The sequence below is a fragment of the Phyllobates terribilis genome, unplaced genomic scaffold (assembly GCF_046119375.1).
Source record: "Phyllobates terribilis strain yellow unplaced genomic scaffold, ASM4611937v1 Scaffold_21__1_contigs__length_20361869, whole genome shotgun sequence".
Taxonomy (NCBI): domain Eukaryota; kingdom Metazoa; phylum Chordata; class Amphibia; order Anura; family Dendrobatidae; genus Phyllobates; species Phyllobates terribilis.
In genome coordinates, this window is record NW_027362781.1 from 354,496 (window position 1) to 498,674 (window position 144,179).

A 144,179-nucleotide genomic window follows, 5' to 3' on the forward strand; every position below is an offset into this window, starting at 1 on the left:
CTGGCCTGACCACCCTGAGCCACGGAACCGGGTAGCCACTACTACCCCCATCGTTCCCCTGTTGCCCGGATCCGAGTGCCCCACGGCCCAGGGGGCGAGTCACTCTCCCTTAGGAGCAATCTCGCCCTGCCCTCTGTACTGGAGTAGTGTAGTGTTGGATGCAGGTGTTAGGGTCCCGAACTGTACTCCTTCCTTACCTGAGAGTGAGACACCACACCTCTGGGTGAGATGCAGCACCTCTGTGGCGACCAAACCCTCAGGGGCGCCACATGTGCAAAGCAATCATCAAAGGAAAAAGGTGGCTACTTTGAAGAAACTAGAATATAAGATATTTTCTGTTGTTTCACACTTTTTTGTTAAGTATATAATTCCACTTGTGTTAATTCATAGTTTTGATGCCTTCAGTGTGAATGTACAATTTTCATAGTCAAGAAAATACAGAAAAATATTTTAATGAGAAGGTGTGTCCACACTTTTGGTCTGTACTGTATGTAAAATACAGCAAAAACCCTTTACCAGGTCCACTGCCCTGGCAATAAGCTGTGTAAGAAACTTTGTAATGTATTTGAGAGAAAAGTGCTTCTTTCTCCACTTATGAGCCACTTCATCTCCTCCCCCTTCCTCCTAAAGTTATCATACTGTTAAAGGCATTATCCAGGACTATATTATTTTTTTTTACAGCAAGCAGGCAGGTAGTTACTAAGGGGTCACAGACCAATTCTGCGGCAGCTGATTCTCTTCCGCTCTGCTCTGTTGACTACTGACACTGTGCTGACAGCCGGCTCCTCACTGCCTAACTGCGGGAATCCAGCTGTCAATCAGCATGACGTCAACAGTCAACATAGCAGCCCGGAAAAAGAGGTGCTGTGTTGACCTGGAGCAGCTGAATCGCCGACAGGAGCGGTGAGTGACTGCTTTGAGCCGGCGCCGGATACAACAAGCAGATAGTTAGCAACTACCTGCTGATAGCAACAAAATAATTTAGTCCTGGATAAACCCTTTAAATCTGTCTCAGTGAAAACAAGACAGACTGATAGCTCACTGAGGGATCTGATTACAGCTGTCTTTTAAAGTCTATGGAAAGGGAAGATCTGAGAAAGAACTAGAGACACGCATAGACCCGTGCTGCTGCTTGCTTTCTAGGAAGTGTATAACTAAACTTAGGTAAAGGCCTGTCAGCCATCACTAAGTGTACATCATGGGGTGGCGAGGGTCTCATGAAGACAACCCCCAACCATGTGGCTTTTCTGGCATATAGATGTTATAGGCGACAGGAAGCACCCTGTATGTGCCGAAGTGAAGAGCCAATCCGTAAGAAGGACTCTGCGCTGGTGACTTGTGTGATGTTCACCTGATTGTCCTCTGCTGCCCAGGAAATATCTGACTGTCTGTAGCTTCCTCTGCTCTTCTCCCACACTCCACAACCATTCTGATACAGTGTCATCCTATGGAATTCACCCTAGTGTGTGTATGAGACAGGGAAATTGGATTGTGAGCCTCATTCAGACAGGGACTAATGAGTGATGGCATATGCATTCAGACTGTCCAGCATATTAGAGCCACTTCCTTCAGTGTTTGAGACTGAGTACACGGCAATATCTCCATAGTCACCACTCTATTCAACCTCCTCACCATGGAAGGAGAAGGGGTCACTGGACCCCTGTTCTGAAGATCAGTAGGTCCCCAATAATCAGACATTCTTAAAGTTAATTTCCAGCTTTCTATTTTTCATATATTTCACCCTTGTTAGTTATAAGTAAAGTGTGCGCATTAATTTACCTACCGGTTGTCATCTTCTACCGTTTCCAGCACCGCTCAGATACTCTCCTGTCTCATGTGAACGGAGATATCACTAGCCGGATCACCACAGCGTTTCTTTGTCTCTCACTTTCTCAATATAAGTTTGAGGTTCGGCGTGAAGCTCTCATAGACTTACATTAAGAAAGGAACTAAAGGTCTGCGGTGTGAGCCAGTAAGGGAGAACTGTAGTCACATGATACAGGGGAGAACTGGATCAGCGCTGGAAACGGCAGAAGACAGCAATCAATAAGTATTTAAGATGCACATTACTGATAACTAAAAAAAGGGTGAAATAATAAAAAAAAAACAACTACAATTTCTGGAGTGGGAATTCTTGTACAGTGGTGGCCAAAAGTATTGGCACCAGTGCAATTCTGTCAGATAATACTCAGTTTCTTCCTGAAATGATTGCAATCACAAATTCTTTGGTATTATTATCTTCATTTAATTTGCTTGCAAGGAAAAAACACAAAAGAGAATGAAGCAAAAATGAAATCATTGATCATTTCACACAAAACTCCAAAAATGGGCCAGACAAAAGTATTGGCACCCTCAGCCTAATACTTGGTTGCACAACCTTTAGCCAAAATAACTGCCGCTTCCGGTAACCATCAATGAGTTTCTTACAATGCTCTGCTGGAATTGTAGACCATTCTTCTTTGGCAAACTGCTCCAGGTCCCTGATATTTGAAGGGTGCCTTCTCCAAACTGCCATTTTGAGATCTCTAGACAGGTGTTCTATGGGATTCAGGTCTGGACTCATTGCTGGCCACCTTAGAAGTCTCCAATGCTTTCCCTCAAACCATTTTATAGTGCTTTTGGAAGTGTGTTTTGGGTCATTGTCCTGCTGGAAGACCCATGACCTCCGAGGGAGACCCAGCTTTCTCACACTGGGCCCTACATTATGCTGCAAAATTTGTTGGTAGTCTTCAGACTTAATAATGCCATGCAGACGGTCAAGCAGTCCAGTGCCAGAGGCAGCAAAGCAACCCAAAACATCAGGGAACCTCCGCCATGTTTGACTGTAGGGAACGTGTTCTTTTCTTTGAATGTCTCTTTTTTTTCCCTGTACACTCTATGTTGATGCTTTTTCCCAAAAACCTCTAATTTTGTCTCATCTGACCAGAAAACATTCTTCCAAAACGTTTTAGGCTTTCTCAGGTAAGTTTTGGCAAACTCCAGCCTGGCTTTTTATGTCTCGGGTTAAGAAGTGGGGTCTTCCTGAGTACAGTCCGTTTTCATTCAGACGCCGACGGATAGTACGGGTTGACACTGTTGTACCCTCAGACTGCAGGGCAGCTTGAACTTGTTTGGATGTTAGTCGAGGTTCTTTATCCACCATCCGCACAATCTTGCGTTGAAATCTCTCGTCAATCTTTCTATTCCGTCCACACCTAGGGAGGTTAGCCACAGTGCCATGGGCTTTAAACTTCTTGATGACACTGCGCACGGAAGACACAGGAACATTCAGGTCTTTGGAGATGGACTTGTAGCCTTGAGATTGCTCATGCTTCCTCACAATTTGGTTTCTCAAGTCCTCAGACAGTTCTTTGGTCTTCTTTCTTTTCTCCATGCTCTATGTGGTACACACAAGGACACAGGACAGAGGTTGAGTCAACTTTAATCCATGTTAACTGGCTGCAAGTGTGATTTAGTTATTGCCAACACCTGTTAGGTGCCACAGGTAAGTTACAGGTGCTGTTAATTACACGAATTAGAGAAGCATCACATGATTTTTCAAACAGTGCCAATACTTTTGTCCACCCCCTTTTTTAGATTTGGTGTGGAATTATATCCAATTTGGTTTTAGGACAATTCTTTTTGTGTTTTTTCATTGAAGACAAATTAAATGAAGAGAATAATACCAAAGAATTTGTGATTGCAATCATTTTCAGGAAGAAACTGAGTATTATCTGACAGAATTGCAGGGGTGCCAATACTTTTGGCCACCACTGTATAGGCGTGAAATTTCCTTTTATAGGACAATCCCTGCACTGATAATTGTCAGCCGCCATGGTTGTATTTCTGATCTTAGTGACTACTGATGATCTCAATATTGTTTGTTTTTGCCCTTTAAAAAGAAAAATTCTATTCTCTTTTTCCCAGCTAGTGCCAGTATGGGAACGGTTTACCCGCAGACGGAGTTTTGTACGTGCTATTGCAAGTCGTCTTCCTCATGTGCTATTTGAAGGAATTGATATGCAGCTATAGTAATGAATGCTTTATCTTTTAATGCCAACATCTAGAAAATTATGGGGGCAATTCATCGTTCCTTCAATGCCGTTTCTCTGGTGCCAAAAATTAAAAATAAATTTGAAGCAGGGTGTATTTGTGCAAAAAATGTGGTGACATCTTGCCCGCTCTGGCACTTTGTTAAATAGTGGGGCATGGATAACTTACTGTAATGTACCCCAGATACGTAATGTCACTATATAAGCTGAATTAATTGCAATAGCTAGCAGAATAGGGACCCCCTTTGTGTCTGAGCAAAAGAACCACGTTACCCGAGCTGGCACATGCATTACACGGGGAAGGGGGTTTAAATGGCCATAGTATAATGCTACACTTACCCATTGGTGGCTACATGCAGCTTCGCATAGTGAAGAAATGTTTCAACAACCAACATAAAAATGTGGCCCTATGTTTTAGCGTCACATCCATGATGGCACAGCAGGTAGGTCCTGGCCAGTGTGGTATTGTTATGTCACATGAAGGTTTGCATGCAGGTACCAGCTTTCAAGAGCTGGGACTGCAGACAGATTTTACAATGCAATGCACGGAAAAATGTAAAGTATTAAAGTTTTTTTTACTTTTTTTTTTTAATATTTAATTTGTGTTTTAATAGTATAAAATAACTAAAATAAAGTTCTGATATTCCCAACCATTAAGTAGTAGGGATAGAGTTGCTGATATTTGCCAAAAAAAACTAATGTAGTGTTAACTGGCATTATGACTGCAGTAAATATGGGGGATCTGCTCCATGTGTCTGACACCCCCCCCTTCCTTCTGAGTGTTTGCAAAAGGATAAAGGAGGATGAAGTTTAGGATCACAGTCCAGAGTCCTTTAGTTTTTGACCACAATGTTATATCACAGATGATACGATTAGATACATGGCTCTGCAGACTGCATCTCACAAGATAGGATTAGATACATGAACTTTATCACACATAACATTAGGTATATGCAGGGCCGGCTCCAGGTTTTTCTGGGCCCCGGGCGAAAGAGTCTCAGTGGGCCCTTTTAACACATACACGATTCATGATGCAGAGATATGGGGGAGAAATATATATATAGTACACAGGGCCCAGCCTGCCACCTCATCCTTCACATATGCAGACATGCGCACACACACGGTACGCAGACATATGCGCGCACACACACGGTACGCAGACATATGCACGCACACACAGTACGCAGACATATGCACGCACACACACGGTACGCAGACATATGCACGCACACACGGTATGCAGACATATGCACGCACACACGGTACACAGACCTATGCACGCACACACGGTACGCAGACATATGCACGCACACACACGGTACGCAGACATATGCACGCACACACGGTATGCAGACATATGCACGCACACACGGTACACAGACCTATGCACGCACACACGGTACGCAGACATATGCACGCACACACGGTACGGAGACATATGCACGCACACACGTACGCAGACATGCACGCACACACGGTACGCAGACATATGCACGCACACACGGTACGCAGACATATGCACGCACACACAGTACGGAGACATATGCACGCACACACGGTACGCAGACATATGCACGCACACACGGTATGGAGACATATGCACGCACACACACGGTACGCAGACATATGCGCGCACACACACGGTACGCAGACATATGCACACACACACACGGTACGCAGACATATGCACGCACACACAGTACGCAGACATATGCACGCACACACACGGTACGCAGACATATGCACGCACACACAGTACGCAGACATATGCACGCACACACACGGTACGCAGACATATGCACGCACACACACGGTACACAGACATATGCACGCACACACACGGTACACAGACATATGCACGCACACACGGTACGCAGACATATGCACGCACACACGGTACAGAGACATATGCACGCAGACACGGTATGGAGACATATGCACGCACACACGGTACGCAGACATATGCACGCACACACGGTACGCAGACACACGCACGCACACACGGTACACAGATATGTACACATACAGACATACACACATTTTTACACAAATTCTTAAAAACATATATAAAACAGACAAATATATATACACCGTTATACACACTGACATTCACATACATGCACTCACACAGACCCATTACAAATATTTTTAATATGGGGATTGGGGAAGCTTCACTCACCTGTCCCCGGTCCAGTGTCCTGTCCAGCAGATCCTCAGGTATGGGGCAGTGCAGGGCCCCCGGCGTGTCACAGACATCATGGCCCTGGACAATCAGAGGGGCCCACTTGCGGTCGGGTCCGGGCCGCTGCCCCCCATCTGTGCAGGACCTCCGACGGTGCTTGATTGCCGGCACTCCCCCAGACATGGCCGCGCGCTGTGCGGCAGTGTCTGCTAATAATGACAGGAACTACACACAAGCACAATTGAAGGTGCAGTGCCGTCGACCCTTCCGTGTCATTACTAGCATACACAGCCGCACACCACGCGGCCATGTCTGGGACTGGGGGAGTGCCGGCAATCAAGCAGCGCCTGCGTCACTGAACAGGTGCCGAGGAAGCGGCCAGGGCCCTGGCAGTGAGTGGGCGGTGGGCCCCGACAGTGAGTGGGCGGTGGGCCCTTCTGATTTTCCAGGGCCCCGGCACTTGCCCGGGTACGCCGGGTGCTGACGCCGGCCCTGGGTACATGCCTTTGTGGAATGTATGACATGATATGATTACGTACACAGCCCAGCAGACTGTACTACACATGATAGGATTAGGTACACAACTCAGTGGACAATTACTGTGGTCAGTGTAGATGACCACCAGGTGCAGAGCCCCCTCAAGCAAATAGCGCCACTCCTCCAGCGCTAATTTGATGGCCAGCAGTTCTCGATCTCCTATGGAGTAGTTGCGTTCGGACGAGGAGAAGAGCTTGGAGAAGAAGCCGCAGGTCACCATTCGCCCGGACGAGGATTTCTGGGTGAGCACTGCTTCGGCCCCGGAGGAGGAGGCATCAATCTCCAGGAAGAACTGCTTGTTGCAATCCAGACGGTATAGCACAGGAGCGGAGGAGAAAGCTTGTTTAAGGGAGACGAAGGTCTTCTCCTCCTCGGAAGTCCATTTCCTGGGATTTGCTCCTTTACGAGTGCGCGCAGAGATGCGAGCAGTCCGGGAGGAGAAATGAGGAATGAAGAGGTGGTAATAGTTTGCGAAACCCAGGAACCGTTGAATCGCCTTCAACCCCTCCGGTCGGGGCCACTTTAAGACGGCAGACACTGTCTCTGGATCCATCCGCAGTCCGGTCTCGGAGATGATATAACCCAGAAACGGCAGGAAGGTCTGCTCAAAGAGGCATTTCTTGTATTTAGCATACAGGCGATTCTTCCGGAGCCTCAGCAGAACCTGACGAACATCCCTCCGGTGTGAGGGCAGATCCGTGGAGAACACCAAGATATCGTCCAGGTACACCACCACGCAGGAATACAGGAGATCTCGGAAGATGTCGTTAACTATAGAGATGAGCGTTGTTCTACTCGAACTGTTCGCCAATCTCAAATTCGAGCTGTTTTGGGCGGTGTTCGAGCCGTTCGGCGAACACGAACAATTTGAGAAAAATTCGGCTGTTCGAGGTTATGTTTGATAACTGTTCGTGCACCAAAATCATAACTGGATTTTTTCTCAGTAATAATGAAAATTAATGTTAATACGCAGTTTGAGTGTACAGCGGGGTGGGGGGAGGGGCAGGGGATGGATCTCTGCAGGAACAATGAAGATCTCCATTTTTTTTCTCTTTCCCGCATTTGCAGTGGGGAGGTGCAATCTTTCAGCCTATCAGCAGCGCACACACTGAGCGAAGTGCTTTTTTTCACACAAGCAAGGGCATGTGTCATTGGCAGTGTATGTCACATGTCCTTGCCCTATAAGACCAAGCCATTTTCCCCGTCGCCACCATTTTCTCACTGCTGCAGGTGCGTGTTAGACGGCACCGCTGTTGCTGTGTGCGCTATACCTTGTTAATTTCAAGCCAATTTTCGCACAAATCTACAGATAGCTTGGGAGTAGGGAATAGTTGTGATTGCAGTCCTTTTAAGGACTAGGTTACAGCATTTCCTACGACTTTTATCAGGGAGGTCTGTGCTCTTAAATAGATAGATTGTGGGAGTAAAGACTAATTGTAATTGGAGTCCTTTTCAGGACTAAGTTACATCAGTTCCTATCAGTTTTTGCCAGGCAGGTCTGTGCCAGTGCTGTGCAAGTTTTTTTCACAGCATTTGGCTGAATCTAGCAAAGCTAATCCTTTTTGGCCTATTGCAGAGTGTGTTAGTCAGTGGAGTAGCCTATCTGTGTTGCAAGATATACCACCTGTGTATAGAATACCAATTTTTTTACTGCACCTAGTGAAGTAAAATCTTTTGAGCATAGCATCATTCTATTAGTCCATCTATACTGACCTCCATCAGGTTGCAAATTGAATATAATTTTTTTCTGCATCTAGCTCTGAAAAAATATTGGGCTTCTAGCTGTGTGTGGGACTTGTTCTATTAATCCATCTATACAGACCTCCATCAGGTTGCAAACTGAATATATTTTTTTCTGCATCTACCTCTGAAAAAATATTTGGGCTTCTAGCTGTGTGTGGGACTTGTTCTATTAGTCCATCTATACTGACCTCCATCAGGTTGCAAATTGAATATAATTTTTTTCTGCATCTAGCTCTGAAAAAATATTGGGCTTCTAGCTGTGTGTGGGACTTGTTCTATTAATCCATCTATACAGACCTCCATCAGGTTGCAAACTGAATATATTTTTTTCTGCATTTACCTCTGAAAAAATATCGGGCTTCTAGCTGTGTGTGGGACTTGTTGTATTAGTCCATCTATACTGACCTCCATCAGGTTGCAAACTGAATATATTTTTTTCTGCATCTACCTCTGAAAAAATATTGGGCTTCTAGCTGTGTGTGGGACTTGTTGTATTAGTCCATCTATACTGACCTCCATCAGGTTGCAAACTGAATATATTTTTTTCTGCATCTACCTCTGAAAAAATATTGGGCTTCTAGCTGTGTGTGGGACTTGTTGTATTAGTCCATCTATACTGACCTCCATCAGGTTGCAAACTGAATATATTTTTTTCTGCATCTACCTCTGAAAAAATATTGGGCTTCTAGCTGTGTGTGGGACTTGTTGTATTAGTCCATCTATACTGACCTCCATCAGATTGCAAACTGAATATATTTTTTTCTGCATCTACCTCTGAAAAAATATTGGGCTTCTAGCTGTGTGTGGGACTTGTTGTATTAGTCCATCTATACTGACCTCCATCAGGTTGCAAACTGAATATATTTTTTTCTGCATCTACCTCTGAAAAAATATTGGGCTTCTAGCTGTGTGTGGGACTTGTTGTATTAGTCCATCTATACTGACCTCCATCAGGTTGCAAACTGAATATATTTTTTTCTGCATCTACCTCTGAAAAAATATTGGGCTTCTAGCTGTGTGTGGGTCTTGTTCTATTAATCCATCTATACAGACCTCCATCAGGTTGCAAACTGAATATAATTTTTTTCTGCATCTAGCTCTGAAAAAATATTTGGCCTTCTAGCAGTGTGTGGGACTTGTTCTATTAGACCACCTATACTGACCTCCATCAGGTTGCAAATTTAAAATAATTTTTTGTATGCATCAAGCTCTGAAAAAATATTTGGCCTTCTAGCAGTGTGTGGGACTTTCTCTATTAGTCCATCTATACTGACCTCCATCAGGTTGCAAATTAAAAATAATTTTTATCTGCATCTACCTCTGAAAAAATATTTGGGCTTCTAGCTGTGTGTGGGACTTGTTCTATTAATCCATCTATACAGACCTCCATCAGGTTGCAAACTGAATATAATTTTTTTCTGCATCTAGCTCTGAAAAAATATTTGGCCTTCTAGCAGTGTGTGGGACTTGTTCTATTATTCCACCTATACTGACCTCCATCAGGTTGCAAATTCAAAATAATTTTTTGTATGCATCTTGCTCTGAAAAAATATTTGGCCTTCTAGCAGTGTGTGGGACTTTCTCTATTAGTCCATCTATACTGACCTCCATCAGGTTGCAAATTAAAAATAATTTTTATCTGCATCTACCTCTGAAAAAATATTTGGACTTCTAGCTGTGTGTGGGACTTGTTCTATTAATCCATCTATACAGACCTCCATCAGGTTGCAAACTGAATATATTTTTTTCTGCATCTACCTCTGAAAAAATATGTGGCCTTCTAGCAGTGTGTGGGACTTTCTCTGTTAGTCCATCTATACTGACCTCCATCAGGTTGCAAACTGAATATAATTTTTTTCTGCATCTAGCTCTGAAAAAATATTTGGCCTTCTAGCAGTGTGTCGGACTTTCTCTATTAGTCCATCTATACTGACCTCCATCAGGTTGCAAATTAAAAATAATTTTTATCTGCATCTACAGTACCTCTGAAAAAATATTTGGGCTTCTAGCTGTGTGTGGGACTTGTTCTATTAGTCCATCTATACTGACCTCCATCAGGTTGCAAATTGAATATAATTTTTTTCTGCATCTAGCTCTGAAAAAATATTTGGGCTTCTAGCTGTGTGTGGGACTTGTTCTACTAGTCCATCTATACTGACCTCCATCAGGTTGCAAATTGAATATAATTTTTTTCTGCATCTAACCCAGCCAATAGTTTTGGCCTAATACCACAGTTTGGCCACTCAGCTCTGCTCGGTTCCCATCCATTGTTTTTTTGTGCAAACAACTCCAGAGTTGTGAATTAGTTAACCACCAAAATGAGTGGAAAAAGGCCTGCTGCTGGTGGAAAGGGGAATAGGCGTGTTGGGAAGGGGAAAAAAGGTTGTGTCCGTGGGGTAGGTGTTAAAGCAACAGTAACATCTGCAGAAGAAAGACCATCTTCCAGCCAAACTAAAATGTCTACTTCTTTTAGCGGACAATGTGATAAGATCCCTTTCTTACGGCCACGCCAATCGCTACAAATTCCAGATGAGGCACAAAAACAGCAGGTGCTTCAACGGATATCAAGTGCTCCTTTAAGTGGGCTCTCCTCCACATCAACTTCAACATCACAAATACTCCAGTCCTCAAAGGTGTCACCCCAATCGCACTTGCTTCCTCACAGCTCCCAAATCTCCAGCTGCCCGTCTGAGTATGAGGTAGAACAGATGGTTGAGTCTGCAGAGCTGTTTACTCATACTATAGCCTGGGAATCAGAGGTCGACTCCAGCGCTTCTGTGAATCCAGACGAGGAAATGATCTGCACTGATGCCCAGAATCTTTATGAGTCGGATCCAGGACCAGACGCAGAAGGTTCTGACCATAATGTAGACCCTCATTCCCAAACTGTAACTCCTGTTGGTGGAGACAATGAGGAAGACGATGATAAGACTCAAATACCTGATTGGAGCGACAACTTTAGTTTTTTGTCAGGGCAGGAACAGGTTGGCTCTGAGGACGACGGGTGTGATAACGCACAGGGTGATGATGATGAGGTTGGAGATCCCACTTACTGTCAACCCACAGTCAGCCAAGAGATGAGGTCAGCAGAGGAGGTGGAGGAAGATGCTAGTGACGACGAGGTCAGGTTGCGCCTTCCTGGACAGAGACGTAGTACTGGAAGCACGTCAACAACTGCATCCTCAAACACAACTCTGCCTCTCACCACAAGTCGTGGTGGCTCTTCAGGTCGCATGGGTGCTAAGCCTTGCATAGCCTGGGCATTTTTTCAGATCGATAAAGATGACCCAACTTGTGTTATCTGTAACATTTGTCAGCAAAAGCTAAGTAGAGGCCAAAAAATACATAGTTTGAGTACTTCATGCATGAACCGGCACATGGACATGAAGCATAAGTTGCAGGGGGAAGCTCAGTGTGCTACAATGCGGCCTAGCCGGCCGGGCCAACCACCGTCTGCCATATCTTGTGCATCCGCGGCCTCTTCATCCTCTGTGACTGGGGGGACAGCAGTCACACCTGTTTTGGGGCGCAGACCTGCCACCTCTTTACCCGCAACAGCCAGCGTGATTGGCAGGTCATCATTTTCTTTGGAGGTGGTAACACCAGCTGGTGTTGAGCGCTGTCCGACATCGATAGCACCACCTTTGGATCAAGGCAACCTAACATGTCCGCCTGCATCTTCCTCACAGACCGGCAGTTTGCCGGGGAGACCCTTATCAACCTCGTCTAAGCACAATAGCCAGCCCTCGGTCCCTCAGATGTGGACAAGTAAAAGACCATTTCCTCCTAGCCATGAGAAAGCTAAGAGGTTGAATTTCACCATCTGCAAGCTCTTGGCTACAGAAATGCTGCCTTTCCGCCTGGTGGACACAGAGGATTTTCGAGACCTTATGTCCGTCGCAGTGCCCCAGTACCAGATGCCCAGTCGGCACTACTTCTCAAAGAAAGGTGTGCCTGCGCTCCACCAGCATGTCGCACACAACATCACCGCTTCTTTGAGAAACTCTGTGTGTGACAGGGTGCATTTCACCACAGACACTTGGACGAGTAGGCATGGACAGGGGCGTTACATGTCGCTGACTGGGCACTGGGTAACTATGGTGACAGCAGGACAAGGGGCTGCTGTCCAAGTCTTGCCGTCCCCACGAGTTGTGCGTCAATCCTCTTTATCTCAAAGTTCCTCCACTGCTTCTGCCTCCTCAACCTCCTCTCGGTCTTCCACCTGCACCCAAAGCCTGTCTGGTCATGCCACAAGCTTTCTAACTGCGCAGAAGGGATCCTGCACACCTCCTTACTATGCTGGCAGTAGGGCTCAACGTCATCAGGCGGTTTTTACATTGAAATGTCTGGGAAATGTGAGTCACACAGCTGAGGAGTTGTGGTCAGCTCTGGAGAACCAATTTCATGAATGGTTGTCTCCACTGGACCTGAAACCAGGGAAGGCCGTGTGCGACAATGCTGCAAACCTGGGTGCGGCCCTTCGCCGGGGCAATGTCACACACGTGCCTTGTATGGCTCACGTGTTGAACCTGGTTGTCCAGCAATTTTTAGCCCACTATCCCAGACTAGATGGCCTTCTGCAGAGGGCACGGTCGCTGTGTGCTCACTTCCGCCGTTCGCATCCCGCAGCTCAGCGACTTACATCTCTACAGAAGTCGTTGGGCCTGCCACTTCACCGGCTAAAATGCGATGTGCCTACCCGATGGAATTCAACTCTGCACATGTTGCAGCGACTGTGGCAGCACCGACAAGCCCTGGTGCAATACGTTCTGACGTATAGCCTGGGCCAACGAGATTCAGAGGTGGGGCAAATCACGCTGGAGGAGTGGTCTCAGATCAGGGACCTATGCACCCTTCTGCACAGTTTTGAAATGGCGACGAAGATGTTTAGTGCTGACGATGCCATTATCAGCATGACTATTCCGGTGATTTACATGCTGGAGCACATGTTAAACAGAATTCGGAGTCAGGTGGTGGCACAAGAGGAGGTGGAGGAAGTAGAAGAGGAGGAGTTGTATGCGGAAGGGCTAACATCTGCAAGGTCCAGACGGTCGGCAGCACCAAGGCGGCAGGCATGTGAGGGTGGGGGAGATGGTTTTACCAGGGCGCATGGTAGCAGCCAAACTAGTGAGGAAGGTGCAGGAGCCCAGGAAGAAGTGGAGGACGAACTGATGGAAGACTCATCAGATGAGGGAGACCTTGATCACATTTCTGTTGTGCGAGGTTGGGGGGAGAGGACAGAGGAAGGAAGCATGATTGTTACCTTGCCACCAACACAACAGGGACTTGGTGCTCCTGGATGCGCAACACACATGAGTGCCTTCTTGCTGCACTACCTGCAACATGACCCTCGAATTGTGAGAATTAGAAATAATCCTGACTAATGGGTTGCCACACTGTTAGATCCCCGGTACAAAAGTAAATTTGCAGAAATTATTCCTGCCATAGAAAGGGATGCACGCATGCAGGAGTATCAGCAGAGACTGTTGCAGAATCTTACATGTGCTTTTCCACAAAATACCAGTGGTGCACGTAGTGAATCTCACAGTTCCAACTTGCCAACCGTGGGACCGTCAAGTGTTCAGCACTCAAACCGTAACAGAACCACAGTATCTGCTGGTAACATCAATTTTGCGGAATCATTTCACCACTTTTTTAGCCCATCCTTTGCAAGGCCACAGGAGACAAGAAGTCTGACACATAGTCAACGCCTAGAGACGATGGTACAGGAGTATCTCCAAGTAAACATTGAAGCCACGACTGTGTCACTGGACCCTTGCTCTTTTTGGGCTTCCAATCTGGATAAATGGCCGGAGCTAGCCACTTACGCCTTGGAGATCTTGTCATGCCCCGCAGCCAGCGTTCTGTCTGAACGTGTGTTCAGCGCTGCTGGTGGTCTGCTGACAGATAAGCGCACGCGGCTCTCCACTGATAATGTAGACAGACTCACGTTCATAAAGATGAACAAATCATGGATCCGAAATGACTTTTCTACCCCTGTGTCATCCTGGGGAGAGTAAAAGCTTGATGATTGGTTAAAATCACCCTACCAACCGTTTTAAGCTTTCAAATTACTAATCATGTTTATCTGTATCTTGACTGGAAAATAATTTGGGCTTTGTAGCAGTGTGCAGCATTGATCCTATTAGGCCATCTATACTAAAGCTTCACCAGATTTAAAATTAAAAATAATTTTTAGCTGCATCTAGCCCGGAAAATAATTTTGGGGCTCCAAGATGCGCAAGACACATAAGTGCCTTCTTGCTGCACTACCTGCAGCATGACCCTCATATTGTCAGAATTCGAAGTAATCATGACTACTGGGTTTCCACACTCTTAGATCCCCCAAACTTTTCGATCAACCTTTTCATTTTAATAAAGACCAAAAAAATGGTCATTTTTGAAATTATAAGCATTAGCAGGTTGTTAGAAACTGAAATCAAACAGTTTTCAACTCAAAACTTTATTCTAGGTGATGTTACATTTTCACATAGGACCTCTTGTTCGAAAGGAGCTTCTGAACTCTCTCGTCCATTGAATTTGTCAGGTTTTGGATGGTTTCTGCTTCAATTGTTTTGCATGAGGACAGAATACCCTCCCAGAGCTGTTGCTTAGATGTGAACTGCCTCCCGCCATCATAGACACTCCTTTTAATGATGCTCCAAAGGTTCTGAATGGGGTAGAGGTCAGGGGAGCATGGGGGTCACACCATAAGTTTGTCCCCTTTTATGCCCATATCAGCCAGAGATGCAGATGTTTTATGTGCAGCATGAGATGGTGCATTATCATGCAGAAAAATGATCTTGCTGTGAAATACACGGTTCTTCTTCTTGAACCATGGCAGGAAGTGCTGTTTGAGAAAATCCACATACATTATGGAGTTCATCTTTAGCGCCTTCAAGGATCCTAAAGGGGCCGACAATCTCTCTCCCCATGATTCCAGCCCAAAACATTACTCCACCTCCTCCTTGTTGGCGCTGTAGCCGTGTTTGCGTGGGGTGTCCATCAACCAGCCATCCTCCACTCCATCCATCTGGACCATCGAGCGCTGCACGGCACTCATCCGTGAACAAAACTGTTTTAAAATCAGTCTTCATGTAATGTTTGGCCCACTGGAGCCGTTTCTGCTTGTGTGAAGTGGATAGAGGAGGTCGACAGGATGGCGTATGCACAGCTGCAAACCTCTGAAGGACCCTGCATCTTGTTGTTCGGGGGACGTTGGAGGCACAAGCAGCTTCAAAAACTTGTCTGCTGCTATGACAAGGCTTTTTTGCCGCTGCTCTTTCAACCTGACGTAATTGCCTGTAGGAAAGAGTCCTCAATTTGCCCTTATCAGCACGCACACGTGTGTACTGTGAATCAGCTACATACTTCTTGATTGCCAAGACACTTCATCCTGATCATCGCACAATGTTGATTGTAGTCATGCCTTGACCTAAACACTCCACAATTTGTTGCTTCTCAGCAGCCGACACATCCTTTTTCTTTCACATTTTGGCAGAAAATGTAGGCTGCTTAATAATGTGAGAGAGCCTTCTTAAGTAGTCTTGCCTTTCATTGGACACACCTGCCAAACTAAATAGCACAGGTGTCTGCAATTGTTTACAGTGATATAAAGAGCCCTGACACACATCACCATCAATGAGCGCCTGCGTCACTGAACAGGTGCCGAGGAAGCGGCCAGGGCCCTGGCAGTGAGTGGGCGGTGGGCCCCGACAGTGAGTGGGCGGTGGGCCCTTCTGATTTTCCAGGGCCCCGGCACTTGCCCGGGTACGCCGGGTGCTGACGCCGGCCCTGGGTACATGCCTTTGTGGAATGTATGACATGATATGATTACGTACACAGCCCAGCAGACTGTACTACACATGATAGGATTAGGTACACAACTCAGTGGACAATTACTGTGGTCAGTGTAGATGACCACCAGGTGCAGAGCCCCCTCAAGCAAATAGCGCCACTCCTCCAGCGCTAATTTGATGGCCAGCAGTTCTCGATCTCCTATGGAGTAGTTGCGTTCGGACGAGGAGAAGAGCTTGGAGAAGAAGCCGCAGGTCACCATTCGCCCGGACGAGGATTTCTGGGTGAGCACTGCTTCGGCCCCGGAGGAGGAGGCATCAATCTCCAGGAAGAACTGCTTGTTGCAATCCAGACGGTATAGCACAGGAGCGGAGGAGAAAGCTTGTTTAAGGGAGACGAAGGTCTTCTCCTCCTCGGAAGTCCATTTCCTGGGATTTGCTCCTTTACGAGTGCGCGCAGAGATGCGAGCAGTCCGGGAGGAGAAATGAGGAATGAAGAGGTGGTAATAGTTTGCGAAACCCAGGAACCGTTGAATCGCCTTCAACCCCTCCGGTCGGGGCCACTTTAAGACGGCAGACACTGTCTCTGGATCCATCCGCAGTCCGGTCTCGGAGATGATATAACCCAGAAACGGCAGGAAGGTCTGCTCAAAGAGGCATTTCTTGTATTTAGCATACAGGCGATTCTTCCGGAGCCTCAGCAGAACCTGACGAACATCCCTCCGGTGTGAGGGCAGATCCGTGGAGAACACCAAGATATCGTCCAGGTACACCACCACGCAGGAATACAGGAGATCTCGGAAGATGTCGTTAACTATAGAGATGAGCGTTGTTCTACTCGAACTGTTCGCCAATCTCAAATTCGAGCTGTTTTGGGCGGTGTTCGAGCCGTTCTGTCAACACGAACAATTTGAGAAAAATTCGGCTGTTCGAGGTTATGTTTGATACATGTTCGTGCACCAAAATCATAACTGGATTTTTTCTCAGTAATAATGAAAATTAATGTTAATACGCAGTTTGAGTGTACAGCGGGGTGGGGGGAGGGGCAGGGGATGGATCTCTGCAGGAACAATGAAGATCTCCATTTTTTTTTCTCTTTCCCGCATTTGCAGTGGGGAGGTGCAATCTGTCAGCCTATCAGCAGCGCACACACGGAGCGAAGTGCTTTTTTTCACACAAGCAAGGGCATGTGTCATTGGCAGTGTATGTCACATGTCCTTGCCCTATAAGACCAAGCCATTTTCCCCGTCGCCACCATTTTCTCACTGCTGCAGCTGCGTGTTAGACGGCACCGCTGTTGCTGTGTGCGCTATACCTTGTTAATTTCAAGCCAATTTTCGCACAAATCTACAGATAGCTTGGGAGTAGGGAATAGTTGTGATTGCAGTCCTTTTAAGGACTAGGTTACAGCATTTCCTACGACTTTTATCAGGGAGGTCTGTGCTCTTAAATAGATAGATTGTGGGAGTAAAGACTAATTGTAATTGGAGTCCTTTTCAGGACTAGGTTACATCAGTTCCTATCAGTTTTTGCCAGGCAGGTCTGTGCCAGTGCTGTGCAAGTTTTTTTCACAGCATTTGGCTGAATCTAGCAAAGCTAATCCTTTTTGGCCTATTGCAGAGTGTGTTAGTCAGTGGAGTAGCCTATCTGTGTTGCAAGATATACCACCTGTGTATAGAATACCAATTTTTTACTGCACCTAGTGAAGTAAAATCTTTTGAGCATAGCATCATTCTATTAGTCCATCTATACTGACCTCCATCAGGTTGCAAATTGAATATAATTTTTTTCTGCATCTAGCTCTGAAAAAATATTGGGCTTCTAGCTGTGTGTGGGACTTGTTCTATTAATCCATCTATACAGACCTCCATCAGGTTGCAAACTGAATATATTTTTTCTGCATCTACCTCTGAAAAAATATTTGGGCTTCTAGCTGTGTGTGGGACTTGTTCTATTAGTCCATCTATACTGACCTCCATCAGGTTGCAAATTGAATATAATTCTTTTCTGCATCTAGCTCTGAAAAAAATATTGGGCTTCTAGCTGTGTGTGGGACTTGTTCTATTAATCCATCTATACAGACCTCCATCAGGTTGCAAACTGAATATATTTTTTTCTGCATTTACCTCTGAAAAAATATTGGGCTTCTAGCTGTGTGTGGGACTTGTTGTATTAGTCCATCTATACTGACCTCCATCAGGTTGCAAACTGAATATATTTTTTTCTGCATCTACCTCTGAAAAAATATTGGGCTTCTAGCTGTGTGTGGGACTTGTTGTATTAGTCCATCTATACTGACCTCCATCAGGTTGCAAACTGAATATATTTTTTTCTGCATCTACCTCTGAAAAAATATTGGGCTTCTAGCTGTGTGTGGGACTTGTTGTATTAGTCCATCTATACTGACCTCCATCAGGTTGCAAACTGAATATATTTTTTTCTGCATCTACCTCTGAAAAAATATTGGGCTTCTAGCTGTGTGTGGGACTTGTTGTATTAGTCCATCTATACTGACCTCCATCAGATTGCAAACTGAATATATTTTTTTCTGCATCTACCTCTGAAAAAATATTGGGCTTCTAGCTGTGTGTGGGACTTGTTGTATTAGTCCATCTATACTGACCTCCATCAGGTTGCAAACTGAATATATTTTTTCTGCATCTACCTCTGAAAAAATATTGGGCTTCTAGCTGTGTGTGGGACTTGTTGTATTAGTCCATCTATACTGACCTCCATCAGGTTGCAAACTGAATATATTTTTTTCTGCATCTACCTCTGAAAAAATATTGGGCTTCTAGCTGTGTGTGGGTCTTGTTCTATTAATCCATCTATACAGACCTCCATCAGGTTGCAAACTGAATATAATTTTTTTCTGCATCTAGCTCTGAAAAAATATTTGGCCTTCTAGCAGTGTGTGGGACTTGTTCTATTAGTCCACCTATACTGACCTCCATCAGGTTGCAAATTTAAAATAATTTTTTATATGCATCTAGCTCTGAAAAAATATTTGGCCTTCTAGCAGTGTGTGGGACTTTCTCTATTAGTCCATCTATACTGACCTCCATCAGGTTGCAAATTAAAAATAATTTTTATCTGCATCTACCTCTGAAAAAATATTTGGGCTTCTAGCTGTGTGTGGGACTTGTTCTATTAATCCATCTATACAGACCTCCATCAGGTTGCAAACTGAATATAATTTTTTTCTGCATCTAGCTCTGAAAAAATATTTGGCCTTCTAGCAGTGTGTGGGACTTGTTCTATTAGTCCACCTATACTGACCTCCATCAGGTTGCAAATTCAAAATAATTTTTTGTATGCATCTTGCTCTGAAAAAATATTTGGCCTTCTAGCAGTGTGTGGGACTTTCTCTATTAGTCCATCTATACTGACCTCCATCAGGTTGCAAATTAAAAATAATTTTTATCTGCATCTACCTCTGAAAAAATATTTGGGCTTCTAGCTGTGTGTGGGACTTGTTCTATTAATCCATCTATACAGACCTCCATCAGGTTGCAAACTGAATATATTTTTTTCTGCATCTACCTCTGAAAAAATATGTGGCCTTCTAGCAGTGTGTGGGACTTTCTCTGTTAGTCCATCTATACTGACCTCCATCAGGTTGCAAACTGAATATAATTTTTTTCTGCATCTAGCTCTGAAAAAATATTTGGCCTTCTAGCAGTGTGTCGGACTTTCTCTATTAGTCCATCTATACTGACCTCCATCAGGTTGCAAATTAAAAATAATTTTTATCTGCATCTACAGTACCTCTGAAAAAATATTTGGGCTTCTAGCTGTGTGTGGGACTTGTTCTATTAGTCCATCTATACTGACCTCCATCAGGTTGCAAATTGAATATAATTTTTTTCTGCATCTAGCTCTGAAAAAATATTTGGGCTTCTAGCTGTGTGTGGGACTTGTTCTACTAGCCCATCTATACTGACCTCCATCAGGTTGCAAATTGAATATAATTTTTTTCTGCATCTAACCCAGCCAATAGTTTTGGCCTAATACCACAGTTTGGCCACTCAGCTCTGCTCGGTTCCCATCCATTGTTTTTTTGTGCAAACAACTCCAGAGTTGTGAATTAGTTAACCACCAAAATGAGTGGAAAAAGGCCTGCTGCTGGTGGAAAGGGGAATAGGCGTGTTGGGAAGGGGAAAAAAGGTTGTGTCCGTGGGGTAGGTGTTAAAGCAACAGTAACATCTGCAGAAGAAAGACCATCTTCCAGCCAAACTAAAATGTCTACTTCTTTTAGCGGACAATGTGATAAGATCCCTTTCTTACGGCCACGCCAATCGCTACAAATTCCAGATGAGGCACAAAAACAGCAGGTGCTTCAACGGATATCAAGTGCTCCTTTAAGTGGGCTCTCCTCCACATCAACTTCAACATCACAAATACTCCAGTCCTCAAAGGTGTCACCCCAATCGCACTTGCTTCCTCACAGCTCCCAAATCTCCAGCTGCCCGTCTGAGTATGAGGTAGAACAGATGGTTGAGTCTGCAGAGCTGTTTACTCATACTATAGCCTGGGAATCAGAGGTCGACTCCAGCGCTTCTGTGAATCCAGACGAGGAAATGATCTGCACTGATGCCCAGAATCTTTATGAGTCGGATCCAGGACCAGACGCAGAAGGTTCTGACCATAATGTAGACCCTCATTCCCAAACTGTAACTCCTGTTGGTGGAGACAATGAGGAAGACGATGATAAGACTCAAATACCTGATTGGAGCGACAACTTTAGTTTTTTGTCAGGGCAGGAACAGGTTGGCTCTGAGGACGACGGGTGTGATAACGCACAGGGTGATGATGATGAGGTTGGAGATCCCACTTACTGTCAACCCACAGTCAGCCAAGAGATGAGGTCAGCAGAGGAGGTGGAGGAAGATGCTAGTGACGATGAGGTCAGGTTGCGCCTTCCTGGACAGAGACGTAGTACTGGAAGCACGTCAACAACTGCATCCTCAAACACAACTCTGCCTCTCACCACAAGTCGTGGTGGCTCTTCAGGTCGCATGGGTGCTAAGCCTTGCATAGCCTGGGCATTTTTTCAGATCGATAAAGAAGACCCAACTCGTGTTATCTGTAACATTTGTCAGCAAAAGCTAAGTAGAGGCCAAAAAATACATAGTTTGAGTACTTCATGCATGAACACATGGACATGAAGCATAAGTTGCAGTGAGAAGCTCAGTGTGCTACAATGCGGCCTAGCCGGCCGGGCCAACCACCGTCTGCCATATCTTGTGCATCCGCGGCCTCTTCATCCTCTGTGACTGGGGGGACAGCAGTCACACCTGTTTTGGGGCGCAGACCTGCCACCTCTTTACCCGCAACAGCCAGCGTGATTGGCAGGTCATCATTTTCTTTGGAGGTGGTAACACCAGCTGGTGTTGAGCGCTGTCCGACATCGATAGCACCTCCTTTGGATCAAGGCAACCTAACATGTCCGCCTGCATCTTCCTCACAGACCGGCAGTTTGCCGGGGACACCCTTATCAACCCCGTCTAAGCACAATAGCCAGCCCTCGGTCCCTCAGATGTGGACAAGTAAAAGACCATTTCCTCCTAGCCATGAGAAAGCTAAGAGGTTGAATTTCACCATCTGCAAGCTCTTGGCTACAGAAATGCTGCCTTTCCGCCTGGTGGACACAGAGGATTTTCGAGACCTTATGTCCGTCGCAGTGCCCCAGTACCAGATGCCCAGTCGGCACTACTTCTCAAAGAAAGATGTGCCTGCGCTCCACCAGCATGTCGCACACAACATCACCGCTTCTTTGAGAAACTCTGTGTGTGACAGGGTGCATTTCACCACAGACACTTGGACGAGTAGGCATGTGTAGCACCCTGAGGATTCGGCTGCTACAGGAGTATTGCACCTCAACCCAGAGGTGTGATATTCCACTCCCGGGTAAGGATGGAGAGTGGAACTGAGCTCAGATAGACTGCATGCACTACATACATCCCATTTCAGAGGAGCAGGCCGACGGTACTCCCACTTAGAAATGTGCAGGTACGACCGAGCCTGTTCCTGGCTGGAGTGGGAGGGGGGTGGAACATCCCATGTAGTGTAGGGGCAGATAGGGGGAGCAGTCTGGGTAGTGTTAGGAGCTCATTGGGTGCTGGTCACCTGAGCTCACACATAGAGGGATATAAAAGGAGGGCACCAACTAAGATCAGGGTCAGTTGCAGAGGAGCCTGTCAGTCAGTGCAGAGAACAAGTCAGCAGGAGAGGAAGAGCAGAAAGCAAGCCTGCAAGGAAGAACTGAGGAGAAAGAGAGGCCCTGAAGAGAGAGAGTGGAGCAGAAGGACCCAGAGGGGGACAAAGAAGGGACCCAAGAACCCAAATAAGAACACCGGGTGAGGAGTCAGCACCAGGGTACCGGAACCCAAGCTGGTGGGGGCAAAAACATCCCTAGCCAGAGACCGGAGGCCGTGGGCAGCATCTGCCACGGCCACCCACTACATCCACCCTGAAGGCATACCACATGGAGGGTCAGGGAACCTAAGGCCAAAGGGTTGCCCAACAGAAGGCCCGAGGGAGCTGGACCTAGGTGGATCACTGGTGGGGACGGCAGAAGAACGGACAGAGGGAGAGCTCAGGGCCACGCTCCGGACTTGTTTGGGGGTTGGCCGGATCCAGGACCTGGTGGACGCAGCACGGCTCGGGTGGTCACTCGGAGCTGGAGTGACCCGTACAACATCTGCAGTAAGTAAATACCCTAAACTGCACAACCCGACTCTGTCATTAATTGCCGTCTGCACCGCACCACCACAACCCCCATCCTCTGCACCTGTCCCCCTGAGGCAATACCCCTCCCGTTGGGGGTTATCCCATCAAGCTGCACAACACCATCAGCCTCAGTGGACCCTGCTGCAGCGGCGGCCACAGTGACCGCAACACAACGGGTGGCGTAGTCGACACAAAAGAACTTTAAATAACATCTGTAGGACTGCCACATAACACTGAGTTTGACACCCTGGGCACGGGCCGGGTCACAGCCACTCGGAGACTACAACCCCCATCTGATCCGGTGCCGGGTATTCCCCTCAAAAGGAATATGTCCCAGGGGGCGCGTCAACTTTGGCGTAGTCGGCAGGATTACGTGCCCGCAACACCCGGGTACTGCGTGCCTGAGGAAAAGAACACCGTTACCTCAAAAAGAAGTCTCCTGCCGGTTCCGGAGGGTCCACGCCATCGGACTCCATCACCAGTCGTTTCCCGCCGGTTGTCCGCCATTTCCAGCTTGTTCCCGCCATCTGCCGAGTTTCCCGCCACTGGGAAGCGATTCCCGCCAATTCCAGCTTTTTCCCGCCTTGGAAGAGCAGCGGACGCCATTATGGGCGTGCTAAAGGAGGGCAGGAGGACACTTCCCATCGTGGGCCGGGACCGAAAATGGCGCCAAAGGTGGAAACCGCCCCCACCAACAGAGACTGTGATGCTAGAGGTGTCTGTCAGCGTGAAAGAACTGCCCCTGGAGCTGACAGTCACCAAGTTGCCCCGGGACCGCCCTCGAAGTAGGAGGAGACCAAACAAAAGAGCAACGATGGGTGTCGCTTGGAGCAGTCTAGAACGAGCGCACCCGGAGACAAGGTGTCTAGAGCGAGAGCACCCAGAGTCGAGGAGAGGAAGAGTTGACCCGGGAATGGAGCGGCAGCAGAGCAGCACCGGCCCGATGGCCAGGAGCCTGCAAAAGGAAGAAGGAGGGCAGAGCAGCACCGGCCCGCAGGCCAGGAGCCTGCCAGGAGAGGAGCAGCGCAGCACCGACCCGATGGTCAGGAGCCTGCTGGAGTCCACCAACCCGCTAGGCTTAGCGGAGGTTCTGGCGCAGCTCCCCCGAGACCGGGAGTGCGCACAAAATGCCCTGGAGGGCCTCGCAAGGAGGATGGCCCGGGTGCAGCGTGAGATCTTGGCGGAGTGGAGCCGGGAAATGGCCCAGAAAACGAAGACCCGTCCGCAGAGCACGCTGCCCTGGAAGAAGAAGCAGACCACCTCCGAGGATGGCGCGGGAGGACCCAAGGCCGGAGACGGCGCAGAGAAGGGAGCCGGACGCAAGGAGGCAGGTAAAGGGGACGCCTATACCCCATACCGGGAAACCGCCAACCTGCCCCAGCTCCCCGTCGCAGAGCCCGAAAGTCCCCCTGCAGTACCCGAAACCGCCAAGACACCGCCACCGACTAGGCCCCGACCGGAAGCCGCCGCCGCGACCCCTGTGACGTCACGCGTCGTGACCCGGAGCGTGACGAAACAGGAAGAGCCTCCGGCCTGGTCGCAAGGCCTAGCGTTCCCGGGCGCCGCATCACCAACAGCGCCATCTACCTCCGCGGAGCCTCCGGCCTGGTCGCAAGGCCAGGTAGCCCAGGGCGCCGCCGTGCTAACGGTGCCCTTCACCTTCCAGGTGCCCCAGGCCTGGCCGCAAGGCCTGGGCAACCCGGGCGCCGCCACCACCGCGCCCGCGCCCGTGAAACCAAGGGTGCCACGTCTGGGAGAGGACCCCTTCAGCCAGCACACATGGCCGGACGGGCGGCCTTTCATCTGGCCCGAAGAGTTTTTGGAGCTGGAGCGACAAAAGAAAATAGGTCCCTTGTGTGAGCCCCTGATCCCGGCTCCAAAGCCCGTGACTCGGGTTTCGCCTCCTCTTGAAGAGGCTCAATTCGCGTGGGACCCCACGGGAGAAGATTTGATGGGGTTCACCGAAAAGAGCCGGGCGGCCGCAGAAGAGCGCAGTGAGATCTGTCGTCAGCAGCTTGCGCAATTCGCCAAGGAGCGGGAGGAGAGGCGGGTCAGAGAGCAATGGGCCCAGACCCGCAGCGCGGAGCAAAAGAGCCGGACCAGGAGGGACCCCCGTGCAGCGGATCGTCCCCGTACCATCGGGACGGTAATAAAGTTCAACGCGCAGCATGGGTGGGGCTTCATAAAGGACCGTAACCACCTCGGTGACGTCTTTGTTACCCGACGGGACGTCGAGTCCCACCTGCCAGAGGGTCACAAAGGCCGTGACCTCTACGTCGGTGACGAGGTCACGTTCACCCGGCACAAGTGTGCCAAGGGACCGTACGCCCTCCACGTACACCGCCTGACGGAGGAGGACTTGCGGTGTAGGGAGGAAGAGCCAGAAGACCCGGACGGGTTCAAGGCTAGAAGGTACTATGACTGAAATAGTACAAAGGACTGTATATAGTTACCCGTCGGGGTACCCAAGTAACCGTGGCTGCTTTAAAGTTTAGTCCCCGTTGGGACCAATGAACAGTTTAACCAGTGTGTCCCCTACCCATACCAGGCTGAGGACTGTGAGCAGCCATCCCTTTCCCTTACCTGGCCGGGGACTGAGAACGGCCAAATTCCCCTGTACATAGTTGCGCTTCCTAAGGCGCCCCCTACTGGTTTTATGAGAAACTGCTTTTCAAAAGACTGTCGCACTTTACCTGGTCACGAGTTGCACGGTGACCAGAGGAGGAAGAAAGAAAGAGACGACGAGAATGTTATATATATATATATTTATATAGTGTTTTATATGGTTATTATGAAAAAAAAAAATGTATGTTTTTGTGGTGTTTTGTGTCTTACAGCCCGAGGACGTGCTGTGATTTACCAGGGGGGAATGTAGCACCCTGAGGATTCGGCTGCTACAGGAGTATTGCACCTCAACCCAGAGGTGTGATATTCCACTCCCGGGTAAGGATGGAGAGTGGAACTGAGCTCAGATAGACTGCATGCACTACATACATCCCATTTCAGAGGAGCAGGCCGACGGTACTCCCACTTAGAAATGTGCAGGTACGACCGAGCCTGTTCCTGGCTGGAGTGGGAGGGGGGTGGAACATCCCATGTAGTGTAGGGGCAGATAGGGGGAGCAGTCTGGGTAGTGTTAGGAGCTCATTGGGTGCTGGTCACCTGAGCTCACACATAGAGGGATATAAAAGGAGGGCACCAACTAAGATCAGGGTCAGTTGCAGAGGAGCCTGTCAGTCAGTGCAGAGAACAAGTCAGCAGGAGAGGAAGAGCAGAAAGCAAGCCTGCAAGGAAGAACTGAGGAGAAAGAGAGGCCCTGAAGAGAGAGAGTGGAGCAGAAGGACCCAGAGGGGGACAAAGAAGGGACCCAAGAACCCAAATAAGAACACCGGGTGAGGAGTCAGCACCAGGGTACCGGAACCCAAGCTGGTGGGGGCAAAAACATCCCTAGCCAGAGACCGGAGGCCGTGGGCAGCATCTGCCACGGCCACCCACTACATCCACCCTGAAGGCATACCACATGGAGGGTCAGGGAACCTAAGGCCAAAGGGTTGCCCAACAGAAGGCCCGAGGGAGCTGGACCTAGGTGGATCACTGGTGGGGACGGCAGAAGAACGGACAGAGGGAGAGCTCAGGGCCACGCTCCGGACTTGTTTGGGGGTTGGCCGGATCCAGGACCTGGTGGACGCAGCACGGCTCGGGTGGTCACTCGGAGCTGGAGTGACCCGTACAACATCTGCAGTAAGTAAATACCCTAAACTGCACAACCCGACTCTGTCATTAATTGCCGTCTGCACCGCACCACCACAACCCCCATCCTCTGCACCTGTCCCCCTGAGGCAATACCCCTCCCGTTGGGGGTTATCCCATCAAGCTGCACAACACCATCAGCCTCAGTGGACCCTGCTGCAGCGGCGGCCACAGTGACCGCAACACAACGGGTGGCGTAGTCGACACAAAAGAACTTTAAATAACATCTGTAGGACTGCCACATAACACTGAGTTTGACACCCTGGGCACGGGCCGGGTCACAGCCACTCGGAGACTACAACCCCCATCTGATCCGGTGCCGGGTATTCCCCTCAAAAGGAATATGTCCCAGGGGGCGCGTCACATGGACAGGGGCGTTACATGTCGCTGACTGGGCACTGGGTAACTATGGTGACAGCAGGACAAGGGGCTGCTGTCCAAGTCTTGCCGTCCCCACGAGTTGTGCGTCAATCCTCTTTATCTCAAAGTTCCTCCACTGCTTCTGCCTCCTCAACCTCCTCTCGGTCTTCCACCTGCACCCAAAGCCTGTCTGGTCATGCCACAAGCTTTCTAACTGCGCAGAAGGGATCCTGCACACCTCCTTACTATGCTGGCAGTAGGGCTCAACGTCATCAGGCGGTTTTTACATTGAAATGTCTGGGAAATGTGAGTCACACAGCTGAGGAGTTGTGGTCAGCTCTGGAGAACCAATTTCATGAATGGTTGTCTCCACTGGACCTGAAACCAGGGAAGGCCGTGTGCGACAATGCTGCAAACCTGGGTGCGGCCCTTCGCCGGGGCAATGTCACACACGTGCCTTGTATGGCTCACGTGTTGAACCTGGTTGTCCAGCAATTTTTAGCCCACTATCCCAGACTAGATGGCCTTCTGCAGAGGGCACGGTCGCTGTGTGCTCACTTCCGCCGTTCGCATCCCGCAGCTCAGCGACTTACATCTCTACAGAAGTCGTTGGGCCTGCCACTTCACCGGCTAAAATGCGATGTGCCTACCCGGTGGAATTCAACTCTGCACATGTTGCAGCGACTGTGGCAGCATCGACAAGCCCTGGTGCAATACGTTCTGACGTATAGCCTGGGCCAACGAGATTCAGAGGTGGGGCAAATCACGCTGGAGGAGTGGTCTCAGATCAGGGACCTATGCACCCTTCTGCACAGTTTTGAAATGGCGACGAAGATGTTTAGTGCTGACGATGCCATTATCAGCATGACTATTCCGGTGATTTACATGCTGGAGCACATGTTAAACAGAATTCGGAGTCAGGTGGTGGCACAAGAGGAGGTGGAGGAAGTAGAGGAGGAGGAGTTGTATGCGGAAGGGCTAACATCTGCAAGGTCCTGACGGTCGGCAGCACCAAGGCGGCAGGCATGTGAGGGTGGGGGAGATGGTTTTACCAGGGCGCATGGTAGCAGCCAAACTAGTGAGGAAGGTGCAGGAGCCCAGGAAGAAGTGGAGGACGAACTGATGGAAGACTCATCAGATGAGGGAGACCTTGATCACATTTCTGTTGTGCGAGGTTGGGGGGAGAGGACAGAGGAAGGAAGCATGATTGTTACCTTGCCACCAACACAACAGGGACTTGGTGCTCCTGGATGCGCAACACACATGAGTGCCTTCTTGCTGCACTACCTGCAACATGACCCTCGAATTGTGAGAATTAGAAATAATCCTGACTACTGGGTTGCCACACTTTTTGATCCCCGGTACAAAAGTAAATTTGCAGAAATTATTCCTGCCATAGAAAGGGATGCACGCATGCAGGAGTATCAGCAGAGACTGTTGCAGAATCTTACATGTGCTTTTCCACAAAATACCAGTGGTGCACGTAGTGAATCTCACAGTTCCAACTTGCCAACCGTGGGACCGTCAAGTGTTCAGCACTCAAACCGTAACAGAACCACAGTATCTGCTGGTAACATCAATTTTGCGGAATCATTTCACCACTTTTTTAGCCCATCCTTTGCAAGGCCACAGGAGACAAGAAGTCTGACACATAGTCAACGCCTAGAGACGATGGTACAGGAGTATCTCCAAGTAAATATTGAAGCCACGACTGTGTCACTGGACCCTTGCTCTTTTTGGGCTTCCAATCTGGATAAATGGCCGGAGCTAGCCACTTACGCCTTGGAGATCTTGTCATGCCCCGCAGCCAGCGTTCTGTCTGAACGTGTGTTCAGCGCTGCTGGTGGTCTGCTGACAGATAAGCGCACGCGGCTCTCCACTGATAATGTAGACAGACTCACGTTCATAAAGATGAACAAATCATGGATCCGAAATGACTTTTCTACCCCTGTGTCATCCTGGGGAGAGTAAAAGCTTGATGATTGGTTAAAATCACCCTACCAACCGTTTTAAGCTTTCAAATTACTAATCATGTTTATCTGTATCTTGACTGGAAAATAATTTGGGCTTTGTAGCAGTGTGCAGCACTGATCCTATTAGGCCATCTATACTAAAGCTTCACCAGATTTAAAATTAAAAATAATTTTTAGCTGCATCTAGCCCGGAAAATAATTTTGGGGCTCCGAGATGCGCAAGACACATAAGTGCCTTCTTGCTGCACTACCTGCAGCATGACCCTCATATTGTCAGAATTCGAAGTAATCATGACTACTGGGTTGCCACACTCTTAGATCCCCCAAACTTTTCGATCAACCTTTTCATTTTAATAAAGACCAAAAAAATGGTCATTTTTGAAATTATAAGCATTAGCAGGTTGTTAGAAACTGAAATCAAACAGTTTTCAACTCAAAACTTTATTCTAGGTGATGTTACATTTTCACATAGGACCTCTTGTTCGAAAGGAGCTTCTGAACTCTCTCGTCCATTGAATTTGTCAGGTTTTGGATGGTTTCTGCTTCAATTGTTTTGCATGAGGACAGAATACCCTCCCAGAGCTGTTGCTTAGATATGAACTGCCTCCCGCCATCATAGACACTCCTTTTAATGATGCTCCAAAGGTTCTGAATGGGGTAGAGGTCAGGGGAGCATGGGGGTCACACCATAAGTTTGTCCCCTTTTATGCCCATATCAGCCAGAGATGCAGATGTTTTATGTGCAGCATGAGATGGTGCATTATCATGCAGAAAAATGATCTTGCTGTGAAATACACGGTTCTTCTTCTTGAACCATGGCAGGAAGTGCTGTTTGAGAAAATCCACATACATTATGGAGTTCATCTTTAGCGCCTTCAAGGATCCTAAAAGGGCCGACAATCTCTCTCCCCATGATTCCAGCCCAAAACATTACTCCACCTCCTCCTTGTTGGCGCTGTAGCCGTGTTTGCGTGGGGTGTCCATCAACCAGCCATCCTCCACTCCATCCATCTGGACCATCGAGCGCTGCACGGCACTCATCCGTGAACAAAACTGTTTTGAAATCAGTCTTCATGTAATGTTTGGCCCACTGGAGCCGTTTCTGCTTGTGTGAAGTGGATAGAGGAGGTCGACAGGATGGCGTATGCACAGCTGCAAACCTCTGAAGGACCCTGCATCTTGTTGTTCGGGGGACGTTGGAGGCATAAGCAGCTTCAAAAACTTGTCTGCTGCTATGACAAGGCTTTTTTGCCGCTGCTCTTTCAACCTGACGTAATTGCCTGTAGGAAAGAGTCCTCAATTTGCCCTTATCAGCACGCACACGTGTGTACTGTGAATCAGCTACATACTTCTTGATTGCCAAGACACTTCATCCTGATCATCGCACAATGTTGATTGTAGTCATGCCTTGACCTAAACACTCCACAATTTGTTGCTTCTCAGCAGCCGACACATCCTTTTTCTTTCCCATTTTGGCAGAAAATGTAGGCTGCTTAATAATGTGAGAGAGCCTTCTTAAGTAGTCTTGCCTTTCATTGGACACACCTGCCAAACTAATTAGCACAGGTGTCTGCAATTGCTTACAGTGATATAAAGAGCCCTGACACACATCACCATCAATGAGTTTAACTGACAAACAAACAAATTCTTCCCTTATCACTCCTAAACACTTTTTGCATAATAATTTGGAACACAGTGTACATGTGCTTTTCCACAAAACACCAGTGGTTCACGTAGTGAATCTTACAGTTCTAACTTGCCAACCGTGGTCTGTATGGAGTTGTTCAATAAAGGGCCCAAAATTAAGATAACATAGATGGGAGAGGTCTCTATGAATAGGAATTCCTAAGTATTTGATACCCTGTGAGGGCCAGGCAAAGGGAAAGTTGGACTGGATGGAATCCTATATGGATTTGGGGAGGGAGACATCGAGGGCCTCAGACTTCGCTGCATTGATTTTAAAATTTTACCATGTAACAAAGTGATCTATTTCAGCCATAACAGCATGGATGGATATATGTGATTGAGTGATATATACTAGGACATCATCTGCAAATAGAGAGCACTTGTACTCGGTGCCTCCCACCTCAATCCACCTAATATTGGGGTTATGGCGAATTGATGAGAGCAGGTGCTCCATCACTAGGATGTATAAGAGAGGGGACAGAGGACATCCCTGCCTTGTCCCATTGGTGATTGTGAAAGGTGATGAAAATGTTCTGACGCACCCCCTGGGCCTTGGGACACCCGGAGCCGGACCCTTTTTGGTGGATGCTGGTGGTTGTAGTCTTCGTGGCGGCGACCCGGTTCCGTGGCTCAGGGTGGTCAAACCAGTGGCGGAACTATTTATGTGGTTTTGATGTTTACATGTCCGACTACGCCACCCGTGGATTGCGGTCAGAGTGAACCGCCGCTACAGGGCAGACCGCTGAGGCTGGTGTTGTGGGTGCAGCAGAGCGTAGCATAACTCCCCACGGGAGGAGTATAGCCTCAGGGCAGTGTATGCGGAGGATGGGGGTGATGGTGCAGGGCAGCAGCAGTAACGACACGGAGTCAGTGATGCAGTTCAGGGCCTTTACTCACAGTTCTTATTATCCAGACCACGTCTGCAGGTAACGGCTGCCCACGTCATACTGTGCTCACCAGGTGAGGGGCTCAGACAACTCCCAGATAACTTTGGAGCACTTCACAGGACCCCCTTTGTGTGTCCTTTGTCTGGCCTTTCTTACCAACACTTCTGTCCGGCTGCCTCGGGCCTCCTCTTGGTAAACTTGGCGCCAGTTTCCCTGACCCTATGTGGTGCCTTCCTAGCGGGTGTAGCGAGGGGCTGCGCCACATAAAATGTCAGAGCCTCCGGTTTCTAGCTGAGGGTCGTTTCCTGCCTCCACTAGTTCGGGGACCGGTCTCCCCCTTTGGCCTGACCCCTCCACGCAGGTGGATTCGGGCATGCGGTGGCGACTCGCCCGTCCGCACCCCTGGGATCCCTTCATTCCTTGTTCCTGGAGCCTTCTCCGCTCCTCTTCCTTCCTTCTCCCTCTTCCAGGCCTGGGCCTCTGTTACTAGGCCCGCCTCCGGAGCAGAGCTCATGCAGAGCCCCTGCTCCCTGCCACTTCTGCTCAGACTTCTCTGCACTGAACTAAGATGGTGCCCACCTTTTATACTCCCTTCTCAATGCACCCAGGAACTGCTTCCTCCCTGCTCCTGCACTACAGGGTTCCCCTTCCTCAGTGTTCCCTCCCCCCACTCCAGCCAGGGACAGGGACTGTCGTGCCCATCTCAGGGGCATATTGGTCGCCCTGCCCCACGGCAATGTGGTGTAATGCATGCAGGTGTCGGGTCCTGATCCACACTCCATCCTTACCTGAGAGTGAGATATCACACCTCTGGGTGAGGTGCAATACGTCTGTAGCAACCGAGCCCTCAGGGTGCTACAGTTCCATTTATCTTCAGCCTAGGTGACGTATTGTGATACAGGGCCATGATTTTGGCTATAAAAGGGTCCCCTAGACCCCTACCCCAAGCTTTTTAAGAGAATCATATATGGCGTGCCAGGAGACTCTATGGAATGCTTTCTCAGCATCCAACGAGAGTATCTAATTACAAATTTTTAACTGCATCTAGCCCAGGAAATACTTTGTGCCTAGTAGCAGTGTCTGCTAGTCAGCGGATTATCCCGGCTATTAAGCAAGCTACACCACCTGTAGTTTGGACACTTAATTTTTTCAAAGGAAATGCTTCGGGACCACGGGATATTCAGTGAAGAGCATCAGGAGGCACCCCAAGGCATAGGGGCTGGGACTGGCAGTAGGATGCCTTGCGGTGGACAGCCGAGCTCGATCCTTATAAAAGCTTTTTAACTGCAGCAGCTTTAGTGGACGCTACTGGAGCTGGAATTACGCGGCTGCTGGCATGAGACTTGCCCTCCAATAGATCCTTGTAAATGGATTTAAAGTGTATTCATTCAAATTAGAGAGACAATTTAAATTAAAAAGCTTAGAGCTGCCTCCACCACAGGGGGGCTCGCTCGACCCACCAGTGGACAGGCACCAGTATTGGGAGAGGGGGGCTGGCCATCAGGGTTCACCGCGGCTCTGGCACAAACCCGGCGACACGGAGGTGGCACGGGCAGGAGCGGACTGGCCGTGTCGGCTTCTCACTTTTTGGATTTTAGAAGGGCATGACATGCCTATATCTGTGTCTCCCCCTCCTTTTACTCCTCCACTTCTTTTATTTTCGCATGACTATATGTACTTGTCACTTTTCCATGTGTTAGTTATGTCTTCTGAGCAGTTTGTTAGCTTTTGGACACCTTTGAAGGTGTTTTCTATGTGTTTCTATGTGTTTTTGTTTGCCTGCCATTGGTTTTAACGGTGTTCGAAGGTGTTCGACGAACAGTTCGGCGAACACACGGGTGTTCGACGAACCGAACCGAACTCGAACACTACGGGGGTGGCTCAACACTAGTTAACTAGCTCCTGGAAGACGGCTGGAGCATTACAGAGACCGAAGGGCATCACACGGTATTCGTAGTGACCGTCCCGGGAGTTGAATGCCGTCTTCCACTCGTCTCCCTGGCGAATCCGGACCAGATCGAGCTTGGTGAAAATCTTTGCGCCTTTTAGGCGATCAGACAGCTCCGAGATGAGAGGCAGGGAGTACTTATTTTGAAGGTAATCTGGTTTAGACCCCTGTAGTCGATACAAGGACGCAGAGAGCCGTCTTTCTTCTCGACAAAGAAGAATCCTGCTCCAGCTGGAGAGGTGGATTTCTGGATAAATCCCCTAGCAAGATTCTCCTCTATGTACTCAGACATAGCACGGGTCTCGGCCAGCGACAAGGGGTAGATTCGCTCGCGGGGAGGTGAAGCACCAGGTACTAGGTCAATGGGGCAATTATACGGTCTATGAGGTGGTAGTGTCTCCGCTTCCTTTTTGTCAAAGACGCCCGCATAGGACCAGTAGGGAGCCGGCAGGCCAGGTAGGTTAGCTGGATTAGACGGGGGTCAAGCAGGATGAACCATGAGTCCTGTCTGGTTCCGGCATTCCTGACCCAAACGGATCACTTCACCAGATCTCCAATTCAGGACGGGCTCATGTCTCTGTAACCAGGGCAGACCAAGCAAGAGGAGATGAGAGAGACCGGACAGCACATGAAAGGAGATCTTCTCCGAGTGCAGCATTCCCACCTGAAGAGTTACAGGCTCAGTGTCAAGCCAGATGGTTTCCAGGATAAGCTTCCCATCCACAGAGGAAACCGCCAAAGGTTCAGCCAGATGTATGGTAGGAATCTGATAATGCTCCACAACGGCCTGTTGAATGAGATTCCCAGCGGCTCTGGAATCCAAATAGACAGTATAGAAGAAGCAGGTCTCACCACTGGTGACAGAAACGGACAGAGTCAAGGACGGAGAGGAAGAACTCTTGCCTAGGACGAGCGGTCCTAGACACTGGAGTTTCCCTGTCTCACCGGGCAGGAACGGATCAGATGCTCTATACTGCCACAGTAGAAGCAACGCCCCTCGGCGCGGCATGTCTCCGGGCGAGACTTGACCATCTTGATTTGGTCACTTTGCATTGGCTCTGGAGAAGACACCCAGGGATGGCTGGTTGAGAGACTGGGTTTTGGGAGGTTGGAGCGAGACGCGGAGGTCTTCTCTCCCAGGTCGTCTCCTTAGCACGCTCCAGAAAACGGATGTCAATCTGGGTAGCTAATGACACCAGGTCGTCCAGGGTGGGAGGTATGTCATGGCCCGCTAGCTCATCCTTGATCCGTCCGGAAAGGCCTTCCCAAAAGGCGGACACCAGTGCCTCATTATTTCAGGCCAGTTCAGATGCGAGGGTGCGGAAACGCACGGCATACCGTCCCACAGAGAGACTCCCTTGACGGAGTCGGAGAAGTGAGGAAGCAGTAAAAGATCTTCGTCCAGGTTCATCGAACACCTTCCGGAAAGCCGCGAGGAAGGCCTGGAGATTGGACACCAGAGGATCCCCTCTCTCCCACAGAGGGTTAAGCCATGCCAACGCTTCTTTGGTGAGGTGAGACATGACGAATGCCACCTTGGCCCGGTCGGACACGAACTGGTGTGCCAGAAGTTCAAAGTGCAGCGTGCATTGATTTATGAAGCCCCTACATAGGACAGGGTCACCATCGAAACATGGAGGCGCAGAAAGCCAGGATCCGAAGCCAGGTGCCATACCGCCACTGGGTTGAGGTGCTGCCGGAGTGGGTGCCCCTCGGTTAGAGACGGACACAGTCGGGGTGGACAGCGTGTCCAGATAGAAAAAAGAGAGGGGTCGCTCACTGGTCTATTCGGGTGCTCTGAAGAAAAGAGTAATCTCAATTGCAAAAAGAACTTTGGCACTCCATACATGAATATATAAGAAATATTGTATCTAGACTAATGTCACTTTGAAAAATGAAGGTTTTTTGCGCATAATTTGGCCAATTTATGTGTGCCCATCAACCACGACAAGGTCACCTTCGTATGATGGGAAACTACGCTACGCTACCACTGGATATGCCACTCTTGGGCTGTAAGCCTGTATGGACAATATGTCTCTGCTTGGGCTTTTAACCTACAATGTATGGGCTGGTAGAGCTAGTTAAAACCACCTGTGACTGAATGGGCACACATAAATACGAAGGTGACCTTGTCGTGGTTGATGGGCACACATAAATTGGCCAAATTATGCGCAAAAAACCTTCATTTTTCAAAGTGACATTAGTCTAGATACAATATTTCTTATATATTCATGTATGGAGTGCCGAAGTTCTTTTTGCAATTGAGATTACTCTTTTCTTCAGAGCACCCGAATAGACCAGTGAGCGACCCCTCTCTTTTTTCTATTAATCATTTTTGGGATCCCGCTCCTGGAGCATTGCAGCAGGTACGTGTTCACACTATTAGAAGTTTGACAGCCTTTTTTCTGACCATGTGTCCCTCCCATTCAGTCACAGGTGGTTTTAACTAGCTCTACCAGCCCATACATTGTAGGTTAAAAGCCCAAGCAGAGACATATTGTCCATACAGGCTTACAGCCCAAGAGTGGCATATCCAGTGGTAGCGTAGCTTCCCATCATACGAAGGTGACCTTGTCGTGGTTGATGGGCACACATAAATTGGCCAAATTATGCGCAAAAAACCTTCATTTTTCAAAGTGACATTAGTCTAGATACAATATTTCTTATATATTCATGTATGGAGTGCCGAAGTTCTTTTTGCAATTGAGATTACTCTTTTCTTCAGAGCACCCGAATAGACCAGTGAGCGACCCCTCTCTTTTTTCTATTAATCATTTTTGGGATCCCGCTCCTGGAGCATTGCAGCAGGTACGTGTTCACACTATTAGAAGTTTGACAGCCTTTTTTCTGACCATGTGTCCCTCCCATTCAGTCACAGGTGGTTTTAACTAGCTCTACCAGCCCATACATTGTAGGTTAAGAGCCCAAGCAGAGACATATTGTCCATACAGGCTTACAGCCCAAGAGTGGCATATCCAGTGGTAGCGTAGCGTAGTTTCCCATCATACGAAGGTGACCTTGTCGTGGTTGATGGGCACACATAAATTGGCCAAATTATGCGCAAAAAACCTTCATGTTTCAAAGTGACATTAGTCTAGATACAATATTTCTTATATATTCATGTATGGAGTGCCGAAGTTCTTTTTGCAATTGAGATTACTCTTTTCTTCAGAGCACCCGAATAGACCAGTGAGCGACCCCTCTCTTTTTTCTATTAATCATTTTTGGGATCCCGCTCCTGGAGCATTGCAGCAGGTACGTGTTCACACTATTAGAAGTTTGACAGCCTTTTTTCTGACCATGTGTCCCTCCCATTCAGTCACAGGTGGTTTTAACTAGCTCTACCAGCCCATACATTGTAGGTTAAAAGCCCAAGCAGAGACATATTGTCCATACAGGCTTACAGCCCAAGAGTGGCATATCCAGTGGTAGCGTAGCGTAGTTTCCCATCATACGAAGGTGACCTTGTCGTGGTTGATGGGCACACATAAATTGGCCAAATTATGCGCAAAAAACCTTCAGTTTTCAAAGTGACATTAGTCTAGATACAATATTTCTTATATATTCATGTATGGAGTGCCGAAGCGACAGCGTGTCCAGGCGGGAGTTGACTGTCCGCAGATAGAACAGGATAGTTTCCTGTTGGGATCTCTGACGAGAGACCTCCAGGTACAGGTCTGGGAGCGAAGGAGCCTGGGGGCCACCGGATTACATGGCCTGTGCAAACTGTTACGGATTCGGGTGGTGGAACCTCTGTGCTTCGATGCAAGGAGGGACCAGAGGGGCGTAACTAAGTGCCTACTCGGACCGACCCAGGTCACACGGAGGCTTAGTTGACTCCGTGAACCAAGGAGGGACCGGGCAGGTGAACCAGGTTCCACTCTGTGACCAACCTTGTGTGAGAGCAGGTGACTCCCATGGGTCAGGTGACAGAAGCTGACAGGTACAGCGGATAAGCACGGCAGGTAGGCCGGTGGGTGATCCGGGTAGACAAGCAGGTGGGTATGGCAAATAGTCAGACAGGTGCTCCGGGTAAGCAAGCAGGCGGACACGGCAGGTAACCTGGCAGGTGCTCCGGGTAGGCAGGCTTGCGGGCACTGGAACCTGAGGGCTGAGGAGAGTGTTGGTGTGTGACTCAGCGTGGTCTCCAATAAGGCCTTACCCTGGGAGATGGGGGACTCGGAGTCGGGTCCTGTGATGTAGAGATGGGGTGCAGCCGTGGCCCGGACCCGACCCGTGCCCAGGGCCGTCACACTAAAACAAAGAGATGGGCTTATCCGGGTTGAGTGGCTGATCTCGACTACGCCACCTGTGGCACCTGGTGAAGGCCACCAGCTCTGCTGCAGTCCGCTGAGGCATGGTGTTATTGCAGCCATGGTTGTTACTACTCCCCACAGGCGGAGCAGGGCCTCAGGGCAGAGGGACAGGACGACAGGGGTAGTAGTCCAGGGGAGTCTAGTGCTGCGTAGTGTGGTGTAGTGCAGAACAAAGAGTCCGGAGGCCATAGGGGTGAACTTCCAAGGCTTTACTCACTAAAGAGATGGCAGTAGGAAGGCGACTCCCAACTCCTTGCGGAGTCCTGCGGTCACAGAGACAAAGAGGGTCCGACAACCTCCGAGTAAGTCCAGTGTCAAATCAGGACCCTGCACCAGAGTGTTCCTAGACTTCAGACCGGGTCCTTTCCTGTCTGTGTGTAGATAGGCCTTGTCTCCCTCTGAACTCCTCTCAGAAAAAGGGTACGGGTGGCAGCGCCATTCCTTCCGTTACCCGGTGGGATCCTCAGGGCCTACCGGGCTTTCCCGACCAGGACGTGGAGTAGCAAGGTGAGGTGTCGGGGACCGGTTCCCCTCTTGCAGCCGGAATCCCACTGAATAGAACAGGTAGGCGAGGACAGGTGGCGTACTCTGCTCCGTCTGCATCCTCCCTGGGATCCATTTGCTGTGGAGCTACACTCTTAAGCTCCGGGCCTTCTTGGTCATGGTCCTTGACCGGGTTGAGACATCCATTATCTGCAACCTGCCCCTCGACCCAAGGCTAAGGTACGAGGGCTGTGTCTCCGTCCTCTGCAGGCTCACACAGGATCCACGCTCAGGGAGGGAGATCACAATACAAAGACCCAGAACCAAAATGGTTTTTTTTTTATTAAATATGAAATTTACAGTGTCACCAAAATGTGAGTCCTCCATCCTCACCCATTAAATGGTTCCCCTATCTCTTGGTTCCCCAGTCTCCCTGTAACCAGGAGGGCAGCACCTGGTGCAATCTAGTCCCCTCTGGTGGGAGAAGTGTGGTGTTGGATGTGAAGGAAGGTTCCTGACCATCGCACTGTTCTTACCTGAGAGGAGAAACATTACACTCCATTAAAGAAATGCAGCATCCTTGTGGTGGTCAAACCCTCAGGGGCGCCACATTGGCACACAAACAACAACCTTGCACAGGCACCTCCATTTTGGAGGAGGTGCTTTAAATAGGGGAAGTCGTCCAGCCATTGGCCGGGGACTCTTTAGGACGGCGCGTGCGCGGCCCCTTAAAAAGGGAAGGAGGGCGCGCGCCCTAAGCACAGTGCCTGGGAAACTGCGCACGGTGCGCACCACAGCAGCAGGGGTGCAGGAAGACACCGGACCGGGACCGCGGCGCTGATGGGAACGAAGTCTCTGCCCAGCAGGAGGCAGAGATGCCGATGCTACACTTTGTCCTACCTGCTCGTATTCAGTCATAGGGGTGTGATTCTCACATTCAGTCATGGGCAGCACCGCATTCAGTCACTGCTGAAGCCACCCATGTATTTGAATATTGCAAGGTTGTGTATAGATCGGAGGTGATTTTTTGTGCTCCTCACTTTAGCCACGCCGCTCTAGACGCTTCACTGCTGAGGAGACTAGATCGGAGTTGCTGGAGTGAGGTCCTCAAAAAATCCCCTCTGATGTAGACAGTTCAGCACTGTCACCACTAGACCGATGTAGACAGTTCAGCACTGACACCACTAGATCGGAGTTGATTCAAGGATCCTTATACTCACTGCTGTCTAGTCGCCTCTACTGGCTTTTTAATGTTTTTCTTATGCTTTTTTATGCATTTGCTCATGTGATGTTTGCTCCATTAAAAACAAATCAAAAATGATTTTTTACACTGTTATATAATTTATGTATTTTTACACTGTTATATATTTTATGGATTTGGGCAAAATTCTTTTTTTTCCTGATTAATGAAACTTATATTTTTATTGTTGCTTTATGTAATATAAAAATTCCCCTTATCGCTGATTGTTCAGTTTTGCCAGAATGTGACTTCTCCCATTTGTCCACAGTCCTGTCCGCAGCACCGACATTGTGAAGAGTGGAGGGAGCTCCACGGGGAGAGGCGTAAAAGAGCGCCCCCGACAGTCACCATAATGTACAACATGGAAGTGACAAATTATTACAGGAATGTCTAAGGTCACTGGAGAACTGTTATAATTTATGCCACTTTTGTGCTGTGCATTCTGATGATTCTGTCGGCTGCTCCGTCGCTGGCTGAGACTTGTGGACATACAGGAAAATTTGAATTCTAACAAAACTGAACAATCAGAGCTGTGTGTAATTTTTTATATTACAGAAAGCGATAATAAAAAAAACTCACTTTATTTAAAAAAAAAAAATTCACAAAGTGGCCGAGCTTTCTCCCTCTCACAAAAAAATCACCTCCAATCTAGACACAACCTTGCCGGGAGCAGTATTCAAATACATGGGCAGCGCCAGCAGTGAGTGAATGAGGTGCTGCCCATGACTGAATAGCAGGATCACACCCCTATGACTGAATACGAGCTGCTAAGACAAAGTGTATATAAAGTTCATCATTATGCTACCATCGATTTTAAAGCAAAAAGCTTGTTAGTGATGCACATTGCATCACTAACAAAGCAATGGGGGCAGTGTACATAGCAACTAGGACGTGACAGGTTCCCTTTAAAATACGACATTTTATTTTGTTTTTAAAAGTAAATTATTATTATGAATTATATAATCATTAATACAAAAATAAAAATTGTGTCACATTCCTTTTAAATAGGACCTTTCACAAATTGAAAACAAACCTGTCCGCAGGATTTTGCTAAGTAAACTTCAGGCAGTGTCATGTTGGGGCTGCTGCACTGATTAAAATGATACCTGAGGTGAAGAAATCCGTCTTGTGGTTCTTGTGTAATCATTGTTTGCAGTTTTGAGTTAATGAGATTCTTGTGCTCTGGGGCGGGACTGTAGGCCGGGTCTTATCCTGATACTCTGGGCCAGATTAGCAAGAACAGATCTGCCCACAGGCCGCCCCAAAGGACAAGTATGTTCTGTATCATAGAGACAGCCAGAAAGAGAGACAGATAGGGGCGGCCTGTAGACAGGGTTTTATCTTGCTGATCTGGCCTAGAGCACCAGGATAAGACCCTGCCTACAGTCCTGCCCCAGAGCACGGGCATATCATTAACTAAAAACTGCAAACACTAATTACACAAGAACCACAAGACGGATTTCTTCACCTCAGGTATCATATTAATTAGTGTAACGGCACCAACATGATAACGCCTGTAGTTTACCGTATATACTCGAGTATAATACGAATTTTTCAGCATTTTCATTCTCTTTAGTAGTGGGCACGGTACTAAAGAGAATGAATATTCACTCTTCTTCTCCACACTGCGAGGCAGTGAGAGGGATCATATGCGAGGGACGATATGTGTCTCCTAGGATGTGCATAGAAGCATTTTGAACCCGCTGGAGTGCATGGCAATCACAGACATAGCTGTGGTTGCAGTGCAGGAAAAAAGTAAAGTTTGAACTTGGTCAAGCTTTTGGCTAAGTTAGATTTAAGAAAACCCAGCATGGGATGGGCTTTTATTCTTGGAGTAGACTACAGGATGACAGTGGGGCGGTCCACTCCCTCCAGCCCGGGTCTTGCATGTGGCTCATGTCCACAGTTCTTATTTAAAAACCTGCAGCAAAGGTTTGGATGTGTCAGTGTTTTGTCTACAAGTTGCAGTGCAGCTGGCTTTGCAATACAGGCCTGTGTGAAGCTGAGCACAGAGCCAAGAGAAGCAAAACTCCTGGCACTCCTCAGCGTGACACGTCGGTGCCATCGCCCACGGTAACGGGTTTGGAGAAAGACTGTGTTACGACCCAGCTGTGATCAGGAGGATACCGTTTACCTTTACTTTGTGAGTTTGTTAAGAATAAAGACATTTAAGTTAAACTTTACTGGGTCAGTGCCTCATTACGGCACAGTGTGAATACCACCGCAGTACAACGCACATAGTCCCGGTGTGGAGAGGAGTGAACATGCCGGCAGCAGCAGCTCACATCAGCGTCTAAGGGCGCATGGCTGTGACACCATGCGCTGCTCAGATGCTGACATGAGCTGCTGCAGAACAGGACGCAGTGCTGGAGTAGAGGTGAGGAAGGAAGGTGAGTATAAGTGTTTATTTTTTTATGTGTACGGTGATGGGGCCATGCATATTAGGATTGGCGGATGAGGAAACCATACATACTAGGATTGGGGGATGAGGGGGCCATGCATGCTAGGATTGGGGGATGAGGGGACCATGCATACTAGGATTGGGGGATGAGGGGGCCATGCACACTAGGATTGGGGGATGAGAGGGCCATGCATACTAGGATTGGGGGGTGAGGAGGCCATACATACCAGGATTGGGGGATGAGGGGGCCATGCATACTAGGATTGGGGAATGAGGGGGCCATGCATACTAGGATTGGGGAATGAGGGGGCCATGCATACTAGGATTGGGGGATGAGGGGGCCATGCATACTAGGACTGGGGTATGAGGGGGCCATACATCCCAAGATTGGGGGATGAGGAGGCCATGCATACCAGGATTGGGGGATGAGGAGGCCATGCATACCAGGATTGGGGGATGAGGAGGCCATGCATACCAGGATTGTGGGATGAGGAGGCCATGCATACCAGGATGGGGGATGAGGAGGCCATGCATACCAGGATTGGGGGATGAAGGGGCCATGCATACCAGGATTGGGGGATGAAAGGGCCATGCATACCAGGATTGGGGGATGAGGAGGCCATGCATACCAGGATTGGGGGATGAGGAGACCATGCATACCAGGATTGGGGGATGAGAAGGCCATGCATATCAGGATTGGGGGTGAGGGGGCCATGCATACCAGGATTGGGGTTGAGGGGGCCATGCATACCAGGACTGGGGATGAGGGGGCCATGCATACCAGGATGGGGAAATTTACCAGTAGCTGCTACATTTCCCACCCAAGGCTTATACTCGAGTCTATGTTTTCCCAGGTTTTTTTTTGTAAAATTAGGTGCCACGGCTTATACTTGGGTCGGCTTATACTCGAGTATATACGGTACTTAGCAAAATTCTGCTGACAGGTTCGCTTTAAGCATGATAAACTCTAGATTCCTGCATGTAATGGCAGAAATTTAGATGAAAAAGTTACATTTTATAATTTTTCTTCTTCCGCGCTCTGTTGTGGAGATATAGGGTGCCACAATTTCTGGTGCCAATTTTCTTCTCATTCAACTTGACGTTTCATTTTGTTCAACTCTGTGGACATGTACTTTCAACCCACTATGATGCTGTTCAATCATAAAAGGAATAAAATATAGCTTTTATTATATATAGTTTAAAAAACACACATATGTACATATCCAGCACAGTAGACATGAAAACACATTGTTAGCAAATGTGTCCACAGTCACAGCACAAATACACAAAAACAGAAATGAATGTACCAGCCTATATTGTCTGCATGGATGGAGTAACAGGTTCAGTACAAATGGAAGCACGATTATACAGAAATAAATGTACACCAAGACCATATATATCAGAAAACATAATCAAATATTATTAATTACAACAATACAAAAAATATATAAAACATGTTAAAAATGGGAAACCACAAGATAAGATCCCTATAAACCATAGAAAACTATGATACCAGCAGGAGATGGATAAGTTAGACATATGTGGAATTGAGCGATAATCTAGATCATTTTCATGGAAAAGGCTGTTGTTTCATACTACTGCTGGGATTGTGGCGCCATCTTGTGGTTTCCCATGTTCAACATGTTTTAATAAGTCAAAATGTTTTTGCATTGTTGTAATGAATACAATTTGATATGTATTTTGATATATAATATATGGCTCTGGTATATATTTATTTCTGTATGATTGAATGAAAACATATTGGTAGGTGAACCAACTGGGACCCTAGTTGTCATGGATGACAGAGTGGGCCAAAAAGAGAAGCTGTCAGCACAAAATTGGAATTTAAAGTAAAGACATACTTTAGATGGTGCTGTAATATTGATTAAATTGATACCTTTGGTGAAGAAAGCCGCTTTGTTGTTCTTCTTTAAATCACCACGTCAGTGTTTTTTTTTTATTACAGCGCTGGAGTGGTGCTTCTAATCTAAGGTCCCTGCCCCCAATCTTTTTGTTACCAGCCGCCGTCTTCACCTTCTATCAGCGCCGCTCCAGTCGTCTTCTGCAGTTTGTGACCTGCCGGATCGCTCCAGTGTTTGCTGGACAATCCGGAGGTCAATTTTCAATGCAAGATCTTATGACTATTACCTTTTGACTTCCGATCAGTCAGAAGTTGCGGTCACAAGGTGGCGCCGCGGGACTAGAGCATCGTCGATGAAAGGTGAGGACGACGGCGGGTAAGTATTATACTAGGGTCAGGGACCTTAGATAAGCACTGCAATAATAAAAACCTGCTGGAGTGGTGCTTTAATCCCCATTTGAAGTTTTCTTCTAATCAGATCTCGTTCACAGGGGCTGGACTGTACACTCTGTCTTCTCCTCCCTGTCTGTGATTCCCGGCCCCTCTGGTCTGTGAATAATAGGACCCTGCTTTTTCAGTGACCTTCCTGCTATTTTCGAAATCTCGCACCATCATTACCATGGGCAGCGAATGCGCAGATTGAGTTTTCAGCTCAATGACATCTTTTAGAGATGACTACATGCGCTGCCCATGGCAATGATAGAGCCATGTTATTGTAGGTCAGCCGGTAACTTAATCTGCGCCTGGGCCTTCCATGGCAAAGACAGTGTGAAATCTCAGCAGAGCAGGAAGGTGACTGAAGAATCACTACTCTGACAACCCCTTCTCCATCACTATGTTTCCCCCAAATATATTAACCCCTTCATGACTGGAGCATTTTCCGTTTTTGCGTTTTCGTTGTTTGCTCCCCTTGTTCCCAGAGCCATAACTTTATTATTTCTCTCTCAATATGGCCGTGTGAGGGCTTATTTTTTGTGGGACAAGTTTTACTTTTGAACGACATCATTGGTTTTATCATATCATGTACTGGAAAACGGGAAAAAAAAATCCAAGTGCTGTGAAATTGCAAAAACAGTGCAATTCCACAGGTTTTTTTTTTTTTTTTTACCACGTTTACTGAATGCTAAAACTGACCTGCCATTATTATTCTCCAGGTCATTACGAGTTCGTAGACACCAAACATGTATAGGTTCTTCTTTATTTAAGTGATGAAAAAAATTTCAAAGTTTGCTAAAAAAAAAAAAAAAAAAAAAAAAGGCACCATTTTCCAAGACCCCTAGTGTCTCCATTTTTTGGGATCTTTGATCGGGTGAGGGCTTATTTTTTGCGCGCCGAGCTGATGCCATTTTGGGGTAGATCCAATGTTTTGATCGCCTGTTATTGCATTTTATTGCAATGTTGCGGCGACCAAAAAAAAACGTAATTCTGGCATTTAGAATTTTTTTCTTGTTACGCCGTTTACCGATCGGATTAATTTTTTTTCATATTGATCGGGAGATTCTGAACGCGGCAATACCAAATATGTGTATGTGTTTTTTTGTTATTTTTTAATTGTTTTATTTTAAATGGGGCGAAAGGGGGATGATTTAAACTTTTTTATATTTTTTTAACATTATTAAAACTTTTTTTTTTTTTACTTTTTGCTTGCTTCAATAGTCTTCATGGGAAACTAGAAACAGCACTTGCCTGATCGGCTCTGCTACATACAGGCAATGAGCAGATCGCCTCTGTGTAGCACAAATGCTCACTTGCTATGGGCTCATAGCAATCTGGCCATGACCATCACTGGGGTCATGCGAACCAATCGGTGATCCATGATCATGTAAAAGACGCGCTTCCGGCGTGGTTAAATGGCGCTGTCAGAGATTGACAGCAGCATTTAGCTAGTTAACAGCCGCGGGTGGATCGCGATTCCACCCGCTGCTGTTGCGGGCACATGTCAGCTGTATGGATGAGGTTGATGATCCGGGGGTTATGACGTGGTGTGTACTATTACGTACCACGTCATAAAGAGGTTAATAACCTCTATACTCACCTCTTGGTGTCGGCATTAGCTCTCCCGGGGCTCCTGTAACATAACTTCATTCCCACAGTCCTGATCGAAATGTCATGCCCACTGAGAAGGTCAGAACTGTGCCAGCGTGGTCACTTGACTGTGCCGACTTCTCCCTAACTGTATGTTTTTCTGGCTTATTCCTCTGTAGGGTATCCAAATTTTGGAGCGTAAGACATATGGCTGGACCCGTAGTGTGGTTCAAATTATTGGAACATTACTGCCATTGGAATCGTGCCCTCGACCTCATTTCCAGGTTGGTGCACTTCTAAGTCATGTGAATCCACAGTGTATTAAAATGAACCGGTTGTGTGAAAAACCGCTATTAACCTGCCGATATGGGTTTAATCTGCAGGGAAATAGCATTCTGACCATGTGTTGCCACTGCACTAGGAGCCTGTCTGCCGGGAGGAAATTAACTTTATCCCCCGGAAGCCTCCCGCTTTCAGTCATAGGGGTGTAAACTGTAACAATGCGTGCCCAGGATGGGTTGCATTTTGAAATATGTAAAGGCGGCCATCTTGGATAACTTTTTTGGAAAATCCTTTTAAATGGAACTTATCTGGCCAAATCACTGACTGTGGCCTCCAATGTGAAATCAAGCAGTGATGTCAACACTTGTGAATTATTAGGTAGCATCATTATTCACAGTAGAGGCTTAAAGCGGATCTATTCCTCCTGCTGCTGAGATCTCACACTTCTCAGTACAAGCTGCAGCTGCAAGTCAGGTTGGGTGGAGATTAAAAACACTACAGCTTCTGAGCTCTCTAACTCTGTAGGTGGACTCATAAAAATGAACATCCTATTATATCAGTATCATACAGCCATTCTGACCTGTTTCGCTAGGTTTAAGCCATCTATCTAACAATGTATATGATTTGAATTGTGGCATCCGTTGACAGATCCACTGTAAAGAGGACACACCACTCTTTTTTTGCATATACCACTCTTGTTCTCAGTATCTGTCATCACGAATGTCCAAGAGGTTCCAGAAATGAATCTAAAGGTTTGCCATCCCTTATGATTTCATGCCTATACTTGTGGCATCACCACTGTTTGTGGAGCCTTAAAGGGAGTCTGTCGGAAGGATCAACCAACCTAAGCCGTCTATGTGGCGTGTAGGTCATAGAAAGTTGAATACAATGATACCTTCATGTCTGCGATCTGATGTCATATTCCAGAGAAATTCACATTTTCTTAATATGTAAATGAGCTGTGGGTCGGACGTGGATCTCCCTGAGAATCTGCCTCCAGAGTTTATTGAGCTTATTTTAAATGAAAGGACACATTACCAGTGTGAGAGATGTAGATCAGGAGAGCAGACTGTCAGTCATTACATGTCTCACACTGGTAACAGAACCTTTCATTCAAATTGAACTCTGGAGTCAGATTCTCCAGGAGATCTATGTTGGGGCCATGATTAAGAGCTCGTGTAGACCGTTGTGCTAACATGTTTTAAATTTTACTTTTTCATGTTTTAATCTACAAATAAATGTGATGTTTTAATGAATTTTGTGGCTGCTGGATTTTCCACTTTTTTTCACAGCTCATTTACATATTAAGAAAAATGTAGATTTCTTTGGAATAAGCCATCAGATCGCAGATATCAAGGTATCAATTTAGTTAGCTTCCTATGACGTACATGCCCATATAGACGGCTTAGGAGGGTTGATCCTACTGACAGATTCCCTTTAAATGGTACAGTGATAAAGTGTAGTTAGATTATATATATATATATATACACAGTGCAGACCAAAAGTTTGGACACACCTTTTCACTTAAAGATTTCTCTGTATTTTCATGACTATGAAAATTGTACATTCACACTGAAGGCATCAAAACTATGAATTAACACATGTGGAATTATATACTTAACAAAAAAGTGTGAAACAACTGAAAATATGTCTTATATTCTAGGTTCTTCAACGTAGCCACCTTTTGCTTTGATGACTGCTTTGCACACTCTTGGCATTCTCTTGTTGAGCTTCAAGAGGTACTCACCGGAAATGGTTTTCACTTCACAGGTGTGCCCTGTCAGGTATAATAAGTGGGATTTCTTGCCTTATAAATGGGGTTGGGACCATCAGTTGTGTTGTGCAGAAGTCTGATGGATACACAGCTGATAGTCCTACTGAATAAACGGTTAGAATTTGTATTATGGCAAGAAAAAAGCAGCTAAGTAAATAAAAACGAGTGGCCATCATTACTTTAAGAAATGAAGGTTAGTCAGTGCGAAAAATTGGGAAAACTTTGAAAGTGTCCCCAAGTGCAGTTGCAAAAACCATCAAGCGCCACAAAGAAACTGGCTCACATGAGGACCGCCCCAGCAAAGGAAGACCAAGAGTCACCTCTGCTTCTGAGGATAAGTTTATCCAAGTCACCAGCCTCAGAAATCGCAGGTTAACAGCAGCTCAGATTAGAGACCAGGTCAATGCCACACAGGGTTCTAGCAGCAGACACATCTCTACAACAACTGTTAAGAGGAGACTTTGTGCAGCCGGACTTCATGGTAAAATAGCTGCTAGGAAACCACTGCTAAGGACAGGCAACAAGCAGAAGAGACTTGTTTGGGCAAAAGAACAAAAAGAATGGACATTAGACTAGTGGAAATCTGTGCTTTGGTCTGATGAGTCCAAATTTGAGATCTTTGGTTCCAACCACCGTGTATTTGTGCGACACAGAAAAGGTGAACGGATGGACTCTACATGCCTGGTTCCCACCATGAAGCATGGAGGAGGAGGTGTGATGGTGCCGGGGTGCTTTGCTGGTGACACTATTGGGGATTTATTCAAAATTGAAGGCATACTGAACCAGCATGGCTACCACAGCATCTTGCAGCGGCATGCTATTCCATCCGATATGCATTTAGTTGGACCATCATTTAGTTTTCAACAGGACAATGACCCCAAACTCACCTCACTGGCCTCCACAGTTACCAGACCTGAACCCAATCGAGATGGTTTGGGGTGAGCTGGACGGCAGAGTGAAGGCAAAAGGGCCAACAAGTGCTAAGCATCTCTGGGAACTCCTTCAAGATTGTTGGAAGACTACCTCTTGAAGTTCATCAAGAGAATGCCAAAAGTGTGTAAAGCAGTCATCAAAGCAAAAGGTGGCTACTTTGAAGAACCGATTATAAGACATATTTTCAGTTGTTTCACACTTTTTTGTTAAGTATATAATTCCACATGTGTTAATTCATAGTTTCGATGCCTTCAGTGTGAATGTACAATGTACAATTTTCATAGTTATGAAAATATAGAAAAATCTTTAAAGGAGAAGGTGTGTCCAAACTTTTGGTCTGTACTGTATATATATAATTTAGAAAAAAAAAATTATATAATATAATGCAGGGTGGGCCATTTAGCCATTTATATGGATACACCTAAATTAAATGTGAATGGTTGGTGATATCAACTTCCTGTTTGTGACACATTAGTATATGGGAGGGGGAAAACTTTTCCAGATTGGTGGTGACCATGGCGGCCATTTCGAAGTCGGCCATTTTGGATCCAACTTTATTTTTTTCAATGGGAAGAGGGTCATGTGACACATCAAACTTATTGATAAGTTCATAAGAAAAACAATGATGTGCTTGGTTTTAACGTAACTTTATTCTTTCATGAGTTTTTTACAAGTTTTTTACAAGTTTATGACCACTTATAAAATGTGTTCAAAGTGCTGCCCATTGTGTTGGATTGTCAATGCAACCCTCTTCTTCCACTCTTGACACATTGATAGCAGCACCGCAGAAGAAATGCTAGCACAGGCTTCCAGTATCCGTTGTTTCAGATGCTGCACATCTCGTATCTTCCCAGCATAGACAGTTGCCTTCAGATGACCCCAAAGATAAAAGTCTAAGGGGGTCAGATCAGGAGACCTTGGTGGCCATTCAACTGGCCCACGATGACCAATCCACTTTCCAGGGAACTGTTCATGTAAAAATGCTCGGACCTGACACCCATAATGTGGTGGTGCACCATCTTGTTGGAAAAACTCAGGGAACTTGCCACCTTCAGTGCATAAAGAGGGCAACACATCATCTTGTAGCAATTTCAAATATCCAGTGGCATTCAGGTTTCCATTGATGAAGAATGGCCCCACTATCTTTGTACCCCATATACAACACCATACCATCAAGATACGAGATGTGCAACATCTGAAACAACGGATACTGGAAGCCCGTGCTAGCATTTCTTCAGCGGTGCTGCTATCAATGTGTCAAGAGTGGAAGAAGAGGGTTGCATTGATAATCCAACACAATGGGCAGCACTTTGAACACATTTCATAAGTGGTCATAAACTTGTAAAAAAATCATGAAATAATAAATAAAACCAAGCACACCATTGTTTTTCTTATGAAATTCTCAATAAGTCTGATGTGTCACATGACCCTCTTCCCATTGAAAAAAATAAAGTTGGATCCAAAATGGCTGATTTCAAAATGGCCACCATGGTCATCACCCATCTGGAAAAGTTTTCCCCCTCTCATATACTAATGTGCCACAAACAGGAAGTTGATATCACCAACCATTCCCATTTAATTTAGGTGTATCCATATAAATGGCCCACCCTGTATGTACACTGCTCAAAAAAATAAAGGGAACACTCAAATAACACATCCTAGATCTGAATGAATGACATATTCTCATTGAAAACTTTGTTCTCTACAAAGCTGAATGTGCTGACAACAAAATCACACAAAAATCATCAATGGAAATCAAATTTATTAACCAATGGAGGCCTGCATTTGGAGTCACCCTCAAAATGAAAGTGGAAAAACACACTACAGGCTGATCCAACTTTGATGTAATGTCATTAAAACAAGTCAAAATGAGGCTCAGTATTGTGTGTGGCCTCCACGTGAGTGTATGACCTCCCTGCAACGCCTGGGCATGCTCTTGATGAGGTTGCGGATGGTCTCCTGTGGGATCTCCTCCCAGACCTGGACTAAAGCATCTGCCAACTCCTGGACAGTCTGTGGTGCAACGTGACGTTGGTGGATGGAGCGAGACATGATGTCCCAGATGTGCTCAATCAGATTCAGGTCTGGGGAACGGGTGGGCCAGTCCATAGCTTCAATGCCTTCATCTTGCTGGAACTGCTGACACACTCCAGCCACATGAGGTCTGGTATTGTCCTGCATTAGGAGGAACCCAGGGCCAACCGCACCAGCATATGGTCTCACAATGAGTCTGAGGATCTCATCTTGGTACCTAATGGCAGTGAAGCTACCTCTGGCGAGCACATGGAGGGCTGTGTGGCCCTCCAAAGAAATGCCACCCCACACCATTACTGACCCACTGCCAAACCGGCCATGCTGAAGGATGTTGCAGGCAGCATATCGCTCTCCATGGAGTCTCCATGTCTGTCACATGTGCTCAGTGTGAACCTGCTTTCATCTGTGAAGAGCACAGGGCGGTAGTGGCGACTTTGCCAATCCTGGTGTTCTGTGGCAAATGCCAAGCGTCCTGCACGGTGTTGGGCTGTGAGCACAACCCCCATCTGTGGACGTTGGGCCCTCATACCACCCTCATGGAGTCGGTTTCTAACTGTTTGTGCAGACACATGCACATTTGTGGCCTTCTGGAGGTCATTTTGCAGGGCTCTGGCAGTGCTCCTCCTGTTCCTCCTTGCACAAAGGCGGAGGTAGCAGTCCTGCTGCTGGGTTGTTGCCCTCCTACGGCCCCCTCCATGTCTCCTAGTGTACTGGTCTGTCTCCTGGTAGCGCCTCCAGCCTCTGGACACTACGCTGACAGACACGGCAAACCTTTTTGCCGCAGCTCGCATTGATGTGCCGTCCTGGATGAGCTGCACTACCTGAGCCACTTCTGTGGGTTGTAGAGTCCATCTCATGCTACCACGAGTGTGAAAGCACAACCAACATTCGAAAGTGACCAAAACATCAGCCATAAAGCATTGGTACTGAGATGTGGTCTGTGGTCCCCACCTGCAGAACCACTCCTTTATTGAGGGTGTCTTGATAATTGCCAATAATTTCCATCTATTGTCTATTCCATTTACACAACAGCATGTGAAATTGATTGTCAATCAGTGTTGCTTCCTAAATGGACAGTTTGATTTCATACAAGTTTGATTTACTTGGAGTTATATTCTGTTGTTTAAGTGTTCCCTTTATTTTTTTGAGCAGTATATTTCATGAAGACACAGGCAGCACTCCACTCTTCAGTGAAAAATGGTGATTTATTGACACATAGTCATTGCAGTGGCAACGTTTCGTTCCTAGTGAGGAACTTTTTGTAGGCACTTTCCATGTCTACAGATCGGTGTGGGTCGGGGCCGGCAAAAATGGAAAGTGCCTACAAAAGTATACATACAAAGAATGAATTCAAAGTTGAGTTACTTTTCAAGAATTAATTTACGGGTTTGTCTCGGAGATAATTCCCGCACAATTCCTATCACTCCCAATGTCCTGCATGCCAAAGGGCAATTGAGCTCCTGACATTTGATCCTGCAGCATGGCTGAGTTACTCACACAACCTGTGTGAATTCCCATGCTGCAAGCAGATCCAGCAATCTGACTGGCTTCAGAGCAATGCTTGCAAGCCCACTAACCTTACCTATGAAACCGGACACCTCTGATAGACTACAGACATACCTTCCAACTTTTGAATAAGAAAGAGGGACACGCCCTATGGTGCACATAGTGTGCCAAGCTAATTTCTGCTTTCCACCAAGCCAGTACCCTAACCTTGCCCAGTTATTTATATGTGCCCACACCAAAATATTGCTCTTAGTAAAGCCCTTAGTGTATCCACACAGCTTGGTAAGACTTTCCTTGCCCCAAAAATGTCCTTCACTCACAGTATGATGCCCCCCAGCTTTTCACACAGTTAGAGGCCCCCATAGTACATTGCCACACATGCAGTCTGATGCTACATCAGCACACACAAATCTGTCAAATCAACACGCAAATACTCAACTCTCCTACAACATCCACACATTTCCTGTGTATTTCTCCTCTTCTCCTACAACAGGCACACATTGCCTGTGTCCTGCTCCTCTTGACCTACAACAGGCACACTTTGCCTGTGTCACGTTCCTCTTGTCCTACAACTTCCACACATTGCCTGTGTCCTGCTCCTCTTGTCCTACAACTTCCATACATTGCCTGTGTCCTGCTCCTCTTCTCCTACAACAGCCACACCTTGTCTGTGTCCTGCTCCTCTTCTCCTACAACAGCCACACATTGACTGTATCCTGCTCCTCTTCTTCTACAATAGCCACACATTGCCTGTGTCCTGCTCCTCTTCCTTTACAACAGCCACACCTTGTCTGTGTCCTGCTCCTCTTCTCCTACAACACTTACACGTTGCCTGTGTTCTGCTCCTCTTCTCCTACAACACTCACACATTGCCTGTGTCCTGCTCTTCTCCTACAACAGCCACACATTGCCTGTGTCCTGCTCATTTTCTTCTACAACAGCCACACATTGCCTGTGTCCTGCTCCTCTTCCTCTACAACACTCACAACTTGTCTGTTTCCTGCTCCTCTTCTCCTACAACAGCCACACATTGCCTGTGTCCTGCTCTTCTTGTCCTACAACAGGCACACATTGCCTGTGTCCTGCTCCTCTTGTCCTAAACAGGCACACATTGCCTGTGTCCTGCTCCTCTTGTCCTACAACATCTACACATTGCCTGTGTCCTGCTCATTTTCTCCTACAACAGCCACACTTTGCATGTGTCCTGCTCCTCTTCTCCTACAACAGCCACACCTTGCCTGTGTCCTGCTCCTCTTCTCCGCTGCCTAGTCACGGGACACGAGAATGTCTTGTGACCAGAAGGTCCAGGCAGGGCTTTCTATGATTACACAAGTGGTCAAAATTGTTGGTACTCCTCGTTTATTGAAAGAAAAACCCACATTGGTCACAGAAATAACTTGAATCTGACAAAAGTAATAATAAATTAAAAATATATGAAAATGAACAAATGAAAGTCAGATCTTCATTTTCAACCCTGCTTCCACATAATTTAGAAAAAAAATTAAACTCATGAAATAGGCCTGAACAGAAATGATGGTACCCCTGAAAATAATGTGACAAAAGGAACATGTTAAATCAAGTTGTGTCCACTAATTAGCATCACGGGTGTTTACAATCTTGTAATCAGTCAGTGGGCCTGTATATAGGGCTACAGATTGTGCTGTTTGGTGACATGGTGTGTACCACACTCAACATGGACCAGAGGAAGAAAAGGAAAGAGTTGTCTCAGGAGATTAGAAAGAAAATTATTGACAAGCATGTTAAAGGTAAAGGTTATAAGACCATCTCCAAGCAACTTGATGTTCCTGTGACTATAGTTGCACATATTATTCAGAAATTTAAGATCCATGGGACTGTAGCCAACCTCCCTGGAAGTGGCCGCAGGAGGAAAATTGATGACAAATCAAAGAGACGGATAATACGAATGGTAACAAAAGAGCCCAGGATAACTTCTAAAGAGATTAAAGGTAAACTTCAAGATCAAGGAACATCAGTGTCAGATCGCACCATCCGTCGTTGTTTGATCCAAAGTGGACTTCATGGGAGACGACCAAGGAGAACACCATTGTTGAAACAAAATCGTTAAAAAGCCAGACTGGAATTTGCCAAACTACATGTTGACAAGCCACAAAGCTTCTGGGAGAATGTCCTATGGACAGATGAGACAAAAATGAAAGTTTTTGGCAAGGCACATCAGCTCTATATTCACAGACAGAAAAATGAAGCATATCAAGAAAAGAACACTGTCCCTACTGTGAAACATGAAGAAGGCTCTGTTTTGTTCTGGGGCTACTTTGCTGCATCTGGCACAGGGTGTCTTGGATCTGTGCAGGGTACAATGAAATCTCAAGACTATCAAGGGACTCTAGAGAGAAATGTGCTGCCCACTGTCAGAAAGCTTGGTCTCAGTCGCAGGTCATGGGTCTTGCAACAGGATAATTACCCAAAACACACAACTAAAAACACCCAAGAATGGCTAAGAGGAAAACATTGGACTATTCTGAAGTGGCCTTCTATGAGCTCTGACCTAAATCCTATTGAGCATCTTTGGAAAGAGCTGAAACATGCCGTCTGGAAAAGGCAACCTTCAAACACGAGACAACTGGAGGAGTTTGCTCATGAGGAGTGGGCCAAAATACCTGTCGAGAGGCGCAGAAGTCTCATTGACAGTTACAGGAATGGTTTGATTGCAGTGATTGCCTCAAAAGGTTGTTCAGCAAAATATTAAGTTAAGAGCACCATCATTTCTGTCCAGGCCTATGTCATGAGTTTAATTTTTTTATTCTGTGGAAGCAGGGTTGAAAAGCAATGACTGACTTTCATTTGTTCATTTTCATAGATTTTTAATTTATTATTACTTTTATCAGATTCAAGTTATTTCTGTGACCATTGTGGGTTTTTCTTTCATTAAACGAGGGGTACCAACAATTTTGACCACGTGTGTCTATAGACTGATGGGTGGAGGAAGGAGCTGATGCTTCCCTGTGCCATTTTTAAAGCCACCTGTATCTGTGACATTAGGACACAAATACAGTTGAAGTCGGGACATATTCCCGACCTCCCAGAATAGCGGGACAGCTCCCTAAATTTGAGACAGTCCCCTGGGTCTGGGAAGGTTGAGGGGTATGTACAGAGGTGGCTGGTACACTAGGCAATGTGCGTAAACTATAGAATTAAAAATCCTTCCATTCTTGAGAGCAGAAAGTTTTTTTAAAAAAAGAAGCAAATTGATTGCAAGGTTGCTTGTTTTTAAAAGCACTTTGCAATTTTATCCATATATCTTTATGAGAAAACCCCCTTTAAAGGTAACCTGATGTTATGCACACGCCCGGGCTAGAGCGGCGTGTGCATGTGATTGGTAGTGATTCCACTGGACCGTGCCGGAGAGTGTATGCCTGGAGGGGCGTAACTAAGTATCTGCCCGATCCGACCAGGGTCGCACGACGGCATACGACGCCAGAGCACCAAGGAGGAACCGAGCAGAGGGACCAGGTGCTACTCCAGGACAGACCCCGGACACGGCTGTTGACCCACACAGGGGAATACAGGAACAGACTGGTAGACTGGCACACAGACTGGGATGCAGGCAGGCGGATATGCAGGCAGGCGGGTATGCAGGCAGGCGGGCAGGCAGGCGGGTAAAGGTAAGCACAGATAGAGTGCAGAAGACTGAGCAGGGAGGACAGGGCTCTGTTCACACAGAACAGACAGGAACTGAGTGTACGGAGGAGACCGACACTGCAGCGGGATACAGGAGCGGGTCTGGGAATACTGCCCCCAGAGAGGCGGGATGAAACAGGCTAGGAGCGTGCTCAGACAGGACAGACAAGATACACAGAAAGGACTCAGTTCAGACACGGGAACTAATACCGTAAAGCAGGAGACATACAGGACTAGTTCAGACACGGGAGCTGACACCGCAAAGCAGGAAACATACAGGACTTAGTTCAGACACGGGAACTAATACCGAAAAGCAGGAGACATACAGGACACAGTTCAGACACGGGAGCTGACACCGCAAGGCAGGAGACATACAGGACTTAGTTCAGACACGGGAACTAATACCGTAAAGCAGGAGACATACAGGACACAGTTCAGACACGGGAGCTGACACCGCAAGGCAAGAGACATACAGGACTTAGTTCAGACACGGGAACTAATACCGTAAAGCAGGAGACATACAGGACACAGTTCAGACACGGGAGCTGACACCGCAAAGCAGGAAACATACAGGACTTAGTTCAGACAGGCCTGGAAATAAGCCTCCAGGAAAGGCGGACAGGGAAACAAAGACGGGACCTGGCACCTTCAGAGTGCAAGCACACACTGAAAGAAACACTTATGCTCAGGCCGGGATAGAAGGGAGCTGCTGAGCTATATACCAAGTGTCAGACAGCAATAGGCTGAGGACGCACAAGGGGCGTGACCCACAGCAGGTACAAAGAGCAGGAAGTGATCGGGCGCCGCCCTTAAGCAGCAGAAACAGACACAGACACAAACAAGACAGCATGGAGGGAAGCCAGAGAGACATTCTGGACAGGAGATCAAGTGCGCGCTCCTGCACAGTGGGAGATGGACCACTATGCAAGGACGCCGCCAGGTATGTTACAGTACCTCCCCCCTTACGCCCCCTCTTCTTCAGGCCTGCCAGAATCTTCCGCAGGGAATTCGAGGACCAATCGTTCACTGGGTTGGAGGGAGACAGAGACTTGAGGGTAATCTCTGCTTCGAGGTACATCTTGTCAAGCTCACAGGAAGAAATAGACGGGTTATCAGGTACATAATGAGGAAAACTCACTGTCTCTTTGTTATCTGGTGGTATCCCGGAGGATTCAGGAAACAACTGGAGGTCCTCCGCCGGGTCAGAAGAGTACTGAGGCTCAGAGAAAACATCTGCTTCAGAGTACACTAGGTCGGACTCACTGGAGGAAGCAGGCGAGGTATCAGGTACAGGAAATAGGAAAGTCTCTGTCCATTCACCACCAGGTGGCACCCCGAAGGGTTCTAAACACAACTGGAGGTCCTCCGCCTGGTCGGAGGGGTGTAGAGACTCGGGAGTAACTTCTGCTTCGGAGAACACTAGGTCGGACTCACTGGAGGAAGCAGGCGAGGTATCAGGTACAGGAAATAGGAAAGTCTCTGTCCATTCACCACCAGGTGGCACCCCGAAGGGTTCTAAACACAACTGGAGGTCCTCCGCCTGGTCGGAGGGGTGTAGAGACTCGGGAGTAACTTCTGCTTCGGAGAACACTAGGTCGGACTCACTGGAGGAAGCAGGCGAGGTATCGGGTACCGAGTATAGGAAAGTCTCTGTCCATTCACCACCAGGTGGCACCCCGAAGGGTTCTGAACACAACTGGAGGTCCTCCGCCTGGTCGGAGGGGTGTAGAGACTCGGGAGTAACCTCTGCTTCAGAGTACACTAGGTTGGACTCACTGGACGAAGCGAGCGAGGTATCAGGTCCAGGATATAGGAAAGTCTCTGTCCATTCACCACCAGGTGGCACCCCGAAGGGTTCAGAACACAACTGGAGGTCCTCCGCCTGGTCGGAGGGGTGTAGAGACTCGGGAGTAACCTCTGCTTCGGAGTACACTAGGTTGGACTCACTGGACGAAGCGAGCGAGGTATCAGGTACAGAGTATAGGAGAGTCTCTGTCCTTTCGTTACCAGGTAGCACCCCGAAGGGTTCAGGAGGTCTCAGGGAGGACAGACCCAGGCGTGACTGCTTGCCTCTAAGTCTAGCACGTCTGGACTGCCTCTTGAGGTTGGGAGAAGTATTCCGGAAAGCGTAGTCACCCTGTAAGGATTCTGGGTGGGCAGTAGTCTCATTGGGCTGGAGAACTATTGCGCTACCCACACACATTACCCATTGGGGCTGCTCCGGGATACTGGGAAGTGAAGCTTCAGCAGGAGCCTCCGGGTTAGGATCATCGAAGACCATTAGAAAGGCCACCAGGAAGGCCATTAGGTCCCGGAGGATCGGATCCTGTGTTTCATATAGGGGGTTGATCCATTCCAAGGCATCACCCGCCAGGTAAGACATCATAAAGGCCACTTTAGCCCAATCGGAAGGAAAATAAAGAGGGTAGGCCTTAAAGTGTAGCATGCATTGCTCCACAAATGCACGACACTGTCTTGGATCCCCATAGTAACGTGGCGGATCCGCAGGAACGAGAGCTGATAGATCCATCTGGACGGTGCGTAATTCGCCTGGAACTCAGCTAAGGGAAAAAAAATTTATTTATTTTAATGCATATATTCGCTGGAAAAACTTCTCAGAGAGCGAAGGCCGTGGGGCTCAACGGGAACCATGGCCTGTGCATGCTGTTATGCACACGCCCGGGCTAGAGCGGCGTGTGCATGTGATTGGTAGTGATTCCACTGGACCGTGCCGGAGAGTGTATGCCTGGAGGGGCGTAACTAAGTATCTGCCCGATCCGACCAGGGTCGCACGACGGCATACGACGCCAGAGCACCAAGGAGGAACCGAGCAGAGGGACCAGGTGCTACTCCAGGACAGACCCCGGACACGGCTGTTGACCCACACAGGGGAATACAGGAACAGACTGGTAGACTGGCACACAGACTGGGATGCAGGCAGGCGGATATGCAGGCAGGCGGGTATGCAGGCAGGCGGGCAGGCAGGCGGGTAAAGGTAAGCACAGATAGAGTGCAGAAGACTGAGCAGGGAGGACAGGGCTCTGTTCACACAGAACAGACAGGAACTGAGTGTACGGAGGAGACCGACACTGCAGCGGGATACAGGAGCGGGTCTGGGAATACTGCCCCCAGAGAGGCGGGATGAAACAGGCTAGGAGCGTGCTCAGACAGGACAGACAAGATACACAGAAAGGACTCAGTTCAGACACGGGAACTAATACCGTAAAGCAGGAGACATACAGGACTAGTTCAGACACGGGAGCTGACACCGCAAAGCAGGAAACATACAGGACTTAGTTCAGACACGGGAACTAATACCGAAAAGCAGGAGACATACAGGACACAGTTCAGACACGGGAGCTGACACCGCAAGGCAGGAGACATACAGGACTTAGTTCAGACACGGGAACTAATACCGTAAAGCAGGAGACATACAGGACACAGTTCAGACACGGGAGCTGACACCGCAAGGCAAGAGACATACAGGACTTAGTTCAGACACGGGAACTAATACCGTAAAGCAGGAGACATACAGGACACAGTTCAGACACGGGAGCTGACACCGCAAAGCAGGAAACATACAGGACTTAGTTCAGACAGGCCTGGAAATAAGCCTCCAGGAAAGGCGGACAGGGAAACAAAGACGGGACCTGGCACCTTCAGAGTGCAAGCACACACTGAAAGAAACACTTATGCTCAGGCCGGGATAGAAGGGAGCTGCTGAGCTATATACCAAGTGTCAGACAGCAATAGGCTGAGGACGCACAAGGGGCGTGACCCACAGCAGGTACAAAGAGCAGGAAGTGATCGGGCGCCGCCCTTAAGCAGCAGAAACAGACACAGACACAAACAAGACAGCATGGAGGGAAGCCAGAGAGACATTCTGGACAGGAGATCAAGTGCGCGCTCCTGCACAGTGGGAGATGGACCACTATGCAAGGACGCCGCCAGGTATGTTACACCTGACAGCTGATCCATTATTACCCCCCCCCATTTTGACTGCAGAATAGAACTGTCATGTGTACTTACAATTGCTCATTTTGCCCCTTTACCTAGCTAATTCTTCTCTTTTCCATTAGGTCTATGACATTGTGATTAAAAACTGACTAGCTAAATCCTTCTCTGCTCTAGTCATGAGTCACTGCAAAAGTCCCTGGCAGGAGGAGGAGAAAGCAGCTGGGTCAGAAGTTGAAGAGGGGGATGACAAATCCAGGAAAAAGAGACTTCCTGTTTCTACATAGAGCCGAGAAAAGAGAAGAATTAGCTGTATAAGGCCAAAATGAGCAATTGTAAGTACACAGTGCTATATAGTATGATGACTGCAATATATTAAGAGGATAAAAACTTTGACGGCAGTGCCTCTTTTAGAACCTTATTATTAGGAGGCTGATAATGTGCTGCTAGTACATTATACGGGTTATTCCTCTTGACACGTTTTTGATATGCAGCACGATGTAGGGGCAAAGACTTATTCTAGCGATGTGTCACTTACTGAGCTGCTTGCTGCAGTTTTCATACAATCACTGTTTTATCTGTTGCTGATCTAACAGTTCTCTGAATGCTGAGCTCTCAATAACCCTGCGCAAACCACTGATTGGCAACTTTCTGCGTGCATAACCAGAAAGCTGTTAATCAGTGGTGGGAGCGAGGTTACATAGAAAAGAAAGACTACATGGCACAGTTAGTCCTAAAGTGATAATATCTTGCTAATAATGCACTAATTTTATTGAAACAACAATAATCAGCCCAGTAAGTGACACATTGCTGTAATCAGGGTCTACGTCCCTACACCATGATGCTCTCAGATTACATAACAAAAACCTGGTGACAGATTTCCTCTATGGGGATTAATACAAAAACATTAATACAAAAACTTTGCTTTTTGACATAATATCCTTTATTTCTCTCTTGCAGAAATTCATAGGACCTGAAGTATTAGAAACTAAAGAGTATGAAGCTGTCAAGAGACCTGACATTGCTTCTTTGGTAGATGCCCCATGTCTGTTAGATGACAATGACCTGATGTACACCAGATTCCGGTAATTATCTGATCTTATTACTTTCAAAATTAATCTGTCATTAGATTTATCCTCTTCAAAGCAACGGAGACCCTGATTCCAGCGTTCTACTGGTTATCTAAACAATGAGCTCAATCACACACACATATATACGTTTATATATATACATACATACATACACATATATGTGTATATATTTATATACACACATATATGTGTATGTGTGTATATATATATGACTCGCCCCCTGGGCCGTGGGGCACGCGGAACCGGGCAGTAGGGAGACGCTGGGAGTAGTAGTGGTGGCCCGGTCCCGCGGCTCAAGGTGGTCAGACCAATGTTAGTCTGCTACGTGCTTTAGATAATGTCTGACTACGCCACCCGTGGATTGCGGTTATTAGGAACCGCCGCTGCAGGGCAGACCGCTGGGGCTGATGATGTATGCAGCTGGGATGATGTGACTCCCCACGGGAAGAGTGAGGCCCCAGGGCAGTGTAGTGGATGGTGGGAGTGATGGTAGTGAGAGTCCCAGTGCTGATAGTGCTGGAGGCGCGAAGGAACACACAGACAACAAGTTACAGTCCAGGGTCTTTACTCGCAGTTCATGTGCTCCGGGTCACTTCGGCACCAGTAGTGACCGCCCGAGCCGTGCTGCGTCCACCAGGTGTGGGGCTCGGTCAACTCCCAGGCAGTTCAGAAGTATGGCTCAGGACCCCCTTTTGTCCTTTCTCTGGCCTGCCTCACCAGTGACCCACTTTTGTCCAGCTGCCGCGGACTTGTGCGGTTAAACGTGGGCCCCGTCCTCCGCTGTCCTATATGGTGCCTTCCTAGCAGGTTTGATGAGGTGTCGCACCAATAAATGATCACGACGACCGGTCTTTGGCTGAGGGTAGTTTCTCCTCCACCAACTTGGGATCCGGTACCCTTAATCTGCCTGACCCTTCACCCTGTATTCTCGTGGGTTCTTAGTGTCCCTTCCACCTTCTTGTTCCTGAGCCCTTCTGTTTCTCTCTCTTCTCCTTCTCTCCTGTTCTGTCTTCTCCTCCTTCCCTTGGCCTCTTCTCCAGGCTCACTTCTCCTTCTCCTCTCAGGCTCCGGCCTCTTCTCTAGGCCTGCCTCTGGAGCAGCACTCAGCCTGAGCTGCTGCTCCCTGTCAGCTCTCCTCACAGACTGCACCCAGATCTAAGATGGTGCCCACCTTTTATACCTCCCTCTAGCCATGAGCCCAGGTGACCAACAACCAATGGGCTCCTTCCTACGCTCAGGAACCAACCCCTATCTGCCCCTACAGCACTGGGTGTTCCACCCCCCTCCCCACTCCAGACAGGGACATAGTCGGTCGTGCCTGCACTTCTGTCTAGTGGGAGCACCGTTGAGCTGTCCCTCGGAAATGGGGTGTGTGTGCTGTATGCAGCTAACTGAGCCCTGGTCCACACTCCATCCTTACCCGGGAGTGGAATATCACACCTCTGGCAGAGGTGCAATACCCCTGTAGCGGCCGAACCCTCGGGGCGCTACATATATATATATGTATATATATATATATATACACACACACACACACATATATATATATATATAGTACAGACCAAAAGTTTGGACACACCTTCTCATTTAAAGATTTTTCTGTATTTTCATGACTATGAAAATTGTACATTCACACCGAAGGCATCAAAACTATGAATTAACACAAGTGGAATTATATACTTAACAAAAAAGTGTGAAACAACTGAAAATATGTCTAATATTCTAGGTTCTTCAAAGTAGCCACCTTTTGCTTTGATGACTGCTTTGCACACTCTTGGCATTCTCTTGATGAGCTTCAAGAGGTAGTCACCGGAAATGGTCTTCCAACAATCTTGAAGGAGTTCCCAGCGATGCTTAGCACTTGTTGGCCCTTTTGCCTTCACTCTGCGGTCCAGCTCACCCCAAACCATCTCGATTGGGTTCAGGTCTGGTGACTATGGAGGCCTGGTCATCTGGCGTAGCACCCAATCACTCTCCTTCTTGGTCAAATAGCCCTTTGTCCTGTTGAAAGAAAAAATGATGGTCCAACTAACCGCAAACCGGATGGAATAGCATGCCGCTGCAAGATGCTGTGGTAGCCATGCTGGTTCAGTATGCCTTCAATTTTGAATAAATCCCCAACAGTGTCACCAGCAAAGCACCCCCACACCATCACACCTCCTCCTCCATGCTTCACGGTGGGAACCAGGCATGTAGAGTCCATCCGTTCACCTTTTCTGCGTCACACAAAAACACAGTGGTTGGAACCAAAGATCTCAAATTTGGACTCATCAGACCAAAGCACAGATTTCCACTGGTCTAATGTCCATTCCTTGTGTTCTTTAGCCCAAACAAGTCTCTTCTGCTTGTTGCCTGTCCTTAGCAGTGGTTTCCTAGCAGCTATTTTACCATAAAGGCCTGCTGCACAAAGTCTCCTCTTAACAGTTGTTGAAGAGATGTGTCTGCTGCTAGAACTCTGTGTGGCATTGACCTGGTCTCTAGTCTGAGCTGCTGTTAAACTGCGATTTCTGAGGCTGGTGACTCGGATAAACTTATCCTCAGAAGCAGAGGTGACTCTTGGTCTTCCTTTCCTGGGGCGGTCTTCATGTGAGCCAGTTTCTTTGTAGCGCTTGGTGGTTTTTGCAACTGCACTTGGGGACACTTTCAACGTTTTCCCAATTTTTCGCACTGACTGACCTTCATTTCTTAAAGTAATGATGGCCACTCGTTTTTCTTTACTTAGCTGCTTTTTTCTTGCCATAATACAAATTCTAACAGTCTATTCAGTAGGACTATCAGCTGTGTATCCACCAGACTTCTGCACAACACAACTGATGGTCCCAACCCCATTTATAAGGCAAGAAATCCCACTTATTAAACCTGACAGGGCACACCTGTGAAGTGAAAACCATTTCTGGTGAGTACCTCTTGAAGCTCATCAAGAGAATGCCAAGAGTGTGCAAAGCTGTCATCAAAGCAAAAGGTGGCTACTTTGAAAAACCTAGAATTTAAGACATATTTTCAGTTGTTTCACACTTTTTTGTTAAGTATATAATTCAACATGTGTTAATTCATAGTTTTGATGCCTTCAGTGAGAATGTACAATTTTCATGGTCATGAAAATACAGAAAAATCTTTAAATGAAAAGGTGTGTCCAAACTTTTGGTCTGTACTGTATATATATATATATATATATATATATATATATATACACACACACACATATGTATGTGTATGTGTCTATATAATATATGTACAGTACAGACCAAAAGTTTGGACACACCTTCTCATTTAAAGATTTTTCTGTATTTTCATGACTATGAAAATTGTACATTCACACTGAAGGCATCAAAACTATGAATTAACACATGTGGAATTATATACTTAAAAAAAAGTGTGAAACAACTGAAAATATGTCTTAAACTCTAGGTTCTTCAAAGTAGCCACCTTTTGCTTTGATGACTGCTTTACACACTCTTGGCATTCTCTTGATGAGCTTCAAGAGGTAGTCACCGGAAATGGTTTTCACTTCACAGGCGTGCCCTGTCAGGTCTATTAAGTGGGATTTCTTGCCTTATAAATGGGGTTGGGACCATCAGTTGTGTTGTGCAGAAATCAGGTAGATACACAGCTGATAGTCCTACTGACTAGACTGTTAGAATTTGTATTATGGCAAGAAAAAAGCAGCTAAGTAAAGAAAAACGAGTGGCCATCATTACTTTAAGAAATGAAGGTCAGTCAGTGTGAAAAATTGGGCAAACTTTGAAAGTGTCCCCAAGTGCAGTTGTAAAAACCATCAAGCGCTACAAAAAAACTGGCTCACATGAGGACCGCCCCAGGAAAGGAAGACCAATAGTCACCTCTGCTTCTGAGGATAAGTTTATCCGAGTTACCAGCCTCAGAAATCGCAGGTTAACAGCAGCTCAGATTAGAGACCAGGTCAATGCCACACAGAGTTCTAGAAGCAGACACATTTCTACAACAACTGTTAAGAGGAGACTTTGTGCAGCAGGCCTTCATGGTAAAATAGCTGCTAGGAAACCACTGCTAAGGACAGGCAACAAGCAGAAGAGACTTGTTTGGGCTAAAGAACACAAGGAATGGACATTAGACGAGTGGAAATCTGTGCTTTGGTCTGATGAGTCGAAATTTGAGATATTTGGTTCCAACCACCGTGTCTTTGTGTGACGCAGAAAAGGTGAACGGATGGACTCTACATGCCTGGTTCCCACCGTGAAGCATGGAGGAGGAGGTGTGATGGTGTGGGGGTGCTTTGCTGCTGACACTGTTGGGGTTTTGTTCAAAATTTAAGGCATACTGAACCAGCATGGCTACCACAGCATCTTGCAGCGGCATGCTATTCCATCCGTTTTGCATTTAGTTGGACCATCATTTATTTTTCAACAGGGCAATGACCCCAAACACACCTCCAGGCTGTGTAAGGGCTATTTGACCAAGAAGGAGAGTGATGGGGTGCTATGCCAGATGACCTGGCCTCCACAGTCACTAGACCTGAACCCAATCGAGATGGTTTGGGGTGAGCTGGACCACAGAGTGAAGGCAAAAGGGCCAACAAGTGTTAAGCATCTCTGGGAACTCCTTCAAGATTGTTGGAAGACCATTTCCGGTGACTACCTCTTGAAGCTCATCAAGAGAATGCCAAGAGTATGCAAAGCAGTCATCAAAGCAAAAGGTGGCTACTTTGAAGAACCTAGAATATAAGACATATTTTCTGTTGTTTCACACTTTTTTGATAAGTATATAATTCTACATGTGTTAATTCATAGTTTTGATGCCTTCAGTGTGTATGTACAATTTTCATAGTCATGAAAATACAGAAAAATCTTTAAATACGAAGGTTGTCCAAACTTTTGGTCTGTACTGTATATATACATATATGTGTGTGTAGACACTGGTTAGGCTGCTACTGTAACGGCTTGAATATATATGACATTGATCAATTATCGTTATGGCCTCTGTTAGGTAATTACATAGATGATGCTCAGTGACGATAGTAAATGGCCCAGTAATACAATATGGGAGAAGAAAGGTGACACTCCCCATAAGGGTCTTGGTATCTTTATTGGCTAAAAAATAGCAGCTGACCTGTTACAGGAGAGCGCGGGTGCACGCTGGTGCCGACCATTTCCTGTTATTGTGCGCTTCATTTGGTGTGACTAATAAGACAAATAAATATACCAAGATACTTCTTACTTCTGGTGAGCTCTGATTGTCTTCTCCCATATTGTATGAGCTCAGTCTAACCCAACCTGCACCCAGAGCTGTGGAGTCCATTTTCGTGGAGTCGGAATCTGTATAAAATGTACCGACTGCGACTCCTAACCTAAAATATATAATAAATTGGGTACAGTAGTTCAATGCAGTTTGTGGGGAATATTGTTTCATAAGAATTTGGGAAAGTTATGAAATGTCCTATAAATGTCTGTCCTATTCCTGATCTAAGGGTCTAGACTTTTAGCTGAGATGAATCTGTGCTACAGTAAATTTATCACTTAAACATGAGTCGTGTATGAGGGAGTCGGAGTCATGGAAATTGAGGAGTCGGAATTTTGGCTTACCGACTCCACAGCCCTGCCTGCACCATTGATTTACAGCTTTCTGTCTACACTGTGCATAGACAACGCTGACAGCGGAGAGGGACATGGTTAGCCGGAGCTCATGAATATTAAGGACTGCATAGCAGGAGCTGATCATTGAGAGGACTAGCAGAGCTGAAGAAGATAACACAATTATTTATCAAAACTACAGCAAAGAGCCCAGTAACATCACTGGATTCGGGGTCTCGGCCCTCACATCATGCTGCTCTCAGATGAGGTAGCATAAACCTGGTGACAGATTCCCTTTAGTAACTACTACTTTTTAATGGTTCTTTAGTGACAGTGACCTTTTTCATCAGACACGATCTTCAATCCAACAAGTCCATGGACCCGAATAATTCAGACTCAGGATTTCTGACTATGATGTCGGCCAAGAGAGTGTGTGAAAAGAGTCTCCTTCCTGCAGACGATCATGCCTTTCAGAAAATCGCAGCTTTGGAAGATGAGCTGCTGCAGCTGAGAGCACAGATTGCTGCCATTGTTGCCCTACAACAGTCACAAGCCGCACAGTCTCGTAAGCCATTGTTTTTGTAATCCTTATTAATCACTTAATGGGTTAAACAGGTCAAGCTTTTGCTATGTATTTGGTATGATTTGATCTTGTCTTTTTTTCTCAGATACAGAATCACTGTACTCATTTGGCAGCCCAGGTAATGCCCTCCCACCCCCATCTTCAGCTTCTACACCACTTTCCGCACAGTTCTTACAATGTACAACCCCAGTAGCTCCGCTGCCCCTTCCTCCTCCTCCTCCTCCTCCTCCACCACCCCCAGTCCCATCTACTCAACTAAAATCTGCACTTGATCTTATAAGAGAATGTAAAGGGTTTCACAAATGCAGCCCGACGGAAAGCGAGGCTTCAGAGAAAGGCAGTGTGGATCAGCTCCCCAGTATGATGGATGTGTTAAAAGGCATGAATTCCATCAAGCTTCGGGCGGTCGAAAGGTAAGATCATTTTATAGATTTTCTTTAAATACAGTATATATTTTTTATTACAGACATGCGTGAAATAGAATGAAGGAGAAAACTGTATATAAAAAAAAAATCTGGCTCTGAGCCCGCATCTTTCCCCGCACATGACTGCTGATCTTGATGCGCCCATGGTGTTGGGGGACGATTCGGCGCCCGGGCCTTGCTGTTAGATTTGAGGGATGTCGCGGTGGCCAGTTCCCGAGCCCGTACCCTGGGGTCACTCTTAAAAGCAAAGGAATGGGGGAAAAGGTGTATGGGATAAGGGAAAGTTTGTGACGCCACCCGTTGGGTCTGGTGGGAATCACCAGCGCTGCTACAGTCCTCTGAGGCCAGTGATCAGTCAGCTTAGTTGGGTGCGGCTCCCCACAGGTGGAGTGGGGCCTCAGGGCAGCATAGGAGAAGGGATGCAGGACAGAGGGGACCCAGCCGGGTCAGGAGAAGAATAGGCACACTCACAACAGTTCACTTCAGTACCTTTACTGGTGGTGTTTCAGGCACGATCCAGGGCACTATAGGGTGAAGGGTGCATTTCAGGACTCTCCCCAGTGAGCGAGTGTGGGGCCTCCTGTTTCTTGCCTTTTCCTGATAAGTTTATGACCTGCCTGAAGCTAGGACTAACTTGGTCTCTGTCTCACACCTCCTGACCTGGTGGTAGGGCCTTCTGATAGAGATCACACTCCCTGGTCTCTTGGGCCTCTGTGATTCCTGACCCTGGGATAACGGTCAGCTTCTGGTGTTCCTGGGACATGTAGTTCGCCAGGGGTTCCGGTTGTTTCTGCTGGTTTTAGAGATCCTTGCAGACACGGACCCGGTGTCCGGTAAATGGTTTTGGGGTGAGCTGGCTAAGCTCCTCTGCCCCCTATGTAGCTCGCATACTCCACTTGCCTTCGGCCGCGCTCGGGGCCTTCACTAGGCTTCACACTGGCAGTAGGCCTCGCTACTCTTCACCGCTCTTATGGCGTCGGCACGCCGTAGGCTCACTAACCTGAGCTCACTGAGTCTGTGCTGGACTGACTTTCTCACAGGCTTCACTCTCTGTGGACTCCAGAATTAGACTAACTGCCTAGCTCCACCTTCCCTATTTATATCCCTAAAGGGCTCCCTCTGGTGGTCTGAGGTGGAAGGTGGAGGTGTGTGAATGCTATGAGGGCCTCTTGTGGAGGAATCCGTCCATGCACACCTCTAGGATCTGTGGCACCAATGCACAGCAGGGCGCCACATTCCCCCCTAGCAAAGCTCAGTACTCCCGGACTGAAGTACTTTTTATAACAACAATAACAATAACTCTTCCCTTTATGGGAGGCACTTTGCTTGAACGTTACATATAAAACATTATAAATAATAAATAGGTACGTACAATTCAATAAGCAACCTCAAAATTCAAGTCTCTTCCTGTGAGGTTCCCCGACAGGATGTCCATCTCACAGGGTAGAGTACTTGGTAGCTTGAGGGACCTGTCCAAAGCAAACCCTCCACGTAGGCCCTGGGGTGGCTGCAGGGCATGGCGATCCTGAGTTCGACCTCCGCTTGTGCCACCCAGACAGGTTTTTCTTCTGAGGTCACCTAAAGGGGCACTCCAGGGAGTGCAATTATTTACTGCAACAGTTTTTGGGCTGTACATAGTCCTCAGCCACAAAGTTCTTTATGTACCCTGGCGGGTAGTTAGAGGCAAACAAGAAAAGTGTCCATTTCACTTAGATTGTCCATTAAAAGGCAAAACACAAGTGAATAGATACATATACATGAAAATACACAATATAATACCCCAAGGGCAACTATCTACACTGTCAGTTTTATGATCTGCTACAAGCACTAAGGAAAGACAGGAGATCTGTCCCTACAATAGAACTAAGCTGGATCCCTACGATGTAACGGGGAACCTGATCCTGCGATTAGACCCGCTAAAGTCCTCGGCTAGTCTGAACGAAGTCCTATAGATGTGAGGGAGGGATCCCTATAAGAACTAGGGACTGGGAGAAAGATGGACATCTCCTAGCAGAAATTGTAGCAGAAATAAGACACACAAACAACATAGAACATAGAGGTCCAAAGACCCAGCAAAACCAACTGAGAAAGGCAAAAGAGCACCAAGCTAGTTCAAGAGTAGAAATTACAATGAAGTCCAGCAAGGCTAGGAGGGCGGAGCAGGACTAAATAGGCAAAAAAGGTCATGTGACCAGCAAGATAGAAAAAACCTAACAGGAGAGTTCTAACAGTACCCCCTCTTCTAAGAGGATCCTCCGGATCCCCTAGGCCCAGGCTTATCAGGAAACCTCCTGTGAAACGCTCTGACAAGTCTGGAAGCAGAAACATCATCCGCCCTCACCCATGAGTTATCCTCGGGTCCGAAACCCTTCCAAGCGACGAGATACTGCAAACTCCCCCTATACCGTCTAGAATTTAGGATGCGGGAAATTTCATATTCCCCGTCCTCCACCACCGGAGGAACAGTGGCAGAAGCGTCACCATCCGACACATCAGCTCTTTTCAACAGAGAAACATGAAACACCGGATTAATCTTCCAGGAGGTAGGAACCTCCAACTTAACAGCAGATTGGTTAACTATCTGAAGCACCTTAAAGGGCCCTACAAACTTGGGACCCAAGCCATGTCACCAATAGCAAACGAAACCTCTTGCCGTTTCCTATCAAAGTAACTCTTAGATTTTATGTTAGCCTCCTGAAGATCAGCACGCACATCCGTCCAAACTCTCTCCAAATCACCGGAAAAACTCTCCTCCTCAGGCACAGTCGATACCAATTTGGAGAATGACCCAAAAGACGGATGTCTCTCAGAACAACAAAAAAAAGGCGAACACCCAGCAGAAGAGGATGTATGGTTGTTAAGAGCAAACTCAGCAAGTGGCAAAAACTCAGACCACCCCTCTTGATTCTCTGCCACAAAGCAACGCAAGAACTGCTCAACATCCTGGTTCTTTCTTTCTGTCTGGCCATTAGACTCAGGATGATATCCGGATGAAAACGACAAATGAACTCCCAACCTGTCACAAAAGGCACGCCAAAAACGAGCCACAAACTGAGGTCCCCTATCAGAAACAATGTCAGTAGGAACGCCATGTAGTCTGACAATTTCCTTGTCAAAAGCCTTAGCGAGTGTCTTAGCGCAAGGCAGTTTGATGAAGGGAACCAAGTGACACATCTTGCTAAAATGGTCCACGACCACCCAGATGACCGTGAAACCCTCAGAGGGGGGGAAGGTCAGTAAAAAAGTCCATAGCCAGATGTATCCAAGGTGCACTAGGAACCTCTAGAGAGCAAAGCAACCCCGCAGCAGGAGCATGCGAAGACTTAGATCTAGCACACACAGTACATTGACGCACCCACTTAATGACTTCCTTCTGCCATCCAGGCCACCAAAAACTGCGACCCACAAGTCTGTTGGTCTCAGAAATTCCTGGATGACCTGCCAACCAAGACTCATGACACTCAACAAACAAATCTCTCCTAAAGGTCCTAGGCACAAACAACCTCCCATGGGGAGTGTTAGATGGGGCATTCTCCTGAGCTTTAAGAATCTCATCCTCCAAAATGGAGTCCAAAGCATCAAAAACAACACCTTCTTGTAAAATGCTCTCCTCCTCCTCCTCAGCACCGACCATGGGAGAAAAGCTGCGAGACAACGCATCAGCTTTAACATTCTTGGTACCCGGGATGTAAGTAACGGAAAAATTAAACCGCGAGAAAAAAAGTGCCCACCTAGCCTGACGGGCATTCAAGCGCTTGGCAGCATCAAGATAGATCAGATTTTTATGATCAGTGAAAACCTGAATGGGAAATTCAACACCTTCCAAGAGATGACGCCAGTGTTCAAATGCGAGTTTAATAGCCAGCAATTCCCGATTACCAATATCGTAATTAAGTTCAGTCTCAGAAAATTTTTTTGAAAAAAAGGCACAGGGATGTACTCCATCCTAGTTTTCCTGAGACAACACCGCACCGACCCCCACAGAAGAAGCATCAACCTCAACCAAAAACGGCTTAGTCACATCAGGCTGCATAAGGATGGGAGCAGAGGTGAACCTCTCCTTTAGAAACACAAAAGCTTCAATGGCCTCAGAAGTCCACTGAACTGCATTAGCACCTTTCCTGGTAAGATCGGTCAGTGGTTTGACAATAATAGAATTTTTTTTTATGAATTTTCTGTAATAATTGGCGAAACCCAAAAACCTCTGTATTGATTTCAAACCAATAGGCCTAGGCCATTCCTGCACAGCTTGAACTTTAACCGGATCCATCTCAAAACCTTCACTGGAGATAATGTAACCCTAAAAACTAATTCTCTGTACAGCGAACTCACATTTCTCTAGCTTAGCAAAAAGCGAATTGTCCATTAATAACTGTAAAACCTCACGTACGCTCCGCCAATGAGACTCCAGATCCGGCGAATAAATCAAAATGTCATCCAAATACACAACCACATTTTTGCCGATCAAAGGTCTAAGGATGTCATTAATAAGATTCTGAAAAAATGCTGGAGCATTGGTAAGACCAAAAGGCATAACCAGATTCTCAAAATGACCCACATGAGTGTTAAAAGCAGTCTTCCATTCATCACCCTCCTTCATGCGCAACAAATTGTATGCCCTCCGGAGATCAATTTTAGAGAACCACTTGGCCCCCACTAACTGGTTAAACAAATCATGAATCAATGGCAGTGGGTAAGGAATGCGTATAGTAATTTTATTAATCTCACGAAAGTCCAGACAAGGACGTAAACCGCCGTCCTTTTTTTTAACAAAAAAAATCCAACAGCCACAGGAGACTTGGAAGGCCTAATGTGACCGGCGGCCAAGCTTGTCTGTATGTATTCCTCCAAAGCTTTTCTCTCAGGAATAGTAAGATTAAATAAACGACTTTTAGGAAGAGTCGCTCCAGGGACAAATTCAATGGTACAATCATAGTCTCTATGGGGAGGCAAAATTTGCGATTCTTTCTCAGAAAAAACTTTCCAAAAATCCTGAATAGGTACAGGTAATTCCCCTTTATCCACTGCAGCAATGCACCCGTTACAACACTTGTCATAACACTTAGGGCTCCAAGACTTAATTTCATTGGTAGACCAATCCAGTACAGGATTGTGCAATTTTAACCAGGGTAACCCCAACACTACAGGAGAAGGCAAATTATTTAATACTACCAAATCCAAATTCTCTTGGTGAATACCATTAATAGTGAGGGGAAATTCACAGACCTTGTGAGTAACACTCTTTAAAGGAGAGCCATCGACAGAAACCACGGCAATAGGGGATGACAAAGGTTTGGGTTTTAATTTAAGTTTTTCCAAGAATCCCCCATCAATCACATTCAGAGTACAACCACAATCCACAAATACCCGAAATTCAATTAATTCTTCCTGAGCAGTGGTAGTAGGAGAAAGAAGTACACCCTTAGTATTTAAACAGGCTATACGGGCGTAACTGACCTTTTTTTTTCTTTGTTCACACAAAGCACACAGTTCCTAATGAAATGGTCAGACCCACCTCAATAAAAGCACAAACCTTCAGAAAATCTGCGGTCTTTTTCCTGAGAGCGGAGTGACATCGCCCCAATCTCCATCGGCTCTCCAATGTCAGTACAGACCCTCTCAAGACTCGGAGCTGACATGGCAGAGGTTTTACTCTCATTAACCCTTGCACGCAGTCTCCTGTCCCCCCGTATAGCTAATTGCATTGCCTCCTGCAAGTTTCCAGGTGAAGGATAAGCAATCAGCAGATCCTTAACCCTTTCCCCTAGCCCCGCAAGAAACAAACTTTTCAAAGCTGAATCGTTCCACTCCACCTGTGCAGACCACCGACGGAAGTGAGTACAATAATTTTCCACATTACCTGATCCCTGCCTCAAACGTCTTAATTCAGACTCAGCAGATGAGACACGATCAGGATCATCATAAAACAACCCCAAAGCAGAAAAAAAACTATCCACTGATCTAAAGCACGGATCACTAGGTTGGAGAGAAAAGGCCCATCCCTGAGGTTCCTTGCGCAAAAGTGACATTATGAACCCTATGCGCTGTGATTCATCACCAGAGGATCTGGGTCTTAAACGAAAATACAATAAACAAGCATTTTTAAAGGAAAAAAAATCTTGTTGTTCACCAAAAAATAAATCAGGCAAACGTACCTTTGGCTCTACAAAATGTGCTCCAGAACAGCTACTCACGTGTTGTTGGAGCTTGGCCACCTCCAGAGAGAGTCCTGCAAGCGTTGAGCCAAATCCTGAACCGAGACCATGATGGAAACTGGAGGTCTTTCCTTAGAGAAATTTTTTGGGCTGGACTTACTGTTATGATCTGCTACAAGCACTAAGGAAAGACAGGAGATCTGTCCCTACAATATAACTAAGCTGGATCCCTTCGATGTAACGGGGAACCTGATCCTGCGATCAGACCCGCTAAAGTCCTGGGCTAGTCTGAACGAAGACCTATAGATGTGAGGGCGGGATCCCTATAAGAACTAGGGACTGGGAGAAAGATGGACACCTCCTAGCAGAAATTGTAGCAGAAATAAGACACATAAACAACATAGAACATAGAGGTCCGAAGACCCAGCAAAACTGACTGAGAAAGGCAAAAGAGCACCAAGCTAGTTCAAGAGTAGAAATTACAATGAAGTCCAGCAAGGCTAGGAGGGCGGAGCAGGACTAAATAGGCAAAAAAGGTCATGTGACCAGCAAGATAGAAAAAACCTAACAGGAGAGTTCTAACATTCAGAGTTTCCTTCTTTACTCTCTGTATCTGACAGGGGTCTGACCTCGTGTGCTACGTGTCAACCTACGTGGTACTGGGATGCGTGAGGCACTAGTATTTGCACTACCTCCCATTCTGTCAGCTCTAAGTGTTGGGGAACTGCAGGGTTGCCTTAACCTGTCTACAGGACTGGCAAGTATACCATTGGCTGGGCCTTCTTGCTCTGCTCCAATCGGGGATCCTTCTTCCGGGGATTCTTCTTGAGCAGGCTCTTCTGAAGCACTTACGGGCTCTACTTGCTGTGGAGGGTCTTCTGGCTGTTGAAAGAAGTGGATCACAGGGATTATTACTGCTCCTCCTAGTTGAGGCCAATCTGCCGGTAAATCTCCTGTCAGTATGGAGTACTGCTTCTTTAGGCTCCTCCGGTACGGTGAGAGGCACTTCTTCTTGCGGCTTTAGCAGGTCTGGACACAACTTCAGATGATCTCTAGATACCGTTGCAGTCGTCATTCCTCCGACTCTACTAATTAGGCAGGTCTTCTTGTTATCAAATCTTGAATTTAACACAGTGTAGGGTTCTCTCTCCCACTGGTCATCAAGTTTGTGGTTTCTCCTTTTCCTCTTTAACACCACTTCTCCTGGTGTGAAGGGTTCTGCGGGCGCACTTTTATTGTAGTGGGCTTCCTGCTTGTCTCTTACCCGAGTGAGACTGTCTTCGACACAGGCCTGTACTCTTCTGTACTGCTCCTGTCTGGTCGTGTCCCAGTCATCAGTGGACCTATCTGCTTCCGGTTCTACTACACCAAGCTCCAGGTCCATGGGCAACTTCCCGGGTCTTGCTCGCATGAGATATGCTGGAGTACAATTGGTGGAACTCACAGGTATGTGGTTGTACAGATCTACCAGGTCAGGTAGTAGGTCTGGCCACTGATTTCTCTCCTCTAGTGGTAAGGTCTTCAGCAGGTCAATGACGATGTTATTCATCTTTTCACAGAGACCGTTGGTTTGGGGGTGGTACGGTGTTGTCCTGATCTTTTTACACCCGTACAGATGGCAGAACTCTTTAAACAATTCGGCCTCAAAGGCTGAGCCTTGATCTGTCAGCACCTGCTTCGGGTGTCCGTGGGGCCTGCAGAAGTACGCCTGAAACGTCTTCGCCGTGGTTTCGGCCGTCAGATCCTTGACGGGGGCGACCACCAGGAACCAGGAGTAGTGATCCACCATGGTCAGGGCATAGGAATATCCTGACCTGCTGGGTGACAGCTTGACATGATCCAGGGCTACGATCTCTAAGGGACGAGTCATCTTCATGGGTTGCAGGGGTGCCTTCTGGCTGCTGTAGTCTTTTCTTCTGAGGCTACAGGGTCCACAATTCCGGCACCACCTCTCAATGGAACTGCGCATTCCTACTCAATAAAACCGACACTTCAGAAGGGTTTCTAGCTTCTTCCAGCCAAAGTGCCCCGCCTGATCGTGGTAGGCTTCCAACACCATCTGGATGTCTGTCTTGGGCATCACTATCTGCCATACCATCTCATGGGTTTTGGGGTTGACGTACCTCCGGCACAGCTTCACCCTATAGATGAACAGCCGGCTCTTCTCATTCCACAGCTGCTTGGCTTGGAGAGACGCTTCCTTCTCCAGGGAGGAACCTTCCTTGGTTATCAGTTCTTTGATACGGCTGACAACCGGGTCGCTATCCTGGGTCTCCTTCCAGCTGTGGTGATGCAGGGGGTTTAATGTCTTACCACGTTGCCTCCTGGAAGCTTGTTGCTCGTGGACCACTCCGTTCTGATGAAAGGCAGGTAGTTCAATCTCCTCCAGGTCATCCACTTCTTCTTCAGTATCCGACTGGTGAGGCATCCTGGACAGGGCATCGGCGTTGGCGTTCTTGCAGCCTGCCCGGTACTTAATAGTGAATTGGTAGTTTGACAGCCTAGCCATCCATCGTTGTTCCATGGCTCCTAGCTTGGCTGTTTCTAGATGAGTCAAGGGGTTATTATCAGTGAAGGCAGTGAACTTATTGGAGGCTAGGTAGTGCTTGAACCGCTCGGTGATGGCCCAGACCAGGGCCAGGAATTCCAACTTGAAGCTACTATAGTTCTCTGGGTTCCTCACGGTCGGGCGGAGCTTCCTGCTTGCATAGGCGATCACCTTCTCTCAGCCATTCTGCTTCTCACTCAGTACAGCTCCTAATCCTTCATTGCTGGTATCAGTGTATAGCAGGAATGGTTGGCTTTAGTCAGGGTAAGCTAGGATCTCTTCACCGGTCAGGATCTCCTTCATCACCTCAAAGGATTCAACTTGCTCCTTTCCCCACTGGAACGGGGGGTTTCTGCCTCTCTCGGACTGTCCTACCAGGAGATCTTGCAAAGGTGCCGCTTTCTTGGTATAGTCCTTCACAAACCTCCGGTAATACCCGATTAGTCCCAGGAACTGACGTACCTCCTTGAGGCTCTTCGGCTCCGGCCATTTCTGGATGGCAGTGACCTTCTCCGGGTCTGGTGCTACTCCCTCTGGACTAACGATGTGCCCCAGGTACTGTACCTTCCTCTTGAGCAGGTAGCACTTTGAGGGCTTCAGCTTCATCCCATACCGGGACAGCGACTCAAATACCTCCGCCAGGTGCTTCAAGTGGTCCTCATACGTTTTGGAGTACACTATCACGTCGTCCAGGTATAGTAGTACAGTCTCGAAGTTGCGGTGTCCCAAGCAGCACTCCATCAATCTCTGGAATGTTCCGGGGGCATTGCAGAGTCCAAACGGCATACTATTGAACTTGCAGAGTCCCATCGGGGTTGTGAAGGCCATCTTCTCCTGATCCTCCTCAGCAACAGCTACTTGCCAGTACCCACTAGTGAGGTCAAGGGTGGAGAAGTAATTTGCAGACTTTAAGGCAGCCAGGGATTCCTCTATATGAGGTAAAGGGTATGCATCTTTATGTGTAATGCGATTTACTTGTCTGTAATCTACACACATTCTCATGCTTCCGTCCATTTTCCTGACTAGAACTAGGGGAGCTGCCCAGGGACTACATCTATCCCTTACTACCCCTGCCTTCTTCATGTTGTGCAACATCTCCTTCTGGTAGTGTGCTGGTGGTATAGGCCTGTAACATTCTTTGATGGGTGGATGGTCACCTGTGGGGATATGGTGTTGAACCCCCTTAATCCTCCCAAAGTCAAGTGGGTGCTTACTGAATACCTGCTCGTATTCCTGAACCACCCGGTGTACACCCTGCTTCTGATGGGCAGGAGTGGTGTCTGTCCCAACATGGAGCTGTTGACACCAATCCTCCACCTGGGTTCCAGGGTCATTATCCTCCACTTCGTCTGGTGAGGTTAAGGACTCCGCCGTGTGTAAGGAGTTGTTATTTACTGTGTACAGTTTGGCAACAGTGGCGTAGTGTGGTAATCTAATCTCGTCCTCCCCATAGTTTAGGAGGCATACGGGCACCCTCCCATTGCGTACATTCACTACCCCTCTGGCAGTCAAGAGTGTAGGTCTATGTTCCGAGCTAAGGGGCTCTACTACCGCCTGGTAGCTCCGTACTTTGAGACCTTTTGCTGCTCTACACCAAATCAGCATTTCACTCATCGGGGGGATCACAATGAGTACCGGGTCTGTCACCCGTACGTTACCAATTTCACCGCCTGTTAGCTTTACCTGTTGCTGGTACATAAAGGCTCAGATTTCTTTCTGCAGTGCCCTTCTGTGCCCTGGTCTGGCAGTGTCAGCTATCTGTTGGAGCAAGAACAACACTTCCCCCAAACAGTTACTAACAATATTAGTACCAAGTACCATATACAAGTTTGTATCATCAGGATTAGTCTCTACTACAATTAGTCCCTGGTCCTTCAGTTCCACTCTTCCCACCTTTACTGCCACATCCTTAACCCCGACTAGGTTAAGGGGGAGGCTGTTTGAGGCATAGACGGAAAGATTTGGATCTGGTGGGTGAAGTTCGTCTATAGACCAGAACCTTTTGTAGAGGACATCAGGCGTGATGGTTACCTGAGATCCTGTGTCCAGCAGAGCGGGTGTCGCGATGCCGTCCAGCACGATGGACAGGAAAGGTCTTCCTCCCACGAACCTGTGGTACCAGTTTGATGGGCCTGCGGGGTCTACTCCTGGGTGTCGGAACCTCGGCCCCAGGGTTTTCTCGTTTAAAGGAAAGCTCTGAATGGCGTGACCTGTCTTGTGACAGCGGTGGCAGACAGGGTCCCTCGGCGGGCGGCGTTGGTCGCTGGTCCTCCCAGGGGGTGGCATTGTCCTCCTCATCCTTCTCATCCAGGGGACATCCTCAGGGCTGTCGGCTAGCAGGATCCTTCCTTCTGCCTCGGGCTCCGTCCTCAGCTGCAGGACACTCAGTACAGTGGTCAGGGTTTTGCTCAGCTGGCACACTTCAGAGCGCAGGCTGTCCAGCTCACTAGGGGACGTTGCTGGAACCTTGGCTTCAGCAGCCACCGGGGAAAAGGTGGATGCTGCAGGCACTGGGGTGGCCCCACCCTGGTAACATTGGATAGCAGTTGTTTCCAGGGGCTGCAGTCCTTTTATAGCCATTTCCTTAAGGGTGTCAAAGGTGCCATCTGGATGATCCAGGGACCACCAACGCACAGTCCTGCTCTCCTCTTGGGACCTCAGTCCCAGGATAAACTGTTCCTTCAGCATTTTATTTTCATCATTGAAGCTGGTTGGACTAACCTGTTTCAGAGCCCCTTGTAAATGCCAGGCATAGTCCCGAACACTGTCCTCCGGTTGCTGAGAGCAGTTGTAGAACCTCATCCGGAGGTCTGTCTCAGTACAATTCTCAAAGACAGTCTGTAACTTTTTAGAGATTGCGGACACTGACTCCTGGTCTGCGGCCGACCAGCTTTCTACTTCTCGCTCCGCAGCATCGGTCAATTGTCCCAATACAACATCAGCTCTTTGCTTGCCTGTCATAGAGTACATGTCCAGTATACCGCATATTTTCCTTTTGAATCCAGACAGGGTATCTGGTTTGCCGCTGTACTGGGGGAGCCACTTCGCTCCAGGGATGTACGGTATGACAGGGGTTACAGGCCCTGCTGGTGGAGCGGCTGCTTCGGCCTGCTCGGCGCCGAGCACGGGTTGGACATCAGGGCCAATTAACCGGTACTCCGGCGTTGTGCTGTTCTTCGGACATTCTGGCGCCCCCCTAGCGAACCGTGGCCTACCTTCTTTTCTTTTCTTCCGGTAGGCCGCAGCTCCGCAGGTGATGGTCTTCTTCAGGACCTTGTGTGGCGCCCTGCTATGCATGAGTGCCACAGATCCTAGAAGGGTGCATGAAAGGATTCCTCCACAAGGGGCCCGCACAGCATACACACACCTCCACCTTCCACCTCAGACCACCAGAGGGAGCCCGTCAGGGATATAAATAGGGAAGGTGGAGCTAGGCAGTGCAGTCTGGTCTGGAGTCGAACCTGTGAGAAGCTGAAGTTCAGTGCTGTCTGAGAAGAGTTACCTCAGGGGACAGAGCCAGTTCCAGCTCTTGCAGGTGTTAGCCTGCAGTGCAGCGCAGTCCAGACTCGCCTAGCTCAGGTTAGTGAGCCCAAGGCGTGCCGACGCCATAAGAGCGGTGAAGCGCGGCAAGCTGCCGTTAGTGTGTGTAGCCTAGTGAGGGCCTCGAGCGAGGTCGAAGGCGAGTGGAGAGTGAGTAACATAGAGGGCAGAGGAGCTTAAGCAGCTGACCCCGAAGCATATACCGGACACCGGGTCCGAGCTTACAGGGATCTCTATGACCCAGTAAAGCACAACCGGAATCCCTGGAGAACTACAGGTCCCAGGAACACCAAAGAGCTGATACGTAACAGAGCCAGGAAACGCATAGACCCCGCAAGCTGGGAGCGTGTACTTCAAGAGAAGGCCCTACCACAAAGTCAGCCGGTGCAGGACAGAGACAAAGTTAGGCCTAGCTCCAGGCAGGTCAGAAACTACTACGCAAAGGCAAGAAACAGGAGGCCCTATATCCGCTCTCTTGGGAGGATCCTGAAATGCACCCTTCACCCTACAGTGCTCCGAGACGTGCCTGATTTCCCATCAGTAAAAGGTACTGAAGAGAACTGTATGTTTGCCTGTCTTTCCATAGGCCCGGCTGGGCCTCCCTGTCCTGCATTCCCCCTTCATACGCTGCCCTGAGGCCTAGCTCCACCTGTGGGGAGCTGTTCCATCAAGCTGCCTTATCACCGGCCTCAGTGGGCTGCCGCAGCGCTGGTGCTTCTCACCAGATACCACAGGTGGCGTCACGAACTTTTATATAATTATAAACCCCTTTTAAAAGAGAGGCCCAGGGTACGGCCCCGGGAGCCGACTACCGCGACATCCCCCCATAAACCAGAACAACTAGGCCCGGGCGCCGAGTCATCCCCATCCTCTGGGATATTCATCTCTTGCGTCGCTTGCGTCCTACGTCAGAGCGCTCACTGAGGCTCCTTCCAGGACCTGGCGCTTCCTGGTATGACTTCGAGGCGTGGGGCGTGTCCAGGGCTTCGCGCGCTTCAGCAGGTACGCCTCTCAGTTTCCCGCGGTTACGCCCTTCTTCCCGCTCGGCGGCACAACAATGGCGGCAATCTTTCACCACAGTTAAATACACAGTTTTTATTAAAGGCGCACAGTACCCGGTGGCAACGTGCACAACACTCCGTTGTTGCAGTGGGCACGGGATCCTGTTCGTGATGCCAGGAAGAGATGACGCGCCCAGGGTGTTGGGGGACGACTCGGCGCCCGGGCCTTGCTGTTAGATTTGGGGGATGTCGCGGTGGCCGGCTCCCGAGCCCGTACCCTGGGGTCACTCTTAAAAGCAAAGGAATGGGGGAAAAGGTATATGGGATAAGGGAAAGTTCGTGACGCCACCCATGGTGTCTGGTGGGAATCACCAGCGCTGCTACAGTCCTCTGAGGCCGGTGATCAGGCAGCTTAGTTGGTGCGGCTCCCCACAGGTGGAGCAGGGCCTCAGGGCAGCGTAGGAGAGGGGATGCAGGACAGAGGGGACCCAGCCGGGTCAGGAGAAGAATAGGCACACTTACAACAGTTCACTTCAGTACCTTTACTGGTGGTGTTTCAGGCACGATCCAGGGCTCTATAGGGTGAAGGGTGCATTTCAGGACTCTCCCCAGTGAGCGGGTGTGGGGCCTCCTGTTTCTTGCCTTTTCCTGATAAGTTTATGACCTGCCTGAAGCTAGGACTAACTTGGTCTCTGTCTCGCACCTCCTCACCTGGTGGTAGGTCCTTCTGAAAGAGATCACACTCCCTGGTCTCTTGGGCCTCTGTGATTCCTGACCCTGGGCTAACGGTCAGCTTCTGGTGTTCCTGGGACATATAGTTGGCCAGGGGTTCTGGTTGTTTCTGCTGGTCCTAGAGATCCTTGCAGACACGGACCCGGTGTCCAGTAAATGGTTTTGGGGTGAGCTGGCTAAGCTCCTCTGCCCCCTATGTTGCTCACTTACTCCACTTGCTTTCGGCCGCGCTTGGGGCCCTCACTAGGCTTCACACTGGCAGTAGGCCTCGCTACTCTTCACCGCTCTTATGGCGTCGGCACGTCGTAGGCTCACTAACCTGAGCTCACTGAGTCTGTGCTGGACTGACTTTCTCACAGGCTTCACTCTCTGTGGACTCCAGCCTTAGACTAACTGCCTAGCTCCACCTTCCCTATTTATATCCCTAACGAGCTCCCTCTGGTAGTCTGAGGTGGAAGGTGGAGGTGTGTGAATGCTATGAGGGCCTCTTGTGGAGGAATCCGTCCATGCACCCTTCTAGGATCTTTGTCACCAATGCATAGCAGGGCGCCACAATCTCATGAGCTGTCATGTGCCCCTAACAACCGTGGGCGGATCCGAGATAACCAGTTAAATATCACAGTCGATCACTGGCAGTGGCATTTAACACACACCTGCCAGAGGCTCGTCACAAGACACACCCATAGGCGCCCCTGTCATGTGATTGCGGGGTGCCAACGTGTTGTCATGACAGCAGGGGGTCTGCAGAAGACCCCCGTGGCTGTCATTGTAGATCCCCTGTGGCCGGCATTCATAGGAAATTGTGATTTCTGCTATACATAGCAGTGCTGAAGCCCTGCTATGTGTAGCTTAGGTGAAAAGATTATTGCAGCTTCAAGTCTCCTAAGGGGGCTATTGCAGTCAGTAAAAAGTAAAATAAAAAAAGTAAAAAAAAAAATAAAGGTTTAAATCACGCCCTTTTGCCCTATTGAAAATAAAATCATTAAAAAATATACACATATTTGGTATTGCTGCGTTCAGAAATGTCCTATCTATCAAAATATAAAGTAAATTAATCAGATCGGTAAACGCCGAAATGAGAAAAAAAATCTAAACTCCAGAATTATGTGCGTTTTTTTTGCCTCTGCAGCTTTGCAATAAAATAAAATAACAGGCGATCAAAACATTGTATCTACCTCAAAATTATATAACTAAAAACGTCAGCTCAGGGCGCAAAAAATAAGTCCTAACCTGGCCCCAGATCCCGAAAAATGGAGACACTTCGGGTCTCGGAAAATGGCAAAATAAGCGATTTTTTTTTTCTTTTTTCTTACAAACTTCTGATTTTTTTTCACCATTCAAATATAAAAGAACCTATACATGTTTGGTATCTATGAACTCGTACTGACCTGGAGAATCATAATGGCCGGTCGGTTTTAGCATTTAGTGAGCATGGTAAATAAAAAGAACAAAAACAAAATACAATTGTGGAATTGCACTTTTTTTGCAATTTCACCACACTTGGAATTTTTTTCCCGTTTTCCACTACACGATATGCTAAAATAAATGGTGTTAATCAAAAGAACAACTCGTCCCACAAAAAAGAAAGGTACATTGACAAAAAATAAAAAACGTATGGCTCTGGGAATAAGGGGAGAAAAAACGAAAGGGCTGTACCCTTCTCTGGAAGTCCCACATATAATAATGTAGCAATGGTGTGAATGCTTGAGAAGGCTCAAAAATAATGTGTCTCTTCCAAGCCCCATTCATGGTGGGGGTCTTCCATGCGGACCTCCTGTGACCCGTGGATAGGTGATAACTTGCAAAGTTAAAATTAACTAATGCAAGCATGATTTCAATAATGATGTTAGATTTAACATTTCAGAGTAGTCTGTTCCTAATTATAAATATGCTGTATTAGCCCCACTAATAGGATCTTAGACAAGTCTTTTCCGAAAATGGATAGCAGGTGATTGATGCATTTTTGTAGAAAAAATCTGTAAAAAAAATCTTATTAGACATAGAAGCAATGAATGAAAAGTGGTTTGTATGAAGAGCTAAGTTATAGCCTGTCAGCCCGTCTGTTACAGAATGGCAGTGATGTTTATGTTCACCGCTTTTTCACTTTAGATCCCCTGGTGGGAAACCCTCAACCAGGAAAGACAAGAAGAAACGTTCACTTAATGATCCCACAGACCCTGCAGCCATTATAGCCAAAGCCTGGAAGCATAAGTTTGCGCACAGAAATGGTGATGACGCTGTCAATAAAGAAAATAGATCTCATGACGAGTCTTCGTTCTCCAGCCCCAATGGTACTGTTTGTAAATCTTACATGACTGACCAACCAAAAATCAGGCTTATGAAAGATCATGAATGGGAGGTTTGTTGCTGGATCTTTAAAGGGTTTATCCAGGACTATTTTATCTTTTTACTATAAGCCTAAAAACTGACAGGCAGGTTGTTACTAACAGAGGCAACTACCTGCCTGTTGTATCCGGCGCCTGCTCGGAGAGGTCACCGACCACTGTCACCAGCGATTCAGCTGCTACAAGTCAACAGAGCAGCTCTTCTTCTTCCAGGCTGCTCTGTCGACGGGGCATTACTGCCGATGTTAGGCAACTTGTGAGTCGGCTGCCAATCAGCATGACGTCGGTGACGCGCCCCTGGGGCAATGGGGTACTCGGCAGCCGGGCCTATGGATGCTGGTGGGGGATATGTCACAGTGGCTGGCCCGGTCCGTGGCCCAGGGCGGTCAACCAAAAAGGGGATAGTAACTTGGATAGGAAAAATAAAAATAAAGTAAATAGTTCGTGATGCCACCTGTGGTAGCTGGTAATGATTACCAGCGCTGCTGCAGACCTCCGGGGGGGTGATGGGATGGTAGCTGAGGTGTTTCTGCTCCCCACAGGTGGAGCAGACCCCCGGGGCAGTGTGGAGTTTGGTGGGTGGTGATGCTGGGGCTTGTAGAGTGGTATATGGGTATTGTAATATGTCACCACATTTAAAGTATTAAGATAAACGTCCCTGACGCGCGTTTTGCCGGGGTTACCGGCTTTTTCTAAGGGCCCATATACCACTCTCTGTCATGCTGTGTGCCGTCGCTATCTCACTCCAATTTCCACTCTGCCGGCTTAATATATAAAGTGGCATTGACCACGTGCAGATAACCTGCACGCCACCTGAGTGAGAATGCTGTGGGGGAGATAGGGTGCTCTGACCTCCATGTGCTTAAGCTAATGATACAAACTGGCGGTTGACCACATCCTTAATCTCTGTAATTAACAACAGTGATTGTAAGCAGACCATCCGCACACAGCCAGAACGAACACGCTGCGGGAGAGACAGAGCACTATTATCCCTAGGGGCATGATTTAGTAGACCAGCGGTATTAACCGCTTACATTACCCATATGAGATTAATGCTTGGCTCTTAGATGTAAGCTCAGCCATAATAGCTGTTGCTTTAATGCCACCTGTAGCAGTGAGATTGAACAAGCATAACATTTATATCTCCCTATGCAATACTCTTACTAATTTACTTACAGCTTAGAGAATGTAAGAAGCCACAAGAGGCTCACTAGTGGAGAATAAATGATCACTCCTCACATTTCAACGGTATCCCGTATATGGAATCAATAATAACAAAATTATCTGACAGAGAGGGTTGGGATATTTGGGATATACAACTTATAATACCCAGCCAACAATTATAGGGACATTGGCTGTGGACAATTTATCTCTGTGTCCTCACATTTAAAATAGGAACTTTTGGGCTATAACTGCATAAAATTATATAGTAGTAGCCCTATATACATCCTTAGATGTATGATAATTCATTTACAAATAACTTTTTATTAAACAAGAGTTTTTAATTATACTAATAAAAGCTAAATTTTATTCACACATCTTTCCTTTCTTCATACCCTTTCCAATTTATATTAGCTATTTGAATCAGTGGTGACCACTAGTGTGAATTTTGACCATTATTCTAATCAGTATTCTATGTAATCTGGGTATAAAGGCACCCTGTAGGCGCGGACCCGGTGTCCGGTTTGTATCTTCGGGGTGAGTCTTATGATGCTCCTCTGCCCCCTCAACTCCTCTCTCCATTCTCCTCTTGCCTTCGGCCACACTCGGGGCCCTCAGAACTCTGCAGCAGACACGCTGCGTCTTCGCTGCTCTCAGCGTCAGCACGCTCTCAGACTCTGTCTCAGTCTGACTCCTTACTAACTGAACTGCCTGGCTCCACCCTCCATAGATATATCCCTAACAGGCTTCCTCTGGTGGTGTGAGGTGGAAGGGTGGAGGTGTTTGTATGTAATGAGGGCCTCTTGTGGAGAAGTCCGTCCATGCACCCTGGATCCTGTGGTACCTGTGCGCAGCAGGGTGCCACATCGGCAGTCACGATCCATCAAGAGACCAGAGCGGAAGAGAAGCCGCTGCTCTGTAGACATGATATCAGCAGAAGCCGCTGAATCGCTGTGACCGCTCTGTGTCAGCAGAGATTGGTGCCAGGCACAACAGGCAGGCAGTTAGCAACTATCTACCTGTTAGTTCTTAGGTCAATACTAAAAAAAAATAAATAGTCCTAGATAACCCCTTTTAACATTATATACTTGCCAGCAATTATCTATTGTGTGACGTGGTCATAAGACTAAGTAAACTGAGTAACCTGGTCTATTACTGTATAACAAGGTCTATTACTGTATAACATGGTCCTTGACTGTATAACATGGTCTATTACTGTATAACATGGTCTATTACTGTATAATATGATCTATTACTGTATAACATGGTCCTTGACTGTATAATATGGTCTATTACTGTGTAACATGGTCCTTGACTGTATAACATGGTCTATTACTGTATAACATGGTCCTTGACTGTATAACATGGTCCTTGACTGTATACCATGATCTATTACTGACCAGTGATAAATGGGGTTGTCCGTGCTTTTATACTTTTTTATTTGAAATATGGTTTCTAATGTTGGGGGCACTAGCTACAGGTATAGACCCTAATTGCTCTATAGGGGTTGTCCATCAATAAAGACAATTTTTTTTTATTACTTAAATACATGCATTTTTAGCTAAAAATAATTTTTTGTAATTGGATTTGATTAAAAATTTTGCACCGTTTGCCTTTTGTAGTCTCTATCTTGCACTGTCTAAGAATCCATCAGTGAGCTTATTATAACAGTTCAATAGGAGAGAACTGTTATAACAAGAGAAGGAGAGTAACTTTTTTTATGTCTTTTTCTGACCTCATCTCAGCTGGTTTAAGACCACTGACCACATCAAAGTTGAATGTGCAGGGAAACAAATAGTCTCTAAAAGCCAAATGGTGCAATATATTTAATGAAACCAAAATGCACAAAATATATCTTTAAGTCCACATAGGTGTAACATGCACCAATTGGCAGAATGGGGAATTTTTTATCCCCAATGGTGAACTTTTATCCCTATTACAAAATATGTGCCGCAGGTCAGATGCATGACCGCTGGGAGTCTACCGAAAAAAGCCGAGCAGCCACCTAGGGAATGAATGGAGCAGCTGTCAAGCATGTGCCTTTGCTGAAGCATTTGTCATCGAAACCAAGTTTTTACACTGTTGAAACAACATAGTAAAAAAAACATAGTTCTTATAGATGCTATATAACCCTTTTAAGGCAACCCATATACTCTAAAATCTAGACCTTTATTGGGTAGAAGTGTTTTAACTAATTGAATCGTTGACTGATCCTTCACGATTTTCCCAGTGTATATATGAATGTATATCTGTTTCTAACTTTTCCTATGTTCTTCACTTGTAGTTTGGGCGCCACCTGCTAAATCCTATTAGGAAAATAACACAGAAGGAAATTACAAGAAAGCAAGTCCATGTCTGAGTTGATGGACATGTTTCAGAGGTTTTTGGGAAAAGCATGTGAAAATTTGACAATTACTCCGAATAGCCTAATGTAACAAGCTGCTCCTCTTTTTTCATTTATTCCTTAGGATTGCCATTGGAAGGTTTATCTTACTGTACAAGTCTCATGGTTCCACCGTAACACGATTCGTTGGGCAATTTCAACATATATTTTTTTAATTGCTTAAAATAACATTTTGATAAGTACTATTATTAAGTGGCTAAATCATAAATGTTTGGGTCAGCTTCCACCAGCCAGAAGAAGGTCCTTTGTGCTCTTCTACAACCATAATGCATACTTACTCTTTAGTCCTCACACACAGTCTCATCTTTTGGTGTGATACAACACTCCGGTATGCTCGGTGGTCAAGTTCTAGTGGCTACTGTACCACGGCAGGAGACACTTGGGCATGGGTCCTATTCCATATCAGAAGGTCATACATGAGGGAGCACACAAGTCTAGGTACACTATAAACCTGCAGCAAAAAAATAGAGGAGCAGACCAATGACTCTATTAGACCCAGACTTCATTGAAGTGACATCATAACCTCTGCTTCTTTATTCCCCAGGTTAGAGCAGTAACATGGGATCCCATGTTTTTCCAATTTCTGGATGTCTTGACAGAGGCACAACCAGATATTTATGTCATATGTTATGGATATGTCACTTTTCTCAGTTCCCTTTTACCATGACACAAAGTAATGCTACTAGTTTTGTAACATACTGGGGCCATTCATTATTTAACTCTGGTCTATCAAATGCTATTTCCCGGCTGCTTTATGCAATATAGCTACATAACACCAAAGGAGATAACAAAATTTGGTACATACTATACATAGTATTTTTTTTTATTAAAATGCAGTGTATTTGAGATTACAAATAATTTTTGGGTTTCATTGTTCACCGTTTGGCTTTTACAGGCTGTTTGTTTCCCTGCACATTCAACTTTGATGTGGTCTGTGGTCATAAATGAGCTGACAGGAGTTCAGAAAAAGACCGATTAATAAAGCTCTATAAACTCTCCCATTAAGACTTTTAGAAAGGGCTTACTGATGATTCTCAGTTAACTCATTCTGCAGCCAGCAGCAGACAGTGCAACTCAGAAGCAAATGGTACAATTTTTTTAGTAAACATAATTGCAAAAATGATTTTTAGCCTCAAATACATGCATCTAAGTAAAACAAAAAATACCCTAAATTGCAGACTATCCCTTTAATTAGTTTGGCAAGACTCTAAATGGAGATGGGGAAGGTGTAGTGTGAGTACATAACTAACCAGAGTAAAAGCCACATGCAGTTGATAAATATGTGTGGAAAACTCTTAAAATAGCAAAGGAAAGCCTGCATAGGAAAACCCTTCCATGGCAGGTGAAGCTTCATGGGTACTGTTATATGTAGACCGAGATGATGACATTTGAAGGTCCTGTTAGTTGCTGATTTTAGTAATGAATAAATACTGTGCGTGAAGAATTGCACTTAAAAGGAGTTCTCCAGGCATATAATAAAATTGTCCCCATCACATAATTCAAACGCAGCCCGTCCTAGACACGTGTCAGGACGGGCTTCATTCTGAAGAAACACTACTTCTGAGACCTGTGTCCCAACAGACAGGAGCAATATTGTAAGCACACAATACCTCTGTGATCCAAGGAAAAGGGTGTGACAAGAAGAAATCAATCTTCTGGGCTGACTGAGCACAGTCTCCACCCTTAGTCCCTTGTGCCCAGTCAGCCAAGAAAATTGATTTATTCTCTCATATGCAAATTGCCTCTTCAGAATAAAAGAGGACTTGTACTCTATAGCGCCACCTGTTGGAAGCAGCAATCCTACAAGTCATAATCAACCCTTTAACGAGTTGTGCAATATGACTTAGGATAAAAGCCAAATCAGAATCTCAATTTGCAGACACGGTGTTTCGGGCTGTTGGCCCTCATCAGTGCAAAGTATGAGTTCTGATTTGGCTAGGTGAGAGGCTCTGGACTGAGGTCTAAGGGGTAGCGTTTCTCCTTATGGAGAGTGACACACCAGCTCTGGCACGGCAAGGTAAGGAGGCTTATTCGCCGTGCAATTCTCTCACATACTTCTCCTCGGCTCACAGAGGTACATGTGCTTACGATACAGCTCCTCTGACATTGAGACACAGGTCTTTGGAACAGTGTTTCTTCTTCAGACTGCAGCCCATTTTGACGCGTGACTAAGACGAACTGCCGTTTGAATTATGTGACAAGGGACATATTAGTGCATTCTTGGACAAACTCTTTAAAGTGCATTACTTGCATTGTTAAATGCTGCCTTCTTATTCTCCCTCAAGCAGTCTGTTTTCTTTTTAGCATGTCCATTCTTGTATAGCTGATAAACCTGTGTTGGAAGGACAGACAGGTGACTGGACCGATGAAACATATGAATTCTTACCAGGTTTTGCTAGCTAAAAATCGATGGCTGTGTTCCATGCAAGAACCCATGCTTTTATATGCTTTTCCTTTTAAGTCTACGTTCCCACAATGAGTTTTTGGTGAGTTTTTGATGTTGCAGATGTGATTTTAACTTTTTCTAGGCTTTACATTTGCAATCAGGGAGAACCATGAGATGCTGCTTTGTTTTATCTGCTGCTCGTGTTCACAGGAAATGATGTACTTTCTGCTATTTAGTATATAGTTTTTAAAATAAATTTGTTTTCACTTCCAACTTCTTTTGACCTCTTTTTTCTTAATACATTAAGTGCAAAGTTTCCACCAAACCAAAGGAACAGAGAAATAGGCAATTACTGCTATGGTGTAGGTGTGAGCCAATGAGTGGCAAAAGGGTATTGATAGAAGTTGTCAGTCCAGTTTCCATAACACTGGCTAACACCACCTAAAGTAATAGCAATGCTAGATATTAATGATGGTAGGCGTGTGTCCAGTTTACATAATTCTGGCTCGTACAATGCTATGAAGTCTACTTCTACCGGTAGCAGCTATCTACAGTACTGGGTCAAAAGTTTGAACACACAAAAAAATCGCCCAAGTTTTCTGGATTTTTGATACATTCGTCTGTCCCTGGCCTTACTTTAATGGCCACTATACACATCCTTGGCATTCTCTCAAGACCTTCTTTAGGCATTCACATGGAACGGCTTCCAATAGTCTTGAAGGAGTTCTCAGAGGTGCTGAACACTTGTTGGTTGCCTTATCTTCACTTTTCTGTCCAACTCATCCAAAACCATCTCAATTGGACTGAGGTCCTTCTTCTTGGTCACATAGCTTGAAGTTTTTTTTGTTGTTTTTTTTGGGGGGGGGGACTGGTCATTGTCCTTCAGTCTGAATCTACAATGTGCCCATTGTAATAAGAACAATTTTGACCGGTTTTATTTTAATGGTGACATGCATCAGTCCAGTTTATAGAATACTGGCTCACAATGAGCTCTTTAAGCTGCTTGACAGCTGCCACCAAAATGTGAAGATCCTTGGTCTTCCGTGGGCATAACGCTACTCAGCCAACACAGGGTGAGGGTAAAACAGTGTGGCAATATTTTATTGAATCACAAAGTTGACATTAAACACATAGAACAGCCTCAGCAAATACCCAAGATGGTACAACATTGGTCACATGACCTTGTTGGCCTATTTAATCCTGCTCCGCCCTTCTGGCTTTGCTGGACTTCATTGTTTATCTACTTTCTAGCTAGCCTGTGCTCTGTATCTAACTCTGTTAGTTTGCTTGGTCTACGGACCTCTATGTTCTATATATTTTGTTTGTTCGTCTGTCTGCTACTATTTCTGTTAGGAGGTGTCCCATTTTCCTCCCAGTCCTTAGTACTTGTAGGGATTCCTTCCCCACATCTATAGGTCTCCGTACAGACTAGCTTAGGACTTTAGCAGGTCTGATCGCAGGATCAGGTCCCCTGTTACATCGTAGGGATTAAGCTGAGTTCTATCGTAGGGACAGATCTCCTCTCTTTCCTTAGCTCTGGTAGCAGAACATAACAGTAAGTCCAGCCCAGCAAATGCTCTAAGGAAAGATTTTTTCTGTTCCATCATGGTGTCGGTTCTGGATTTGGCTAAACACCTGCAGGGACTCTCTTTGGAGGTGACTGAGCTCCGTCAACACGTTAGTAACTGTCCTGGAGCACATTTCTTGGAGCCTAAGGTACGTTTGCCGGATTTATTTTTTGGTGAACACCGAGAATTTTTTTCATTTAAAAATGCTTGCTTATTGTATTTTCGTTTGAGACCCAAGTCCTCTGGGGATGATTCCCAGCGCATAGGGTTTATAATGTCACTTTTGCGCAAAGAGCCTCAGGAGTGGGCCTTTTCTTTGCAACCTAGTGATACATGCTTCAGTTCAGTGGATAGTTTTTTTTCTGCTTTGGGACTATTATATGATGATCCTGATCGTGTCTCATCAGCTGAGACTGAGTTAAGACGTTTGAGACAGGGATCAGGTAATGTGGAAAAATATTGTACTCATTTCCGTCGATGGTCTACTCAAACAGGGTGGAACGATTCTGCTCTGAAAAGTCTATTTCTTGCTGGGCTCAGTGAAAGGGTTAAAGACCTGCTAATTGCTTATCCTACACCTGAAGATTTGCAACAGGCTATGCAATTAGCTATACGGGTGGATAGGAGACTGCGTGCAAGGGTTAATGAGAAAGAAGCAAGACAAAAATATATCTCATACCCTACCATAATTATATATAAATGTAAAGCAAAATTGCATAATAAATATAGGGTACTTAGTGAACTATTTTTGATCAAAAAAAGTATACAAGCCGTCCCACCAGCGGCAAGGTGACCCTAAATTGGGACGGTACCTATACTGCCTATATTAAAAACCTTACTGTATATCAAAGTTGAAGTAATGCATATAAAAGGGTAGACAAATAGGACCGGGTCCCAACTCCAGACCACCTAGGCCCGTGGTAAGCTACATATATACCAATCAGCTCAACAAAGGGCATGCCACACCCTTAAATTGCACAGAATGCAAACAAGTCAAAAAACCAGACAATGTGAACTGAGGTCTAAGATGGCAGACATACAAGAAACAGAGGCATGTTCACACTAGCAAAAAAGAAGCAAGACAAAAATATATCTCATACCCTACCATAATTATATATAAATGTAAAGCAAAATTGCATAATAAATATAGGGTACTTAGTGAACTATTTTTGATCAAAAAAAGTATACAAGCCGTCCCACCAGCGGCAAGGTGACCCTAAATTGGGACGGTACCTATACTGCCTATATTAAAAACCTTACTGTATATCAAAGTTGAAGTAATGCATATAAAAGGGTAGACAAATAGGGCCGGGTCCCAACTCCAGACCACCTAGGCCCGTGGTAAGCTACATATATACCAATCAGCTCAACAAAGGGCATGCCACACCCTTAAATTGCACAGAATGCAAACAAGTCAAAAAACCAGACAATGTGAACTGAGGTCTAAGATGGCAGACATACAAGAAACAGAGGCATGTTCACACTAGCAAAAAAGAAGCAAGACAAAAATATATCTCATACCCTACCATAATTATATATAAATGTAAAGCAAAATTGCATAATAAATATAGGGTACTTAGTGAACTATTTTTGATCAAAAAAAGTATACAAGCCGTCCCACCAGCGGCAAGGTGACCCTAAATTGGGACGGTACCTATACTGCCTATATTAAAAACCTTACTGTATATCAAAGTTGAAGTAATGCATATAAAAGGGTAGACAAATAGGACCGGGTCCCAACTCCAGACCACCTAGGCCCGTGGTAAGCTACATATATACCAATCAGCTCAACAAAGGGCATGCCACACCCTTAAATTGCACAGAATGCAAACAAGTCAAAAAACCAGACAATGTGAACTGAGGTCTAAGATGGCAGACATACAAGAAACAGAGGCATGTTCACACTAGCAAAAAAGAAGCAAGACAAAAATATATCTCATACCCTACCATAATTATATATAAATGTAAAGCAAAATTGCATAATAAATATAGGGTACTTAGTGAACTATTTTTGATCAAAAAAAGTATACAAGCCGTCCCACCAGCGGCAAGGTGACCCTAAATTGGGACGGTACCTATACTGCCTATATTAAAAACCTTACTGTATATCAAAGTTGAAGTAATGCATATAAAAGGGTAGACAAATAGGACCGGGTCCCAACTCCAGACCACCTAGGCCCGTGGTAAGCTACATATATACCAATCAGCTCAACAAAGGGCATGCCACACCCTTAAATTGCACAGAATGCAAACAAGTCAAAAAACCAGACAATGTGAACTGAGGTCTAAGATGGCAGACATACAAGAAACAGAGGCATGTTCACACTAGCAAAAAAGAAGCAAGACAAAAATATATCTCATACCCTACCATAATTATATATAAATGTAAAGCAAAATTGCATAATAAATATAGGGTACTTAGTGAACTATTTTTGATCAAAAAAAGTATACAAGCCGTCCCACCAGCGGCAAGGTGACCCTAAATTGGGACGGTACCTATACTGCCTATATTAAAAACCTTACTGTATATCAAAGTTGAAGTAATGCATATAAAAGGGTAGACAAATAGGACCGGGTCCCAACTCCAGACCACCTAGGCCCGTGGTAAGCTACATATATACCAATCAGCTCAACAAAGGGCATGCCAGACCCTTAAATTGCACAGAATGCAAACAAGTCAAAAAACCAGACAATGTGAACTGAGGTCTAAGATGGCAGACATACAAGAAACAGAGGCATGTTCACACTAGCAAAAAAGAAGCAAGACAAAAATATATCTCATACCCTACCATAATTATATATAAATGTAAAGCAAAATTGCATAATAAATATAGGGTACTTAGTGAACTATTTTTGATCAAAAAAAGTATACAAGCCGTCCCACCAGCGGCAAGGTGACCCTAAATTGGGACGGTACCTATACTGCCTATATTAAAAACCTTACTGTATATCAAAGTTGAAGTAATGCATATAAAAGGGTAGACAAATAGGACCGGGTCCCAACTCCAGACCACCTAGGCCCGTGGTAAGCTACATATATACCAATCAGCTCAACAAAGGGCATGCCACACCCTTAAATTGCACAGAATGCAAACAAGTCAAAAAACCAGACAATGTGAACTGAGGTCTAAGATGGCAGACATACAAGAAACAGAGGCATGTTCACACTAGCAAAAAAGAAGCAAGACAAAAATATATCTCATACCCTACCATAATTATATATAAATGTAAAGCAAAATTGCATAATAAATATAGGGTACTTAGTGAACTATTTTTGATCAAAAAAAGTATACAAGCCGTCCCACCAGCGGCAAGGTGACCCTAAATTGGGACGGTACCTATACTGCCTATATTAAAAACCTTACTGTATATCAAAGTTGAAGTAATGCATATAAAAGGGTAGACAAATAGGACCGGGTCCCAACTCCAGACCACCTAGGCCCGTGGTAAGCTACATATATACCAATCAGCTCAACAAAGGGCATGCCACACCCTTAAATTGCACAGAATGCAAACAAGTCAAAAAACCAGACAATGTGAACTGAGGTCTAAGATGGCAGACATACAAGAAACAGAGGCATGTTCACACTAGCAAAAAAGAAGCAAGACAAAAATATATCTCATACCCTACCATAATTATATATAAATGTAAAGCAAAATTGCATAATAAATATAGGGTACTTAGTGAACTATTTTTGATCAAAAAAAGTATACAAGCCGTCCCACCAGCGGCAAGGTGACCCTAAATTGGGACGGTACCTATACTGCCTATATTAAAAACCTTACTGTATATCAAAGTTGAAGTAATGCATATAAAAGGGTAGACAAATAGGACCGGGTCCCAACTCCAGACCACCTAGGCCCGTGATAAGCTACATATATACCAATCAGCTCAACAAAGGGCATGCCACACCCTTAAATTGCACAGAATGCAAACAAGTCAAAAAACCAGACAATGTGAACTGAGGTCTAAGATGGCAGACATACAAGAAACAGAGGCATGTTCACACTAGGAAAAAAGAAGCAAGACAAAAATATATCTCATACCCTACCATAATTATATATAAATGTAAAGCAAAATTGCATAATAAATATAGGGTACTTAGTGAACTATTTTTGATCAAAAAAAGTATACAAGCCGTCCCACCAGCGGCAAGGTGACCCTAAATTGGGACGGTACCTATACTGCCTATATTAAAAACCTTACTGTATATCAAAGTTGAAGTAATGCATATAAAAGGGTAGACAAATAGGACCGGGTCCCAACTCCAGACCACCTAGGCCCGTGGTAAGCTACATATATACCAATCAGCTCAACAAAGGGCATGCCACACCCTTAAATTGCACAGAATGCAAACAAGTCAAAAAACCAGACAATGTGAACTGAGGTCTAAGATGGCAGACATACAAGAAACAGAGGCATGTTCACACTAGCAAAAAAGAAGCAAGACAAAAATATATCTCATACCCTACCATAATTATATATAAATGTAAAGCAAAATTGCATAATAAATATAGGGTACTTAGTGAACTATTTTTGATCAAAAAAAGTATACAAGCCGTCCCACCAGCGGCAAGGTGACCCTAAATTGGGACGGTACCTATACTGCCTATATTAAAAACCTTACTGTATATCAAAGTTGAAGTAATGCATATAAAAGGGTAGACAAATAGGACCGGGTCCCAACTCCAGACCACCTAGGCCCGTGGTAAGCTACATATATACCAATCAGCTCAACAAAGGGCATGCCATACCCTTAAATTGCACAGAATGCAAACAAGTCAAAAAAACAGACAATGTGAACTGAGGTCTAAGATGGCAGACATGCAAGAAACAGAGGCATGTTCACACTAGCAAAAAAGAAGCAAGACAAAAATATATCTCATACCCTACCATAATTATATATAAATGTAAAGCAAAATTGCATAATAAATATAGGGTACTTAGTGAACTATTTTTGATCAAAAAAAGTATACAAGCCGTCCCACCAGCGGCAAGGTGACCCTAAATTGGGACGGTACCTATACTGCCTATATTAAAAACCTTACTGTATATCAAAGTTGAAGTAATGCATATAAAAGGGTAGACAAATAGGACCGGGTCCCAACTCCAGACCACCTAGGCCCGTGGTAAGCTACATATATACCAATCAGCTCAACAAAGGGCATGCCACACCCTTAAATTGCACAGAATGCAAACAAGTCAAAAAACCAGACAATGTGAACTGAGGTCTAAGATGGCAGACATACAAGAAACAGAGGCATGTTCACACTAGCAAAAAAGAAGCAAGACAAAAATATATCTCATACCCTACCATAATTATATATAAATGTAAAGCAAAATTGCATAATAAATATAGGGTACTTAGTGAACTATTTTTGATCAAAAAAAGTATACAAGCCGTCCCACCAGCGGCAAGGTGACCCTAAATTGGGACGGTACCTATACTGCCTATATTAAAAACCTTACTGTATATCAAAGTTGAAGTAATGCATTTAAAAGGGTAGACAAATAGGACCGGGTCCCAACTCCAGACCACCTGGGCCCGTGGTAAGCTACATATATACCAATCAGCTCAACAAAGGGCATGCCACACCCTTAAATTGCACAGAATGCAAACAAGTCAAAAAACCAGACAATGTGAACTGAGGTCTAAGATGGCAGACATACAAGAAACAGAGGCATGTTCACACTAGCAAAAAAGAAGCAAGACAAAAATATATCTCATACCCTACCATAATTATATATAAATGTAAAGCAAAATTGCATAATAAATATAGGGTACTTAGTGAACTATTTTTGATCAAAAAAAGTATACAAGCCGTCCCACCAGCGGCAAGGTGACCCTAAATTGGGACGGTACCTATACTGCCTATATTAAAAACCTTACTGTATATCAAAGTTGAAGTAATGCATATAAAAGGGTAGACAAATAGGACCGGGTCCCAACTCCAGACCACCTAGGCCCGTGGTAAGCTACATATATACCAATCAGCTCAACAAAGGGCATGCCACACCCTTAAATTGCACAGAATGCAAACAAGTCAAAAAACCAGACAATGTGAACTGAGGTCTAAGATGGCAGACATACAAGAAACAGAGGCATGTTCACACTAGCAAAAAAGAAGCAAGACAAAAATATATCTCATACCCTACCATAATTATATATAAATGTAAAGCAAAATTGCATAATAAATATAGGGTACTTAGTGAACTATTTTTGATCAAAAAAAGTATACAAGCCGTCCCACCAGCGGCAAGGTGACCCTAAATTGGGACGGTACCTATACTGCCTATATTAAAAACCTTACTGTATATCAAAGTTGAAGTAATGCATTTAAAAGGGTAGACAAATAGGACCGGGTCCCAACTCCAGACCACCTGGGCCCGTGGTAAGCTACATATATACCAATCAGCTCAACAAAGGGCATGCCACACCCTTAAATTGCACAGAATGCAAACAAGTCAAAAAACCAGACAATGTGAACTGAGGTCTAAGATGGCAGACATACAAGAAACAGAGGCATGTTCACACTAGCAAAAAAGAAGCAAGACAAAAATATATCTCATACCCTACCATAATTATATATAAATGTAAAGCAAAATTGCATAATAAATATAGGGTACTTAGTGAACTATTTTTGATCAAAAAAAGTATACAAGCCGTCCCACCAGCGGCAAGGTGACCCTAAATTGGGACGGTACCTATACTGCCTATATTAAAAACCTTACTGTATATCAAAGTTGAAGTAATGCATATAAAAGGGTAGACAAATAGGACCGGGTCCCAACTCCAGACCACCTAGGCCCGTGATAAGCTACATATATACCAATCAGCTCAACAAAGGGCATGCCACACCCTTAAATTGCACAGAATGCAAACAAGTCAAAAAACCAGACAATGTGAACTGAGGTCTAAGATGGCAGACATACAAGAAACAGAGGCATGTTCACACTAGGAAAAAAGAAGCAAGACAAAAATATATCTCATACCCTACCATAATTATATATAAATGTAAAGCAAAATTGCATAATAAATATAGGGTACTTAGTGAACTATTTTTGATCAAAAAAAGTATACAAGCCGTCCCACCAGCGGCAAGGTGACCCTAAATTGGGACGGTACCTATACTGCCTATATTAAAAACCTTACTGTATATCAAAGTTGAAGTAATGCATATAAAAGGGTAGACAAATAGGACCGGGTCCCAACTCCAGACCACCTAGGCCCGTGGTAAGCTACATATATACCAATCAGCTAAACAAAGGGCATGCCACACCCTTAAATTGCACAGAATGCAAACAAGTCAAAAAACCAGACAATGTGAACTGAGGTCTAAGATGGCAGACATACAAGAAACAGAGGCATGTTCACACTAGCAAAAAAGAAGCAAGACAAAAATATATCTCATACCCTACCATAATTATATATAAATGTAAAGCAAAATTGCATAATAAATATAGGGTACTTAGTGAACTATTTTTGATCAAAAAAAGTATACAAGCCGTCCCACCAGCGGCAAGGTGACCCTAAATTGGGACGGTACCTATACTGCCTATATTAAAAACCTTACTGTATATCAAAGTTGAAGTAATGCATATAAAAGGGTAGACAAATAGGACCGGGTCCCAACTCCAGACCACCTAGGCCCGTGGTAAGCTACATATATACCAATCAGCTCAACAAAGGGCATGCCACACCCTTAAATTGCACAGAATGCAAACAAGTCAAAAAAACAGACAATGTGAACTGAGGTCTAAGATGGCAGACATACAAGAAACAGAGGCATGTTCACACTAGCAAAAAAGAAGCAAGACAAAAATATATCTCATACCCTACCATAATTATATATAAATGTAAAGCAAAATTGCATAATAAATATAGGGTACTTAGTGAACTATTTTTGATCAAAAAAAGTATACAAGCCGTCCCACCAGCGGCAAGGTGACCCTAAATTGGGACGGTACCTATACTGCCTATATTAAAAACCTTACTGTATATCAAAGTTGAAGTCTGCAATCTTAGACCTCAGTTCACATTGTCTGGTTTTTTGACTTGTTTGCATTCTGTGCAATTTAAGGGTGTGGCATGCCCTTTGTTGAGCTGATTGGTATATATGTAGCTTACCACGGGCCTAGGTGGTCTGGAGTTGGGACCCGGTCCTTTTTGTCTACCCTTTTATATGCATTACTTCAACTTTGATATACAGTAAGGTTTTTAATATAGGCAGTATAGGTACCGTCCCAATTTAGGGTCACCTTGCCGCTGGTGGGACGGCTTGTATACTTTTTTTGATCAAAAATAGTTCACTAAGTACCCTATATTTATTATGCAATTTTGCTTTACATTTATATATAATTATGGTAGGGTATGAGATATATTTTTGTCTTGCTTCTTTTTTGCTAGTGTGAACATGCCTCTGTTTCTTGTATGTCTGCCATCTTAGACCTCAGTTCACATTGTCTGGTTTTTTGACTTGTTTGCATTCTGTGCAATTTAAGGGTGTGGCATGCCCTTTGCTGAGCTGATTGGTATATATATAGCTTACCACGGGCCTAGGTGGTCTGGAGTTGGGACCCGGTCCTATTTGTCTACCCTTTTTTATGCATTACTTCAACTTTGATATACAGTAAGGTTTTTAATATAGGCAGTATAGGTACCGTCCCAATTTAGGGTCACCTTGCCGCTGGTGGGACGGCTTGTATACTTTTTTTGATCAAAAATAGTTCACTAAGTACCCTATATTTATTATGCAATTTTGCTTTACATTTATATATAATTATGGTAGGGTATGAGATATATTTTTGTCTTGCTTCTTTTTTGCTAGTGTGAACATGCCTCTGTTTCTTGTATGTCTGCCATCTTAGACCTCAGTTCACATTGTCTGGTTTTTTGACTTGTTTGCATTCTGTGCAATTTAAGGGTGTGGCATGCCCTTTGTTGAGCTGATTGGTATATATGTAGCTTACCACGGGCCTAGGTGGTCTGGAGTTGGGACCCGGTCCTATTTGTCTACCCTTTTATATGCATTACTTCAACTTTGATATACAGTAAGGTTTTTAATATAGGCAGTATAGGTACCGTCCCAATTTAGGGTCACCTTGCCGCTGGTGGGACGGCTTGTATACTTTTTTTGATCAAAAATAGTTCACTAAGTACCCTATATTTATTATGCAATTTTGCTTTACATTTATATATAATTATGGTAGGGTATGAGATATATTTTTGTCTTGCTTCTTTTTTGCATAAATACAATTTAATAAAGCATAGGATAAAACAACATAAAAATAATTTAATAAAGCATAGGATAAAACAACATAAACACAATTTAATAAAGCATAGGATAAAACAACATAAATACCATTTAATAAAGCATAGGATAAAACTACATAAATACAATTTAATAAAGCATAGGTTAAAACAACATAAATAAAATTTAATAAAGCATAGGACAAAACAACATAAATACAATTTAATAAAGCATAGGATAAAACAACATAAATACAATTTAATAAAGCATAAGATAAAACAACATAAATGCAATTTAATAAAGCATGGGTTAAAACAACATAAATACAATTTAATAAAGCATGGGTTAAAACAACATAAATACAATTTAATAAAGCATAGGATAAAACAACATAAACACAATTGAATAAAGCATAGGATAAAACAACATAAATACATTTTAATAAAGCATACGATAAAACAACATAAATACAATTTAATAAAGCATAGAATAAAACAACATAAATACAATTTAATAAAGCATAGGATAAAACAACATAAATGCAGTTTAATAAAGCATACGATAAAACAACATAAATACAATTTAATAAAGCATAGGATAAAACAACATAAATACCATTTAATAAAGCATAGGATAAAACAACATAAATACAATTTAATAAAGCATAGGTTAAAATAACATAAATAAAATTTAATAAAACATAGGACAAAACAACATAAATACAATTTAATAAGGCATAGGATAAAACAACATAAATACAATTTAATAAAGCATAAGATAAAACAACATAAATGCAATTTAATAAAGCATGGGTTAAAACAACATAAATACAATTTAATAAAGCATAGGATAAAACAACATAAACACAATTTAATAAAGCATAGGATACAACAACATAAATACAATTTAATAACGCATACAATAAAACAACATAAATACAATTTAATAAAGCATAGGATAAAACAACATAAATACAATTTAATAAAACATAGGATAAAACAACATAAATACAATTTAATAAAGCATAGGATAAAACTACATAAATGCAGTTTAATAAAGCATACAATAAAACAACATAAATACAATTTAATAAAGCATAGGATAAAACAACATAAATACAATTTAATAAAGCATAGGATAAAACAACATAAATACAATTTAATAAAGCATAGAATAAAACAACATAAATACAATTTAATAAAGCATAGTATAAAACAACATAAATGCAGTTTAATAAAGCATATGATAAAACAACATAAATACAATTTAATAAAGCATAGGATAAAACAATATAAATACAATTTAAAAAAGCATAGCATAAAACAACATAAATACAATTTAATAAAGCATAGGATAAAACAACATAAATGCAGTTTAATAAAGCATACGATAAAACAACATAAATACAATTTAATAAAGCATAGGATAAAACAACCTTAATACAATTTAAAAAAGCATAGGAAAAACAACATAAACACAATTTAATAAAGCATAAGATAAAACAACATAAATACAATTTAATAAAGCATGGGTTAAAACAACATAAATACAATTTAATAAAGCATACAATAAAACAACATAAATACAATTAAATAACGCAAAGGATAAAACAACATAAATACAATTTAATAAAGCATAGGATAAAACAACATAAATACAATTTAATAAAGCATATAATAAAACAACATCAATACAATTTAATAAAGCATAGGATAAAACAACATAAATGCAGTTTAATAAAGCATACGATAAAACAACATAAATACAATTTAATAAAGCATAGGATAAAACAACATAAATACAATTTAAAAAAGCATAGGATAAAACAACAAAAACACAATTTAATAAAGCATAGGATAAAACAACATAAACACAATTTAATAAAGCATAGGATAAAACAACATAAATACAATTTAATAAAGCATGGGTTAAAACAACATAAATACAATTTAATAAAGCATGGGTTAAAACAACATAAATACAATTTAATAAAGCATAGGATAAAACAACATAAATACAATTTAATAAAGCATAGGATAAAACAACATAAACACAATTTAATACAGCATTGGATAAAACAACATAAATACAATTTAATAAAGCATAGGTTAAAACAACATAAATGCAATTTAATAAAGTATAGGATAAAACAACATAAACACAATTTAATAAAGCATAGTATAAAACTACATAAATACAATTTAATAAAGCATAGGATAAAAACACATAAATACAATTTAATAAAGTATAGGATAAAACAACATAAATACAATTTAATAAAACATAGGTTAAAACAACATAAATACAATTTAATAAAGCATAGGATAAAACAACATAAATACAATTTAATAAAGCATAGGATAAAACAACATAAATACAATTTAAAGAAGCATAGGATACAACAACATGAATACAATTTAATGAAGCATGGGTTAAAACAACATAAATTCAATTTAATAAAGCATAGGACAAAACAACATAAATACAATTTAATAAAGCATAGGATAAAACAACAAAAATACAATTTAATAAAGCATAGGATAAAACAACATAAATACAATTTAATAAAGCATAAGATAAAACAACATAAATACAATTTAATAAAGCATAGGATATAACAACATAAATACAATTTAAAAAAGCATAGGATAAAACAACATAAATACAATTTAATAAAGCATAGGATAAAACAACATAAATACAATTTAATAAAGCATAGGTTAAAGTAACATAAATACAATTTAATAAAGCATAGGATAAAACAACATAAATACAATTTAATAAAGCATAGGTTAAAACAACATAAATACAATTTAATAAAGCATAGGATAAAACAACATAAATACCATTTAATAAAGCATAGGATAAAACAACATAAATACAATTTAATAAAGCATAGGTTAAAACAACATAAATAAAATTTAATAAAGCATAGGACAAAACAACATAAATACAATTTAATAAAGCATAGGTTAAAACAACATAAATACAATTTAATAAAGCATAGGATAAAACAACATAAATACAATTTAATAAAGCATACGATAAAACAACATAAATACAATTTAATAAAGCATAGGATAAAACAACATAAACACAATTTAATAAAACATAGGATAAAGCAACATAAATACAATTTAATAAAGCATACGATAAAACAACATAAATACAATTTAATAAAGCATAGAATAAAACAACATAAATACAATTTAATAAAGCATAGGATAAAACAACATAAATGCAGTTTAATAAAGCATACGATAAAACAACATAAATACAATTTAATAAAGCATAGGATAAAACAACATAAATACAATTTAAAAAAGAATAGGATAAAACAACATAAACACAATTTAATAAAGCATAAGATAAAACAACATAAATACAATTTAATAAAGCATGGGTTAAAACAACATAAATACAATTTAATAAAGCATAGGATAAAACAACATAAATACAATTTAATAAAGCATATGATAAAACAACATAAACACAATTTAATAAAGCATAGGTTAAAACAACATAAATAAAATTTAATAAAGCATAGGACAAAACAACATAAATACAATTTAATAAAGCATAGGTTAAAACAACATAAATAAAATTTAATAAAGCATAGGACAAAACAACATAAATACAATTTAATAAAGCATAGGATAAAACAACATAAATACAATTTAATAAAGCATAGGATAAAACAACATAAACACAATTTAATAAAACATAGGATAAAACAACATAAACACAATTTAATAAAACATAGGATAAAACAACATAAATACAATTTAATAAAGCATACGATAAAACAACATAAATACAATTTAATAAAGCATAGAATAAAACAACATAAATACAATTTAATAAAGCATAGGATAAAACAACATAAATGCAGTTTAATAAAGCATAGGATAAAACAACATAAATACAATTTAATAAAGCATAGGATAAAACAACATAAATACAATTTAAAAAAGAATAGGATAAAACAACATAAACACAATTTAATAAAGCATAAGATAAAACAACATAAATACAATTTAATAAAGCATGGGTTAAAACAACATAAATACAATTTAATAAAGCATAGGATAAAACAACATAAATACAATTTAATAAAGCATATGATAAAACAACATAAACACAATTTAATAAAGCATAGGTTAAAACAACATAAATTAAATTTAATAAAGCATAGGACAAAACAACATAAATACAATTTAATAAAGCATAGGTTAAAACAACATAAATAAAATTTAATAAAGCATAGGACAAAACAACATAAATACAATTGAATAAAGCATAGGATAAAACAACATAAATACAATTTAATAAAGCATAGGATAAAACAACATAAACACAATTTAATAAAACATAGGATAAAACAACATAAATACAATTTAATAAAGCATACGATAAAACAACATAAATACAATTTAATAAAGCATAGGATAAAACAGCATAAATACAATTTAATAAAGCATATGATAAAACAACATAAATACAATTTAATAAAGCATAGGATAAAACAACATAAATACAATTTAATAAAACATAGGTTAAAACAACATAAATACAATTTAATAAAGCATAGGATAAAACTACATAAATGCAGTTTAATAATGCATACAATAAAACAACATAAATACAATTTAATAAAGCATAGGATAAAACAACATAAATACAATTTAATAAAGCATAGGATAAAACAACATAAATACAATTTAATAAAGCATAGAATAAAACAACATAAATAGAGTTTAATAAATCATAGTATAAAACAAGATAAATGCAGTTTAATAAAGCATACGATAAAACAACATAAATACAATTTAATAAAGCATAGGATAAAACAATATAAATACAATTTAAAAAAGCATAGCATAAAAAAACATAAATACAATTTAATAAAGCATAGGATAAAACAACACAAATGCAGTTTAATAAAGCATACGATAAAACAACATAAATACAATTTAATAAAGCATAGGATAAAACAACATAAATACAATTTAAAAAAGCATAGGAAAAACAACATAAACACAATTTAATAAAGCATAAGATAAAACAACATAAATACAATTTAATAAAGCATGGGTTAAAACAACATAAATACAATTTAATAAAGCATAGGATAAAACAACATAAATACAATTTAATAAAGCATAGGATAAAACAACATAAACACAATTTAATAAAGCAAAGGATAAAACAACATAAATACCATTTAATAAAGCATAGGATAAAACAACATAAATACAATTTAATAAAGCATAGGTTAAAACAACATAAATAACATTTAATAAAGCATAGGACAAAACAACATAAATACAATTTAATAAAGCATAGGATAAAACAACATATATACAATTTAATAAAGCATAAGACAAAACAACATAATTGCAATTTAATAAAGCATGGGTTAAAACAACATAAACACAATTTAATAAAGCATAGGATAAAACAACATAAATACAATTTAATAAAGCATACGATAAAACAACATAAATGCAATTAAATAAAGCATAGGATAAAACAACATAAATAGAATTTAATAAAACATAGGATAAAACAACATAAATACAATTTAATAAAGCATAGGATAAAACAACATAAATGCAGTTTAATAAAGCATAGAATAAAACAACATCAATACAATTTAATAAAGCATAGGATAAAACAACATAAATGCAGTTTAATAAAGCATACGATAAAACAACATAAATACAATTTAATAAAGCATAGGATAAAACAACATAAATACAATTTAAAAAAGCATAGGATAAAACAACATAAACACAATTTAATAAAGCATAAGATAAAACAACATAAATACAATTTAATAAAGCATGGGTTAAAACAACATAAATACAATTTAATAAAGCATAGGATAAAACAACATAAATGCAGTTTAATAAAGCATACGATAAAACAACATAAATACAATTTAATAAAGCATAGGATAAAACAACATAAATACAATTTAAAAAAGCATAGGATAAAACAACATAAACACAATTTAATAAAGCATAAGATAAAACAACATAAATACAATTTAATAAAGCATGGGTTAAAACAACATAAATACAATTTAATAAAGCATAGGATAAAACAACATAAATACAATTTAATAAAGCATAGGATAAAACAACATAAACACAATTTAATAAAGCATAGGATAAAACAACATAAATACAATTTAATAAAGCATGGGTTAAAACAACATAAATACAATTTAATAAAGCATGGGTTAAAACAACATAAATACAATTTAATAAAGCATAGGATAAAACAACATAAATACAATTTAATAAAGCATAGGATAAAACAACATAAACGCAATTTAATAAAGCATTGGATAAAACAACATAAATACAATTTAATAAAGCATAGGTTAAAACAACACAAATGCAATTTAATAAAGTATAGGATAAAACAACATAAACACAATTTAATATAGCATAGGATAAAACAACATAAATACAATTTAATAAAGCATAGGATAAAACAACATAAATACAATTTAATAAAGCATAGGTTAAAACAACATAAATACAATTTAATAAAGCATAGGATAAAACAACATAAATATAATTTAATAAAGCATAGGATAAAACAACATAAACACAAATTAATAAAACATAGGATAAAACAACATAAAGACAATTTAATAAAGCATAGGTTAAAGCAACATAAATACAATTTAATACAGCAAAGGATAAAACAAAATAAATAAAATTTAATAAAGCATAGGATAAAACAACATAAATACAATTTAATAAAGCATAGAATAAAACAAAATCAATACAATTTAATAAAGCATAGGATAAAACAACATAAATGCAGTTTAATAAAGCATACGATAAAACAACATAAATACAATTTAATAAAGCATAGGATAAAACAACATAAATACAATTTAAAAAAGCATAGGATAAAACAACATAAACACAATTTAATAAAGCATAAGATAAAACAACATAAATACAATTTAATAAAGCATGGGTTAAAACAACATAAATACAATTTAATTAAGCATAGGATAAAACAACATAAATACAATTTAATAAAGCATAGGATAAAACAACATAAACACAATTTAATAAAGCATAGGATAAAACAACATAAATACAATTTAATAAAGCAAGGGTTAAAACAACATAAATACAATTTAATAAAGCATGGGTTAAAACAACATAAATACAATTTAATAAAGCATAGGATAAAACAACATAAATACAATTTAATAAAGCATAGGATAAAACAACATAAACGCAATTTAATAAAGCATTGGATAAAACAACATAAATACAATTTAATAAAGCATAGGTTAAAACAACACAAATGCAATTTAATAAAGTATAGGATAAAACAACATAAACACAATTTAATATAGCATAGGATAAAACAACATAAATACAATTTAATAAAGCATAGGATAAAACAACATAAATACAATTTAATAAAGCATAGGTTAAAACAACATAAATACAATTTAATAAAGCATAGGATAAAACAACATAAATACAATTTAATAAAGCATAGGATAAAACAACATAAACACAATTTAATAAAACATAGGATAAAACAACATAAATACAATTTAATAAAGCATAGGTTAAAGCAACATAAATACAATTTAATAAAGCATAGGATAAAACAACATAAAAACAAGTTAATAAAGCATAGGTTAAAACAACATAAATACAATTTAATAAAGCATAGGTTAAAACAACATAAATACAATTTAATAAAGGATAGGTTAAAACAACATAAATACAATTTAATAAAGCATAGGATAAAACAACATAAATACAATTTAATAAAGCATAGGATAAAACAACATAAATACAGTTTAATAAAGCATAGGTTAAAACAACATAAACACAATTTAATAAAGCATGGGTTAAAACAACATTAATACAATTTAATAAAGCATAGGATAAAACAACATAAATACAATTTAATAAAGCATAGGATAAAACAACATAAACACAATTTAATAAAACATAGGATAAAACAACATAAATACAATTTAATAAAGCATGGGTTTAAACAACATAAATACAATTTAATAAAGCATGGGTTAAAACAACATAAATACAATTTAATAAAGCATAGGATAAAACAACATAAATATAATTTAATAAAGCATAGGATAAAACAACATAAACACAATTTAATAAAGCATTGGATAAAACAACATAAATACAATTTAATAAAGCATAGGTTAAAACAACATAAATGCAATTTAATAAAGTATAGGATAAAACAACATAAATACAATTTAATAAAGCATGGGTTAAAACAACATAAATACAATTTAATAAAGCATGGGTTAAAACAACATAAATACAATTTAATAAAGCATAGGATAAAACAACATAAATACAATTTAATAAAGCATAGGATAAAACAACATAAACGCAATTTAATAAAGCATTGGATAAAACAACATAAATACAATTTAATAAAGCATAGGTTAAAACAACACAAATGCAATTTAATAAAGTATAGGATAAAACAACATAAACACAATTTAATATAGCATAGGATAAAACAACATAAATACAATTTAATAAAGCATAGGATAAAACAACATAAATACAATTTAATAAAGCATAGGTTAAAACAACATAAATACAATTTAATAAAGCATAGGATAAAACAACATAAATACAATTTAATAAAGCATAGGATAAAACAACATAAACACAATTTAATAAAACATAGGATAAAACAACATAAATACAATTTAATAAAGCATAGGTTAAAGCAACATAAATACAATTTAATAAAGCATAGGATAAAACAACATAAAAACAAGTTAATAAAGCATAGGTTAAAACAACATAAATACAATTTAATAAAGCATAGGTTAAAACAACATAAATACAATTTAATAAAGGATAGGTTAAAACAACATAAATACAATTTAATAAAGCATAGGATAAAACAACATAAATACAATTTAATAAAGCATAGGATAAAACAACATAAATACAGTTTAATAAAGCATAGGTTAAAACAACATAAACACAATTTAATGAAGCATAAGATAAAACAACATAAATACAATTTAATAAAGCATGGGTTAAAACAACATAAATACAATTTAATAAAGCATAGGATAAAACAACATAAATACAATTTAATAAAGCATAGGATAAAACAACATAAACACAATTTAATAAAGCATAGGATAAAACAACATAAATACAATTTAATAATGCATGGGTTTAAACAACATAAATACAATTTAATAAAGCATGGGTTAAAACAACATAAATACAATTTAATAAAGCATAGGATAAAACAACATAAATATAATTTAATAAAGCATAGGATAAAACAACATAAACGCAATTTAATAAAGCATTGGATAAAACAACATAAATACAATTTAATAAAGCATAGGTTAAAACAACATAAATGCAATTTAATAAAGTATAGGATAAAACAACATAAACACAATTTAATAAAGCATAGGATAAAACAACATAAATTCAATTTAATAAAGCATAGGATAAAACAACATAAATACAATTTAATAAAGCATAGGTTAAAACAACATAAATACAATTTAATAAAGCATAGGATAAAACAACATACATACAATTTAATAAAGCATAGGATAAAACAACATAAACACAATTTAATAAAGCATAGGATAAAACAACATAAATACAATTTAATAAAGCATAGGATAAAACAACATAAATACAATTTAAAAAATCATAGGTTAAAACAACATAAATACAATTTAATAAAGCATAGGATAAAACAACATAAATACAATTTAATAAAGCATAGGTTAAAACAACATAAATACAATTTAATAAAGCATAGGATAAAACAACATAAATACAATTTAATAAAGCATAGGATAAAACAACATAAATACAATTTAATAAAGCATAGGATAAAACTACATAAATACAATTTAATAAAGCATAGGTTAAAGCAACATAAATACAATTTAATAAAGCATAGGATAAAACAACATAAAAACAAGTTAATAAAGCATAGGTTAAAACAACATAAATACAATTTAATAAAGCATAGGTTAAAACAACATAAATACAATTTAATAAAGGATAGGTTAAAACAACATAAATACAATTTAATAAAGCATAGGATAAAACAACATAAATACAATTTAATAAAGCATAGGATAAAACAACATAAATACAGTTTAATAAAGCATAGGTTAAAACAACATAAACACAATTTAATGAAGCATAAGATAAAACAACATAAATACAATTTAATAAAGCATGGGTTAAAACAACATAAATACAATTTAATAAAGCATAGGATAAAACAACATAAATACAATTTAATAAAGCATAGGATAAAACAACATAAACACAATTTAATAAAGCATAGGATAAAACAACATAAATACAATTTAATAATGCATGGGTTTAAACAACATAAATACAATTTAATAAAGCATGGGTTAAAACAACATAAATACAATTTAATAAAGCATAGGATATGCTTTATTAAAGCATAGGATAAAACAACATAAATACAATTTAATAAAGCATAGGATAAAACAACATAAATACAGTTTAATAAAGCATAGGTTAAAACAACATAAACACAATTTAATGAAGCATAAGATAAAACAACATAAATACAATTTAATAAAGCATGGGTTAAAACAACATAAATACAATTTAATAAAGCATAGGATAAAACAACATAAATACAATTTAATAAAGCATAGGATAAAACAACATAAACACAATTTAATAAAGCATAGGATAAAACAACATAAATACAATTTAATAATGCATGGGTTTAAACAACATAAATACAATTTAATAAAGCATGGGTTAAAACAACATAAATACAATTTAATAAAGCATAGGATAAAACAACATAAATATAATTTAATAAAGCATAGGATAAAACAACATAAACGCAATTTAATAAAGCATTGGATAAAACAACATAAATACAATTTAATAAAGCATAGGTTAAAACAACATAAATGCAATTTAATAAAGTATAGGATAAAACAACATAAACACAATTTAATAAAGCATAGGATAAAACAACATAAATTCAATTTAATAAAGCATAGGATAAAACAACATAAATACAATTTAATAAAGCATAGGTTAAAACAACATAAATACAATTTAATAAAGCATAGGATAAAACAACATACATACAATTTAATAAAGCATAGGATAAAACAACATAAACACAATTTAATAAAGCATAGGATAAAACAACATAAATACAATTTAATAAAGCATAGGATAAAACAACATAAATACAATTTAAAAAATCATAGGTTAAAACAACATAAATACAATTTAATAAAGCATAGGATAAAACAACATAAATACAATTTAATAAAGCATAGGTTAAAACAACATAAATACAATTTAATAAAGCATAGGATAAAACAACATAAATACAATTTAATAAAGCATAGGATAAAACAACATAAATACAATTTAATAAAGCATAGGATAAAACTACATAAATACAATTTAATAAAGCATAGGTTAAAGCAACATAAATACAATTTAATAAAGCATAGGATAAAACAACATAAAAACAAGTTAATAAAGCATAGGTTAAAACAACATAAATACAATTTAATAAAGCATAGGTTAAAACAACATAAATACAATTTAATAAAGGATAGGTTAAAACAACATAAATACAATTTAATAAAGCATAGGATAAAACAACATAAATACAATTTAATAAAGCATAGGATAAAACAACATAAATACAGTTTAATAAAGCATAGGTTAAAACAAAATAAACACAATTTAATGAAGCATAGGATAAAACAACATAAATACAGTTTAATAAAGCATAGGTTAAAACAACATAAACACAATTTAATGAAGCATAAGATAAAACAACATAAATACAATTTAATAAAGCATGGGTTAAAACAACATAAATACAATTTAATAAAGCATAGGATAAAACAACATAAATACAATTTAATAAAGCATAGGATAAAACAACATAAACACAATTTAATAAAGCATAGGATAAAACAACATAAATACAATTTAATAATGCATGGGTTTAAACAACATAAATACAATTTAATAAAGCATGGGTTAAAACAACATAAATACAATTTAATAAAGTATAGGTTAAAACAACATAAATACAATTTAATAAAGCATAGGATAAAACAACATACATACAATTTAATAAAGCATAGGATAAAACAACATAAACACAATTTAATAAAGCATAGGATAAAACAACATAAATACAATTTAATAAAGCATAGGATAAAACAACATAAATACAATTTAAAAAATCATAGGTTAAAACAACATAAATACAATTTAATAAAGCATAGGATAAAACAACATAAATACAATTTAATAAAGCATAGGTTAAAACAACATAAATACAATTTAATAAAGCATAGGATAAAACAACATAAATACAATTTAATAAAGCATAGGATAAAACAACATAAATACAATTTAATAAAGCATAGGATAAAACTACATAAATACAATTTAATAAAGCATAGGTTAAAGCAACATAAATACAATTTAATAAAGCAAATGATAAAACAAAATAAATAAAATTTAATAAAGCATAGGATAAAACAACATAAATACAATTTAATAAAGCATAGAATAAAACAACATCAATACAATTTAATAAAGCATAGGATAAAACAACATAAATGCAGTTTAATAAAGCATACGATAAAACAAAATAAATACAATTTAATAAAGCATAGGATAAAACAACATAAATACAATTTAATAAAGCATAGGATAAAACAACATAAACACAATTTAATAAAGCATAGGATAAAACAACATAAATATAATTTAATAAAGCATGGGTTAAAACAACATAAATACAATTTAATAAAGCATGGGTTAAAACAACATAAATACAATTTAATAAAGCATAGGATAAAACAACATAAATACAATTTAATAAAGCATAGGATAAAACAACATAAACGCAATTTAATAAAGCATTGGATAAAACAACATAAATACAATTTAATAAAACATAGGTTAAAACAACACAAATGCAATTTAATAAAGTATAGGATAAAACAACATAAACACAATTTAATATAGCATAGGATAAAACAACATAAATACAATTTAATAAAGCATAGGATAAAACAACATAAATACAATTTAATAAAGCATAGGTTAAAACAACATAAATACAATTTAATAAAGCATAGGATAAAACAACATAAATACAATTTAATAAAGCATAGGATAAAACAACATAAACACAATTTAATAAAACATAGGATAAAACAGCATAAATACAATTTAATAAAGCATAGGTTAAAGCAACATAAATACAATTTAATAAAGCATAGGATAAAACAACATAAAAACAAGTTAATAAAGCATAGGTTAAAACAACATAAATACAATTTAATAAAGCATAGGTTAAAACAACATAAATACAATTTAATAAAGGATAGGTTAAAACAACATAAATACAATTTAATAAAGCATAGGATAAAACAACATAAATACAATTTAATAAAGCATAGGATAAAACAACATAAATACAGTTTAATAAAGCATAGGTTAAAACAACATAAACACAATTTAATGAAGCATAAGATAAAACAACATAAATACAATTTAATAAAGCATGGGTTAAAACAACATAAATACAATTTAATAAAGCATAGGATAAAACAACATAAATACAATTTAATAAAGCATAGGATAAAACAACATAAACACAATTTAATAAAGCATAGGATAAAACAACATAAATACAATTTAATAATGCATGGGTTTAAACAACATAAATACAATTTAATAAAGCATGGGTTAAAACAACATAAATACAATTTAATAAAGCATAGGATAAAACAACATAAATATAATTTAATAAAGCATAGGATAAAACAACATAAACGCAATTTAATAAAGCATTGGATAAAACAACATAAATACAATTTAATAAAGCATAGGTTAAAACAACATAAATGCAATTTAATAAAGTATAGGATAAAACAACATAAACACAATTTAATAAAGCATAGGATAAAACAACATAAATACAATTTAATAAAGCATAGGATAAAACAACATAAATACAATTTAATAAAGCATAGGTTAAAACAACATAAATACAATTTAATAAAGCATAGGATAAAACAACATACATACAATTTAATAAAGCATAGGATAAAACAACATAAACACAATTTAATAAAGCATAGGATAAAACAACATAAATACAATTTAATAAAGCATAGGATAAAACAACATAAGTACAATTTAAAAAATCATAGGTTAAAACAACATAAATACAATTTAATAAAGCATAGGATAAATCAACATAAATACAATTTAATAAAGCATAGGTTAAAACAACATAAATACAATTTAATAAAGCATAGGATAAAACAACATAAATACAATTTAATAAAGCATAGGATAAAACAACATAAATACAATTTAATAAAGCATAGGATAAAACTACATAAATACAATTTAATAAAGCATAGGTTAAAGCAACATAAATACAATTTAATAAAGCATAGGATAAAACAACATAAAAACAATCTAATAAAGCATAGGTTAAAACAACATAAATACAATTTAATAAAGCATAGGTTAAAACAACATAAATACAATTTAATAAAGGATAGGTTAAAACATCATAAATACAATTTAATAAAGCATAGGATAAAACAACATAAATACAATTTAATAAAGCATAGGTTAAAACAACATAAATACAATTTAATAAAGCATAGGATAAAACAACATACATACAATTTAATAAAGCATAGGATAAAACAACATAAACACAATTTAATAAAGCATAGGATAAAACAACATAAATACAATTTAATAAAGCATAGGATAAAACAACATAAATACAATTTAATAAATCATAGGTTAAAGCAACATAAATACAATTTAATAAAGCATAGGATAAAACAACATAAATACAATTTAATAAAGCATAGTTTAAAACAACATAAATACAATTTAATAAAGCATAGGATAAAACAACATAAATACAATTTAATAAAGCATAGGATAAAACAACATAAATACAATTTAATAAAGCATAGGATAAAACAACATAAACGCAATTTAATAAAGCATTGGATAAAACAACATAAATACAATTTAATAAAGCATAGGTTAAAACAACATAAATGCAATTTAATAAAGTATAGGATAAAACAACATAAACACAATTTAATAAAGCATAGGATAAAACAACATAAATACAATTTAATAAAGCATAGGATAAAACAACATAAATACAATTTAATAAAGCATAGGTTAAAACAACATAAATACAATTTAATAAAGCATAGGATAAAACAACATACATACAATTTAATAAAGCATAGGATAAAACAACATAAACACAATTTAATAAAGCATAGGATAAAACAACATAAATACAATTTAATAAAGCATAGGATAAAACAACATAAATACAATTTAAAAAATCATAGGTTAAAACAACATAAATACAATTTAATAAAGCATAGGATAAATCAACATAAATACAATTTAATAAAGCATAGGTTAAAACAACATAAATACAATTTAATAAAGCATAGGATAAAACAACATAAATACAATTTAATAAAGCATAGGATAAAACAACATAAATACAATTTAATAAAGCATAGGATAAAACTACATAAATACAATTTAATAAAGCATAGGTTAAAGCAACATAAATACAATTTAATAAAGCATAGGATAAAACAACATAAAAACAATCTAATAAAGCATAGGTTAAAACAACATAAATACAATTTAATAAAGCATAGGTTAAAACAACATAAATACAATTTAATAAAGGATAGGTTAAAACAACATAAATACAATTTAATAAAGCATAGGATAAAACAACATAAATACAATTTAATAAAGCATAGGATAAAACAACATAAACACAATTTAATAAAACATAGGATAAAACAACATAAATACAATTTAATAAAGCATAGGTTAAAGCAACATAAATACAATTTAATAAAGCAAAGGATAAAACAAAATAAATAAAATTTAATAAAGCATAGGATAAAACAACATAAATACAATTTAATAAAGCATAGAATAAAACAACATCAATACAATTTAATAAAGCATAGGATAAAACAACATAAATGCAGTTTAATAAAGCATACGATAAAACAACATAAATACAATTTAATAAAGCATAGGATAAAACAACATAAATACAATTTAAAAAAGCATAGGATAAAACAACATAAACACAATTTAATAATGCATAAGATAAAACAACATAAATACAATTTAATAAAGCATGGGTTAAAACAACATAAATACAATTTAATAAAGCATAGGATAAAACAACATAAATACAATTTAATAAAGCATAGGATAAAACAACATAAACACAATTTAATAAAGCATAGGATAAAACAACATAAATACAATTTAATAAAGCATGGGTTAAAGCAACATAAATACAATTTAATAAAGCATAGGATAAAACAACATAAATACAATTTAATAAAGCATAGTTTAAAACAACATAAATACAATTTAATAAAGCATAGGATAAAACAACATAAATACAATTTAATAAAGCATAGGATAAAACAACATAAATACAATTTAATAAAGCATAGGATAAAACAACATAAACGCAATTTAATAAAGCATTGGATAAAACAACATAAATACAATTTAATAAAGCATAGGTTAAAACAACATAAATGCAATTTAATAAAGTATAGGATAAAACAACATAAACACAATTTAATAAAGCATAGGATAAAACAACATAAATACAATTTAATAAAGCATAGGATAAAACAACATAAATACAATTTAATAAAGCATAGGTTAAAACAACATAAATACAATTTAATAAAGCATAGGATAAAACAACATACATACAATTTAATAAAGCATAGGATAAAACAACATAAACACAATTTAATAAAGCATAGGATAAAACAACATAAATACAATTTAATAAAGCATAGGATAAAACAACATAAATACAATTTAAAAAATCATAGGTTAAAACAACATAAATACAATTTAATAAAGCATAGGATAAATCAACATAAATACAATTTAATAAAGCATAGGTTAAAACAACATAAATACAATTTAATAAAGCATAGGATAAAACAACATAAATACAATTTAATAAAGCATAGGATAAAACAACATAAATACAATTTAATAAAGCATAGGATAAAACTACATAAATACAATTTAATAAAGCATAGGTTAAAGCAACATAAATACAATTTAATAAAGCATAGGATAAAACAACATAAAAACAATCTAATAAAGCATAGGTTAAAACAACATAAATACAATTTAATAAAGCATAGGTTAAAACAACATAAATACAATTTAATAAAGGATAGGTTAAAACAACATAAATACAATTTAATAAAGCATAGGATAAAACAACATAAATACAATTTAATAAAGCATAGGATAAAACAACATAAACACAATTTAATAAAACATAGGATAAAACAACATAAATACAATTTAATAAAGCATAGGTTAAAGCAACATAAATACAATTTAATAAAGCAAAGGATAAAACAAAATAAATAAAATTTAATAAAGCATAGGATAAAACAACATAAATACAATTTAATAAAGCATAGAATAAAACAACATCAATACAATTTAATAAAGCATAGGATAAAACAACATAAATGCAGTTTAATAAAGCATACGATAAAACAACATAAATACAATTTAATAAAGCATAGGATAAAACAACATAAATACAATTTAAAAAAGCATAGGATAAAACAACATAAACACAATTTAATAAAGCATAAGATAAAACAACATAAATACAATTTAATAAAGCATGGGTTAAAACAACATAAATACAATTTAATAAAGCATAGGATAAAACAACATAAATACAATTTAATAAAGCATAGGATAAAACAACATAAACACAATTTAATAAAGCATAGGATAAAACAACATAAATACAATTTAATAAAGCATGGGTTAAAACAACATAAATACAATTTAATAAAGCATGGGTTAAAACAACATAAATACAATTTAATAAAGCATAGGATAAAACAACATAAATACAATTTAATAAAGCATAGGATAAAACAACATAAACGCAATTTAATAAAGCATTGGATAAAACAACATAAATACAATTTAATAAAGCATAGGTTAAAACAACACAAATGCAATTTAATAAAGTATAGGATAAAACAACATAAACACAATTTAATATAGCATAGGATAAAACAACATAAATACAATTTAATAAAGCATAGGATAAAACAACATAAATACAATTTAATAAAGCATAGGTTAAAACAACATAAATACAATTTAATAAAGCATAGGATAAAACAACATAAATACAATTTAATAAAGCATAGGATAAAACAACATAAACACAATTTAATAAAACATAGGATAAAACAACATAAATACAATTTAATAAAGCATAGGTTAAAGCAACATAAATACAATTTAATAAAGCATAGGATAAAACAACATAAAAACAAGTTAATAAAGCATAGGTTAAAACAACATAAATACAATTTAATAAAGCATAGGTTAAAACAACATAAATACAATTTAATAAAGGATAGGTTAAAACAACATAAATACAATTTAATAAAGCATAGGATAAAACAACATAAATACAATTTAATAAAGCATAGGATAAAACAACATAAATACAGTTTAATAAAGCATAGGTTAAAACAACATAAACACAATTTAATGAAGCATAAGATAAAACAACATAAATACAATTTAAGAAAGCATGGGTTAAAACAACATAAATACAATTTAATAAAGCATAGGATAAAACAACATAAATACAATTTAATAAAGCATAGGATAAAACAACATAAATACAATTTAATAAAGCATAGGTTAAAACAACATAAATACAATTTAATAAAGCATAGGATAAAACAACATACATACAATTTAATAAAGCATAGGATAAAACAACATAAACACAATTTAATAAAGCATAGGATAAAACAACATAAATACAATTTAATAAAGCATAGGATAAAACAACATAAATACAATTTAAAAAATCATAGGTTAAAACAACATAAATACAATTTAATAAAGCATAGGATAAATCAACATAAATACAATTTAATAAAGCATAGGTTAAAACAACATAAATACAATTTAATAAAGCATAGGATAAAACAACATAAATACAATTTAATAAAGCATAGGATAAAACAACATAAATACAATTTAATAAAGCATAGGATAAAACTACATAAATACAATTTAATAAAGCATAGGTTAAAGCAACATAAATACAATTTAATAAAGCATAGGATAAAACAACATAAAAACAATCTAATAAAGCATAGGTTAAAACAACATAAATACAATTTAATAAAGCATAGGTTAAAACAACATAAATACAATTTAATAAAGGATAGGTTAAAACAACATAAATACAATTTAATAAAGCATAGGATAAAACAACATAAATACAATTTAATAAAGCATAGGATAAAACAACATAAACACAATTTAATAAAACATAGGATAAAACAACATAAATACAATTTAATGAAGCATAAGATAAAACAACATAAATACAATTTAATAAAGCATGGGTTAAAACAACATAAATACAATTTAATAAAGCATAGGATAAAACAACATAAATACAATTTAATAAAGCATAGGATAAAACAACATAAACACAATTTAATAAAGCATAGGATAAAACAACATAAATACAATTTAATAATGCATGGGTTTAAACAACATAAATACAATTTAATAAAGCATGGGTTAAAACAACATAAATACAATTTAATAAAGTATAGGTTAAAACAACATAAATACAATTTAATAAAGCATAGGATAAAACAACATACATACAATTTAATAAAGCATAGGATAAAACAACATAAACACAATTTAATAAAGCATAGGATAAAACAACATAAATACAATTTAATAAAGCATAGGATAAAACAACATAAATACAATTTAAAAAATCATAGGTTAAAACAACATAAATACAATTTAATAAAGCATAGGATAAAACAACATAAATACAATTTAATAAAGCATAGGTTAAAACAACATAAATACAATTTAATAAAGCATAGGATAAAACAACATAAATACAATTTAATAAAGCATAGGATAAAACAACATAAATACAATTTAATAAAGCATAGGATAAAACTACATAAATACAATTTAATAAAGCATAGGTTAAAGCAACATAAATACAATTTAATAAAGCAAATGATAAAACAAAATAAATAAAATTTAATAAAGCATAGGATAAAACAACATAAATACAATTTAATAAAGCATAGAATAAAACAACATCAATACAATTTAATAAAGCATAGGATAAAACAACATAAATGCAGTTTAATAAAGCATACGATAAAACAAAATAAATACAATTTAATAAAGCATAGGATAAAACAACATAAATACAATTTAATAAAGCATAGGATAAAACAACATAAACACAATTTAATAAAGCATAGGATAAAACAACATAAATATAATTTAATAAAGCATGGGTTAAAACAACATAAATACAATTTAATAAAGCATGGGTTAAAACAACATAAATACAATTTAATAAAGCATAGGATAAAACAACATAAATACAATTTAATAAAGCATAGGATAAAACAACATAAACGCAATTTAATAAAGCATTGGATAAAACAACATAAATACAATTTAATAAAACATAGGTTAAAACAACACAAATGCAATTTAATAAAGTATAGGATAAAACAACATAAACACAATTTAATATAGCATAGGATAAAACAACATAAATACAATTTAATAAAGCATAGGATAAAACAACATAAATACAATTTAATAAAGCATAGGTTAAAACAACATAAATACAATTTAATAAAGCATAGGATAAAACAACATAAATACAATTTAATAAAGCATAGGATAAAACAACATAAACACAATTTAATAAAACATAGGATAAAACAGCATAAATACAATTTAATAAAGCATAGGTTAAAGCAACATAAATACAATTTAATAAAGCATAGGATAAAACAACATAAAAACAAGTTAATAAAGCATAGGTTAAAACAACATAAATACAATTTAATAAAGCATAGGTTAAAACAACATAAATACAATTTAATAAAGGATAGGTTAAAACAACATAAATACAATTTAATAAAGCATAGGATAAAACAACATAAATACAATTTAATAAAGCATAGGATAAAACAACATAAATACAGTTTAATAAAGCATAGGTTAAAACAACATAAACACAATTTAATGAAGCATAAGATAAAACAACATAAATACAATTTAATAAAGCATGGGTTAAAACAACATAAATACAATTTAATAAAGCATAGGATAAAACAACATAAATACAATTTAATAAAGCATAGGATAAAACAACATAAACACAATTTAATAAAGCATAGGATAAAACAACATAAATACAATTTAATAATGCATGGGTTTAAACAACATAAATACAATTTAATAAAGCATGGGTTAAAACAACATAAATACAATTTAATAAAGCATAGGATAAAACAACATAAATATAATTTAATAAAGCATAGGATAAAACAACATAAACGCAATTTAATAAAGCATTGGATAAAACAACATAAATACAATTTAATAAAGCATAGGTTAAAACAACATAAATGCAATTTAATAAAGTATAGGATAAAACAACATAAACACAATTTAATAAAGCATAGGATAAAACAACATAAATACAATTTAATAAAGCATAGGATAAAACAACATAAATACAATTTAATAAAGCATAGGTTAAAACAACATAAATACAATTTAATAAAGCATAGGATAAAACAACATACATACAATTTAATAAAGCATAGGATAAAACAACATAAACACAATTTAATAAAGCATAGGATAAAACAACATAAATACAATTTAATAAAGCATAGGATAAAACAACATAAGTACAATTTAAAAAATCATAGGTTAAAACAACATAAATACAATTTAATAAAGCATAGGATAAATCAACATAAATACAATTTAATAAAGCATAGGTTAAAACAACATAAATACAATTTAATAAAGCATAGGATAAAACAACATAAATACAATTTAATAAAGCATAGGATAAAACAACATAAATACAATTTAATAAAGCATAGGATAAAACTACATAAATACAATTTAATAAAGCATAGGTTAAAGCAACATAAATACAATTTAATAAAGCATAGGATAAAACAACATAAAAACAATCTAATAAAGCATAGGTTAAAACAACATAAATACAATTTAATAAAGCATAGGTTAAAACAACATAAATACAATTTAATAAAGGATAGGTTAAAACATCATAAATACAATTTAATAAAGCATAGGATAAAACAACATAAATACAATTTAATAAAGCATAGGTTAAAACAACATAAATACAATTTAATAAAGCATAGGATAAAACAACATACATACAATTTAATAAAGCATAGGATAAAACAACATAAACACAATTTAATAAAGCATAGGATAAAACAACATAAATACAATTTAATAAAGCATAGGATAAAACAACATAAATACAATTTAATAAATCATAGGTTAAAGCAACATAAATACAATTTAATAAAGCATAGGATAAAACAACATAAATACAATTTAATAAAGCATAGTTTAAAACAACATAAATACAATTTAATAAAGCATAGGATAAAACAACATAAATACAATTTAATAAAGCATAGGATAAAACAACATAAATACAATTTAATAAAGCATAGGATAAAACAACATAAACGCAATTTAATAAAGCATTGGATAAAACAACATAAATACAATTTAATAAAGCATAGGTTAAAACAACATAAATGCAATTTAATAAAGTATAGGATAAAACAACATAAACACAATTTAATAAAGCATAGGATAAAACAACATAAATACAATTTAATAAAGCATAGGATAAAACAACATAAATACAATTTAATAAAGCATAGGTTAAAACAACATAAATACAATTTAATAAAGCATAGGATAAAACAACATACATACAATTTAATAAAGCATAGGATAAAACAACATAAACACAATTTAATAAAGCATAGGATAAAACAACATAAATACAATTTAATAAAGCATAGGATAAAACAACATAAATACAATTTAAAAAATCATAGGTTAAAACAACATAAATACAATTTAATAAAGCATAGGATAAATCAACATAAATACAATTTAATAAAGCATAGGTTAAAACAACATAAATACAATTTAATAAAGCATAGGATAAAACAACATAAATACAATTTAATAAAGCATAGGATAAAACAACATAAATACAATTTAATAAAGCATAGGATAAAACTACATAAATACAATTTAATAAAGCATAGGTTAAAGCAACATAAATACAATTTAATAAAGCATAGGATAAAACAACATAAAAACAATCTAATAAAGCATAGGTTAAAACAACATAAATACAATTTAATAAAGCATAGGTTAAAACAACATAAATACAATTTAATAAAGGATAGGTTAAAACAACATAAATACAATTTAATAAAGCATAGGATAAAACAACATAAATACAATTTAATAAAGCATAGGATAAAACAACATAAACACAATTTAATAAAACATAGGATAAAACAACATAAATACAATTTAATAAAGCATAGGTTAAAGCAACATAAATACAATTTAATAAAGCAAAGGATAAAACAAAATAAATAAAATTTAATAAAGCATAGGATAAAACAACATAAATACAATTTAATAAAGCATAGAATAAAACAACATCAATACAATTTAATAAAGCATAGGATAAAACAACATAAATGCAGTTTAATAAAGCATACGATAAAACAACATAAATACAATTTAATAAAGCATAGGATAAAACAACATAAATACAATTTAAAAAAGCATAGGATAAAACAACATAAACACAATTTAATAAAGCATAAGATAAAACAACATAAATACAATTTAATAAAGCATGGGTTAAAACAACATAAATACAATTTAATAAAGCATAGGATAAAACAACATAAATACAATTTAATAAAGCATAGGATAAAACAACATAAACACAATTTAATAAAGCATAGGATAAAACAACATAAATACAATTTAATAAAGCATGGGTTAAAGCAACATAAATACAATTTAATAAAGCATAGGATAAAACAACATAAATACAATTTAATAAAGCATAGTTTAAAACAACATAAATACAATTTAATAAAGCATAGGATAAAACAACATAAATACAATTTAATAAAGCATAGGATAAAACAACATAAATACAATTTAATAAAGCATAGGATAAAACAACATAAACGCAATTTAATAAAGCATTGGATAAAACAACATAAATACAATTTAATAAAGCATAGGTTAAAACAACATAAATGCAATTTAATAAAGTATAGGATAAAACAACATAAACACAATTTAATAAAGCATAGGATAAAACAACATAAATACAATTTAATAAAGCATAGGATAAAACAACATAAATACAATTTAATAAAGCATAGGTTAAAACAACATAAATACAATTTAATAAAGCATAGGATAAAACAACATACATACAATTTAATAAAGCATAGGATAAAACAACATAAACACAATTTAATAAAGCATAGGATAAAACAACATAAATACAATTTAATAAAGCATAGGATAAAACAACATAAATACAATTTAAAAAATCATAGGTTAAAACAACATAAATACAATTTAATAAAGCATAGGATAAATCAACATAAATACAATTTAATAAAGCATAGGTTAAAACAACATAAATACAATTTAATAAAGCATAGGATAAAACAACATAAATACAATTTAATAAAGCATAGGATAAAACAACATAAATACAATTTAATAAAGCATAGGATAAAACTACATAAATACAATTTAATAAAGCATAGGTTAAAGCAACATAAATACAATTTAATAAAGCATAGGATAAAACAACATAAAAACAATCTAATAAAGCATAGGTTAAAACAACATAAATACAATTTAATAAAGCATAGGTTAAAACAACATAAATACAATTTAATAAAGGATAGGTTAAAACAACATAAATACAATTTAATAAAGCATAGGATAAAACAACATAAATACAATTTAATAAAGCATAGGATAAAACAACATAAACACAATTTAATAAAACATAGGATAAAACAACATAAATACAATTTAATAAAGCATAGGTTAAAGCAACATAAATACAATTTAATAAAGCAAAGGATAAAACAAAATAAATAAAATTTAATAAAGCATAGGATAAAACAACATAAATACAATTTAATAAAGCATAGAATAAAACAACATCAATACAATTTAATAAAGCATAGGATAAAACAACATAAATGCAGTTTAATAAAGCATACGATAAAACAACATAAATACAATTTAATAAAGCATAGGATAAAACAACATAAATACAATTTAAAAAAGCATAGGATAAAACAACATAAACACAATTTAATAAAGCATAAGATAAAACAACATAAATACAATTTAATAAAGCATGGGTTAAAACAACATAAATACAATTTAATAAAGCATAGGATAAAACAACATAAATACAATTTAATAAAGCATAGGATAAAACAACATAAACACAATTTAATAAAGCATAGGATAAAACAACATAAATACAATTTAATAAAGCATGGGTTAAAACAACATAAATACAATTTAATAAAGCATGGGTTAAAACAACATAAATACAATTTAATAAAGCATAGGATAAAACAACATAAATACAATTTAATAAAGCATAGGATAAAACAACATAAACGCAATTTAATAAAGCATTGGATAAAACAACATAAATACAATTTAATAAAGCATAGGTTAAAACAACACAAATGCAATTTAATAAAGTATAGGATAAAACAACATAAACACAATTTAATATAGCATAGTATAAAACAACATAAATACAATTTAATAAAGCATAGGATAAAACAACATAAATACAATTTAATAAAGCATAGGTTAAAACAACATAAATACAATTTAATAAAGCATAGGATAAAACAACATAAATACAATTTAATAAAGCATAGGATAAAACAACATAAACACAATTTAATAAAACATAGGATAAAACAACATAAATACAATTTAATAAAGCATAGGTTAAAGCAACATAAATACAATTTAATAAAGCATAGGATAAAACAACATAAAAACAAGTTAATAAAGCATAGGTTAAAACAACATAAATACAATTTAATAAAGCATAGGTTAAAACAACATAAATACAATTTAATAAAGGATAGGTTAAAACAACATAAATACAATTTAATAAAGCATAGGATAAAACAACATAAATACAATTTAATAAAGCATAGGATAAAACAACATAAATACAGTTTAATAAAGCATAGGTTAAAACAACATAAACACAATTTAATGAAGCATAAGATAAAACAACATAAATACAATTTAAGAAAGCATGGGTTAAAACAACATAAATACAATTTAATAAAGCATAGGATAAAACAACATAAATACAATTTAATAAAGCATAGGATAAAACAACATAAATACAATTTAATAAAGCATAGGTTAAAACAACATAAATACAATTTAATAAAGCATAGGATAAAACAACATACATACAATTTAATAAAGCATAGGATAAAACAACATAAACACAATTTAATAAAGCATAGGATAAAACAACATAAATACAATTTAATAAAGCATAGGATAAAACAACATAAATACAATTTAAAAAATCATAGGTTAAAACAACATAAATACAATTTAATAAAGCATAGGATAAATCAACATAAATACAATTTAATAAAGCATAGGTTAAAACAACATAAATACAATTTAATAAAGCATAGGATAAAACAACATAAATACAATTTAATAAAGCATAGGATAAAACAACATAAATACAATTTAATAAAGCATAGGATAAAACTACATAAATACAATTTAATAAAGCATAGGTTAAAGCAACATAAATACAATTTAATAAAGCATAGGATAAAACAACATAAAAACAATCTAATAAAGCATAGGTTAAAACAACATAAATACAATTTAATAAAGCATAGGTTAAAACAACATAAATACAATTTAATAAAGGATAGGTTAAAACAACATAAATACAATTTAATAAAGCATAGGATAAAACAACATAAATACAATTTAATAAAGCATAGGATAAAACAACATAAACACAATTTAATAAAACATAGGATAAAACAACATAAATACAATTTAATAAAGCATAGGTTAAAGCAACATAAATACAATTTAATAAAGCAAAGGATAAAACAAAATAAATAAAATTTAATAAAGCATAGGATAAAACAACATAAATACAATTTAATAAAGCATAGAATAAAACAACATCAATACAATTTAATAAAGCATAGGATAAAACAACATAAATGCAGTTTAATAAAGCATACGATAAAACAACATAAATACAATTTAATAAAGCATAGGATAAAACAACATAAATACAATTTAAAAAAGCATAGGATAAAACAACATAAACACAATTTAATAAAGCATAAGATAAAACAACATAAATACAATTTAATAAAGCATGGGTTAAAACAACATAAATACAATTTAATAAAGCATAGGATAAAACAACATAAATACAATTTAATAAAGCATAGGATAAAACAACATAAACACAATTTAATAAAGCATAGGATAAAACAACATAAATACAATTTAATAAAGCATGGGTTAAAACAACATAAATACAATTTAATAAAGCATGGGTTAAAACAACATAAATACAATTTAATAAAGCATAGGATAAAACAACATAAATACAATTTAATAAAGCATAGGATAAAACAACATAAACGCAATTTAATAAAGCATTGGATAAAACAACATAAATACAATTTAATAAAGCATAGGTTAAAACAACACAAATGCAATTTAATAAAGTATAGGATAAAACAACATAAACACAATTTAATATAGCATAGGATAAAACAACATAAATACAATTTAATAAAGCATAGGATAAAACAACATAAATACAATTTAATAAAGCATAGGTTAAAACAACATAAATACAATTTAATAAAGCATAGGATAAAACAACATAAATACAATTTAATAAAGCATAGGATAAAACAACATAAACACAATTTAATAAAACATAGGATAAAACAACATAAATACAATTTAATAAAGCATAGGTTAAAGCAACATAAATACAATTTAATAAAGCATAGGATAAAACAACATAAAAACAAGTTAATAAAGCATAGGTTAAAACAACATAAATACAATTTAATAAAGCATAGGTTAAAACAACATAAATACAATTTAATAAAGGATAGGTTAAAACAACATAAATACAATTTAATAAAGCATAGGATAAAACAACATAAATACAATTTAATAAAGCATAGGATAAAACAACATAAATACAGTTTAATAAAGCATAGGTTAAAACAACATAAACACAATTTAATGAAGCATAAGATAAAACAACATAAATACAATTTAATAAAGCATGGGTTAAAACAACATAAATACAATTTAATAAAGCATAGGATAAAACAACATAAATACAATTTAATAAAGCATAGGATAAAACAACATAAACACAATTTAATAAAGCATAGGATAAAACAACATAAATACAATTTAATAAAGCATGGGTTTAAACAACATAAATACAATTTAATAAAGCATGGGTTAAAACAACATAAATACAATTTAATAAAGCATAGGATAAAACAACATAAATATAATTTAATAAAGCATAGGATAAAACAACATAAACGCAATTTAATAAAGCATAGGATAAAACAACATAAATACAATTTAATAAAGCATAGGTTAAAACAACATAAATGCAATTTAATAAAGTATAGGATAAAACAACATACACACAATTTAATAAAGCATAGGATAAAACATCATAAATACAATTTAAAAAAGCATAGGATAAAACAACATAAACACAATTTAATAAAGCATAAGATAAAACAACATAAATACAATTTAATAAAGCATGGGTTAAAACAACATAAATACAATTTAATAAAGCATAGGATAAAACAACATAAATACAATTTAATAAAGCATAGGATAAAACAACATAAACACAATTTAATAAAGCATAGGATAAAACAACATAAATACAATTTAATAAAGCATGGGTTAAAACAACATAAATACAATTTAATAAAGCATGGGTTAAAACAACATAAATAAAATTTAATAAAGCATAGGATAAAACAACATAAATACAATTTAATAAAGCATAGGTTAAAACAACATAAATACAATTTAATAAAGCATAGGATAAAACAACATACATACAATTTAATAAAGCATAGGATAAAACAACATAAACACAATTTAATAAAGCATAGGATAAAACAACATAAATACAATTTAATAAAGCATAGGATAAAACAACATAAATACAATTTAATAAATCATAGGTTAAAACAACATAAATACAATTTAATAAAGCATAGGATAAAACAACATAAATACAATTTAATAAAGCATAGGTTAAAACAACATAAATACAATTTAATAAAGCATAGGATAAAACAACATAAATACAATTTAATAAAGCATAGGATAAAACAACATAAATACAATTTAATAAAGCATAGGATAAAACTACATAAATACAATTTAATAAAGCATAGGTTAAAGCAACATAAATACAATTTAATAAAGCAAAGGATAAAACAAAATAAATAAAATTTAATAAAGCATAGGATAAAACAACATAAATACAATTTAATAAAGCATAGAATAAAACAACATCAATACAATTTAATAAAGCATAGGATAAAACAACATAAATGCAGTTTAATAAAGCATACGATAAAACAACATAAATACAATTTAATAAAGCATAGGATAAAACAACATAAATACAATTTAAAAAAGCATAGAATAAAACAACATAAACACAATTTAATAAAGCATAAGATAAAACAACATAAATACAATTTAATAAAGCATGGGTTAAAACAACATAAATACAATTTAATAAAGCATAGGATAAAACAACATAAATACAATTTAATAAAGCATAGGATAAAACAACATAAACACAATTTAATAAAGCATAGGATAAAACAACATAAATACAATTTAATAAAGCATGGGTTAAAACAACATAAATACAATTTAATAAAGCATGGGTTAAAACAACATAAATACAATTTAATAAAGCATAGGATAAAACAACATAAATACAATTTAATAAAGCATAGGATAAAACAACATAAACGCAATTTAATAAAGCATTGGATAAAACAACATAAATACAATTTAATAAAGCATAGGTTAAAACAACACAAATGCAATTTAATAAAGTATAGGATAAAACAACATAAACACAATTTAATATAGCATAGGATAAAACAACATAAATACAATTTAATAAAGCATAGGATAAAACAACATAAATACAATTTAATAAAGCATAGGATAAAACAACATAAACACAATTTAATAAAACATAGGGTAAAACAACATAAATACAATTTAATAAAGCATAGGTTAAAGCAACATAAATACAATTTAATAAAGCATAGGATAAAACAACATAAAAACAAGTTAATAAAGCATAGGTTAAAACAACATAAATACAATTTAATAAAGCATAGGTTAAAACAACATAAATACAATTTAATAAAGGATAGGTTAAAACAACATAAATACAATTTAATAAAGCATAGGATAAAACAACATAAATACAATTTAATAAAGCATAGGATAAAACAACATAAATACAGTTTAATAAAGCATAGGTTAAAACAACATAAACACAATTTAATGAAGCATAAGATAAAACAACATAAATACAATTTAATAAAGCATGGGTTAAAACAACATAAATACAATTTAATAAAGCATAGGATAAAACAACATAAATACAATTTAATAAAGCATAGGATAAAACAACATAAACACAATTTAATAAAGCATAGGATAAAACAACATAAATACAATTTAATAATGCATGGGTTTAAACAACATAAATACAATTTAATAAAGCATGGGTTAAAACAACATAAATACAATTTAATAAAGCATAGGATAAAACAACATAAATATAATTTAATAAAGCATAGGATAAAACAACATAAACGCAATTTAATAAAGCATTGGATAAAACAACATAAATACAATTTAATAAAGCATAGGTTAAAACAACATAAATGCAATTTAATAAAGTATAGGATAAAACAACATAAACACAATTTAATAAAGCATAGGATAAAACAACATAAATACAATTTAATAAAGCATAGGATAAAACAACATAAATACAATTTAATAAAGCATAGGTTAAAACAACATAAATACAATTTAATAAAGCATAGGATAAAACAACATACATACAATTTAATAAAGCATAGGATAAAACAACATAAACACAATTTAATAAAGCATAGGATAAAACAACATAAATACAATTTAATAAAGCATAGGATAAAACAACATAAATACAATTTAAAAAATCATAGGTTAAAACAACATAAATACAATTTAATAAAGCATAGGATAAAACAACATAAATACAATTTAATAAAGCATAGGTTAAAACAACATAAATACAATTTAATAAAGCATAGGATAAAACAACATAAATACAATTTAATAAAGCATAGGATAAAACAACATAAATACAATTTAATAAAGCATAGGATAAAACTACATAAATACAATTTAATAAAGCATAGGTTAAAGCAACATAAATACAATTTAATAAAGCATAGGATAAAACAACATAAAAACAATCTAATAAAGCATAGGTTAAAACAACATAAATACAATTTAATAAAGCATAGGTTAAAACAACATAAATACAATTTAATAAAGGATAGGTTAAAACAACATAAATACAATTTAATAAAGCATAGGATAAAACAACATAAATACAATTTAATAAAGCATAGGATAAAACAACATAAATACAGTTTAATAAAGCATAGGTTAAAACAACATAAATACCATTTAATAAAGCATAGGAAAAAACAACATAAATACCATTTAATAAAGCATAGGATAAAAAAACATAAATACAATTTAATAAAGCATAGGATAAAACAACATAAATACAATTTAATAAAGCATAGGATAAAACTACATAAATACAATTTAATAAAGCATAGGTTAAAGCAACATAAATACAATTTAATAAAGCATAGGATAAAACAACATAAAAACAATCTAATAAAGCATAGGTTAAAACAACATAAATACAATTTAATAAAGCATAGGTTAAAACAACATAAATACAATTTAATAAAGGATAGGTTAAAACAACATAAATACAATTTAATAAAGCATAGGATAAAACAACATAAATACAATTTAATAAAGCATAGGATAAAACAACATAAATACAGTTTAATAAAGCATAGGTTAAAACAACATAAATACCATTTAATAAAGCATAGGAAAAAACAACAAATACCATTTAATAAAGCATAGGATAAAACAACATAAATACAATTTAATAAAGCATAGAATAAAACAACATCAATACAATTTAATAAAGCATAGGATAAAACAACATAAATGCAGTATAATAAAGCATACGATAAAACAACATAAATACAATTTAATAAAGCATAGGATAAAACAACATAAATACAATTTAAAAAAGCATAGGATAAAACAACATAAACACAATTTAATAAAGCATAAGATAAAACAACATAAATACAATTTAATAAAGCATGGGTTAAAACAGCATAAATACAATTTAATAAAGCATAGGATAAAACAACATAAATACAATTTAATAAAGCATAGGATAAAACAACATAAACACAATTTAATAAAACATAGGATAAAACAACATAAATACAATTTAATAAAGCATAGGTTAAAGCAACATAAATACAATTTAATAAAGCATAGGATAAAACAACATAAAAACAAGTTAATAAAGCATAGGTTAAAACAACATAAATACAATTTAATAAAGCATAGGTTAAAACAACATAAATACAATTTAATAAAGGATAGGTTAAAACAACATAAATACAATTTAATAAAGCATAGGATAAAACAACATAAAAACAAGTTAATAAAGCATAGGTTAAAACAACATAAATACAATTTAATAAAGCATAGGTTAAAACAACATAAATACAATTTAATAAAGGATAGGTTAAAACAACATAAATACAATTTAATAAAGCATAGGATAAAACAACATAAATACAATTTAATAAAGCATAGGTTAAAGCAACATAAATACAATTTAATAAAGCATAGGATAAAACAACATAAAAACAAGTTAATAAAGCATAGGTTAAAACAACATAAATACAATTTAATAAAGCATAGGTTAAAACAACATAAATACAATTTAATAAAGGATAGGTTAAAACAACATAAATACAATTTAATAAAGCATAGGATAAAACAACATAAAAACAAGTTAATAAAGCATAGGTTAAAACAACATAAATACAATTTAATAAAGCATAGGTTAAAACAACATAAATACAATTTAATAAAGGATAGGTTAAAACAACATAAATACAATTTAATAAAGCATAGGATAAAACAACATAAATACAATTTAATAAAGCATAGGATAAAACAACATAAATACAGTTTAATAAAGCATAGGTTAAAACAACATAAACACAATTTAATGAAGCATAAGATAAAACAACATAAATACAATTTAATAAAGCATGGGTTAAAACAACATAAATACAATTTAATAAAGCATAGGATAAAACAACATAAATACAATTTAATAAAGCATAGGATAAAACAACATAAACACAATTTAATAAAGCATAGGATAAAACAACATAAATACAATTTAATAATGCATGGGTTTAAACAACATAAATACAATTTAATAAAGCATGGGTTAAAACAACATAAATACAATTTAATAAAGCATAGGATAAAACAACATAAATATAATTTAATAAAGCATAGGATAAAACAACATAAACGCAATTTAATAAAGCATTGGATAAAACAACATAAATACAATTTAATAAAGCATAGGTTAAAACAACATAAATGCAATTTAATAAAGTATAGGATAAAACAACATAAACACAATTTAATAAAGCATAGGATAAAACAACATAAATACAATTTAATAAAGCATAGGATAAAACAACATAAATACAATTTAATAAAGCATAGGTTAAAACAACATAAATACAATTTAATAAAGCATAGGATAAAACAACATACATACAATTTAATAAAGCATAGGATAAAACAACATAAACACAATTTAATAAAGCATAGGATAAAACAACATAAATACAATTTAATAAAGCATAGGATAAAACAACATAAATACAATTTAAAAAATCATAGGTTAAAACAACATAAATACAATTTAATAAAGCATAGGATAAAACAACATAAAAACAATCTAATAAAGCATAGGTTAAAACAACATAAATACAATTTAATAAAGCATAGGTTAAAACAACATAAATACAATTTAATAAAGGATAGGTTAAAACAACATAAATACAATTTAATAAAGCATAGGATAAAACAACATAAATACAATTTAATAAAGCATAGGATAAAACAACATAAATACAGTTTAATAAAGCATAGGTTAAAACAACATAAATACCATTTAATAAAGCATAGGAAAAAACAACAAATACCATTTAATAAAGCATAGGATAAAACAACATAAATACAATTTAATAAAGCATAGAATAAAACAACATCAATACAATTTAATAAAGCATAGGATAAAACAACATAAATGCAGTTTAATAAAGCATACGATAAAACAACATAAATCCAATTTAATAAAGCATAGGATAAAACAACATAAATACAATTTAAAAAAGCATAGGATAAAACAACATAAACACAATTTAATAAAGCATAAGATAAAACAACATAAATACAATTTAATAAAGCATGGGTTAAAACAGCATAAATACAATTTAATAAAGCATAGGATAAAACAACATAAATACAATTTAATAAAGCATAGGATAAAACAACATAAACACAATTTAATAAAACATAGGATAAAACAACATAAATACAATTTAATAAAGCATAGGTTAAAGCAACATAAATACAATTTAATAAAGCATAGGATAAAACAACATAAAAACAACTTAATAAAGCATAGGTTAAAACAACATAAATACAATTTAATAAAGCATAGGTTAAAACAACATAAATACAATTTAATAAAGGATAGGTTAAAACAACATAAATACAATTTAATAAAGCATAGGATAAAACAACATAAAAACAAGTTAATAAAGCATAGGTTAAAACAACATGAATACAATTTAATAAAGCATAGGTTAAAACAACATAAATACAATTTAATAAAGGATAGGTTAAAACAACATAAATACAATTTAATAAAGCATAGGATAAAACAACATAAATACAATTTAATAAAGCATAGGATAAAACAACATAAATACAGTTTAATAAAGCATAGGTTAAAACAACATAAACACAATTTAATGAAGCATAAGATAAAACAACATAAATACAATTTAATAAAGCTTGGGTTAAAACAACATAAATACAATTTAATAAAGCATAGGATAAAACAACATAAATACAATTTAATAAAGCATAGGATAAAACAACATAAACACAATTTAATAAAGCATAGGATAAAACAACATAAATACAATTTAATAATGCATGGGTTTAAACAACATAAATACAATTTAATAAAGCATGGGTTAAAACAACATAAATACAATTTAATAAAGCATAGGATAAAACAACATAAATATAATTTAATAAAGCATAGGATAAAACAACATAAACGCAATTTAATAAAGCATTGGATAAAACAACATAAATACAATTTAATAAAGCATAGGTTAAAACAACATAAATGCAATTTAATAAAGTATAGGATCAAACAACATAAACACAATTTAATAAAGCATAGGATAAAACAACATAAATACAATTTAATAAAGCATAGGATAAAACAACATAAATACAATTTAATAAAGCATAGGTTAAAACAACATAAATACAATTTAATAAAGCATAGGATAAAACAACATACATACAATTTAATAAAGCATAGGATAAAACAACATAAACACAATTTAATAAAGCATAGGATAAAACAACATAAATACAATTTAATAAAGCATAGGATAAAACAACATAAATACAATTTAAAAAATCATAGGTTAAAACAACATAAATACAATTTAATAAAGCATAGGATAAAACAACATAAATACAATTTAATAAAGCATAGGTTAAAACAACATAAATACAATTTAATAAAGCATAGGATAAAACAACATAAATACAATTTAATAAAGCATAGGATAAAACAACATAAATACAATTTAATAAAGCATAGGATAAAACTACATAAATACAATTTAATAAAGCATAGGTTAAAGCAACATAAATACAATTTAATAAAGCATAGGATAAAACAACATAAAAACAATCTAATAAAGCATAGGTTAAAACAACATAAATACAATTTAATAAAGCATAGGTTAAAACAACATAAATACAATTTAATAAAGGATAGGTTAAAACAACATAAATACAATTTAATAAAGCATAGGATAAAACAACATAAATACAATTTAATAAAGCATAGGATAAAACAACATAAATACAATTTAATAAAGCATAGGATAAAACAACATAAATATAATTTAATAAAGCATAGGATAAAACAACATAAACGCAATTTAATAAAGCATTGGATAAAACAACATAAATACAATTTAATAAAGCATAGGTTAAAACAACATAAATGCAATTTAATAAAGTATAGGATAAAACAACATAAACACAATTTAATAAAGCATAGGATAAAACAACATAAATACAATTTAATAAAGCATAGGATAAAACAACATAAATACAATTTAATAAAGCATAGGTTAAAACAACATAAATACAATTTAATAAAGCATAGGATAAAACAACATACATACAATTTAATAAAGCATAGGATAAAACAACATAAACACAATTTAATAAAGCATAGGATAAAACAACATAAATACAATTTAATAAAGCATAGGATAAAACAACATAAATACAATTTAAAAAATCATAGGTTAAAACAACATAAATACAATTTAATAAAGCATAGGATAAAACAACATAAATACAATTTAATAAAGCATAGGTTAAAACAACATAAATACAATTTAATAAAGCATAGGATAAAACAACATAAATACAATTTAATAAAGCATAGGATAAAACAACATAAATACAATTTAATAAAGCATAGGATAAAACTACATAAATACAATTTAATAAAGCATAGGTTAAAGCAACATAAATACAATTTAATAAAGCATAGGATAAAACAACATAAAAACAATCTAATAAAGCATAGGTTAAAACAACATAAATACAATTTAATAAAGCATAGGTTAAAACAACATAAATACAATTTAATAAAGGATAGGTTAAAACAACATAAATACAATTTAATAAAGCATAGGATAAAACAACATAAATTCAATTTAATAAAGCATAGGATAAAACAACATAAATACAGTTTAATAAAGCATAGGTTAAAACAACATAAATACCATTTAATAAAGCATAGGAAAAAACAACAAATACCATTTAATAAAGCATAGGATAAAACAACATAAATACAATTTAATAAAGCATAGAATAAAACAACATCAATACAATTTAATAAAGCATAGGATAAAACAACATAAATGCAGTTTAATAAAGCATACGATAAAACAACATAAATACAATTTAATAAAGCATAGGATAAAACAACATAAATACAATTTAAAAAAGCATAGGATAAAACAACATAAACACAATTTAATAAAGCATAAGATAAAACAACATGAATACAATTTAATAAAGCATGGGTTAAAACAGCATAAATACAATTTAATAAAGCATAGGATAAAACAACATAAATACAATTTAATAAAGCATAGGATAAAACAACATAAACACAATTTAATAAAACATAGGATAAAACAACATAAATACAATTTAATAAAGTATAGGTTAAAGCAACATAAATACAATTTAATAAAGCATGGGTTAAAACAACATAAATACAATTTAATAAAGCATAGGATAAAACAACATAAATATAATTTAATAAAGCATAGGATAAAACAACATAAACGCAATTTAATAAAACATTGGATAAAACAACATAAATACAATTTAATAAAGCATAGGTTAAAACAACATAAATGCAATTTAATAAAGTATAGGATAAAACAACATAAATACAATTTAAAAAATCATAGGTTAAAACAACATAAATACAATTTAATAAAGCATAGGATAAAACAACATAAATATAATTTAATAAAGCATAGGTTAAAACAACATAAATACAATTTAATAAAGCATAGGATAAAACAACATAAATACAATTTAATAAAGCATAGGATAAAACAACATAAATACAATTTAATAAAGCATAGGATAAAACTACATAAATACAATTTAATAAAGCATAGGTTAAAGCAACATAAATACAATTTAATAAAGCATAGGATAAAACAACATAAAAACAATCTAATAAAGCATAGGTTAAAACAACATAAATACAATTTAATAAAGCATAGGTTAAAACAACATAAATACAATTTAATAAAGGATAGGTTAAAACAACATAAATACAATTTAATAAAGCATAGGATAAAACAACATAAATACAATTTAATAAAGCATAGGATAAAACAACATAAATACAGTTTAATAAAGCATAGGTTAAAACAACATAAATACCATTTAATAAAGCATAGGAAAAAACAACATAAATACCATTTAATAAAGCATAGGATAAAAAAACATAAATACAATTTAATAAAGCATAGGATAAAACAACATAAATACAATTTAATAAAGCATAGGATAAAACTACATAAATACAATTTAATAAAGCATAGGTTAAAGCAACATAAATACAATTTAATAAAGCATAGGATAAAACAACATAAAAACAATCTAATAAAGCATAGGTTAAAACAACATAAATACAATTTAATAAAGCATAGGTTAAAACAACATAAATACAATTTAATAAAGGATAGGTTAAAACAACATAAATACAATTTAATAAAGCATAGGATAAAACAACATAAATTCAATTTAATAAAGCATAGGATAAAACAACATAAATACAGTTTAATAAAGCATAGGTTAAAACAACATAAATACCATTTAATAAAGCATAGGAAAAAACAACAAATACCATTTAATAAAGCATAGGATAAAACAACATAAATACAATTTAATAAAGCATAGAATAAAACAACATCAATGCAATTTAATAAAGCATAGGATAAAACAACATAAATGCAGTTTAATAAAGCATACGATAAAACAACATAAATACAATTTAATAAAGCATAGGATAAAACAACATAAATACAATTTAAAAAAGCATAGGATAAAACAACATAAACACAATTTAATAAAGCATAAGATAAAACAACATAAATACAATTTAATAAAGCATGGGTTAAAACAGCATAAATACAATTTAATAAAGCATAGGATAAAACAACATAAATACAATTTAATAAAGCATAGGATAAAACAACATAAACACAATTTAATAAAACATAGGATAAAACAACATAAATACAATTTAATAAAGCATAGGTTAAAGCAACATAAATACAATTTAATAAAGCATAGGATAAAACAACATAAAAACAAGTTAATAAAGCATAGGTTAAAACAACATAAATACAATTTAATAAAGCATAGGTTAAAACAACATAAATACAATTTAATAAAGGATAGGTTAAAACAACATAAATACAATTTAATAAAGCATAGGATAAAACAACATAAATACAATTTAATAAAGCATAGGATAAAACAACATAAATACAGTTTAATAAAGCACAGGTTAAAACAACATAAACACAATTTAATGAAGCATAAGATAAAACAACATAAATACAATTTAATAAAGCATGGGTTAAAACAACATAAATACAATTTAATAAAGCATAGGATAAAACAACATAAATACAATTTAATAAAGCATAGGATAAAACAACATAAACACAATTTAATAAAGCATAGGATAAAACAACATAAATACAATTTAATAAAGCATGGGTTTAAACAACATAAATACAATTTAATAAAGCATGGGTTAAAACAACATAAATACAATTTAATAAAGCATAGGATAAAACAACATAAATATAATTTAATAAAGCATAGGATAAAACAACATAAATACAATTTAATAAAGCATAGGTTAAAACAACATAAATACAATTTAATAAAGCATAGGATAAAACAACATACATACAATTTAATAAAGCATAGGATAAAACAACATAAACACAATTTAATAAAGCATAGGATAAAACAACATAAACACAATTTAATAAAACATAGGATAAAACAACATAAATACAATTTAATAAAGCATAGGTTAAAGCAACATAAATACAATTTAATAAAGCATAGGATAAAACAACATAAAAACAAGTTAATAAAGCATAGGTTAAAACAACATAAATACAATTTAATAAAGCATAGGTTAAAACAACATAAATACAATTTAATAAAGGATAGGTTAAAACAACATAAATACAATTTAATAAAGCATAGGATAAAACAACATAAATACAATTTAATAAAGCATAGGATAAAACAACATAAATACAGTTTAATAAAGCACAGGTTAAAACAACATAAACACAATTTAATGAAGCATAAGATAAAACAACATAAATACAATTTAATAAAGCATGGGTTAAAACAACATAAATACAATTTAATAAAGCATAGGATAAAACAACATAAATACAATTTAATAAAGCATAGGATAAAACAACATAAACACAATTTAATAAAGCATAGGATAAAACAACATAAATACAATTTAATAAAGCATGGGTTTAAACAACATAAATACAATTTAATAAAGCATGGGTTAAAACAACATAAATACAATTTAATAAAGCATAGGATAAAACAACATAAATATAATTTAATAAAGCATAGGATAAAACAACATAAATACAATTTAATAAAGCATAGGTTAAAACAACATAAATACAATTTAATAAAGCATAGGATAAAACAACATACATACAATTTAATAAAGCATAGGATAAAACAACATAAACACAATTTAATAAAGCATAGGATAAAACAACATAAATACTATTTAATAAAGCATAGGATAAAACAACATAAATACAATTTAATAAATCATAGGTTAAAACAACATAAATACAATTTAATAAAGCATAGGATAAAACAACATAAATACAATTTAATAAAGCATAGGTTAAAACAACATAAATACAATTTAATAAAGCATAGGATAAAACAACATAAATACAATTTAATAAAGCATAGGATAAAACAACATAAATACAATTTAATAAAGCATAGGATAAAACTACATAAATACAATTTAATAAAGCATAGGTTAAAGCAACATTAATACAATTTAATAAAGCAAAGGATAAAACAAAATAAATAAAATTTAATAAAGCATAGGATAAAACAACATAAATACAATTTAATAAAGCATGGAATAAAACAACATCAATACAATTTAATAAAGCATAGGATAAAACAACATAAATGCAGTTTAATAAAGCATACGATAAAACAACATAAATACAATTTAATAAAGCATAGGATAAAACAACATAAATACAATTTAAAAAAGCATAGGATAAAACAACATAAACACAATTTAATAAAGCATAAGATAAAACAACATAAATACAATTTAATAAAGCATGGGTTAAAACAACATAAATACAATTTAATAAAGCATAGGATAAAACAACATAAATACAATTTAATAAAGCATAGGATAAAACAACATAAACACAATTTAATAAAGCATAGGATAAAACAACATAAATACAATTTAATAAAGCATGGGTTAAAACAACATAAATACAATTTAATAAAGCATGGGTTAAAACAACATAAATACAATTTAATAAAGCATAGGATAAAACAACATAAATACAATTTAATAAAGCATAGGATAAAACAACATAAACGCAATTTAATAAAGCATTGGATAAAACAACATAAATACAATTTAATAAAGCATAGGTTAAAACAACACAAATGCAATTTAATAAAGTATAGGATAAAACAACATAAACACAATTTAATATAGCATAGGATAAAACAACATAAATACAATTTAATAAAGCATAGGATAAAACAACATAAATACAATTTAATAAAGCATAGGTTAAAACAACATAAATACAATTTAATAAAGCATAGGATAAAACAACATAAATACAATTTAATAAAGCATAGGATAAAACAACATAAACACAATTTCATAAAACATAGGATAAAACAACATAAATACAATTTAATAAAGCATAGGTTAAAGCAACATAAATACAATTTAATAAAGCATAGGATAAAACAACATAAAAACAAGTTAATAAAGCATAGGTTAAAACAACATAAATACAATTTAATAAAGCATAGGTTAAAACAACATAAATACAATTTAATAAAGGATAGGTTAAAACAACATAAATACAATTTAATAAAGCATAGGATAAAACAACATAAATACAATTTAATAAAGCATAGGATAAAACAACATAAATACAGTTTAATAAAGCATAGGTTAAAACAACATAAACACAATTTAATGAAGCATAAGATAAAACAACATAATTACAATTTAATAAAGCATGAGTTAAAACAACATAAATACAATTTAATAAAGCATAGGATAAAACAACATAAATACAATTTAATAAAGCATAGGATAAAACAACATAAACACAATTTAGTAAAGCATAGGATAAAACAACATAAATACAATTTAATAAAGCATAGGATAAAACAACATAAATGCAGTTTAATAAAGCATACGATAAAACAACATAAATACAATTTAATAAAACATAGGATAAAACAACATAAATACAATTTAATAAAACATAGGATAAAACAACATAAATACAATTTAATAAAGCATAGGATAAAACAACATAAATACAATTTAATAAATCATAGGACAAAACCACATAAATACAATTTAATAAAGCATAGGATAAAACAACATAAATACAATTTAATAAAGCATAGGATAAAACAAGATAGATGCAATTTAATAAAGCATAGGATAAAACCACATAAATACAATTTAATAAAGCATAGGATAAAACCACATAAATACAATTTAATAAAGCATAGGATAAAACAACATAAATACAATTTAATATAGCATAGGATAAAACAACATAAATACAATTTAATAAAGCATAGGTTAAAACAACATAAATACAATTTAATAAAGTATAGGATAAAAC

At 38.4% G+C, this 144,179-nt stretch overlaps 1 protein-coding gene across 1 annotated transcript; it reads left to right on the forward strand.

The window, feature by feature from the left end:
* Positions 1-3,813: 3,813 nt before the first annotated feature.
* Positions 3,814-87,852, forward strand: LOC141176265 (mitochondrial fission regulator 2-like). The gene is made up of 9 exons (XM_073660226.1): positions 3,814-3,819; positions 3,907-4,007; positions 46,133-46,235; positions 61,055-61,179; positions 67,082-67,296; positions 67,400-67,727; positions 83,825-84,006; positions 86,019-86,026; positions 87,506-87,852. The coding sequence occupies exons 1-9, from the start codon at positions 3,814-3,816 to the stop codon at positions 87,578-87,580; spliced, it is 1,143 nt and encodes a 380-aa protein (XP_073516327.1). The 3' UTR covers positions 87,581-87,852.
* Positions 87,853-144,179: the final 56,327 nt, after the last annotated feature.

What these genes read in the sequence shown, in the direction of transcription:
- LOC141176265 (XM_073660226.1), top strand. An exon ending in GAAGGAATTGATATGCAGCT is followed by an intron (nt 4,008 to 46,132) that starts ATAGTAATGAAT and finishes TCCTCTGTAGGG; the next exon opens with TATCCAAATTTTGGAGCGTA. An exon ending in AAGCTTCGGGCGGTCGAAAG is followed by an intron (nt 67,728 to 83,824) that starts GTAAGATCATTT and finishes TTTTCACTTTAG; the next exon opens with ATCCCCTGGTGGGAAACCCT.